This window comes from Scomber scombrus, chromosome 11, assembly GCF_963691925.1.
Source record: "Scomber scombrus chromosome 11, fScoSco1.1, whole genome shotgun sequence".
NCBI classification, from domain to species: domain Eukaryota; kingdom Metazoa; phylum Chordata; class Actinopteri; order Scombriformes; family Scombridae; genus Scomber; species Scomber scombrus.
This window is the reverse complement of record NC_084980.1, coordinates 20,683,738-20,827,916: the sequence shown is the minus strand read 5'-3', so window position 1 is coordinate 20,827,916 and position 144,179 is coordinate 20,683,738. Positions and strand designations below refer to the sequence as shown.

The 144,179-nt window shown below is 38.4% G+C and overlaps 7 protein-coding genes and 1 non-coding gene across 12 annotated transcripts; 5 read left to right on the top strand and 3 right to left on the bottom strand.

The window, feature by feature from the left end:
- Window positions 1–69,905: 69,905 nt before the first annotated feature.
- Window positions 69,906–84,084, bottom strand: LOC133990957 (receptor-type tyrosine-protein phosphatase S-like). Its single transcript, XM_062429392.1, has 5 exons — window positions 83,999–84,084; window positions 75,937–76,125; window positions 74,313–74,423; window positions 71,344–71,613; window positions 69,906–70,764 (listed from the first exon to the last, which is right to left on the bottom strand). The coding sequence occupies exons 2-5, from the start codon at window positions 76,088–76,090 to the stop codon at window positions 70,751–70,753; spliced, it is 549 nt and encodes a 182-aa protein (XP_062285376.1). The 5' UTR covers window positions 76,091–76,125; window positions 83,999–84,084; the 3' UTR covers window positions 69,906–70,750.
- Window positions 84,085–98,338: 14,254 nt separating this feature from the next.
- Window positions 98,339–103,050, top strand: LOC133990053 (ubiquitin-conjugating enzyme E2 R1-like). The gene is made up of 10 exons (XM_062428234.1): window positions 98,339–98,367; window positions 98,654–98,772; window positions 99,316–99,437; window positions 99,582–99,679; window positions 100,321–100,457; window positions 100,865–100,989; window positions 101,115–101,260; window positions 102,394–102,496; window positions 102,642–102,778; window positions 102,936–103,050. The coding sequence occupies exons 1-10, from the start codon at window positions 98,339–98,341 to the stop codon at window positions 103,048–103,050; spliced, it is 1,131 nt and encodes a 376-aa protein (XP_062284218.1).
- A 1,886-nt stretch (window positions 103,051–104,936) lies between these two features.
- Window positions 104,937–107,438, top strand: LOC133990665 (protein THEM6-like). Its single transcript, XM_062429052.1, has 3 exons — window positions 104,937–105,000; window positions 106,356–106,863; window positions 106,980–107,438. The coding sequence occupies exons 2-3, from the start codon at window positions 106,360–106,362 to the stop codon at window positions 107,085–107,087; spliced, it is 612 nt and encodes a 203-aa protein (XP_062285036.1). The 5' UTR covers window positions 104,937–105,000; window positions 106,356–106,359; the 3' UTR covers window positions 107,088–107,438.
- A 3,139-nt stretch (window positions 107,439–110,577) lies between these two features.
- LOC133990982 (protein THEM6-like) lies at window positions 110,578–111,921 on the top strand. Its single transcript, XM_062429425.1, has 2 exons — window positions 110,578–111,078; window positions 111,766–111,921. The coding sequence occupies exons 1-2, from the start codon at window positions 110,578–110,580 to the stop codon at window positions 111,871–111,873; spliced, it is 609 nt and encodes a 202-aa protein (XP_062285409.1). The 3' UTR covers window positions 111,874–111,921.
- Window positions 111,922–115,835: 3,914 nt separating this feature from the next.
- On the top strand, window positions 115,836–121,856 carry ftr67 (finTRIM family, member 67). Its single transcript, XM_062428574.1, has 7 exons — window positions 115,836–116,454; window positions 118,155–118,250; window positions 118,433–118,666; window positions 118,812–118,971; window positions 119,079–119,180; window positions 120,486–120,584; window positions 121,344–121,856. The coding sequence occupies exons 1-7, from the start codon at window positions 115,855–115,857 to the stop codon at window positions 121,409–121,411; spliced, it is 1,359 nt and encodes a 452-aa protein (XP_062284558.1). The 5' UTR covers window positions 115,836–115,854; the 3' UTR covers window positions 121,412–121,856.
- Window positions 121,857–122,224: 368 nt separating this feature from the next.
- LOC133990302 (E3 ubiquitin/ISG15 ligase TRIM25-like) lies at window positions 122,225–127,473 on the top strand. The gene is made up of 7 exons (XM_062428572.1): window positions 122,225–122,815; window positions 124,008–124,094; window positions 124,197–124,430; window positions 125,704–125,863; window positions 125,956–126,006; window positions 126,093–126,152; window positions 126,943–127,473. Exons 1-7 carry the CDS (start codon window positions 122,225–122,227, stop codon window positions 127,467–127,469), a joined length of 1,710 nt encoding a protein of 569 aa, XP_062284556.1. The 3' UTR covers window positions 127,470–127,473.
- Window positions 127,474–127,547: 74 nt separating this feature from the next.
- Window positions 127,548–138,534, bottom strand: eef1da (eukaryotic translation elongation factor 1 delta a (guanine nucleotide exchange protein)). 5 transcript variants are annotated; one of them, XM_062428575.1, is made up of 10 exons: window positions 138,436–138,498; window positions 137,929–137,950; window positions 137,296–137,331; window positions 135,063–135,180; window positions 132,910–132,966; window positions 131,401–131,482; window positions 131,207–131,301; window positions 129,643–129,825; window positions 128,805–128,999; window positions 127,548–127,670 (listed from the first exon to the last, which is right to left on the bottom strand). In XM_062428575.1, exons 3-10 carry the CDS (start codon window positions 137,307–137,309, stop codon window positions 127,632–127,634), a joined length of 783 nt encoding a protein of 260 aa, XP_062284559.1. In that variant the 5' UTR covers window positions 137,310–137,331; window positions 137,929–137,950; window positions 138,436–138,498; the 3' UTR covers window positions 127,548–127,631. The 5 variants fall into 5 exon arrangements, with proteins under 5 accessions (XP_062284559.1, XP_062284561.1, XP_062284560.1 ...); XM_062428577.1 differs by lacking the exon at window positions 132,910–132,966 and having other exon boundaries at window positions 138,436–138,490; XM_062428576.1 differs by lacking the exons at window positions 137,296–137,331; window positions 137,929–137,950 and having other exon boundaries at window positions 138,436–138,534.
- Window positions 138,535–140,837: 2,303 nt separating this feature from the next.
- Window positions 140,838–140,920, bottom strand: trnal-uaa (transfer RNA leucine (anticodon UAA)). Its single transcript has one exon. It is a non-coding gene; the product is annotated as a tRNA-Leu (tRNA).
- Window positions 140,921–144,179: the final 3,259 nt, after the last annotated feature.

Here is a 144,179-nt window from a genome sequence, read left to right as displayed (position 1 = left end):
CTGGTTGTTAAGACCGAGGTTTTAACATAGATTAGTTCATCATCCCTGATTCAAAGGACCAAAGAAAGATCTAGTTTTCCACATGTGCAGTCTCTACCTATAATTGCATCACTGGAAACAACAAAGCTACAATTATTTCCCTTGTTAGACACAACCAATTCTCCTCAACTAGAATTTGCAGTCATGAATGAAGGAGAATTAATCAAAATTGTAATATCATATAATTTCTTGAAGCCCCGTGTGTGTATATATATATATATTTTTTTTTAACATGAGACGTGTGTAAATAAAATAGAAAGGAAAAATCTAAAATATATGATTAAATAAGTAATTTAATTTATTGGTAATGACTAAAGTAACACAGTAATCAGCATTTTAAAAGCAAATAAGGAAATAGGAACAATGTAGGATTCTATGCTTATAATGATTTGTAATTTTGGAGTGTAAGATGTACTCATGCATATTAATGTTATTATCAAATATATGTCTTGTGTTTGTAAATGTTTGTTGTGCTTTAGGGCACAGCTAATCATGTTTTTTTAACTTAATTATATTTAAATTACATAATAAATTCAGTTAGAACAATTATTCTAATAAAAACACCAGGTAAAAAAAATTCAAGTGCTTCATTTTGAGGGCTAACAACTCAAAAACATTGGTACAATGCACTTGTTTTTCTCATTTATGGAAATTAACAAGACATTAAAAAGGTGACATACTATGACTGTCTCAATCATCCAAGGTACCAGATGTCAGGCAACATATACAGTTCATTTTTGCTTTGCATAGAAAAACGATGGTTTTGTTCTGTCTCACACCGACGCTGGTATGCTACAATGGAAGCTTTTTTTAACAGCAGTATGAAAAAGGAGAGTAACATTATGTAGTTTTGAACTAAAACAAACTTGAGTGCACTCCTCATGTTAGGAGAAATTGTTTTGTTAAATGATAAAATATTCTTAAATAAAATCATAACTGGAGCCAAAATCAGGACAGAGGCGGAATGAAAACAAAAAATACCCTTGAGCACCACAGCTACATAAAACTAGAGGAAAAACTTGCAAACTGTGTTAAGATTTATGAGATAACTGTTATGAAGTCAGACCAGCCTCAGTAAATAGATAGTTCAAACTGAATTTCCTCATTGTCATATAGCCAGAGGTACAAAGTGATATATTCTGCTTAAGAAGACTTACTGAAACTGTACTGAATCTTTACTTAATCAGAAGTATGGTGTCTTTTGTATAGAGTGAATAAAATATAGAGAGAGTCTTTTCACAATGGCCTTTTCTATGCAGTATAATAAAAACAGTTATCCCATACCCTTAAATCCTACCTCACCTAAAGATGCGTCTGGTGGAACACAATGCAGCCTGAGCACAGAAAAACAAATATAAAGTGGCCATCTGAAAAAATGGCATTTAATTGGCAGGTAATGTTCTGTGCTCTGGAAACTGCAGTCAGATAAAAGCATAAATCTTACCTCAAACAACCTGTAAACAACTTGCCTTGATGGTTATTTACTCTGATGCACTGCTGACATTATAACACATTTTTATGGACTGCGTTGAGTGCTCTGAACAAGATTCTGCATTGAAAATGTTATTTATGTAAAAGTATACAAGTATTACTTGAAAAGTGTTCTTAAACCAGTAGTGCAGAACTTTGACATATAAATGAACATCAGTTTCATTCAAGCTCTTGCCAAATGAGTTCACACAATGAACTATCTGCCAGATAAATCTGTCTGTATTTCACAGTAAACTGACTTTTTAAATCCCATGTCAGGTGTGACATTCCCACTCTGGCTGTTTGAATAAGCACACAGAGGCTTATGCCAGCCAAGTCGGCTAGCTTCTGGTTAGCTATCTGCTAACTTGAATGGGGATAAAATTATTTAATTATGTGGCTTTATTAGACTTTCTAAATGTTATGGGACCAAATGGATCAAATTTTGATACTTAAACGAGTCATTCCGTGTGAATTCTGTACGCTCAAAACAATGAATCCACCACCAGCTGCAGCAGTGGCGACAGAGTAGCTAACTTTAAGTAGACTAAACTCAATAGAATTGAGTTATTTTATTGAGTGATATTACTGTGTAGACTTAACCTCTATATATGAATATAGTATATCTCTGTAACTACAAGGTCTATATGAATACATATTGGTATCATAATAAAGGTAACACTTGTGAGATACATGTAGAGGTGAAAGAATCAGCATATATGTTACTGGGTCAGACTAAATGCAATTCTGGAGTAAATGTACTTAGTTATGTCCCTACACTGATTGTATCCATTGTTTTGAGGAAACATGATTGCTGTGTGGATTCTGTTTAATCCCAAGGTTTCCTTTTTTTTCCAGTCCAGTGATTCGTTCTTCAACAGATGTCAAAACAAAGTACAGGACACCAGAGGCCATAATTTACGAAGTCATGTTTAGACTAAAAAAGCACTTTGCTTAAGGTTAGGGAGATTGTGGTCTTGATTAAATGCAGAGAAAATAAATATGACTCATCAATATTTCACTTCTCAGTTCTTTGACTTGCCTTGACTTTGACTTGCATGACCATAAGATTATTAATTATCCTTTAAGTTCCAACATAACTTGAGTTGTCTATGAAAGATTTGCATATACTGTATGTTCAGTTTAAACATTTTCTGACTTTGCAGATATATATGTATATATATATATATATATATATATATATATATATATAAAATGTGTCTGTATTATGTAGGGGAAAAAAACATAATCAGGAGACAAGGTTATACCCTTTCCCCACATCTGAGATGAAACTGAACCATGTTTCCATGGGGAATTAAATAAACGTCTTGAGGTGGAATCACAAAAAAAATAAACAAATAAATAAAATTATATATATATATATATATATATATATATATATATATATGGTGAACTAAAAACTCTGCGCATATAAAATTAATGTTTACTAAAGTTCATGATAAGAGCTAACTTACCCTATAGCAGGACAAGCCACCACAGCTCATTATTTTTAATTAGCTCCACCTTTTTAGTGTATTTGTTCCAGCTCTGCAGATTCAGTTGCTCATGTCAGAATTGCAAACTAACCTTTCAAGCAGTGACAAAAGAACATGAAGATATCTAATCATCTGTACATTTAACATTTTAGTATTTGCCCATTTCTCCAACAATGTTAGCCTCACTAGACCAGAATTCAATACAGCCATAACCCATGATGCACTTTGAGAAAGTACTGTAACAAAACAAAAAAACAGGGGGAAAAAAGTATCTTGCTGTTATTTTCATATCATTGTTGCTCTCCCTCCACTTACACATAAAACTCATATCTAAAATCAAATCATCATGACTGTTCTCTGGGGGGATTATGGGACATGTAGGAACTTGCTAACTGCAGCTAAACCAGTGGAAATGGGTCACATGAAAAAACAATGTTAAGATAAGTATATGTACAGTATATTTGTAGTGTGTGGTCAAGAGTTTAGATAATTTATTTTTCCATTAGGGCTGCATTTGCATGTTAAACCAACCTGTTTCCACCACCACAGAGGACACTAGAAATGACTTTGGATTCTGTGGGAGGTAGCACAGAAAATTGGTTTCCAGCACCATTTAAGTCAGGTCTTATTTAAAAGCAACTTAATCATAGCACAGCTGTTATTTACTGTATGTATTTGTTTATTATTTTCAACCTCACACAAGGAGCCATTTCACAATAACTACTATGTTTCCCCCCAGTGCATGAAACCTTGTTGGGCATTTCCTCATTACTTCCAATTAAGATAGCTTGTACATCACTGCATTTGTTCAGGCTATATGTATCCCCATAGGAGTGTGTTAAATCAGACAATCTGCTTCGTTATTCATTTTCATACGAATGACCTCCCTTTCTACGTCGATAGCAGTCTAAATTGGAAAGCGCTTCATTTTAGCTTCAAACTTCCGTTCAGCTGAGAAGGAAAGAGACGGGGATACATTTGCAGTGAGTGAATGGGTTTTGACAGGAGGCTATTTCACCAGTCAGTGTCAGTGTTATCCTGGCTGTGCAATAATGCAATAAGGAAAACAATCAAACAGCAAGCTGCAAAACATCTGACCTCAAAATCTGTTTTGATATAAACTATAATTGCATCGTGCAGAGGACTTACACTGGCCTCTGTGTTCTGCTGATTTCTTAAAGTTAGACTGAAGCGCAGCGCCAGAAGCATGGTTATTTTCATACTGCCTTTGTTCTGCGAGATCAGTCAGAGTGTCTCCAACATGGAAAGCTTGTCTCTTTGAAACAAAAGGATAAACCTTCATCTTCAGATTGTTTCCTACTTCTTTTTTTTTTTTTAAGCTGAAAAAGAGTGCATGTCATATACTTTCTGCAGCGGGTATTCTTGTTGTTTTTGCTCTCTTCAGGAGCAGTTGTTATGCCATGTGTTAAATTTTTAAAAAAATGACTAATTGCTGTAATGATGCTATATCAGCACATCCATTGACAGGTTGATCACATGGACTGAAGAAGAGAAACATCCACGTGTAATATTATCTCCCATTCCATGAGGCTTTGTATCCTTAAAATGAAACTCAACACAAATCACTGTTGATTCTTGCTTATATCCTTTAGAGAGTTGAGCATTAGCTGTATAACATTTATTTCTGGTTTTATGAGCAGCAATGAAAATGAAAAATAGATATTATGCACAGTGACTGACAGTTTAATTATTTTACTATGAGTTAAAATACTGACACCCTCCATGTCAAGGAAAAACCCAATTTATCCAAGCAGTTTAGTTTTCACTAGACAAGAACTGTTAATGAAAAAAAAAATTCCAAGGATCAGAGACACTGTAGAAAGGTCTAAAAGTAGGTTACATTTAGTAGCACAACGACTGTTGTGCTACTAAATGTAACCTACTCTGTCCCCAGTCCTTCCTCTCTTAATCCAATCATGCACCAATTACAAAAAAACAAAGATGAAGTCAGGGTCAGACAGAAAAAGGGACATTCGAAATCTAAATTTTGCTTTCTTTTTGAAAGATGAGTTTATGATGTCAGGCGACCTAAGACATCTGCCTTAGGGCTAAATGAAGTACATCGAAAATATGAATATGCTTCTGTTCTGAAGGCAACATCTCCCAGAGGAGAAAAATAGTCAGAATTGTTTCTGCAGAGCCAAAAAGGACCAGTTAATGAGAATGTTGTGAAATAAACTGAATCCTGTGAAGAAGTTTGCATTGCCTAATGGCTATGAAGACCCCTGATGTTACTGCATTATCATCTAATAATAAAACATATGTCATCTTAATTTCCTTTTTTTTAATGAGGAAACATGTTTTTCTTTTAAAAGTAAAGATCCCATGATTAAAAAAAAAAAAAGTTATCTTTTATAGGACATGATAGAGGCCACTTGAATTGTTCTCCGTCGCTCGGTCTCAAAATATCCAGAGTAAATGTTGCTTGACATAATAACTGAGAATTGATTTAGACTTTTGGTGGCTATTTCTGCTCCGGGCAACATGATTTCCCAATGTACATGCTTATATTTGTACATATCGCAAAACTGATCACTTTGTGAGACAACTTCATCTTCCATCCCATCAATATTAATCATTTTCAACATTGTCATGAATAGTGCCAAGGATAATCTTTATTTGGGTGTGAGACTTTCAAGTGGCTACTTTACTGTAAGGTGCATGACTATCTATGCTGTCTTTTTTCCATAGGCATCCATTCCTCTTCAGTTGGTGCAGACGAATAGAGAGGAGCCTGGCATAGGAGTGGTGCTTGCACTTTCCTCTTCTGTTTTTTTCTCCTGCAGTAGGGGGATGCATGTCTCCTGAGCGCGTGAGTTCCTGCATCAACAGTCTATCTCTAAAGTCCGCGGTCATTTTCATTTTCCTCCCAGCTGTTGGGGTCGATGCCTGCCTGCCTCATGGCCCCTTTGCAAATATCCTTAAAGCTCAGGCATGGGCAACCAGCAGGCCTGGAGCCTGTCAACAGCTCACCATACAGGATGGCTCTGGGGAGCCGACTGGGGTCCATCCTGTGGACATGGCCAAGCCATCTGAGGCAGTACTGTCTCAGCATGGCGAACATGATGGTGGACTGAGCACGTTCCAGGACTTCCGAGTTGGGTACTTTCTCCTGCCATGTGATGCCTATGCCACATCCTGAGCATCACAAGTGGAAGCTGTTCCGCAGTTTTTTCTTGTCTTGCGTAGGGTGTCCAGGTCTCACTGCTGTACAGCAGGGTGCTGATGACACAGGCTTGGGAAACCTGTGTTTTTTTTGCACACAGTTAAGTTCTTGTTGGACCACATTGTCTTTGACAGCTTGGCCATCACTGTAGCAGCCGTCTCAAGACAAGTGCTCAGTTCTACATCGAGGGACAGGTCGCTGGAGACTGTGGACCTGAGGTATGTGAACACAGTCGAGATTTGTGGGATGCTAGCTCTTTATCATCTGCAAATAGCATTTCCCTCCAGAGAATGCTGGTCACTTTGGTCTTGATTGAGTGCAAGAGTTCTCTGTCAGCTCTAGTGTGTAAGTGGACACCTTCAGGAGATAAGCCGAATAAAAACGACAGCTGGAGAGAGAAGAAGATTCTGAGGAGGGTCTGTGCTAATTGTTATTCATTGTAGGTGCCCAGATCTTGGGGCTAATATATTTTGCCAAAATTTGTAGAGCACTATGACCTCGTTATAGATCTGAGCCATTATATGTCTCAAATTAAGTTGCGAAAGACAGGAAGACTTTGGTTTATGCGCCTGAGGCTTCTTGTTGACCTGAATCATGAAATCATTCTGCCGCAGCAGCAACAACTGTACACTGTGTATCTCTGTGTGTGTGAGATGCTTAAGAAGGAGCCTTGGGTAGCACAGAATGCAGGTCAGTAATTACGGTTAGCTCAGCTGAGCAACACTGTTAATCTGTATGTCACTGTTAATCTGTTGCTGTCTATATATGGATATTGCTTCATCGCACCTGAAGGCACAACAATTACTCTTTCCTTTTACCTATAAACTGGGTCATTTGGCACAAGAGAATGAGTGTGACATATTTCTACATTGTTTTAAAAATGAAAAAAAAAAAGATTTCTTAAAATCTTTTAAAAATTGAGAGTTGTGTCCTTGTAACTGTGATAGAAGCCTGTCACATTTATGTAACATTTAAAAAAGGCACTTTTGGAGATATAACTGTCACCAGCTTTGACAGCAGCATCAGTAATTAGTAATTATATGACTTTATAAGTGTGTGTGTGTGTGTGTGTGTGTGTGTGTGTGTGTGTGTGTGTGTGTGTGTGTGTGTGTGTGTGTGTGTGTGTGTGTGTGTGTGTGTGTGTGTGTGTGTGTGTGTGTGTGTGTGTGTGTCTTTCCAAAATAACATTGGGTAATCAGATCTAGAGCTTGCATCTCTGACAGTTCACCGTTCACTTACCTACCCTCATCCCGCCCCCCTTTGTCTTTGACATCACCTCTTTAAAGATTCATAAGCCAGGGCAATTTACATAAAAGTTAAAGCGTCTGATTAGTCGTATTACAACCCACTCTGACCGGCATGAGCCCTGCAGGGACGGGAGGATTGGCCAAGGTTACAGCTGAGGCATGTGTTCGACAGCACGCAATGGGACCCACCATGATGCGAGGCATAGGAGAGATTATGAATTTCTTTGAGGTCACAGCTAATTCACACTATTTTAGAGTCTGTTTTACCTTTATGAGTCACTTAATAATTGATAGTATTGTGTGGGAATAATTTAATAACACTATTATCTCTTATTAAACAGAATTAATTCTGCAATCAATTCAGAAATGGAATATTTGTATTTATGACACTCAGCTACTTTGCATGAATAATAACGGACTGTAGGCATGTTCTCTGCAATACACACAAATATTTTTATTTTGTTTTTGCACTGAAATGAGTGACCATGATGCAATGCTGGAACAATTTCAATGTTTTGATGCACATTAAAAGGCACAAAAACATTGAAATTGAAACTATTCATTGCAATTCAATTGGGTTCATTAAGTCAAAATTTGCATTTAAATAGCAACATAGTACTTATATAGTATTATTGAATAATGTGCTCATTCATACTGGGGCATCATAATTAATGGGTGTTTCCAAGGAAACCTAAGAAACCTAACTGCTCATGGTGTGGTCTCATTAAAGCAGCAATATAACGCTTTGCTCAAGTCTAGCTGACCAGAGAAAAAAACTGAGGCAATTCATTAAAGATGGATATTAAAGCCACTGAAAACCCAAATCCACAATAGCCTTCTAACTAGGTAATTTAGGGTCTTGTGTACATAATAGTAGGCCTTTAAAAAGTATTAGAAATTAGTTTCAATCCAAATTCTATATAATATTGAAGTTTTTGTAAATTTCCTGATATTGCCTTTAATTTGGGCGTGGTTATGCTGGGACATTTATTTAAGAAATTTCACAAAAAATGCAGTGAACATATCATAAACGATGTAATATGCTGACGTAAGCGTTTTATGTCATTTCAACCTAGTTAATTTTGCTATTATTACCCACCGTACACTTAAACATGCACTAGATCTGCTCAAGCACTTTTAGATCTCTTCTTCTTTAGTTAATGTCTTGCTTTTCACGCAGTTGTTTACATTCTTTATAGATCTGCTAGTTACTTTCACTTAGCAGGTAGAAATGGCTTCGCTCTCTCCCTCTCGCTGTCATGCTCGCTCTTGCTTATTGCTTCTTATTTTCAGTTATTCTGCTGTCTCCTTTAGTGATAATCAAGGCTAGGTGAGTTACAAGGGCAGCTCTGCACTATGGAAACCCAGTTGTTAGCTACTGTAGTAAGCCAGACCTCAACAGCCAGTAAAGGTGTCAATTAAAACGTGAACTGCCATATACACATTCTTGAGAAATGGTCTAACTAGGTTTTAATAGTTATTGTAGTAAGAGTTTTGTTGATGCTTAATGAGACATTTAACTTTGATATGCATTTTACCATTTCAAGACAAATTTGCAGAGGTATTAAGAATACATTTAAAAAAAAATCTGATTTATATTTTACAGTATTTATGTTTATCCATTCTCTGTGAGTTTCTTGTCATGGCTTCTCGCTGTGCAGGCTCACCTGTCATTTTGGAATAATTCTGTACTTTAACATGTGAGGTGTGAGGCAATGAATTTTGCAGAAGAGCCTTGAGCCAACTCCTGCCCAGGCAACATTCCTAAGGCTGGGCAGAAATGTATCGAGACTTATAATAACTGCTTCTGTTTGTTTCTGCAGACATGCCAGCAGCAAAGTCCTCTCAATGTTCTACAGGGTTTAAGAGAGAGCCTTTGTTGGCCAATGCAGACCAGTTTTATAAAAGACGAAGAAATATAGTCCTGTTTCACAGGTAAGGCCCTGGGGCATTCTCGTGTGCATGTTCTAATAGAGAGGACTTAACTCTGGGTTACAGCTTTTAGTGGTTTATTAGGGCAATGCATGTTCTTTGATGTGGGTGATAAAATAAAACTTATACATAAAATGAAGCATTGTGTTAGTTCATGCATAAGTCATGCGCCTCAGCTGTAATTACCTGACTGAATCAGTGTTTCTAATCAGTCACCTATCACCTATCACCATCACAGCCTATTCTCACAGCAAGGTTGACCATTTAAATATGACTTCCTGCTACACCATAATGCTGCCATGCTCACTGCTGCTGCTGGCAAAGCTTTGTTTCCACCAGCCCAGCCTCCACCTTTTCTAGTCCAGAATCCTAACATGGCTCAAAGGCTAAACTGGTATTCAAAGTCTTACTTTGGGCCCACTCTTGTATACTCATGGGGATTTTCTGCATTGTGCTCCCTGTTTTGGCTTAGCATGCTGCTTGGCTGATCCAGGGAGCATCTTAAGAGTGGAGCCGTCAGCCCCAAGCATAACTGTATTTCCATTTGTTGCAATAAATGGTTAAATCTATGACAAGTGTGTTCCTGACTGAAATAATATTGGATGTAGACAATACACAGCTAGATGAAAGTATTATTTCTAAAAAACTGCTTTTAAAAGAAAGAGAAAAAATACCAATAATACAGCATTTTCTAGCTGGTATAGCAAGGGCAACAGAGCACCAATTTGTCCGTCATCTTCTCCATTAGCTGCAGTAATGCAGGCCATTATGGGCAAGGGGGGGCAAATTGGAAGGGATATTGTGCTTATGGGAGGACTAGGTGGCACCACTGCAATAGTGGTGACATTTTGTTGTTTGTTTTGCAGGATGGATCAAGAGGTGAGGAAGGTAGCCATATGGTGGGTATTTATCAGCCGATGGCTGCCAGAGTGATTGAATGTGAGCTGAAGGTGAAGCTACAGACAGCTGAGTAGGAGAGCAGGGCCTGAGGCCTGGGGTCTGGTACCAGGTTGTTCATCATCTCCCTTAAAGGAAGGTCAACAGTCCAATGAATCACACTCACCGCCAAAAACTTACAGCTTGTTCTCTGTCAGCTTTACTGCATTTCGTGGCAGTTCTCAGTGTTCAGCTGGAACCTAATCCACTCCCTCTGTTCCAGCTTGTGAATCTTTAGAAGGGATATGAAGAAACTAAGACACCAACTATTTTCTATTTTAATATTGTTAGATAAAAGAATCACACATGACTGCTGACCTCAGGAAAGACAGTAACATTACTCAATTTAGTAATGGCTTGAACATGCACATAATGGATAGGATAATAACTTGAACCATATCAAATCAGAAACATCAAATCTCATTCCCTGGTGTCAGTAGTACAGTCACAGTTTCATGAAATTGCCAGCATGGTCAGAGAGCTACTACACATTCATCTGAGAGCTCCAGAGGGAAACTTGCAAATCCTATGGAGCATTATATTTTCATGCACTTATTCAACCTTTTTTACCAATCAGGACCTCCCAAAACTCATGAGAGAGGAGACTATTGTAAGAAAAAATGACAATTAGTCATCAATCTGTCATGAAAAACAACAACATAAGACTTCAACACAAGGCCACCGTTTGCCATCATTCCCAATGACACGTGTTGGCATTTTAATTGGAAGACTCGTTTAGGGAGAAGCATACACAACAGGCAAGGAAGGGAAGGATTTGGCTTAAATTACTGAAGAATATGCATAGAAAAACGAGGGCACTCATTTTAAGAAAATTAATCCTCCATATGAAATCAGAGTGTCAGTTAGGAGAAAAAACATGTACAAGTTGTCTCTCAGATCTCAAAACATAAAACAAACATAAAACAAAATTATGAAATATACCAAATTTGATTCCCATTTTGACTGACTCATATAATTTTTGAGAACCCCCAGAGCAGTTTTTGGCATCCCAGGGGGTCAGTGCATGAGGTGCATCTACAGTAGTTAGTGCTGCTGAGCCAGCAGTTTCACACCAACAATAGGTTGAGACAGTTGAAGCGTGACAGATTAAAGCGATGAAACTGAGCATGTGCAACACTGTGAAAGGCAGATGGAAAAATTGTTTTTCCTATAGTAAATCTACACAAGACTTGGAGGTGGTAATGGTCTGGGTTAAATTGCCAATAAGCAGCCAATAAACAGAAATAAGAGGGGAAATTGGAATAAAAGTAGGACAAAGAGAGAGAGGCTTAACAGAAAACATATTTCCAACTAGACCTTGTTTCTGATCATGTCAGTTGTTGACACATACAGTATAAAGTGACAACGATTTTCAGAGAGAAATAGTTCCGATTTTGTTGAAACATGGACATTAGCTGAGTCTATCTTCCTGTGAAGGGAAATATGTCAGAGAGAAAACACCTTGTCAGACAGAAATGAACATGACAATTTTTGCCTGTCACCCTCACTCTCCTCTCTTTGCTTCCCTACTCACCACTGTACAAAATCTAATAAAAGTAGGAAAGTCATGAAAATATTATTCTAAAAACAGGACACATTTATATGGAGAGGCATCACTTTCATTTCAGTCCGTATGACACTATCACAGTTGCACAGAAGGCTTGTTTCATAGCAGGTGGTAAATACTGCAGCTCCCCTCCCAAGCAGCTCAGCCATCAACCCCTGAGGGTGCAACATGAAGACTCACACTTCATAAGGGTACACACACATACACACAAGATCCACTTTATCTGGCACACCTTGGTGTTTACACAAAAACATTGCTTCTCCAGATTCCTGTGTGACTAAAGCTTAAGTACAAATAATGCAGAGATAAAATGTTCCGTTACTGTTCAATGAAACGTTGGAAGTGGCAAGATGTTTGGTTCAAGTGACCTTGAATGTGTTAGGATGGCTGTTGTGCCATTTCAAGCAACACAGAAACAACCTGAAGTGGACAGAAGGGGCTTCCCTCCAGACAAGCAATAAAGTTTACCAAAATTATAGTCATCGGCAGTGCTCTGGGCTAAAATACCTTGCTGATTAGTGGCGAAGTGGGGGAAAAAGCATGACTCAAGGCTAGTCACACACACACAAGAGACCAGCTATGTAAATACCAGCCCCGTACAACAATGGTGCGCAGAGGAGCATCTCCAAACAAACAACTCACCAAGGCTCAAAGTGGATCAACAGACAGCAGGAGAGCAATGTTGGCTTCCAGGTAAGAATTTGATAATGGTACAGTGGGCACACAAGCACTACAGCTCTACAAATGAAGAGCAGAAAAAAGGCCACCTGGCCAGATAATCACAGCTGATCTTTCAAAGCTGATAGCGGGGTCATGATGTAAAGTAAACAACATGTCCACTATCCATTTATTCACTAGGGTTGAGCCAAGCGGCAGCTACCAAGGCTTGAAGCATAAGCCAATAAAGAAGTACCTTCAAGTGCAAAATCCCTGGTTCCCATTACCTACCGTTCAGAAAGCATCAGCTTCTCTGTAGAAATACTAAGTCAATCATTTTTTCAACCCGTCATTATAGTCTCAATCGCTAAGCCCTCGCTAAGTTTTTTTGTGGTAATTTTGGAAATTATTGCTCTGTTAATAAGATTTGAGGATTTGTAATGGGCTTCAATGTCTGCCACGTGGGCATTGACTGTCATTATTGACAGTTCACTCACCAGCTGCTCTCCCCAGAACCAGGACTTGCACTGAGTTGGACTACTGTCGCAGTATTTTGGTAAGTTTAATGTTACATGATTATGATAGATAGATAGATAGATAGATAGATGGATAGATGGATAGATGGATAGATAGACTTTATTGATCCCAAGCTTGGAAATTACAGTGTAGCAGCTGTAATGCTACACAGACACATAGTGACGATACAGTGACAATAATAACATATAGTATAAGGATATAAAGAATAAGAATATAAGAAAAACAAACTATACATACTAAAATAGCAAAATATAAAGAATAAACTATACATAATAAAATAGCAAAATAGCAATAGTAAAATATAATGTACAAAAGTATATACAACAGATTGTCAGTGTTGATTTTGGTGCAAATGTTGATTTTAGTGCAAATACATACCCTGCTAGCACAGTTTAGCCAAAGAAGCTAACATCAGCCCAGGTGTGCACCAGTCGCTGTTCCCAGTATACTACCATTCACCTTGGTCCAAGTGGGGTGTGTTTCCATGTAAAGTTCGGGATCTAAAAGGAAAAAATGTTACCAACCATAAGCTGCAACTCTGGGTTTTCAATCTGGCTCTGATTCAAATCAATGGGTGACATCAAACCTTGCTACATCACTCTTTATATCCAGTCTGTGGTTCGAGCTGAGGAAGTGACAGGACCTGGAAGCAAAGCAGGCAGCACTCGTGAATGTAGTCTTGCAGACTTGTAAAAAAAAAAGAACACAGTCTGCTCCATGTCTTTGTAGCTGTGCACAGTTTGTTCATGTGCTGGGCATCCAAAATTTCAGCTGCCTTGCCATAAAAATCTAACTCAGAACAGAAGCAACAAGTAAAAACAATTGCCATCAGAAAGATTGAATTTGTTGGATTTTCATACGTTAAAAAGGTTGCTCTTTCCACAGCTGGCTGTCAGGTTTTGTGAGTTGAGGGTTCCTACAGCACATGAACGCAATGCAGCACAAGTGTCAGCTACACACGGTGCAGCCTGCAGCTAACTTTCTCAGCTGAATCTCAGAAGGCATGCAAAAACACAGGTATGCTTGAACATCATATGAAAGATGGAAGAGTGAAGAAAAGGAAGCAGTGAATTTATCATAGATGAGAGTTTAGCAGCAGCAGGACAAAGGCATCAACCAGCCAAAGTAAAAGGAGCAAAAGAAAGTTAAGTGCTAAATGTGCAAGTGCTATATTCAGTTCCTTTCATAGACTAGTGAAAACAATGCAGTGTTTCTCTAGATATAATGCCCATTGTATTCATACAGCAGCAGCTATGTGCCTATGCTGAAAAGATTTGTTGATCAACAGAAATTGATTAATTTGATTGATTGTATTAATTTGAGTGATTCATTTTGATAGCCCATTCAGACCATTATCAAGCAAAAAAAAGTCCCAAAATGTTTCTGTTTTGTTGTTGTTGTTTTGTCTTGTTTTGTTTTGTTTTTTGGCTGTTTTTTTCTGTCTCATATCATAAATTGCCTTTTGAACTTTTAGACTGATTTGAAGACATCAGTGTGGGCTTTGAGACCTTGAGAGGACATTTTTCCACTGTTTCTGACATTAAATATAATAAAACTGTTATTAATCTAAAAATAAGGAATGATTAATAATTAATGAAAATAGTCCCAGTTCATTGTGACAGTTCTAAACATTATTGTGGATAATGGACACCCCTTTATAACTATAGTCTTACCCTTCTCAAATGCATAAATCCTGCAGTTAATGCACCGTACCCCTTTACCTCATAAGAATTTTCTATGAACACGACTTGACTATAGTTCAGCCACCATAACTGATCCCAAAAGAGCAGCTTTGGGATGATATAAAATGGGATGTTAACATCAAAAAGAGAGAAATCAAGATGGAATACACCAGAATCCCTTTGCAGTGTGTTCAGCTCTCTGCTGAATCAATGACTTGAAGAATTCAAACTGTTTTGGTGGCAAATGGATTCTATTAGGTACGAGCAAGGTGTCCTCAATAAAGAGGCTATGAAGTGTAAAATGTTTGCTGCTTTCTACCTAAATCCTAAGTTATGTTCGAGGGAACAGTGTTTTGTTCTAAAGAAAGGAAATTACTCCCCTCGCTCTGTTGAATATATGCAAAGTCTCTGTCTCACTTTCTGTCTTAAGACACTCGCTGTCAGGTTATTGATTCCCAACCTCCTATTGTGTTACGTAGTGAAACTGACACCTAACTCACAGCACAGATTATGCAGAAGTCACTGAAAATGGTACGAGAAAATGAGGGATAACAAAAAGAGACAACTGCAAGCAACTCCCTGATTACCAGTGAAATAAAGAATTTATTTTAAAGATTGTTTTAGATCTCAGAGTTCCTTTGCCCCATTTGCAACTCCACACCCCTCAGATCTACTGACCAATAACTGCTCTTCATTTCAAGCTTCCAGGTTAAATCCAAGTTTGATTGAGCATTTTCCACTGTTGCTGTTTCAACAAATGTTTTCCTCTCTCTTTTAGATCTTGCCATCCTTTATAACCCATCTTTTTTTTCTTTTTAGCATAATTATTAGTATAGGATATAGGGCTATCACTTTTGATTCAAATTCAAAATTTCATCAAAACACTGAACAACATTACATATTATGGGGTCTACTTTTCTGAAAATAACACAAGCAAAATCTCCCTGTCCAAACACACAAGGTATATCAAACTCACAGAAATAATTTAACCATAAGGGAAAATAGATGCATATTTTCATCAACGTCTTTGTTCCTTTGCCAGTTAAATGTCAGGTATCCAGCAGATACCTCACCATGCTGTACATTCTTTTACTCAGTTGAATAAGCAAAGAGACAGCATGCATAGTTAAGTTGCAATGAAAACGACAATGCTTGACCGCACATACTGTATATTTAAACAGGGCATGCATGCTTCAACACGTCTGTCTTTTTTTTACTTCACACATGGATCAGCGAAAACCTGCATGTCAGAACAATGACGAATGCTAGAGGACATTGTATAAGGGCTTTTACATGTAAGCTCACCATTGTTTGCTAGAAAAGCACACTTGCTTGAAAGCATCTAAATAGCGCTGCATTTATGTATAGAAAGAGGGTGGGTGCCCGGCTGGAAAAAGGCAGTACAAAAGTAATTCAGCTATTGCATCAGGCCGCTTATAAAAGCAGAGCCTTAAAATAAGCCAAGAGCATCTATAGTTCAAGAGCATGGCAGATTTAGGAGGAGCATTTGAAGAGATTTATCTTAAAACGACAAACAACTTTCTGAAAAAACTGTTGGTGTGAAGGTGAATCACATTATCAGTTACTGATAAAGTTGAAGCACAATCCCTCCTCATAACTCAGAGAACAGTTAAATGTTTCTGATGGTAAAATCTTCTTCTTTTTCTTTTCTTTTTTTTTATATAATATGGTATTTGGAAATGAAAACACTTCATTTTTCTCAGTTCTATCCTGTAGCAAGCCTGGGTCAGGCCTGGATAAGGACAGCGTGTGCCCAAAAAGAATCATTTCCCTCACTGAATTCTGCATGTGTGGGTGGTTCTGATGATTCTCAGTCCAAGCGTTCAAATCCCTGCCTGTCTGAAATGCAGCTTGGCCTCAGGGTGTGTGCCTACAATTCCCCAACACACACACATGCAGGTTGGCTGTGGGAACACTGGTCACAGAGCTCAGGCAGAGTACACAGAACTGGATCCTACCATTAAAACCAGTTCATGAAAGGAGTGGGACTGCAGGTGAGATATTGCCCCCTAGTGGCTGGTTTACCAAAAGCAGGGACTTCTGAAAAAGCTCAAGTTGAGGGGAACGGTGTGACCGAAAAGCACAGAGCAAAGAGTACCTGGGCATATTTAATAAGTAATTCACTCATCTGTACATCATCCGCTTTTGACCAAATTACTTCTCATAAAAGATTTGTTGGCCCAAGACAAACAAACCTTATAAATCGTGCAAAGTCAGAATTTGAATCCTTCTAAAATAGAGCAGGGAAACAGAAGGGATGATGGTGGGATCTTAATCATGCCTGTGCATCAAAAAAGACTAAAAAGACTAAATATAAAATATATAGAAGCATACGTTGGAGGATGTACAGGATTGGCACTCTGTCTATGCTGGCAGAGAATGTGCAGCTGTTCATGCAGTGTGCCAAACAACTCGCCAGGTTTGAATCACTTACAGAAGCTGCTGTGTAGAATCAGACCAGGAAGTCACCAATGCTGGGGCTGAATGATGCACTGTGCTGATTTTTTAAAATGAAATCCTAATAATGGTTTATACATGGAATGGTGGAATACTGCATATCCCTCATTGTTTCCCTGTATGCAGCAGTATGAGGGTATATTTCCCATCTTAAAGTTTCTTCCAAACTGGTCTTTCTGACTTGAAGATTTTGGTCACTGCCTGGTGCCATTTGTGACTTGGGGATCGTTAGTCTTTAATTGTTTGCACAATTAAAACATTCGAGTAAAAGACATACAATCATAGAGAAGAATGGGTATGTGCAAGGATTTTTATAAAGTATTCCCCAATGCAATTAGATCAAATGTAATATAATAGACAAGACAACGAAAAGTAAAAATAAAAAAGGGACTTAAAATCCAAAACAAAAGGAAATTGACCAATAATACTATCAATTTGTCATTCTCTCTAACTGAGGAGAAACATTTTTCACAACAAATATCGCAATATGAGAGTCCTTAAAACCTATAACTGATTTTTCTAATAATTTTAGTTTTTTATAACATTTCAGAGGAATGAAGAAGCTTTGCATTAAATTGATCTTTTCTCTGATTTGTTGTTTGTTAAGCGACTGAAAAGTACATCTGTTTATGTATCACTTTTTGTTTCTAAAGAGGCAATAGCAGGGGAAAAAAGGAAATTGTAAATGCTGACGTGCTTGTCAGATCTAATTAGAGTGCGACAACAAACTGGCTCGGTGTCGCGCAGTGCTGTGAGCCATCCATTTTGTTGCTAAGTTACATTTCTCATCATCTGGATGACAACAAAATTACAAGTGACAATTGTCATGATCCCCTGGAAACTCTCAGATCAGCTGATAATTGGACAGTTTTTCACAAGCAAAGAACAAATGCCATAGTAACATCACACATAATTGCTCTGAGTCTCACATTGAGGATTCATTAATGCACACTGCCTCTGCTGCCACGATGTTGATGGGTTCACACAAGAACACCGTGATCACAAGAATATCTCCTATTCAATACCGGAACCAGCAACACAGACTCTAATTGGAAAAACGCAAAGTTCTTATAGCGTTATTTGAGGTTTCATTGACAAACAGAAAAACTCAGTCCAAGAACACGAACAACAAGCTGCATGACTAAGTTATTCCACAGCATACTCTCATTAAAAAGTACCTTAACTTGATACAAAATAGTTCACAAAAACATTGATGGTGGGGGGAGGGTGATTTCAAGGTTTCTTCAATATAGCAGGCACAATTGAATAAAAATAGGTTCTTCAGAGTGCTTCAGCTCAACAACTGTTTGTGTAATGTAGCATGAATAGTACAAATTGCTACAGAGGCCTGTCTCTTATCGTCTCTATATTCAGCTGGTGCTCATTTGAGCAGCCAAGGTCTTTGAAGGCACATTCTTTGAGACAGTAAATGTAGAACAACCTCACTCATTCATGTCCCTTGTTCATTCTCTCAGCAGTCCACCTTGCTTTTTTCTTAAACATGGATGCTTTCTTTGTCAAACATCAGCCACAGTGGAGCCAATTAACCCTTTTTTTTGCATAGAAATACACAGTAAATGTGGAACAACCTCAGTCACTCATGTCCCTTATTCATTCTCTCGACAGTCCACCTTGCATTTGTCTTTAACATGGTCAAACATCAGCCACAGTGGAGCCAATTAACCTTTTTTTTTTTTCTCCACTAAAATACATGTTGGCCCAAGACGGGGAAGACACATTATTGTGACATTCAAGAGGAAATGGTTTGAAACATCACGGTTTTGTGAAGACTGAGCATGAATAATGTATTGAAAATGTTGTTAATCTGACAGAAACATATATGCGAGACATATGGAGGTCATATGGAGAGAAGAAGTGGGAGAGATTGAGTGAGAGACAAAGAAAGGAATTTGCTGTAATGTAGCAGCCAGGTGAGTGTGGTCACACTGTCATGCTTGGCATGCTACAACAAGTGTAGATAGTGATAGATGGTTTAAATGCCCAGTTCACTGCTGAGTGACTTCAACAGTGACTCCTGTGCAAAAAACCCATGACACATCCATCCACATTGTATTTTTCTGGAGGAGCACAAATAGTCGTAATAAAGGATAAAGCTGACAGTTCAACGACATAATCTTACTAAACTATATTGCCCATCAGATCCCAACCAATGGTAGATTTAAAGCCAATACTGATAAAGGACAGTTAAGGAAATCCAACAATAAACTGACTGATACTCCTTTTTTAACAAACACAAAAAATAATCAAACCGTTTGACAAGGAGCTATAAATGAAATGTAGAGGTACAACATATGTGCTGAATGGGACATTTTATAGTCAATTTGAAATAAATGATGTTTAGAAGACAAATTAACACCAGTCTCCTTGAAATTACATTTATATACTACTAATTTAATAAGTTAATAACATAACATGTTAATAAGTAATGCCGACTGGATTATGTGTCTTATCAATTTAATGAGGAAACTATTGCCTATAAACATTTAGCAGATATATTCAGTATATGGCCAAGTATTTAATTAGTTTTCCTACAATATTTGCTCTTGCAATACAATATCTGCTCATACCAACTGAAGCACAGAGCACTGGGGTACAGTTAGGGAAATATTGTGGTCTTGGTTAAATATAGAAAAAGTCAAGAATGAGTTTAGGCACAAAACACGATCAGTCTACATCTTTAAAATTTAATCAAAATCACAATCTTTTACCAACGTGTGAGAGATGTTTTTGCTGCCATTACCTTATTTCCATCAAAAATGTAGCACACAATTTTGCCAGTAAACATAATTCAGGCAGTGATTATGTTTCCCATTGAAAGGTAAATGGCAAAAGAAATTTGTATATAAAAACAGAATTTCTAGGCAACACATTCACCAATACCAATATATTTGTGATGTGCTAAAATCCAACGAAGCTCAATCTGTTATGGACTGTTTGTATCTGGACTTTTTGTGTTTGGGGATTTTTTGCTTTTTGTTTTGTTTCTTGCAGATATGGGGATGTTGAAATATGTCATGGGTGTTCTGCTATGGTTGTGTGTGTCTGTTTATTGGGCAGAGGACTGTTTACTGGGGTTTTGGTTTTCGGTTTTCACTGTAACCTCAGCCTGCCTCTCCTCCAAACCCGCTTTGTATCAGTCTGATCAGCCCTGCCCTGCTCCTAGTGTTTTCCCCAGCCAACCAGCTCCTTGCCTGTTCCCCTGTCCTCTCCTCTGTTCCCAATCGTATCATCTGTGTCACAATTTCTTTGGATTTTTCAGTAAATATTCTGCTTTTGATCCTGTCAGCCTGCCGTCTCTTGCATTTGGGACCACCTGCTCTGCTCTCCTTGTGACACAAGAGCTATAGCCTATCTACTTTTGGTAAAGAGGAATCTTTACCATATACTTGCATTGTCCAAAAAAACATGAAAAACACATCAATGATGAAAGAGCTGCATCAACTCAACAGAAGTTAACTAGCGAATGATTTGATAATTGATTCATTGTTTAGGTGATGTTTTAGCATAAATGCCAACTATTTGATGATTTTGGTTTTTCAACATTGACATCCCTCGAGTTTTGGACTGTTGGACATAAAAGGTAACTAGATTTTGTCACCTTGGGCTAATTTATGAATTTTTCTGAGCTTTTTGATGTTTTAAAGACCAAAGTGATTAATTAATTAACTGAAAAAATTATTGGAAGATCTATCAATAATGAAAATAATAATTAGTTGCAGCCATAATGAGCCACATTATAGCATTTCACATAGCTTTCATTGCTATGAAGATCGACACTGTTCACTAACACTTTAGTTCATTTTGAGTTGATCCCACATACACCATCCTGCTGCACAAAATGTGTTTTAATCCATAGTTGATAATAGTCTCTAACAAATGTACTGATAATTCTGAATTCAAATGGGCCTGGCACTGAGTTTCACAGACAAGGAAGAAAAGATGGAAAGTATTGAAAAATGGAATATAGCTTTGTTGGATTTGGTCTTAATGAATATGATATATAGAATACACCAGCCTCATCCTTTAACATGGCCAAAACATAAAAACATTACCTATGATAATCTGCAACTCAGTTAGAACTAAATCACTGATGAAGACACATTTTAAATTCTTCCAGGAAACATGCTGATGTTGCAAGCTCTGTTTCAGTATTTTAAATTATATCAATACAGTCCCTTTCATAACATACATTTCTATCTGTCAGTGCACCTGAGAGTTGTTTTGACTGTTACCCTCTACAGAGTAACCATCAAGAGTGATCTAAAAGCACAGTGGTGCTGTATTTCAAAGAAAAACATAGCACATGCACAACATAACAGCCTTCCCATAGGATCAACTGGAATTATAATATGTGCTCACCACTGGATAAAACAGCATCCATCTCCAGTGGATGCAAATCTGCTGCTGTGAAAATATGCAGGGAAGGGAAAAACAATCCAATATGTGTGGGCTGTTAAGAATAACCTTTAATTTAGTGTTTCCTACAATATCCAAAATGTAAAATGCAAATGAAAAAAGAGAGAATAATAAATGGAGCATGATAAGAAGGTGAAATTGCTGATAAAGAGAAAATTGTTACAGAGACTAATGTACTTGGATGCTGGCCAGTCATTTCATGTGCCACCATCACATCTCTTTAGAAGACCATTTGCTATTTTGATTGATGCGTGAGAGCATCGCCAGCCGCATTTTATGCTGGTTGTTGAAGGAAAGAGGAATTGAATCTGTGAAACAGGGCAGCAGACGGACAAAAGTATGATTCACGATTTTCAGCTCCTTCTGGAAACACGGGCTGATGGACTGATGATGAGAGGTGGATGTTGTGGTGGATGAGTGGAGGACAGAGAGAACCCACTGAGAGGTCAATAGTTCTGCGCTGACCTGTGAAGAACTCCATTATACCTCGATCACATCTCTGACTCCCTCCCTCTTTCCAACTGCTGCAGAAAGCCAATACTGAGCAGTAGCAATATCATTGTTGCCAACTGGACTAGAGTCCTGATTCAATCACAACTCTGGACAGAAAATATAACACAATCTTCTCCTGCTTTCAGCAAAGTTTGCAAGCACTTTGGATACAATATAAGCTGCAATTTGATCCCAAAACCTGTGATCACCTTGAAAACACAATACCTCAAAGAGTGGACAATCTTTTAAAACCTACATCATTGTGATCTGTTGTAGACAAGCAAATGGCTTCCCCCTTCACTTTCGATGAAACAAAAAAAGGAGCAACTATTGCTGATTGAATACATTACATAAAACCCTTGTCTGTTGTTGAGAGGAGCTATCTGTTACTGCTGACGCTATGCTTGTCACTGCCATTACAGCCAAACAATTACATGCCTGCTTGTATTCACTTTGCCCTTACACACACCCACTGCAATTCTTTATGCTCTTACAGCTGACTGAAATGTTTTGCATATGATACAGCTGCTTTCAGTAAGTTTTATTATTCAATTTGGATGGAGGAAGACTATAAAAACATGCAGTTAAATACATGGAATGTAAAAACTAGTTTTGATTTCTTCTTCGATATTGGGGCAGCTTTTTTTTAAGATCCTCTACTCACATAAAATGGCAATACCACAATATAAAATACTTTATCACAAGTTGAGGTCCTAGGGTATTGGATTTTTTTTTTTTTTTTTTTTACTTCAGTGAAAGTACAGAAGTATTATCAATACAAATCTACTTCAGTATAAAATATGGATGTAGTTACTATGGGCAGTGGCCAGTTCAGAGTGATATGTAGCAATATAAATATTAATAACTAGTTTCACATTTCAACTTGACTAGTAACTAGACACATTTCCTAACATGTTAACAAATGACTCAAATGGTTACAATTTACCTGGATTTAGTTTGAGAATTAGAAATTTTGTGAACTCTGTTATATATTAAATAAGTTCATGGAAGTCAATTAAAAATAATATCAAACTATCGATATGCCCTAACTAACACCATAATAAAATTAAGTGACACCACAATTCTGCGAGCAATGTTTAAGGTTATGAGCCACATGACAACAGAGGATGTCCTGCAACAGGTCCTGCTTCTTATTTATCAGAGTGAACAGAAAGGTCTTGGCAGTAACATACAGAACCTATGGCAATTTTTCAATATCCTTAACAACACAAAAAATTTGCCAGTCACTACAATTATCTCTTTCTGAGCCTTTCTGAATAGGAAATTACAAACAGCAAACTGATCCAGAGATGTCTGTACAGCTACACGCATGAGAAAATAGTGATTCATGGCGTTATATCTGGTTGTAAGGAGATGAGCCCAAGGTAATGAATGAGCCCTAAGGAGGGCTTGGACCCCGTCATTAATCTTATAAGACTGGGCTACAGAGAAACGCAGAGTGACTCCATTAACACAAAAGAAGACATCCATTCGGTTACGCTTTGTTGAACTCACCTAAAAAAGAAAAATGCAGATTGCTTTGAAGCAATTATTCGATTCCAGTAAGCCATTATATGGTCCTCTAGGAACAAATGAGAAAACAAAACATGAAAGATGGATAAGGTGCAGAGGACATATCTGATTCAATTAGGATTTAGAGTATTTTTCTCTTATACCAGAAGACTGAAGGAAAAAGTAACGAAAATCTGGACTAAGAGTAAATGGTGCCACTATACTGAAAATGTTTGACTAGGCACTGAACTGTTACAGCTGCCAAAGCAATGGTTCTCATGGTTTATGTCACAAGGCGATTGATACCACCATCATTACACACCTAAGCTTCTTTTGATGAAACAGCTATATTGGGAAATGTGTCTTCTTCCTGCCACACTGTGAGGGCTTTTTCAAGTCCCCCCAATCTGAGCATGATGAGAAAACAGTGACAAGACTATGACAACTTTCTTAACGCTGTGAGATGTGAGCATCGGATGTATTTTTTTCCCTCCTCATTCGTTTTCATGGAGCGAGACTCAGAAACTTTTGAAGACCTTCTGAGGGATTCTCGAGGTGCTCCAGAGGAGCTTTCCGGTTTCAGGAAAGTCTGAATGTTTTGCATAATTCCCAATCCACTCAGCCAGCTGTTATCAATTTTTCAGATTCATTCATTTAAATTTTTCTGTCTAGGGGGCAATCCTGTGCAATACTGTGAACTTCTATAAAAGCTTTCTTTTACTCATCAAGTGTTCTGATTTGATGAAATCAAAGTGTCAAGTGTTGGAAAAATGTTACTTTCCTACAATATTTGAGACTTCCTTGTGGCAATCATCTGCAAGCTTAATACAGTTCTTACTTTATTTAAAAGGAGCTCCACTGAAATATGCCTTATAGTATAACTGTTAAAAAAAGCTATCATGTTTGATGACAATTCTGCCTTAGTGACAATTCCTTTGAAGGCTGCTAGGTTCAATTTATGATATGCACAGAGTACCATTTGACAGTGGAGCTACTACTCTTTGCACACAGTGCAGGGCTTAAAATGGCACATTTACAGTATTAATACTCACAACATCTCATTTGGTTAGTAACACCTCTGCAATCTAAATCAATCCAATTCAACAGCTCTGAGATAAATTCTACTTTTCAGTTCTTCTACTACAATCTACTTCAACCCCACTCATGTATGTTAATGTGGTGGACAAAATGTATGTATGTCCTTCCTCATATATCCACCTCGCGACTGATAGCCTATTGTATATTTGATCATAATTTTTATCCGCAATTGCCTTTCAAAGTATTTGTAATTGCCTCTCTATAAAGAAGTTTTCATTGTTACAGATACTGTGGTTTACACATTACTTACATTACTTATTTAATAACCTAAACTTGAAGCTTGTAATATAGCAGAATCTATTCAGTATACAGGATGAAAATCAGTATATAAAAAATAGTGTGTCAAATTGTACTAAGACTATTCCTAAGTAACTAACTCTTCTGATTGGGGGAAAAACTGATTAGTATCTCTGTGCAATATTTTCTAGCAGTTAAACAACAGGTAACACTTCTGTTTTATGTAACATGGCTGGTGAAAATAATGATTCTACTTGGGCTCTGGCCCAGATGTCTTGCTGACCAAACTAATATATTCAAAGTCTGTTTGTGAGAAAGATACTGCTTGACAGAAATCTCCAACACATTCGTTGATATTCTGAAAGGCTCCTGTTAATCCTGGTAAGCATGGAGATGTCTGATGCACTGAGACATCAACAGCGTTAGTCAACATTTTGTTTTCTTCAATAAATCCCTTGATCATTTTTCAGTAATTACCGTTTCACTACACTGGATAATTGCTTGAGTTTAATACATTTCTAAGTATTCCAGCTTCAGTGCCTTCAGTTTTTATTTTTTCCCCCTCACCAGTGCATCTGTCACTAAGTTTGTTTTAGTCCACTTTGTCTGAACCGTGGACTGACAACAAATTAGGGTAGAGTCACGAGCTCAGGTGGAAATTGGTATGTTCATCTTTTTAGAGGATGCCTCAGTGAAAGGTGCTCCCTGGGGAATTAATCACCCCAGTGTTTGAGCATCTTACCTGTTTAATAACCAATTTAATCACTTCCTCCCAAGGTTCAACACTCCTAAAAAGATACGAGCGGTTGATTTTCATTAACACACAGTGCTTCCGTTAAAGGCCAATTAGGAGCCATGAATCAGTTGTGTGTTTGTGTGCTGTAATTCATTTGTAGTAAACAAAATGAGATAGGGCTATGGAGAGCAACTCAACATAGCTTTACCCAGATTAGCAGTATTATTTATTACAATAACGTAAGAATAAGGCGCTGCTGCTGTAGTTGCACTCTCATATGTTATACATCAATGAAACATCATTAAAATCGGTCATCTTGCATATCCACATTTCTCCAATTGCAGTGTATGACTCACGAACTATTTATCCTCAAGTGACTTGAAAGGTTTAACATTCAAACCAGGAACCGCATTAAAAAAAAAAGAGCCCTTCTCAAGGTCGATGGCGCACTTACAACAAGCCTAATTGAGAATTTGATCTAGTCGCTCTAGGGGGTGGACAACGTGCTGCTGTGAATGTTAAAGATGAGCTATCAGGATTTGATCAGAAGTAATCAAAATACTGGCCTACTTTTAGGTCACTTCCTTCTTTACCACCACGCTTGTGCAGCAGACATGCTTTTCTGTAGTATTTGTATTCTGTACAACTGCCAGACTTTCTTAAGCACAGCGAACAACCAGACAGCCCGTGTTATATCAGCAGGGATGGATATATATCACAAAATACATTTTCAGATTTGGACAGTGGAGCAATACTATATGGCAACAACTGTCTGATGAAAGGAGGCTGCTTTGCCCCTCAGAACCCACTGGGAATGTTGGCATGCTATGACAAGTGGCAGCTAATTAAATTAATCCAGTTATTATTTACACTGAATTCACCCACTTGGACTTTATTTAAAGGCATCTAAAAAAAAATGTTAAACTACAAACAATCCCACTTTTTGTTGTATTGTATGGCATTATATCAAGCATCTCACAATGAATCAAGTATCACAAGAAAACACATCCATGGCTCACACAAAGCTTTTGTATTTATGTCATGCTATGATTCGCCACACATTCATCTCACAATCAGACATGCCTCAAATCTGAGCAGTCTGACACAGACTGAGACCAAGATTAGACCCATTTCACATGTAATAAAATGATGCGACTGTTGTTGACAAACAGTCTAAAGCAGGTATAACATATTTAATGTTCCACCATCTCAGTTTAGTGTGTTAACATTTTAACATTAGTTTCATTTTGCAGCTATTGGTCATAAAACAAAGTATTAAACAAATTACAAGTGCTACTTGATGATGGTTAAGATAAGATGTTGAGTTAGTAATTACAGTTCATCCTGAGGGGAACATACATGTCTGCACCACATGTTATGGCAATCCATCCTTTTTGAGACAATTCACTCAAAACCATTTAAAAAACACATGATATAGCTACTCTGGACAGCGTTGCCCTGACCTCCAGCACCACCATATGGAATCTGGGATTTATCTTCAATCAAGATATTTTTCAACTTTGTAATAATGCAAAAATCAGGCAGATCCTGTCTCAAAAAGATGCAGAAAAACTAGTCCATGTATTTATTACTTCTAGGCTGGATTATCGCAATTATCAGACTGTCTTAACAAGTCTCTAAAGACTCTCCAGCTGGTCCAGACTGCTGCTGCACGTGTGCTTACAAAAACTAGAAAAAGAGATGAAAAATCATTTTTGCTTCGCTGCACTGGCTTCCTGCAAAATCCAGAATAGAATTTAAAATCCTTCTCTACAACCCCTTAATGGTCAGGCCTCATCATATATCAAAGTGCTCATAGTACCTTGTTACCTCACAAGAACACTGCACTCCTAGAATTCAGGCTTACTTGTGGTTGCTAGAAGCTCCAAAAATTGAATGGGAGGCAGGGCCTTAAGCTGCCAGACCCCTCTCCTGTGGAATCATCTTCCAGTTTTGGTCCAGGAGGCAGATACCCTTTCTACCATTAGGAGTTGATTTCAAACTTTCCTTTTTCATAAAACTTATAGTTTGAGCAAGCCAGGGCTTCCCTTTGACAATGCAGCCACTAGTGATGCTGCCTAGACTGCCAGGGAACTTCCCATGATGCACCTAGCTTCTCTATCCTCCTCCCCCTCTTCATATAGAATCAATGCATGTTACTAACTTGGCTTCATCCCTGGAGTTTTTGTGTTATCTCATCTCGCAGTTTCTTATGGATCATGGTCGTGGACTGCCTGGTTAAGAATCGTGAGCTTCCGTGGGTTGTGCTGCTGTGGTCCTGTTCAACACCCACAACTGTTATTATTATTCATCATATTTCTATCATTATTATTCTTGTTATTGTTATTTTTGCTATTGTTGTGCTTCTCTGTGTCTCTTTTTCTTCTGTCCCCCTTCCCCTTTCTCGGTCAATCGATGGCCGCCCACCCAGATCGGTTCTGCTTGAGATTTCTTCCTGCTAAAGGGTTGTTTTTCCTGTCACCCAGTGCTTTCTCATGGGGGAATATTGGGCCTCTGTAAAATAAAGAGTACAGTCTAGAGCTGAATTTATTTGACTTGGGATTATATAAATAAAAACTGAGTTGAATTGAATTAATGTCAACGTCATGGTGGTGATAGAGAAAAAGTCAGGGGATCCCCAACATCAATAGGATCTATCCTGTGGGAACCTTTAATGTTTTAAAAAAAATGTTATGGCAATCCATCATAGTAGTTTCTTAACTGTAAATTCTAGACAAAAGTAGAGAAATGATGAACCAACCAATACTTCAATCCCTAAAGGTGCTCTATGTGGCTAACAATATGAGGTGTGATTTATGAAAATACATTTATGAGGAAATGAAAGCGTCTAGAGTGCTGCTCAGAGAGAAAACCAGTCACACTTAACGCAATCATATACTTTTAAATGTTTTTCTATTTAACCGCACAAAAGAAAAAGTAAATGTAAGGAAAACTAAGTACTGTAATTCATTCTTCATAATGTCATGTTGCAGTCATGCTCTGCAAGATTTCACTTAGGGAATCCTACTTGAATTATATGAGCTGTAGGAGGGCAATAATACTGCAGCATAAAGCTGAAAGGCAGCTTGTTTTCTGGGAAACAAACTATTTGCAGAGAATAACCCTGTTCTGCTCTGATTAAAGGCAGACACCACTGAATCTTTCATTGAAACTTCAAAATGTACTTGTGTTGTGAGTGGCTTTGATGTAAACTTGCCGTGGTGCCTTGTTTGACAGGCAGCAGTCACACAGAGACGAAAACACCCCAAAGTTGAGCAGGCGAAATGTGCAGAGTGGTAATGATTAGCTCTCTAGCAGGATTCTCCTAAGGCAAGTGATTATGAAACGCTCTGCAAACTATGACACCTCTTACCTGGAGCCCAAACAAAGAGAGCATCCCAAAATATTTCTAGAGCGCTGCTAAGAAGAGTTTGAGCTGGAATGTTGTTTTTGCCCTCTCCCTGCAAGAGTTTGTGGTTATTATTCTGGTGGAGGACTTGGGGGGAAATTGGTTTTGCTAATGAAAATTACTTCCTGCGAAAACAAATGAACTGCAAATGCCAGCCACAAAGAGTTGCATACCTGTTTTCTATTTTTTTCTGCTGGGTGCTTGAGCTAGATGAGAGCTGTTGAGCTGAGTATGAATCATTTTTCCTCAGTGTTTCGCTCTGTTTTTCCCCTTACCCGGGTTGTGAGCAGCGCTAAGCCTCCACGAGAGGAATAACCTGAAATGGAGGAACACTTCAATGTTGCCCTTTCCTCCTCTCCTCCACGAGTGATTATACAATTGATTTTTTTCCCCACCAGTGGGTCCTGCTATAGGAGCAGTAATAACAATTTATCTTGGCTCCTTGTTCCATTACAGCAGAGCTGCAGTGAAACCAGAGGAAAAGTGCTGTGTTTTATGATTTATGGAGGCTATTTGACCTGTGCTTATTAGAGGGATCTACCGAACGTGATGCAGACTTCGGAAATAGACTATGAGCTTTGCTCTGTGATGGGTGTGAACGTGGCTTCCAGAGAAGATAGAATAGGTGTCCCAGCTGATTGAAAAACAAACATGAGCTAGTCTGAGCAGTGACGTTTAAATAAATATCAGCTTTGCTGTCACATTCCCATATTGTATTTGTCATATAAAGCCTGATTTCTACTGATTCAGAGGACAGTTAGAAGAAAAATGTCACCCTGAATCCTTCCCAGACTCATTCCCCAAAGTGTGTAGGAGTATAGGTGTTACTCACATGGTGTGGTGTAATTTGGCATGAATGGAGATAAGTAGGTGAGTGATAAGTGAGATGCTTATCATCACGTTTCCCTCACTCTGGCCCTAGTTTTTGTTGGAGTGATGCCTGAAGGATATCGCTGTGGCTCTTAGGGGCCGCTGGTTATTCCTCATTGATTGGCATTTATGGAGCTGTTTAAGCATGGCGGTTACCTCCCTGCCTCCCTCCACCAAATCTTGGTCTCTCTCCTGTGGCTAGTGATAATATTTAACTGCTGACCTTATCTTCTCTCTCCCACATCTCCTTTCCGCCAGTGAACGGGGAGCATGTTAATGTCTGACACGGCTCTACATGTAGCATGCTAATCCATCTGTGGCAAGGCTGATTAAAGGTGAATATCGTTGGGATGGTAAACACAGGCATGCCCCAGGCAGCTTCACCGATGACTACATCTGCACAGAACCATGTAAACGGTTACACTCCAGCCAGCATATAATATTACAGATCCTGGGGCCAGATGAATAAATGAAGGGTCCCCATTTAATAGCAGTAAACATGGTGCAAACTTTTATTGTCAAGTATATAAACCACAGAATTCACATATTTACATGATTTACATTAACCTTGTGGCCAAACCCCACATCTACTACAACTTAACAGTTTAAAATGATTGAAGTATCTCCATTTTCTTTCAATAGGATTTCACAGTCAAAGAACTATTAAAAGAAGTGAAATCAAGATCACAGTTAGAGTTGAATGGACTGAGGTAAAAAACTCAAGCTGATGTTTGAGAAAGGGGATGTCTAATGGGACAGCACAACAAAAAGGAGCATTGCGAAGTGTCTGTTCAATCAAATAAATCCTATATTGTTATGTTACAGTCGGTCCTCTCATTCGCTCTCATCCCATTGGGAGATGTATTATGAAAATAAAAGCTGAAAACACTATTGCAGCAAGTTGAGAAATAATGTGGCTGAAAGCACTACATTTATCACAAAATATTATGATCTTACATGTAAATAATGGTGTATGAAATATTTATATATGCTATCCATAATTACCACAGAAGGTTACTGGGCCCAAATAAAAGTGTAAAGGTTTTTATTACAGTAATAGCAGCTCAAGGCAAAAATAAAGTCTGTTTTTATTACATTACATTATTATTTAATGTTGCCATATACTTAAATCTCCTCGCTGTCAAAGACTCAAATCTAAAAAAGTCAAATGTCGGCAGCTGTACATATGTGTAGAGGCTAAAACATGTCCCAATTCCAAATCTTGCATAGATGTAAATACATGTGCATGCATCTCCAATTAGGAATTTGGATCCACTACAGATATTAAAACTCACTTTTATTACTGATGACAGCTCCACTTTTAGGAGATAAATGTTTATGTGTGGATGAAAATGTGAACAGATGTAGAATAAGCCTTACTTTAATGATAATTGGATTCTTTATTTAGAGAAGTGCTATATTCTTGTCTAGTAAAACACTGTATGTGCTCCAGAGCACCCATAGGATCCTTTACATGCTGCTACAAATGTCTCCTTCAGCTGGCAAAGATAAAATATGTGCTGCCTTCAGCTGATCGATAGTGGACCACCCGAGAGTTGTGCCCTTTCTCTATTTGTAGAGTTGTCACCATTAGCTGGACAAGGAGCACACAGTTGAGAAAAAAAAGATAATGTTGGTAGACAAGCTGCACAAAACAACTTTGAAAACAACAGTAAAAAACAGAGGGTGAAAACTGTGAACAGTTCTGTGAAAATGATGGTTTACTTTATAAATATCATCAGAAGAAATCATTACCTCTGTAGTGCCAGGAGGGAGTGCACAGAACTCTCTTCTCAGACAAGCCGTGGGGTGGCTAGACAGAAGAAATACAGTCTTACTTAGCTAGACTACTGATGAATTCAACTAGTTGTTTGCCATTATCCATGACTAGTTTTGGCTGAATACTATCATCCTCCCTGACCAAACATAATTCACCGCCTGGAAGAAATGAGAAAACTTTGACCAGCATGCAACAAGGAAGCACCACAGACAGGAGCATACCTTGCATTAAAACCTTTTGAATTATGCAGAAATTGAGGTTAGTAATGCATCTTAAACACTTCATGTAATTGACAGTGACTTTGTTTCTGTCATGTCAGCAATGTAAAAATAACATACACCACTGACACGACTCAGGCTAAATAAATAAAATATGCCTGCTTAAATAGTATTCCTGCATGACATTTGCACTCGTAATAAAATCTTTTTTTCTCTACTGAGTTTGCAAACACTCTGTCAAGGGTAGTTTACTCATTTTACATTCAAGGGCAAAAGATTTTAACCGACATCTCAAACAAGCACAGATGCTGCAGTTTGTGATTTCTTCCATGAGAATGTATAAAAAGGGGAAAAAACGCACCAATTACCATTGCTGATTTAAAAAAGCAAACTGTAAGTTACAGAATCACTACTGTGATAAAATCCTTAGTTTAATTAGGGTTGGTTTTTTTTTAATCCAAGTGTTTATTTTCAATATTAAAAACATGTAAATTCAATAAATAAAATATATAATTAAAGAAGCAGGTTGAACATTTTAGTGAATAATCAAAAATAACATTTGCAATGGAAGCGATTTAGTCCTTACATAGACTCTGGTCCATGAACTCATCTTTATGCTCTCTCCATTTTTCAATTAAATATATTTTCTGACCTTTAAGAGAAATGTGTTTATTTTTGCTCAGCATTATCTTTCAGCAATTAGGGCAACAACTAACAGTTACATTCATTATGGAGATGTCAAATTATTATTATTTTTTCATTAATTGATTAATTGTGTGGTTTATACAATATTGGAAAATGGTTATTCCCTTTACATTTTATTACATTTCAAGGTGATGTCATCAAATAGCTTTTGTCCATTGAGACATCCAAAATCAAAGATACCGTTTATAAACTCTCTATGTGAAGCAAGGACTTTCTGTCTATCTGTCTGTATGTTTGTTTGTCCTGTGTGTAACCGCTCATCCAACCGTCTCCACACTTGGCAGGTGCATTGCTTAGGTACAAGGGGAGTATTGTGTCAAAATTGAGGCAATTTGGATATGGGATATATTTAATATTAATAAACTTTGAATATTTTGAATGCACCAAAAATTAGGGAGCCACTCTTCTCTGTGTGAGGGCAGGGCAGAGTTTCAGCACTCTGCCAACTGACTACTGCATGCCAGGGAGACTAGGTGTGACACGAGTCATAAAAAAGTGCTCTAAAGAGAGAAAAGTAGACAGGAAAAAACGAGCTTTTAGTCATGAATGGACACTGTGACGCTGTGTCTAGACAGAAAGTGTAGCATTAGCTGCACATTTAGCACATCAGCAACAGTAACTAGTGACTATACAGGAGGCGTTCAGGTACATGGTTGAGCATAGGTCAAGCACATAAAACGAATGAAATATTTCCACGGGTGTTTCAAAACCAGTTTGCTTCATTTGCTTTGAGACCATTGCGATTGTGAAGAGCATAAATCTTTGGAGCATACATAATCACTCAACCTGAACCGAAGGCACAGAAAATAGGAACAATCTTAGAGCCCAACATTAATCCACTTTATTTTACGAGGGACATTCATTTAATTTGTGAATGCATTATTTTACTTGAAATGAGAAAATAACATGCATTTACTATCAGACTGCTTAGCCTATTATTTATATAATCTGTGTACAACAGAATGTTGTTGTGATATACTCATTAACACCTTACATCAACTGTATTCATTTTTTCTCTGCGTTGAGGTAGCGGCTGGAGGCCAAGCAATCAGCCCATTTTGAATGGACACTGCACTGCACTAGACATGTAAGACTAAGCAAGCAAAACCTGACTGCTTCTGTGCTTCTTTTGATGGAATGAACAGCTGTCATCAAATGGTTGGGCTTTTACCCTCCCCCTGTTCAACAAAAGGTTTTAAAGTACACCATATACCATGAAGCTCTCCCATTCATCAACTTTTTTATCCTGTTATCGTCCAAAAGATAATTGAAAATTGTATTTTTTCTTTTCAGAAGATAAGCACACATCAGAGACATGGGAGAGAAGTAATGTATTTAATTTTATTTATATGTCATGGAAACTGCACATTAATCAACATTAGAATGTAAATGTGCCAGAGTTAACTAATATTCACTCTTATTCACATTTTTATCTACAGTCCCTCTGCAGAATATTAAAATGGTCCAACCTGCAAAGATGAAGAGTCTCACATATTAATTGGAGCTATAACTGAATTGTCTATTGAGCATGAGATTGAGATATGACCACAGTATTTCTCTCGCAGGCATTTTAAGTAGCATTAGGGAGCTTCACTTTGTAATTAAAGTGGTTTAAACTTAAGTTATACTTTATTCCCCATGGGGAATTAAAGTTGAACTGAAATTAAAATGAAACTGTGTCTGTGTACTTAATTGGTCAAAACTGTAATTAGCAAATACAAATATAAAATATTATCATTTAAATTTCCACAACCACAGGCAGTTAACCATCTGGATGGAGTGGTGTTGTTGCACTGTGACAGAGAGCCATGGTTACAAGACTACACAATGCTGTGAGTTCAGTGAGTTAATCACATCTGGACACACTGGATGAAAAATAGACAGTCAAGGCTTCAGACCAAAAATAGCCCTATGTTAAAACAATGCAAGGGGCTGCATTTGTAGGGGCATGCTGTTGAATGGACAGGTCACAGACCAGCCCCATAACCCATTGTTGGAGTTTCCCCATTGGCCGTTACTCTTTCAAAATAAATTGGCATGAACTGTTTCTATTACGTCTTGAGGGGGTGTTTACAGCAGAGCCCCAAACGCAGCTCACTCGCAGTTTTGAAAACACACATTTACCAAATAAAGTGTCTCATACAGATGCTCTGACCCTGGCAGGAGCACCAGCCCTCAGATACAAAGAGATGTGTTGGATCCTTGCAACAATTAGTCTGCATGGCGGTTAGGAGCTAGTTAATATGGCTAGCATCACTATGACTGCTGTGCTCTGTGTAGCCCATGGACTGTAGAAAAATAAGGTGTAGCCATGATGTTTCTGGTTTAACAGCACCGTGCTGAGCAGATGAGAGGTGTTTACATGTTTACAGTATTTATGAGCTTTGAAAGACATCAAGGTGTGGATATAAAGTCACACAGCTGATGGACCATTAGCCTATTATGCTACGTAAACATATGGATGAGACAATATGTTCAAACATCCGAAGATATGAGTTTAAAGTATTGCTCTTCTATTTTAGCCTCAAACATTGCTTCATATGATATGCTACTCCTGTACACTTTAAATATATCATTCGAACCACTACAGAACAATACAATATTTTACATTGACCATACATAGTCAAACCATAAAGCACACCAGGTTATTCCCAAGGCTTGTACTGGTGAAACAATGAAATACAACCAAGAAAGTTGATGAAATGTTGTGTGTTGTGAAGGGACAGACATGTTAGAACAGTTGATAGCCAATCCTATGTGGGCTTGTTTAAAAAGGGGGAAAAAAACATCTTGCATCAATGTTCATTGAATAAACAGCATGACTTTCTGAGGTCAGTCATGCAACACAGAAGTTGACAGCGTGTCTCTAGTAACGCTGGCTCTCAAGATACCAAGGGAAACTCCCACCCGAAGAATTGAAGCTAAAACACTTTTTCCATAAATATGTCCAAAAACCTGTTTTATCCACTTTTGAAAAATTTAAGAAAGTGCAGTATCATTAGAATGTATGTCATCATGCAAAACGTGATGGAGAATTCAATTTTCTGTTTAACTAAAGTTAAAAAAAATAAATAGTGTGTTTATAGAATAAATAAGATGTTTCTTCATGAAGGTGACTTTGTGGCTGTCCGTCTTTCAGTATGCAAAAACTGTGAGGCTGTAAAACTGTACTTTTAGCCTCCCCTCTACTATGTACTTTCCATTAATCTAAAAGCAGCCACACTCCAGATACCAGCTGGCATCTGGAACATGCCCTTCTGTTAGTGTTGGCAACCAAACCAGCAGGCTTTCGCTGTTAATTAGCCTCTCTACCACTAGGCCAATGAGCAGCATCCATGGCACAGTATTTACGCACTGGGTGCAACAGATCACACTGGTCCATTTTCATTTTATATCCCAGACTCTCACATGCCACACCCTTGCACTTCAAAGGATGGGATCTCTTGTGTGAACATGTGTTACATGCTTCATCTGCATCACTAATTAACTTCATTTAGGGCCTACAATTTCTATAAAAAAATTGTGCAGACCAAACATTATGGGTTGTTTTTGTCTTAATTTGGTCATATGGAGCTGTAGTCTGGCGGTTTCTTGGAAGGGACTTCTCAAAATGAACCACCATGAGGTCTCAGGGATGCAAAAAGTTGCATTGCTTGTATACAGAAAACCAACTAGTGGGATTTTGGAGCATGCATATTCTCCCCCGGGAGAAAATTGTGAAAGATATTCACTTAACATGCTCATTTCTTGTTACTTTTAAGTACATTTGCATCTGCCTGAAAACTAATTATATTCTAACACTCATTATGGTGTAAAACAATCCTACATAAAATACATAACTACACACGAATCACTTTCGTTTCAACAAAAAAAAGTATCTAGCTCTACATCTGCATTTAGACTGTAAGAACACAAAAATGCAAATGTGTTTTCGCCACTGTAGATGGAGAAAATCAGCTTCAAACAGTCACCCACCCACCCATTCGTCCATCCATCTGTCTCTCAAACAGACATATAGAGCTGAAGAAGAATACTGGTAAAACATATGTGTAGTTTTTACTATATGCATCTAATCTAAAAAAGGTCATTACCCTTAAAAAGGTCACCGGATATAGTAAATGCATCTGCTAACTTCTATAGCTCCTAATAGAAAGGAAGTGCTGTTTTTGAATGACATTATGTTCTTTAGAAAACAGCAGATGTAGATTTTTTTCTTCCAGAAACTCATCTTTTTGATGGCTCATTGTCCGCATTTTCAAGCAAGACTTTAAAATTCCATACAAAAACTTTGTATAGTAATTAGGGCTGCAACTTTCAATTGATATGACAATTACTTTCTTGATTAATGCATTAATGGTATATCTATAAAAGTCAGTAAAAAGGTTTTGGGTTTTTGTTTTTTATTTTAGAAAGCCTGTAATCATTTCTGACAGTCAAAGATGAAGTCTTCAAATGTCTTTATTTGTCTGACCAACAATCCAAACCTCCCAAATATTCAGTTTGCTACAAACTCATTTTCACATTTGAGTAGTTGAAACCAGAAGATTTGACATTTTTGCTTTCATTTTTTACAAAATTTTTATTAGTTGCCAATTTGTATTATTCAAGTATATGGATTAACTGAATACTCATTGACACTGTAATTGTTAGGGAGTGGGTGAAAAAATAATTGATCCCCATAAGAATCTCACTTCTTGTCTCCTACAATTCTGAATCAATTCACAAATGTCAAAAATTATTTTTCGAAATATTAGTTAAAAACATGATGTTGATTTAGCAATAAAGACTAAAGTCAATTGTGATGGACGTGCAACATCTGCACAGTTTAGAGTATGTAAACAATAGAGTTCACTTGTAGTTCATCTTCAAAAAAGGCAGCGGTTGAAAGCATGTTTTTGATTTAATGATTAAATAATTACCTCTATGAGATGAGCGTGAAGTATATTGTGAGTACTTGCTACGCTGGCATTAAGAGATTAATCTTAACGCAACAGAGCAGTGATCAGAAGAAACAAACAAGACCAGCTGACCAACACACACTGCAGCATTAAACAACCTAAACCAACTCTGAGGTTAAGAAAATAACTTGGTGCTCAGTGGGTTTCACCTCAATTAACCAATTCTGTATCTAACCCAATCAGCCCAGCCCAATATGAAATAGTCATTGCTATATCCATCTATGCTGAGAGTGATAATCAGGGGTAACACAAAGTTGTTCCGATATCCAGAAGAAGCATTGTCTTTTCTCCGTGACTTCTCACCGAATTCTGGTGTATATATGATCATCATTCTCAAGCCTGCTCCTCTTTTTTTCCCTTTCCATGTTTCTTTTATGGGGGGGGGGCTCTTAGACTCTTTCCACTGAAGTAGTTTTTTTTAATTTTCTTTTCAGGCCTCATATTCATTTTATTAGTAATAAAACAAATGCTAGTCTCAGAATACCAGATCAGTCAATTAACTGTTTTACTCTCAAAATAAGAAAATCAGTCATCCAAAAGCTTCCCATTAGCTTTCCCATTATTTGTGACTGTATGGTGATGTTATATACCAGAATAAGTCTGAAAACTTTCCTTTAAATGTAGTTTACAATGATATTTGTAGATTTGTTCTGAGTGTGTTCTGTATGATACACTTTACTGGCTACCACTTCACTCAAGGAGACATTTTCATTTGTCTTTGTTTCCAAATGGACTTTCTTAAATGATCCTTCATTATTAAAACAGCTTAAAGTTCCATTCAGGTCATGATATCCACTTATACACACTCAACAATCTTTTTTTTTTTTTTTTTAAAGAAACAGGGGGAGTTGCTTTTAAGATTAAAGCACCAGCTGACTGAAATCACTTGCCAAACTCATTCAGATCAATTCCATCTTTCCATGACTTCAAGACTTCTTTGCTTGTTAATCTTTAATCTGCTTGGTCTTGTTTTGATTATATTTACCTTCATTTTTAGTTCATCAGTACTAACGTTATTAACATAACGTTATTTGGTCTGTTCATTTACTTTATTTCTTGTCCTTTTTTTATACAGATGACCCTTGTAACAGTTGTAGTAGGTGTGGTTTGCAATGGTGAGGGAGCCCTTACATGTATGTCCTCATTGATGTTACTGTGTTTATTGTTTTGTGCTGTTTATTTATTTGTTCATTTGTTTGTTGAAATATTTGGCAACTTCCATGTTTTTTGTCTGAGGACTCCCTTGAAAATGAAATGGTGCATCTCAAGGGGTTTATCCTCTAATTAAATTTTAAGATCAAACCATCAGATGCCAATATCTTCATCCTTAGTTTGGGAATGGAGGAAGGGGAGCAGCACATTAGCATAAATCAGGATTACTGTGCATGACTGTCACTTCAAAGATAATCAAACAAATTAGAAAATTCTTCAAGTGTTCACGAATGTTGGAATGAGTCACAGATAATCCACTTTGCTTTTATTTATTTATTTGTCTTTTCGCCAGTCAAGAGCATTTCACATGCTTATGCAACTTAGAGTGGGGATGCTGATACGGGACAGCAGCTGCACGTGGCAGCAAGAGGACAGGAGAAGAAATACAATGAAAAGGGAGCAACAGGGAACAAATTGAGAAGACAAACACAGATAAAAGTCTAGACAAGGTAATAGATATGAGGAAAAGCCAATAATTAATACAATCCTCCTGCCAAGCAATCATTATTAGCACCTCCTGAGTGACTGCAGAGAGAGAGAGAGCTGGCTGCCAGTGCCAGACATCTTGTCTTAAATGTCCTAAATGTGTTTGCTTCTTGATCAGTAGAACTCAACTGGTCAAGTTAAAAGCCTAGTCACTGTGCCAAGACTACATTTTCTACTGTTTACAAATACTTGAACTCATGCTGAGACAATTAGTTCATTTAAATATAAGTTGATTAAAAAACATTCAGTGATAAATTTGATAATGAATTAAAGTAGGACTGTAGTAAGTAGGAATGATTATTATCATTATCAAATTATTTGTCCATGAACTTTGAGATTAATCATTTAATTATATAGTTTTTTTTAAATGTGTAAATATTCAAGGTGACATCTTTAAATTGTTTTATGCGACCAACAGCCAAATATAACATTTTCATGCCATTTACGACAATTCAAAACATAAACTGCAAAAACAAAACATTACATTGGTTATTAAAATTATTGTTAATATCCTGTCAATCGACTAATTGATTAATTGACACTAACTATAGAGAAAAGAAAAAGGTTGTTTTCTGCTGTTTTAAATTATAATAAATTAAAAACATTCTCAGTTTTTGAGCTGTTGGTTGGACAAAACAGGCTTTTCCCCCCACCAGATATAGACACTATAAACACTCAGACATTCATTGACAATGAAAAAAAAGCATTAGTTGCAGCTCTCATTAAAACTAAAGAGAATTAATCCATCACAAGCAGCGGGGTTCTGAAGATCAGAGAGCTTTGAAAGGTTGGTTTCCATTACCATTTCTTGCTGGGAATAACTGGGCGGTAGAAGTTATTCCTTATCCTTTAATCAATAACAGTTAAGTGCATCCCTTACTGGCCCACTGAAGCTGCTGACTCTACTGTACAATACAAAATTGCTGAGAGTTTTTGCAGGCTGGTGCACATACAAATGTGAAACGAACAGTTTAACCTCCTCAAAACAAATCCCCCAGACTGTTACTGTAGTTAACTTGCCTGGTTAAATGTTTACTGTATATGAAAATGAAGAACTAAAACTTCCATCCCCCACTACCATAAACTAATGACATCATATCTAAGAGCCCAGGGCCTCATCAAGCAGTCATAAAGTTTAATAAAGCACAATGAAATGTGATTTTCACATGGTGCCATTCATTTCCATAAGCCCAGCCTTTACTACCCTCCCGTATCGCCTCAGTGTCTCAGTGGGGTTGTAGAAAATGGGGCTCATGCAGGAGCGGAACACTTTCACAGCTCCGTTTTCATTTAGTGTCATTAGAAATTCAATTCCCAGCAAATGACTTTTTAGAATTTCACAGCAGTCCCTTAAGATGTTCTTGCATGACCTACTTTTTTCTCAAGCAGCGCAGGTTTCTCTTTACCGCCACAGTTCAAAATGCACATGCATATTCCTAAACTGCTCATTCTGAGTCCTCGTATTCTTGTTTAAAAGTGGGGTTTTCAGGCTGCTTGCTAAGACTTGCTGGGTCACTGCAGGGGAAACTGGTCATTTGCTTTCAAACTCTCATGGTGATTCACAAGTACGGGAGCAGCTGGCTATTTTCAGCTTATACATAATCACGTCTGCATCTTATGTGACTGTGTAAAATAAACTTCCACAGCTAGACATGGAAAGATAATATAAACAGTAACATGGCTACCCTATAGGAAACAATGCATTTTTACGTTGAACTCTGTTTTATACCTATTCCACTGCGATTTTGTATTTCTCCAAAAAAAAAAAGCCCTATTTCTACAAACCCAGAAGTTGATTCATCGAGACCACAGCCTGATTTTCACTAGTGTATCCACACAATTTCTTCTCTGGTTCTGTTGATTGGTCACTTCAGATGCAAACTGTATATCAACAGCTAAGCATGCAAATTATGTTCTGTGATCTGCCCCATCTGTTAAAGGGCAGATGACAAAAAGATCCATCTCAGCTCCCCCACCCCCTAGTTAAGTAGGAAGTGGGGACACAGCTGACACTTGTAACTTTAAGCGTGAAATGAACACACTTACTTTTCTGTCTGTGCAAACAAGGCTTAATAAAGGTGATGGGCTATAAATCTGGTGATCTACCTTTTTCAATTTCCTGCTTCACTGAGCATCCTATGGAGGCAGGGGACCACCTATTCCCAGGAAATACCCCTACAAAATTACATCACATGCGTGGTAATGTAGCACATATAGAATGTGTAGAAATAGCGATTTCACACTTGGGGATTTGGGACACTGACCAAAAGCAAATTAAATCATGTTGAAAAAGCAGATATGGGTCATCAGCTAAGAGTAAGTTGTCTAGTAGGACCCCAGAGAAACGATTGAACTTGCAGACATTAAGTGAGTGATGATTCCAACAGAAATCGCTGTATTCAGGTCAATGACACTGTTACCCTGTGACAGTTTAGCCCTAATGGAGCTAATGAATGCTCCACCATTGAATTTATGAAGCGTACATCCTTGAAGTGAAATTCAGTGCCCCCAAGTTGATCTTAAACATCATCAGTTGTGAGCCTGTTGGCTCTGACAGGTGGTGCTGTGTTGGAGAGAAGGTGACCACCCTGCTGCATTCTCCCTGCTTCTCTCAATGCTGTCAGTCACAGTGACAAAGGTGACATTAGGAGCAGATCCTGCCATGATGGAAAGGGCATCGGCACAGCATGTACATCTTTTAATAGCCTCTACCCAGATCAGACAGGCAGATAGAGACACGCAAATTTACCCACTTTTGAGTGAGTACACATACGGTCAGATAGAAGGTCCTCTCTGTTCTACACACACACACACACACACACACACACACACACACACACACACACACACACACACACACACACACACACACACACACACACACACACACACACACACACACACACACACACACACACACACACACACACACACACACACACACACAATTTATGAGTACGAGATGCCCTCCCGAGAAAAGGGGACAAATAGTTTGTTCTTGATGAGCAGAAGTGATAAAAATACCACAGGTGCTACACTGCAATGTCCTCAGATCTTTTGTTTGTGAATTATAGGAAAAAACAGGATAATTGTAGTTTAACTTAGAACTTAATTTTGTAGTTTTCGCCATTTGCATCAGTAATGATAATGTTGCAGTCACCAAAGTAACTGCAGAGATCTGGGAACACATCATCATTGGGGCTGTAACTAAATGTTCTTGATTAACTGATGAATCACTTTGTCTATATTTTTTGAGCTAAATGCCAAAATCAGCAGCATGATGTTAGCAAGTATAATGTTCACCATGTGAGCATAACAAAACTGGATAATTAGCACTAAACACAAAGTGCAGATGAAGCTGAAACAATTCTTCATTAGGGGGTCATGAATGTGTGTACCACACTTCTCATTAACCCAGGAAATAGCTGGAAAGAGACATTTCACTCAAAACCACAATTCATGTCAATCTCATGTTGGCGCAAGAGAGAAAGTCAGGGTAATCATTTGGATATGTTCTCTGGGGACCATGGATGTTATTGAGAGCCATTTAATTCAAAACCCCACCAAACGGCACACCACCTACCCAGTTACCAGACAAAACCTATCCAGTCATCCTGCACTGCCATCCAGTCGACATTGTGTGCTACCCAGCTGGATAACACAGATTAGACAGAAATTCAATTGTGTTTCTTAAAACAGAAGTAAAGTGAGAAAAGCCAATGCAAACTTTGGAAATAAGCTAAAATCTATGACAGAGGAAACTGCATACTGAACATTGAAGAAAGAAATCAGAAGATACACTCAAGGAAGTTATCTCTCATCGCAACAAGAACAGAAATCACGTTTGCAGATTTATACAGATCAATCAAAGGATCCAGAGAGTGTGAAAGTGGCATTTGGAGTAACCATTCCTGACTTGAGAGTGAACAGACACAGAATTTCAGATCAGATGTCAGTATTCACAGCAGAGATGCTGGCATTATTATGGGCACTTCAGTGGGTTGGGGGATTATAAACCAGACAACTGAGTAATTTCAGTGATTCAGCAGCACCTTTAACTACAATATGAAAAATCAAATCCAAGTCCAGACCTGATATATTGACAGAGCTTTATCAAACATTATACAGAATTCACCAGGCAGGGTGTGAGGTGGGTTTTATTTGGGTACCAGCACACATGGGTGTGGAGGGAAACGAGGAAGCAGATTACTTGGCAAAGAACGCTGCTCTATAATATGGACTGTCAGAAAACACTTCAATCATAAACAAGTCAGTCAAAGAAATATGGCATAATGCATAGAAGAAGAAAATAAGCAGAAGTCATATTTTGCAATACAGGAAACAGTGGAAAAAACTAAAAGCAATTTTGCCTGCAAAAGAAAACATTCAGTTGTAATAAGCAGGTTGAGGCTTGGGCTTTGTGGGTTTTTATATAGTTTAAAAACAAACGAGAATCAGGAAATTGTCTCAAGCAAGCAGCCAGACCTCCTGCACATTCATTCTCAAATCACACAATAACAACAGGTGACTGAACAACTCAATTAAACACTGGATACATTACAAATGAATAAGACTCTATTCATGTGAGTCCAGATGGCTCACAGCAACTCTTCAACAGCTTCAGAGTCCAACTAAACTACCAACAGCACATCATATGATCTGTTTGCTGCATCCTTGTTTAGGAGACTCATTCACTCAACAGCCACAGAGAGACATATAACCACCAGAGAAGAAATTGCGACGAAAAGACACACTGAGAGAGAGAGAGAGAGAGAGAGAGAGAGAGAGAGAGAGAGAGAGAGAGAGAGAGAGAGAGAGAGAGAGAGAGAGAGAGAGAGAGAGAGAGAGAGAGAGAGAGAGAGAGAGAGAGAGAGAGAGAAGCTGTATCTGACTCACGTTATCTGATGTCTTCTTTCTTTCATGGAGATCCATGTATCCATGTCATAACATCCATCTGTTGCTGTTGATCATCTTGTTTGTTTGTTAACAGAACTTTTTTGCTGCTGGTTAACCAGTCTGATATCATTACCAACAATGACAAACAAGCTAACTCTAAAAAGCTCAAAGCTCCAGCAGCACTTGTAGTACTGAACAACTGTATTGTTAGACCAACACGTTACGGCTTGCAGCTTTCATTAGGGTCATCATCAAACACATTACAAACAACAGTTAAAAAGGGTAAGTATAAAGCAGGGGGAAAACAATTCAAAAAAGGTAAGATAACCAATAATGTACATCCAGACATGCATCAGCCAATGGGGAATCTACAAAAATGGGTTGGGTATATGGTCATGTGACTTCAGGCCAATCAGGCCTTCAGGTGTATCCCATAATGGACATAGGTGATACCAACTGGTGTGCAACTAAAGGGTTGGTACTTGAGTTTGCACAGAAGTGGCTTTAATCCAAACTGTGCCCAATTAATATGGCAAACTTTAAACTTTTGAAGTAGAAAATCTAAAATGCTTGTCTCTGTTTCCTGAGAAAATAGATATTACCACACTTGAAGCATTTTAATGAGAATTTCAATAATGGGTTTGTTTTTTTCTGAAGAAAAGAGGAAACATTATATAATTTATATTTAGATTTGGTAATGTTTTATTTCAACCAATTACTCGTCGTATTATGGAGCCTCCTCTGGTGTGCAAACAACTCTGGTAGGTATGGAAGGTTAACACTGAACTAGCACGTTTGTTTGTTTACAACAATCAGTCTAGGTACTAATTTTTCTGTTTGTCTTTGTTTTCTCTTCTGAATAAATTTGTCTATCCTGGGACTTCATTTAAAACCTGTCTGATTATTTGACTGTTCATGTTTCTTGGCCTGTCTGACTTCTTTTGCAATATCACATTCGATCTCAGAAATGGATTTTATGCATACAGTGTTATTTCTGTTGGGAACAATCAGTGAAACTACAAATATGAACCAAGTTGTACTGAAGCAGAATGATCCTTTTTAGGTATTAGGCATAGGCCTATGTCCCACTTTTTTCTGTTAGCCTGCAGTGTGGTGTCTGTAAGTAACAACAGAAATAGTACACTCCAGTAAAGATGGAATGTGAACATGCTAAATCTTTCACAACCTTGCTCTGAAAATAGTGAAAACAGAGTAAAATAGAGTGCTTTGAGGAAACGTGAAATGGCTGATGTGTTGGAAAGCTCAAGAAGAGATGCTGCACTGCGGAACAAAGTAGTCTCCCCAGAGTACCACAAGACACAACAGCTATCACTTTCTCCTCTTGTTCTTCCTGCCATCATACATCAGATCTGCCACTGTCTAAAACATGCTATCGACTTTAATGGATGTCCTTTCATCGTCTCGTCTGTGCTAATTGAAACAGAATCTGTGGGTAAATAGGTCCATTTGTTCAGACTAGGCTTTTAAGTCCAGTTAATGCACAGCGCAATTTCTCTGAGCATATGCTGACGTCGAAGTATAGTCACTGACTCAAGGGAGAACTTAGGTTGCTTCAGTCATGGACAGTCAAGATTCTCCTTGAAAACAAATGCTAATAGCGTTTTTACTTCAGGGGTTTTCATGCTTGCACCAACCACATTGCCAGAGGTGATGAAAACCCAGGACACTAAAGGATGTTTGGGGGAAGGAAAAACAAGTTTGGTAAGTTTTTAGTTATAAGTAGAGGTCAAAAATAGAATGTATTTGAGTTGTTTAACCCTGAAATGAGAAATGAATCTCAAACTTTTTTTTTCCAAATCAATGCCTAATACAGCAAGATATATTCTAGCAGCTCAGATTAGTGAAATGTGATAATGTGAATCAATGAGTGCAGCCCTGGAGAGCAGTTTTTGCTATCATGTAGAAAAACACAGTGAATAAATAATAGATTGTGTCATGTATAAAAGATTATTTGTGCATTATTCACTACTAATAATAGTTTATTCCAGAGGTCCAATGTTTGTCGAGTGCAAATAACAAATGTAGCTGATAAATTTCTATGAATATTTTATGAGAGCTGAGTTGCGTCAATTATTCATGTTTATTGTAATGACATCTTGACTTGAAGGCTTGGACAGAGTGTGTGGAGTTATTCCAGGTTTCACAAAGTTAAACCAAAGACATAAAAACTCGGGGAACAGTACAACCGTTATACAAATGATTCAAAAAACAAACAAACAACAAGATTAGCAGAACAAAAGCAAACAGTTGTCATAATGCTAGAATCTACACCTTACTGAAAGCAATTTCAGCTTCATATGATTGCTAAATGATTAAAGTTCTTGTAAAGTAATACAATCGACAAATCCCATGAAAAGACAAAAATTAACAATGAATTTATCCTGATAAAAAAATATTGCCTACATAGCCAAATCTTTATATAGCTTATTCCTTTGTGCCAAAAACCTCAATTTAGTCTAACAACAATTAAATTAAGGCACTCCATTGCTCTGGATGTAGTGCTTTGACCAGCTATTACTGTCATTATCAATTAATCTGACGATTATTTTTTTTAATTAACATTTTTGTCTGTAAAATGTCAAAAAAATGTAAAATGTTAATCACTGTTTGCCAGAGTCAAAGATCGAGGTAAATATTCAGTTTTCTATCATAGAGGGTTAAAGAAACCAGAAAGTATTCATATTTAAAAATGTACATATATTCAATATATTTAAGTACAATATGTTTAAGTCAAAAGGACATCAAACTAGAAACCTTTTGAGCCACACAGTCTTAAAAGAAGAAAATGTAGCCATATGTTTATAGACTGATAATTTACATCTTCACTAGGAATGAGGAATGGCATGGGGCTATGTGTCACAAACACGATAGGGGAGACAGACTAATAAACTGTAAACTGAGGGCAATAACACAAAGATAGAATAATTCAAAGCTTTCCTTGTAGGACCTGCTGACAATTACTCCTTAACCCAAATGTCCAGGACAACATCCTCTGGAAATTGGAAACTAAAAATGCAAATACTGTCAGTAGCAAGGGCTGTGAAAAACAAATTAGATTCATGACATCCTCATTTTCAATTTTTAGTTCAGAACACATTTAGTCTCCGGTTCAATCCTCCTTGTGCTACGTGGAAAAATAAAGCATAATTGGTACCAGAAAGGACCAGCTGAAAAAACACTGGCACACCAAGGACATTGTCACATGCTGCCCTAGTGGGAAGTTGATGAAATGATTATACGACATAGTGAAACATCATCCACACATAAGCTAAAACACATTTCCATATTCCATTCGTGGAGACAAAACACATTTGAATGAGGAAAAGGACACGTGGTGCATAAGATGTAGAGCAGGGAATGGAATAATCTATAAGCTCAGTGACCATACAACCTTTCGAAAATAATAAGGTGACTGGAGTTGTAGGTATGCAGGGAAGGAGATTGGCAAGATTTTATCACATGAGAGCAAAGGCATATTAATCATAGTCTGGGCACACATGAGCACAACGGTACGGAAAGAACGAAAAGGTTAATGTGTGGAAACGGGTGTAATAATGTGCTCTGCTGGAATACTAAAATGGTACGCTCAATATGCAGCTAAGCAATCACTGCACTTTGTCACATGTCATCGTACATATGGCAATGCTAACACATATACTGTTGGCAAGAAAATGGTGAGAAAATTTGCACCATCTGCCAAACAGCATGAATTTAACAATAAAAACAGAATTGTTTGTGTGTGGGAAGCTCGGCTGGTTAAGGCTGTCACTTTGAATCTGACTCAGCTTTTACTGCATGTCATCCCATTTCTCTCATATTTCCTGCATTTCTGCATAGACAAATAATCTCAAACATCATCTTAATCATCATCAACAACCTACACTTTAGCAATAATCCTTTTTTTAAAAAAACTCTTGAGAAACAGAGAGAACACAAAGTGATAATTATTTTCAGTTTTATTTCTGCCTCATTCATGACCTCGATAATGACAATAAAGAGCCACTGTGGATGGAACAAAAGCAAAACTGGCACAAAATAAATCCAAACTTGAGTGATTCAGCCTGGCTTCTTTTTGACAGTCCAGCAGGCTACAAGCTTTACATCTCTGTTTCAAATGCAAAATCAAAGAGACTGTGTACTCATCAGCAGGCTACAGAGACGGCGATCTCCCTCATTGTCTCGAGGCATGGATGTCTTGGCAGCTGGCCCTGGTACTCATGGTGCCATTGCTTCCCACTAATGAATGCAGACAAGAATTCAAAGGCCATATTCAAAAGTAGTGACATAACTCAAGCGTTCACTTTCCAAGATATATGCAGTTCTGCTGACACAGACAGCACCAAAGAGCCTGAAAACACTGATGGGAGCAGGAAAAGAGATCACATCGGAAAAAAGTATGTTTTCATCAGGGGAACCATATCAGTGTCTAATCTCATAAACTGCACCGACAAAAATAGAAAACACAGCTTCTCATTTTAATAGCATCAACTATGTCGCATTTATGTGATCAAGGGCGTTTAAGGCAGACACTGAAATTCTGAGTCTGTTTGATCACTGGGCTTTCACGTTACCAGAATTCATTTCATTTGAAAAAAATAAAAATACATCCACTTTTATGTTGCAGACAGCTCTTAAGTGGAATCATACAGTAAATAGACTGGACTTTAACTGTCACATCTCTCAAAACAACCGCTTAAATCCTTCCAATCAAGCAGGTTTGCAGCATTTGAACCGACACACCCGCCAGATTGTAACCACTTAGCAGCTCTGAATCAGGGGAGCTTGTACAGTCTGTCATTTAGGGTTCAGAACCATTCCACATGAAAGAACCTATTCTTCAAATTCATTCAAGAAACACCCTATTATCAAAAAGCCTTGTTTTCTCAAACATTATTCTTACTCAGTGACATGGAACATTTGCAAACAAACATAATTTTAGACCTTTGTTGAGCTCACCATCAATGCAAATCTGAGCCTCACAACATCAGCATTGCAATTTCCCCTTTCTGCGGTGTAAAGGTGTTGTAATAAACATGTTGCTGGTACACAACAACAATCCAAGCCTTCCAAGACAGTATTGTGCAACATCAATCAGGACCACGAGAGCTTGAGTGAATGGAGCTTCAGTGGCCATCACAGAAGGGCAGCCTACTGATAGATGAGGGAACACGGAACCAACAACCCCATGCACACGCACAAATACACAAACACATTCCCATCAGTCTGCGTGCAAGTAATTATAATGTCTTATGAGAGACATTTAAAGATACACCCATATTGAGATTTACAGATATGGACAACATAGGAGTAATAAAATGTGAGCAAGAATAAGCAAAATACTTTTTTATTACACTGAACATTATAACCAATGTTTGGGAGAAAGGCTTTTTAATTAGACCCCTATTAATCACAGTAATTGGTCATTCTGCATCCCAGGAGTGTAACTGGCCAATAGCTGTTAACCTTCTGTCTCTATCACTGCTGTCGTACCACTAACTATTAATATACTGGTGGGCATCATTTCCAAATGACTCCTGGGAAGAATTTTCATTGGTTCTCAATAAGGGGTTGATTATCTCCAACTGTTTATTCATGCAAGGTGGATTAATCCTCAAGAGTACTTTGAATTGGTATCTCATACAAGCACACTGGTTTTGTTTTGCTGTGGACGCAAGCAAATCTCTCATGGATTACATTTTTCCTGCTGACCAAAGCCATGTCCAATATTAAAGAGAGAAATATCACAGAATAATTAGGTTGGTCTGTGTTTTTACATCCTTACTTTGTCAGATTTCTGCACTGTTTAGATGGAAAACCACCAGCATAGCGTTAGTACTAGTATATGCCCTATGTCTGGTGAAATTGGTTTTCATATTGTGGTGCAATGCAGGACTTTACATTATTTGCAACTAAATATAGTATGCATGTGGAATGAGAAGTATGGGTGTTCTGTGTGTGCCCAGTTTGTACATACAGCTGGTGCCCCCACACAGACTAGGAAATGACTGGTACACTAAGCCATCTGTCAGGAAGCGATGAAGAGACTCAGACGCAAAAGGCCACTCGGGCCAAAAGGGTCAGCAGTAGGGAGGGAAAATGTGGCCAGAGACATGTCCTTTTTGTAATTATATGAACACAATATGCTGAATGACCATGTTTTTGTGGTTTTAAGTTGAGCACCAATGGGGAATATCATTCTGTTGACATGGCAATAAGGAATTGGCACTGAGTTACAGGTTCTCAATAATCATTTCACCTCTGCAGGATACTGGAATAAATATGTATGGTTAAGCAGAAAAAAACAGTTTGGAAAGGCCACTTATGAGTTGAAGAGCATTAAGGATATTTTTTGACAATTCCAAATTAAATGACAAAATATGTTGTCTGTATTTTCCTTTCAGGACAACAAATAGATGCCATTTCTGATCTGACATCGCAATTGGCAGGCGGACATCATTTGAGAATGTCTTCCAAAACTTTTGCAAATCAGATTTCAGTTTCCTGATCACTGAGGTTTGGTTTGGTTTTGGCAAAGAAACAACTTTGTTGGGGAAAGAACATGGTTTGAGTTCAAATGACTACTTGGATAAAGAAGAAACAAACATATAATGTCACTGGGAAATGGGTAGAGAACAGCCTTACAGTCTCAAAGTCTTGTATTTTGTTGAACCATCAAACCACCCTGACCTCTTCCCTAAAAATGTTATACTGTTTCCTGAATGTAAACATAGTGTGTGTTGTGTAATATCTTAACATCAAATCAAAAGATTGCCTTGAAGTGTTGCATAGCTGCCATCAGGTCTGTAGAATCTTAATCATTTTCTATTTATGTCTTTTTATAATATCTTCTGTTTCTTTTATTTCTTGTCTTAATACCTTTTTATGTTTTATGTAAAGCACTTTAAATTGCCTTTTTGCTGAAAGATGCTATCCAAATAAACTTGCCTTGCCTTGGAAGATATTTTTGACATCTTGAACTGAACAATTACAAGCCTTATCACTTTAAAAGCCTTATCACAATTCAGATCTTCAAATCACTGCATATTTGTCATTGAGTGGCTGAGCCATTTGTGTCATTGATTCTTGTCCCCATCGACCTCATCATTCAGTTCTTTTAATTGTGTCAATATTCATCCAAGATCATAGCAAGAGTAATCTTTTGATATAGCTTATGCATTATGAGTCAGAAGTTTAGTATACAGTGAGTAAAGGGTACTCAAACAGCTTAATCAAGTGCTCTTGCGAAGGGCCATAATTGGCCATAATTATGTTTATATGCCAGGGTGCTCTTACATCCCCCATTTCCTTTTAGTTCCTGTTATCTGGAGTATTTACACTGCTGCATCACTATGTGGATGATTAATTAAAATCCTGTCGCTTTTTGCCCAAAACAACACAGCTGTCTAGACGACTCAGAGATCTGCTTTTAATACTATACTTAGACGCGTTTGCTCTATGAGCTGTAATATATACTATTATACAGAAACACTTCACTTGTCACTGATGAAAGTAAGTCTCAAACTGTGCCTTTCAAAATTATTTATACAATTAGCAAAGCTGAACTTCATATTGAATTTACTGATGTAAACAAACAGCATCAACAAACATCAGAAACGTGTCCCATGTCTATGTATTAGAAGGCCTTAAAATCAATCTGAGAGAGAAATGAAGGTTCCAGTCTTGAGTTATAGTGTTAATAGGAGCCTGAAATTTTGTTTATCACAGATTGTGCCTGTAAGAAAAAAAATTATATTTACAAGGATTCACAGATTTGGCATCTAGTCTGTGTCACTCCCCAGACGCTTACAACAGAGACCAGGGAATGACAATAAATCTTTCCCCCTAAAAAACACATTAGATGCTGTCGCCAACACCAACTAATCAAAGAAATCTATCTGTTGACTACTTTATACCTATTGGGATTGCTTTTAGTTGAATGTATTTAATAGTCGGCTAAATATAGTGTTTAGAGAAAGTATGACTGTCTGGGACTACCTCCATCCATCCATCTATCCATCCATCCATTTTCTGTTATATAGGACCTGGTCGTGGTGGCATCAGACTGAGTATGGAAACCCAGATGCCTTTCCCGACAACACCCTGCAGAGGATCCCAAGGTGTTCCCAGACCAGGAGAGATATGTAAGCCCTCCAGCGTGTTCTTGGTCTGACTCAAGGTGTCCTACCTGTTGGACATGCCCACAACACTTCAAAGGGAGGCATCCAGGGGGCATCCTAACCAGGTGCCCCAACAAACTAAGCTAGCTCCTTTCAATGTAAAGGAGTGGAGGCTCTGAGCAGGGGACTATTACCATGACCACTACAAGGATAAGATTGATGTTGAAGAAGGTTATGACAACCATAAACATGCAGTGACGAATAGTTAACCAAGCTATTACATCACCTGGTGCTATTATTATTAGAAAATAGCCATAAACTGTGTGTACAAAATGTTTGGCAATTAACCATGCCAAGCTTCACATGAAGCCAGTTATTAGAGGGAAATATTTATGTGAAAAGGCTTTGTGTGTAAGTCATGTTTAAAAACCTACTAAAACACAATATTGCCACCTACTAGAGACCCAGGTGTATAAAACCAGAGCAATAAGGAAATAACAAGCACAACTAGATTAGGTATCCTTCACTGCCACATACAGCTACAGCATGTAACCTCATAATACAACATCACCCAGGAGAAATACAAGCGTTTACTACAAGACAGTATTTCACAATTGGCTCTAGGTATAAGGCAAAAACATAAGAAAATAAATGGGACAGCAAGAAAAGCAGCTAGCAGTTTTGCTGGCCTGACACCGGCAAAATCACACCCTCATTCACTTATTCATTACTCCTTGTTAGGGCTGGGTGATATGGACGAAATCAAATATCACAATATTCTTGGCCAAATACCTCAATATCGATATTGGTGCTTTCACAAAATATTTACACAATTAGATTTTTGATAAACAATCATCAGTAATGTGGATATAATGACAAAGTGGGTAAAGGGAATTAAAAAATAACAACTACAACACTCAGTTAAGTCAGTTAAGAAAATGACATCAACTGCATTCTTTAAAACTAGGAGAAGACACCACTTAGGCCATATCACGATATTACCATATTTTTATTATTTGAATTTTCAATGATAACAGATAACAAATATCCAAAGATGCAGGGTTGATGATACAGTTGTCGGTTCTAGCGTAGACATTATGAGACATGGTACACAGAAGAGAGGAATATTAAATAATCAGAAATAAATAATAAATCTAAATAACATATATTGAATTCAATTTATAATAGAGAGGAAAGGAGTGTATTGAGTTACTGATGTTGTAAACCGAGTTTTAAGTCCTTGAGTAAGTCCAAAAGAGCTCCCAAGGGATTGTCCCATCGTCCATGTTTCCTTTCACCTGTTGAGCATAGACTCATACGATACGGTGTCCACCATTCATCCAGGCTTTAAGGTCCAGTGATACAAAAGTTTTTCAATGCCTGAAGATCATTCTGGAGGCGGTAACCAAACCTACCATAATAATAGATAACATTGCTTTTGATATATTGGGTATAATTTGAAATCTATCCCCTAGTAAACATACAGCAACAGTTTTTGTTGTGTTTGTTTGTTTTAATTTCCAGCACAGACTTTCCTTACCATTATTGGTACAGTATGTATAATGTTATATTGTGTAAACTTCCCTCTTGCTTCCTTTACATATTTCCCACAATCTGCCAAGATATTCAACAATTTCTGCTGTGCAAAGTTTGTTTTCACAGTTTCACATAAGAGGATTCACCACATATACAATAATTTGTCAGTTTATATAATTGTGAGGCTGTACAATGTTCTTGCAGCATGTTCAGATAGTCCAATGCGTAATTCTCTGTACAGTTACTGAATCCAGATTTTACACAGTCCCTCATTTATAAATATTTCTAAAAAAATTCTCATTTGGACCAAATGGTATATATAACTTGGTCTTAACATCTATCCTAGATACAATATTCAAGATGCCTTGTCATATCACGATATTGATATTGATATTGATATGTATATATTTGCTCACCCTACTCTCTATGAAAATAAACACTCAGTTTACTCAGTAGTGAGGAGTTGAGATTTCTACATGTTTTGTTCCATTGTAGAATTTCTGATAAGTTTACACACTCTTACAGAATTCAGACACTTTCATTTTCATCTTCGCTCTTGGTCCATCATCACTCTGTGTGCAATTAAATGTGTATAAATGAGAAAACAAACTATTAACATAGGAAACGCTAAGTGAAGGTAGAAGAAGTAGCAGTTGCCAAGGAAAGTCGGTCCTTTCTCCTTTCTGTTCCTTAACCTGTATAATAGCTTTCATTGCCCTCATAACAAGAGGGAGGCTTTGCTCATTATGGTCCATAATCCAATCTGTGCGCTCCCTGAAATGGCAGAGCAATGACATATCAATATTGTCCTTGATACAGAGAGAAGGTGGAAATGTATCGAAGTGGTGAAGAGAAAATGTTAACAAATCACTGCAAGGGAGAAAAACTGCTGAAACAGGAGTCAACAATCCAACCAGCTGCAAAAAATTATTGATGACACTCTGGGTTATAACGTCCATCTGCTCAAGAAGTCGCACAAGCTGATTTAGGGTTTAGGTTTAATCTTAGGCTCTTTCTGCTGAAATACACAATGCACTGAAAAATATTACAAAACAAATCATGCAAAACATGACACTGATATGCGAGGAAATGACATGGAGATGTTCTGCCAAGCTACAGGCTGTGTCAGAAACATTAACTTGTTATTATCCTTAGACGTATATGCTTATATATTCATCTCATTTACCCCTGACTGTCAGGAGCTATAAAGAACATCTGAGTAGGCAGTTGCTAGCAATCCATATGTACCCTTAGCCAAATCTAATCTGTCTTGATGCTGATATTTGTGCACATTTTGGAAAAATTTAAATGAAATGGAATCTGCTTACAAAACATATTTTTCACATCATCATTATCAGCCTTCTTGTTATGTTGATCAAAAGATGTCAGATGCTATAGCTGTCAAGTGCCCCCACCCACAACCACACACACCCAGTAGGACCCAACACACACATATATACTCTCCTCTCTCCTGCCAACCAGCTAAATCCCTTTGCTTCTGATTGAGGGTTTTAATAATGGATTATTCATACCTCTGAATATAACTGCTCATTTTATGTATTTTTGAACCAATATCATTCAATTAAGCTCTACGAGATATTCCAGGTCACAAAGCTGCAATTTGTTTGAATGAGGTTCTCCTTGACTCAGCTAGAATTTTCCAATAGTTTCAACCTTATTTGTTTTTTTGAGTATTTACTCGCTAATAGGTGATTTAATTGCTCTAAACCAACGATATCTTTCTGAAACACATTTCAGCACTGCCCAGTACCCACATCCTTGAACAATGACAAGCTTTCAGAGAGGACAGAATTAAAATTCGAAGGCAAGGCCGTTCATTTTAGTTCCAGGAACCGCTGTGTGAAAAACACTTGACTGATTCTAATCACATTCTTATTTATTTCAGCTTAGAGCTCGGCATGACTTTTTAAAAGCCAGTGGTGATTTTCACTGAGTTTTCATGGTGCAACAGCACCATCTAGCAGGTCTCTTCAGGTAGTAGCTTTGCTCACTGAACCCATTAGTTATTCACTCTAAAAGCCCTGCCTTCATAGCACTGCTAGGATAGCAAACATTTATTTGCAGAATAGGCTTTTACTGAGAGTACTTTATCTCTGTCTGTTATACACTCCATTGAGTCAGGATCATAGACTGTATATAAAGATGGACATAGCAAGCCAGGACATTGCCCATTGGTTTGCATTGGAGCTGTTAACAGTCAAGCCAGGACCTTCCAGATAAGGAGTCTGATGTGCTGCCTTTCACGCTCTGGAAACACGCCCCACTACCTCAGACCAAAGCTAATGCTGGCTTACTGGGAACACAGAGCAGTGCACACTTGGGCTAACATTAACTACCATGGAAGGTATCATTATAAAGCCAAGGGACATTAAAGTTGCTGAGATATTGCAACAATAGTTTGACTCTGCTGCAGGTGAGCCACCTGTCAATCACAGCTGTCAATCAGCACCCACACGGCAGATGTCAAATCTACTTTGTCTTCAGATATTACTATCAGTGCAATCATTTCCAAAATGATCACCATCACACTTACAAGAGGGCCTTAGAGGAATTCATTGAAAAAAATATTTAAATTAACTATACATAATATAACTATATTATTGTGTTGTGATTTGTCCATTTATAGTGATTATGTATTTACAATGATTATTTAAAATAATTACAATGATTGTTAATTTACAATGTTTACAATATTAACAATTATTTATTCATAAGATTTAAAGTGACTATTTACAATGATTGTTCAGATGCAAACTGTGATCAGTGACATACTAGAGCTTGCTGAAGAGCAGGCTTCTCACACTTCGCTCAAAGGACTCTCACTCTCTTCCTGAGAGGGAATTTGATCGATAGCCACTTCCTTCAGGAGATGTTGTAAAGTGTTCACATAGTCTAACGCAAATGAAGACACACAGGACAGAGAACTTGCTGTACAAGTTAAGGCATCAAATTGTTTGCATACTACTCTCAGACCTGATTCTGTGATCTTCTATGTAAGTTTTAGTCTAACAGATACATTTTCCAATATTTTTAACTGAATGTTTGATACACATGAAAAAATGAACAAACTTTTTTTTTTTCAGTCTCTTTCCCCTCTGGATGCTCCTGTACCCCTGAGGTCTAGATGCCATCAGACCTTCCCCCCAGTAGATGGCAGTACAGCATCACTAGAATGGACAAGTTGGAGTGACTGTAGCAGTGAGTCCTGCATAATTGTGCATCATTGCTTTTGAAAATTGGTTTTATAAATAAATGTGACTTTCTTGGTGGGCTTTGATTATTTTATTGAGTTGTTACTACGTTAAAATTGTTTTACTGATTAGAATAGTTTTGTAATATAGTTGTATCATTCTATTTCCATAAAACAATGCTAAGAATATAACCAGCTTCGGCATGTGACAGGAATTTTCCTGACAATGCTATGAATGGAAATAATACAACATTTACAGACCATGCCATGTTTATAAGGAAACAAAAATGACTGAATTCCCTCCTTGGCAGAGGTGCTTAAAACTTAGTTTATGTGAGATTCCTCATTCCCAAAGTTGTTTTGTTTAAAGTAAGAAGGTTAAACAATATGGCAAATTTTGAATTTTAATGGGTGAAAAAAAGATTTGTATAAGTTTGTATAAAGCTGGAAACATTCTCACAAAATGAATACAGGTAATCAAGTAACCAACCTTTACAGCGTTCCTACGTACATGAGAGAACACAATGTTCTTCAGGGTGAACCTAAGGAGCAGGCTGTGAAATCTCTCAGTGGGTTAGGTCTGGTCGGGACTGACCTTTAACATCAAGTCACAAATCTTTTCACAAGCTTTTGCACCTATGAAGCATGATAAAACAAGAATCAGGATTTCAACATGACTTGGGTGTCACATCCTGCCTGAGCTTTCAGATTGTGTTTTAGTTCCTGTTTTATTTTTGAAAGGTTTTCTGTTATTTTTACTTCCTTTGTTTTCCCACCTTAGTTGATTTCCTCATGTGAGTCATCTGTCTTGTTTTACTCACCTGTGTCCTGTTTGTAATCACCCCTTGTGTATTTAAGTCTTGGTTTTCAGTTCTTTTGCTGTTGTATCCTCTATTTGATTTTTGCCTGTTTTTTCCCCCAGTTTTGCTGTACTAATCTTGTCCCACATCTGTTTTTGCTCAGTTCTAAAAAAATAAATAAAAAAAAAGGTTCTTTTTTTCCAGCCTTAATCAGCACTGTTTGCAGTCTCTCGCACGGTCCTCATGCTCCGCTTTCCACCTGTGACAATCTCCTGAGGTTTTGGATCTGATATCCCCATCCTGCAGGAGTTCATCCTCACCTCATGTCTCTCTCTCTCAATGTCTTTATCCTTTTCTCTCTCTCTATGTCTTTTTTGTTTTGTTTCTTCTCCTGTGTATGTGAATGGTGTGATTTTGGGTCTCCCCTGTGTGCATGTGTAGGCTGTCATCCTGCCATGTCTCCATGTTGCTAGAGGTCTCGTGGCTCAGATCCTCTTCTTTTGCTGGTGGCAGCTGCTCAGCATCCTCTTCGTCACATTCTTCATTACAAATCCATTATAATTTTGTGATTCTGTTCAATGCTCTATTCTGCAATTTGTATTCCCAAAATCTATTGCATGTCTATCTGTCCTGAGAGAGATCCCTCCTCTGTTGCTCTTCCTGAGGTTTTTTCCACTCTTTTCCCCTGTTAAAGGGTTTTTTTAAGGCCAGGAGTTTTTATTATTTGTATTGAAGGCCTAAGGGCAGAGGATGTTGTATGGCTGTACAGACTGTAAAGCTTCAAGAGTCAAATTTGTCATTTGTGATGTCGGTCTATACAAATAAAATTGATTTGATTCGACTATTCTGTTAAAAAAAATCTCACACACCCGCATTTCTTCACTGATGAACATTTGCAGTCAAAGGAAAAACACTTTGATTTTTCTTTAATCTGTTTTCACAAAATCAACTGTCTACTCTGTGCCCCTTTCTCCATGACATCAATAGTTCCCTCCTTCACATTGCTTTAATGAAACCATTTATACTAGTAACAAATCTGCTCATCCTTCTCTCTTTCTTCCTGTCTCTTTTATCAACTCCACTCGCAGCTGGTGCTCAGTGTGTGTGACCATCATTAAAAATATATACCATCTCTCCAAACAGTGTCCTGACAAGCCACTCATGCTCATTGGATAACAGTCATTCAAATTTAGCAAAGACAGCAAAGCGTATCAGGTTCCTCATTCAGTCTGTGGATTAATTTTTCAAAGTCCTATTACCTCTGCATGCACAACTGCTGATGTCTCAAGGCTGTACGCTATGACACTGCCGTTGCCTGTCTCTGTTACTGTAGCTGAGGCGTGACAAAAGCCGAATCAACAATAACAACATGAGTCTCAAAGTGGCTTTACAGATTTATGTCCTATTGCTTGTTGATGAGGCTGATTCTAAAAAAGGTGAGTTGCTATTTGTTATATTGATGGAGAAAAGCTTAAATTTGATGTGAGCACTTTATCTTACGCACAGTGTATGTACAAAATAACTTTACTCAGTATCTTCTTTCTTTGAGCTGAAATGAAATATTTAGCAGCTTGGCTTTTTGTAACATTATGGAGACAAATGTGCTGAAATGATCACTGCCCCATTTGGTAATATCTCCAGTCCAAACTTCCCATGCCCACATCCCCACAACATCGTTCCTGGCTAATTGTAGTGACAGAGGGCTCATCCATCCCCCCTCACCTTTCACCACTTTGAGCTGGAGCACCACATTTTGGCAGGATGAGGGACACCTCCTTGGAAGATTTTGTGATCATTGTGATCATTATGATAAAATGCCAGATGCAACATTAGTAATGTCCTGTTAAAATGTCCTGACGTGATGGTGTAAAATGTCTGGTTTAGTGGCAGTAAAATGCCCAATGTGATGGGGGAAAAAAGGGCCACCATAAATGTCCTGCTTTTGGTCTTGAACAACAGTGCTCCCCTTCTGAAACCTTTTGCCATCCGGACCAAAAGCCTGTGGATTATTAATTGGTCAATAGTCAGTATTACTAATTACTGCACCGGTTCTGTAGCCGTAACTTTGAGAAACAAGATAGAGCACATGCAGTCCAGAAAAACCTTAAATGGAAGTTAATGAAAATGAAACCATTACTCAATTCTGCCCACAATACTTTATTTGTCTTATAAGCCATCTTGCCTTTATGAGGGTGTCCAGTTTTGTTATACAGTCCACTGACATGATGTAACATACAGATCACAGACACAAAGTACACAAAACAACAACTCTTGGGTCATCCATATGTCCAACACCAGTGTGATCACCCTGGTCTTCTTAGACTTCCAACTGGAAAACAATGATGGATGTACTGTAATTTTGACCTGGTTTCTATGTTTGATGGCCCTACAGTCACCCACCGACACCTGGGCAAATACTGCAGGGCTTCCAACTAGCTTCTGGTGGCTTTCAAGTCTGACTTAGTATGACTCAGGTACCTTATCAGTCATGTGACATAAAATTACTCTTTAACATTCGGGTTTACATAAAGCGACTTTTATTCACTAAAATCCTTTTTATCCATCTACTCAGAGCAGAAGGTCTATGAAATCCAATGACTTAGAGGCAGAGGGAAAAGTGAAATCTATAATTAGGCTGACAGAAGTATAGAGTAGCTTGTCTTCAATAAGAGACAAGCAAGAAGAAAAACATTACATCATATATTAAGTAAATTGTTCAAAACTACTTAATTTTTTTGTCAGAAGCTTAAATTGCATGAATTCAATTATGAGTCCTTTATATCAAATTGTGGATGCAGCATCCGATTCTTTATTTTTTGTTCAGTCATATAACTGCAAACAGTGCAGCCCAGCTACAAAGTGAGCAATTAGCACTCGCTCCAACACACAATCTCAGCATGACTGCCAGACTGGTTAATAAATGAGCAGGAGCATAAAGCACTGTAGCATTGTTTTAAGCAGCATTTTGTTTTCTGTCAGTGATGACTCGTGCTGCTCCAGATGTAGCTTTATTAAATCGGAGGATGTCGGAGGATGACTCGTTTTGGTGAAAATTAGGTTGTAGCATGACGTCTACCTTACTACAGTAGGAAAAAAGTGTAGTTTTTGTTGTAACAGTATTTCACTTATGAGTTATTGATTGAGGAGTTCTGTCAATATATTTCCAAATTTACCAAAGTGTGCAGCATAGCCTACAAACTGCAGTTTTTCTAACAATAATGCGTTTGATTTTTAAACAAATCATGGGGAAGGCGTAAACAGTGACTTCTGGGAACCATCACCTCTGACTCTGGCTGTGGCCAAGGTGTCTTGAAAATGATTGCAGCTGCAGGCTATCAGTAAGCTACACTGTGTTGTCTTTGAAAATTATGTTTCCTTTTCTTTGGACATATGCCATATGCACCTAAGTTAGTGCGGGTGGAGATAAAAAAAAAATACAGGGAAAATCACTGATCCTGCTTTTGATTTCAAAGGTCGAAATTGAGTACTTGAATGCTAATTTTCATTGATTTTGGATATAGAATCAAAATCATGACATATGATGACATGATATAATTTGTAAAGAAAATAAAGCTAAAATCTATTTGCAAACATCTACATCAATAGTTTAGATTATATTTTCACTCAAACTGTTCAGCAGATGGGAACTGTCTGCAGACTTGACATCCAATCAGGATGCTCCCTATCTGCAAGAGTGAGTCATTGTTTCTGCAATCTCTCTGCCGTAATAGCTAATTAGCTACAACCAGTGACTTCTTACCCAGTTGGAACAGTAGAGGCTCTTGATGACCTCTGACATGGCACATTATCCAATCAGCCACCGGCTGGCACTCACCTCATCCAGGTGCATCTCGTCTGGATTATTCCACCGGCGCATTGATTGGGACACCGGCACCACCACGATGTAGTACCACCTGCCAGGATTTATAACACAGTCAAAACATTTAGAAAGACATACTTTCACTGTGAGGCTTGCTGGGCTGAATTCAAAACTTGAGTGCTACACAAGCAGGTCCAACCAAGGTCGAACACCAGCAGGTTGGCACTGCATTCTCCAATTAATGGATAATCACTAAGAACATCTGCCATGTAGACTGAAACAAACACTGTCCCAGTGAGAGTAGCTTTCAGTTAATAGAGATCCCCACAGGATTCCTTAGGTTAATAAGACCAGCTATGTGACTACTTATGTGTGTGTTCTTTTACTGCTGTCGTTATATATATATATATATATATATATATATAAAGGAGTAAGAGAAAGACATTAAAAAGACATTTAGGAGTTTGGGGTCAAACTAAGGAGTTAGGTAATCAACACACTTGTGAGTACACAATGCACAAACAACTGTGTCTGTATTTATTTATGTACTGGCTCTTTCTTGCTGTTGCTCTCATTTCCTCCCCCAGTCTGTCTTCTTTCAGCTCAAAGTTTTTCACCCACTGCAGCATTCAACCACTTGTAAAATCAGCTGCTGCTGACAGTGAAAGCAGCTGCTTCTCTCCCCTTCTCTCCAGGCCTCGACTCTGTGATTCAACAGTCAGTCAAGTCTCAGAGTTGGAGAAGACATGTATAACAAGACTTGCCCCCCGCCCCTGCACACACTCCTTCACTTCCCCATCCCCAATCACCTGCACTCTTTGCCTGTCAATCTGTGCTGGAGCTTGGCCAGCCCTGACAGCCCTGTAATCTTTTTACCAATCAACCCTGTGCACTCCCCCTACTCAGATGTGTGTGTGTGTGTGTGTGTGTGTGTGTGTGTGTGTGTGTGTGTGTGTGCGTGTGTGTGTGCGTGTGTGTGTGTGTGTGTGTGCGTGTGTGTGTCTGTGTGTGTGTGTGTGTGTGTGTGTGTGTGTGTGTGTGTGTGTGTGTGTGTGTGTGTGTGTGTGTGTGTGTGTGTGTGAACCTAAAGGAAAGGCTTTACTCATCAGGGTCAGGCACAATTTTGCTCTTAACAATTTGAGCCAAAAGATAGAATATAGCTTGACCAGATGTTAAAAGTCTCAATTATCATCAGCCACTGTGTGAAAAGTTGACTGAGACCAAGAGTTGCAGTTTTAAGTTTTAAAATAGGTTTAGTATTGATCACATACAGGCATGCCGTGCTTCTGTTGTTATTAGACATGTCCAGTTCTCAGAGCTGCAATTGAATTTGCTCCCAAATGCAAAATGTTCACCTTGCATCTTCATTTACTTATAGTATTATTTTGTTTGTAGTTTTCTCTCACCTGATGTACTCATTATTCCTGTCACTGGTAAGATCATATTATCTAGCCTTGTGCCATCACTGATGCAGAATGCAACTTTTACCAGCAATCAGCGAATCAGTTCACTGATGGGTGGACTGGTTGGCAGGAGAGATGACACTGGTGGCACTGATGATAGACAAAGTGTAGAGCAGAGAAGGAGTGTAGGTGCAGGCTGAGGAGGTTAAGGGTGCTGATGACGAGCAATTTCATTTGAATATTACGGTAGTATAATTACTGTTACTGGGAAACACTTGGGAGGTGAGGCGGTGGAGGTTGGAAAATGATGATGCTGATATATGACAGGACTAGGTAAGGAGATAACAGATCTGTATATACAGGCCAGAAACTGTATTTAACCATCAAGAATTTTAGTCCATATTGGTTGATTCACCCAAGTTACAAAAAATAAAAACAATCCTATTTTTCTGTTGCCTCATGAATACATTGGAGATGAATACATTTTGTTGGTTTTGCACATTAAAACATTAAGCAGCAATGTGACAGTAAGATCATACACTTACAGTATATAACCCTAAATCTTGGGAGGACCTCAATAAGAAAAATCTGCAACAATTTGTCAGATTTTCTGAATAAGCTAAGGTTTGTACTTAGCAGATACATATTTGTGCAGAATTTAATTTAGAAATGGATATCCCAATCATAATGTTGGTCAGAAAAATAGAAAAAAATACACATCTTTCCCAAATAATTCAGTCATACAGGCAGATATCTCAAAACATGGGCAAGTAACATAAAAAAGAATAATGGTAGAAAGCCACACATGCAACTGATTCATTATACACTGGAGAGAAGGTGTTCATCATCCTCCATTGACTTTTGTCATATAAAAAGACAAAAGACCCAACTCCTCCGCCCACCTCCCTGTGGATGGGTCTTTATCACCAACCAGTTTAGTGAAGCACAAGCTCTTATGGTCCCAGTTGTGACTGGTCGAGACACATGGCACATCAAAAACTGCTGCCTCATGCTCCCCTGACATAGCGGGGCACTAAAGAGTACCATTTAAGAACAGCTGCTACTTTAATCCATGAATAACAGTTTGCGACGTGCCTAATTGCTTAATTTGTTTACCGTCAACTTCACTCAGTATGTCAACAGAGCAGCGAACACATTAAGGTTCACAAGAGTTCCTATCTCATCTTGGGCTTAATCTCTTTTTATCCCAACTGTTTTTGCATTCTGTTTAAATCCATGGGAGAATTATAAATGATCTCCCATTTATATTTTGAATGCCAACGCAAGCTGAAAACACATCTTTGCTGATAAGCGTCGTTCGTGGAAACGGAGCGGTATAATTTGCAGGTGGGTGAATGCTAATGCCATAGAGGCAGTGAAGCATTACCTCGCTAGCTCATACAAGCTGGCATGCAGAAATGCACACACAACACAAAACGCATGAGTGGTCAGACAAAATGAACCTGGAAAAGTAGCGCTGAATGAAGGCAAACTTGTGCAGAAAATGTAAAGAACCACAAATAGTGGCTAATGCCTTCAAATTCAATCGCAACCTTTATGGATGAGCAATATGAAAAGCATGAGCCTAGAGGTTGCTGCGAGTGCATAGTGATGGAGCAGGCTTTGTGGTGCAGAGTTATCCACTCAGGTTCAGGCCACTTTCCCAACAGAAATATGGTTGGAAAAGGGGTCGATAACATCACACTGTTAACATGGCCTCTAAGTTTAAATTAAGCAGGGAAATTAGGGCTACTGGCTCTGCTTAAACCACCCACGCACAGGCAAGCTCTCCTAGCTCTCCTCCCAGCGTTGCAGCTAACCCTGAGAGAGGGTGAAAAGGGGAGAAGGAGCAAGAGACAGAAAGAGAAAGCCATACAAAGAGAACAAAGAGAAGGGGAGAGATGACAGCAATTTTGACAGAATCTGCAATCCAATCACTCAACTTAGATATGTGATTGAAGTCAATGGTGAGGTTGTGGTATGTTCTATGAGAGCTGTGGAAACTCTGGATTTTTATTTTCTTCCTGGCAGACATACCCTGCATCTAATGCAGGTGAAAGGGCGGATATGGAACTGATTTCACAACATGTTAGAGAAATCCTTGAGAGAAACACTATGGGATGTGCCAAGACAGAGGAAAACTGTTTTTTTTCTAGGGTGAGTCATGAACTCTTCTCAGCCAGCTGGAACACCTACTACAAGGTTGATCTAAACAGTGAGCATGTTTGCTCATGTTATCTGCGTTGTTTTTTCCACTTATTGTTGGGGTATGTGAATGTAATTATGTGTGAGAAAAGGAGGGATTGTTCTAAAACCAGTTGGCATGATGCCTGGGCAGGTCCTTGCAGGTTGGTTCAATGCTGTCTCATAGAAATAAATCTGTTGAGATCAAGGGTAACCAACCTGCACACAAGGCACTGGTAATTACTTAACTGATTTCTCAGTTTGCAAGTGTGCAAAAGGAGGCCACAAGAAGAAGGGAGGGTAGTTGGAGGGGAGTAGAGGAAGAAAACATAGGAGAGGAGAGATTTAGATTTCTGCCAGGAAGTTTGAGAGATGTCCTGGACACCAAACTGGAACATAAGAGCTATCCCTTGGCGTCAAATTGCAGTTTCTTGGTGTTTATTGTCTGAATTTGGCACAAATGAGACATGGCAGGGAGTATTGTTTTCATTTGTTAGGGTCATGTTCGGTTCAGTTTACATATTACAAAACAAAATCCTGCTGAACATGTCGACATTTCCAAGAAGACGAGGAGCCACAATGTTTTTCTTTTCTTCCAGACCAAGCTATGCTGCCGTGGCTGTCAAGCACTCTAGTACACAGTCAGATAACAATGAACTGTCACCGGCAGTTTCAAGAAACTACTGCTGTAAAACAAAGGTGTTGGACTATTTGGCTAGGTGTACAGATGCTGCCATGTGACATCAGCCAAGGCTTCTCTTACTCTGAGCTCTGTCTGACCAAAATTATCTTAATGTTAATTTTATAAAGGCTGTAGAGTCTCATGTGAGATGGACCACTTGGGTGGCTTGACAACCACACAAAAATGATTCATTATTTATTAATCAGAGAATGCCCAATTACAGAGCTCGGAACCACAAGCTTCTAGTCAGCACAAATTGGTATGTAGCACATCTGATGCATCAAAAATGACAGTGTTTCATGTACTGCAATGATAAGTCTGAAGACAGTGGGATATTTGCCAAAGAAAATGAGGGTTAATAGCTACACTCTACACAATGTACAATGCCTGGGAACTGAACCAGCAACCTGCTGGTCTCCCTAAAAGCTGCCACAAAGCATTTATCAGCAAACACTGCTCAGAGACACATGCAAGGCTGTTTTTGTTCAGAGGTGTTCCTGTGGCCACGGAGTGCTTACTTGTTCAAATTAGATGTTTTTGTTGGAGGCCATCAAGGGTGCAATAGAATGCATGTTTCGCGCAAATGTTACTCCACAAGGAGGCTCTTAAGTTGGTCTCTCCCAAAGAAAGGGAAAAAGTGAGTGTGGGGTTTCAGTTTTTTCTGCATCAATGTGCAAAGGGTGACATCAGAAAAATAATTCTAATTCATAAACATGATTACTGCTAAAAACCAAAAGAGAGGTGCATTGATTGCACTAGCCCTATCCTGATGTAACACTGAGAATATTTAATAGCTAATACAGTAGAATTAGAATGGATCTTGTTATGACAGCTAATCCAAAACTGTGGGAGCAGGGTACCAATTTAGAGTCAAATGTCATATGTGTTGTGTGGTGGGCTACTGCAATCGAAAGAAAGAAAATGTGTGTCATGGAGGAAATGAAGCGTGAAGTGAGAGAATGGAGGGGAATAGGGTAGCGATGGTGAATGAACATAATGGGAAATGAACATAAGACAGCGACAGTGAAAGAGAGACAGAAAACCTGGACATGAGTAAGGTGTCACCCAGTACCTGTGCCTCTGGCAAAGCCACGTCCATGATGTTAGGCTGGCCTCGTGGTTCACCGTTTTCGAGCCGGGAGAAGATGACCTGGTATCCTCGGATTTGGCCGTGCTGTTTCACCTGCAGAGGCGGCTTCCAGGTGACTCGAATAGCTGTTGAGTTTACGGCTTCAACCTCCAGCTTCCTGGGAGGTGCTCCCGGCACTGGTATCCAGAAGAGGAAGGGATTGAGGGAAGACAGAATTCAAGAGTAAGATAGATAGAGAGAGATGAGAGAGAGAGGAGAGAGGAAAGAGTCAAAACTGCTGAGCGAGTGATTTTGTTCAGTTCACTGTGTTTTGTGATGAGAAGCCAAAAACTATCAAAATAATGACTCGAGTTTTTTATAGACTTGGGTGCTCAGGAGAAGGAAGTGATACTTGAATTGGCTATGAATCATAATCATCTCTTCTCAATTCAGATCTTCAATCTACTGTGTCCCCTAAACACTATGCAGGACAGCATGTGGTCTAGTGATGTCTGTAATGCCCTTAATTTTGGTATCGAAACTAGCTGTGTTGCAGCAAACTTCAAACACAGTAATTATAGACGACTCTCTCTAAGGAGTAGCTGCTCTCTATCATACTGCAAACAAAACGAGGAACGAGAGAAGAGCAGTAGAATGGAGAGGGGGAGTTCTGCTCCTCCTTTATTCCAGAGAAGAGAGGAAAGAAAACTGGAGGACATTCAAGCAGTGAAAGAAGAGGGAAGTGGTGCCGAGTGTAAGCCCAAGGTGATGAGCCTTAACCTACCACAGATGTAAAGTTTTAAAGTTATAGAGGACAAGCTGGAAGAAGGAAAAAAGAGAAGGTGAACCCTTTTGCAAACACTACCATCACTTTAACTTGTAACTGATGAACAGGACAGAGAAATGTGCAGTAATAGTAGTTGAAGAAAACAGTGACAGTCAGCCATGAGCAACAGATATGTGAAGAGTCTGAGAGGACTCTACTTCAGGGGAGGTGTCAACCTACCATCCTCTTTGGTTCTCATCCTCACTGGGGCACTCTCAGGGCCCGGGCGCACGTCAGTGTGTGCCCTCACCCACACCTGATACTCAGTCCACTTCTCCAGGCCCTCCAGCACATAGCTGGTAGCTTCTGCACCGATGCCCGCCACCTCATGTCGCTCAGTGTCCTCTCCAGTCAAGGCCTGGTAGCTGACTGTGTAGTGCACAATGGCGCTGTGGCTATAAAAACTCTAAAAAGTGGCAGTAGTCTTTGGGTAAAAAAAAAGCTTTTATATACACGCCATCAATATTCGGCCAGATTATTTCATGTTTTGGCTTTGTCCTCTTCCTTGTACTTAAAGTCTATTTTTGACTGACTTTCTGAGCTGGTGAGATTCATATATCATTTGTACAAATACTGTAGGTGATGCATTTAATGATATTACAGTGCAGGCTTGAATATAACATTTTCATTTTTATACTGAATACAAAAAGCTTCCATTAAAAACAGGATGCTTACTCTGGACTGAGAGGTTAGTGGAAAAAAAGCATTACCGGGTTACTATGAAACAGGATGGGGTGTGCCAAATTTTTACAACATGATGTTTTCATAAAGATGTAATTTTCCCCTAACTATCATCTCTGCTGCTTCTCACAGTATTCATAAGAAGCAATAAAGTGGCTGCCAGAGATGTGCAAATGTGTGAACAAGTGTTTAACAGTGTTAACTGGTGTTCACACATTGATGCAGAAGCTCTGGGCTTCATAACAGTGTTCGTCAGGTTCTACTCAGAGCTGCAGCTGAGATATAGCAGGCTGTCTCCGAAGTCGTACATAAAGTGAAGAATACATAAGCAATAACCAGGCTCTGATTGGCACTTCTGGCAAATGCCAGATGGGCCGGCCAACCTGGGCCACCAGCAATGTGGGAAAAATGAGGGTTCAACCAGCCTTTTTTATCTAATGTAAAAGCCCAAGACATATTTTTTTCACCCTGTATGTTTAAGCTATATCCACACATATTACTGAAGTGAGTTTGAGCTAAAATGGAAAACTGGCTTTTTGTCGGCATCACAACTGATCATAACTCAATCAAAATCAAAATATGGACATATTCTTAGTCTGTCTTTAATGTCGTAAACACAAAAATCATCAAACACACCACCATCATAAAAGTATTTACGAGAAGTTACTTTCCTATTCTCTATTCTCTTGTTTAAAATCTTTTCAATTATCTTAACCTCTGTAATGTTTATATTTCCTATCCTGTTTCAGGTAAAGTAGAAAACTGCTTTTACAGGCCGTGAGCTGACTGGTAGACTGAGGTGTTAGACTATATATAAACAGCAGAAAATATAAATATGGCTCAGTTATGTTAATTTCTCTGAATATATATATAAAAATTATATGAAACGTTTGAATACAGCACTAGAAAATGTCACACTTTCCCAGTATCTGCTTCCCTCAGAACCTTCCTTAGGCTGAGGCTTATTTCATGCACACTGTGTGAAATCAAAACTCTGTTCTCCACAATCTTTGACCTTGTGTCTCCTGCCATCAGGGGGCTCAAGAACACAGACTTATCATCACTCATGATGAGGTTGACAAATGTGTTAACTCTTCAGTGATTTTGTCTGTCCTTACGGATTTAAAATATACCGATATAAATTCCATATTAAACAGTAAACTAAAGTCTACTGACTAAATAATCTGTTGTCATCTAAAGCATCTGTTGTCAAGACAACACCTCACTGGCCCTGTGAATTGAAATCTAAACTGACTAATTAAAACACAATATGTACCATTATCTTTTTTTATTCATTGTTTGCGTAAGATAAGCGATTAACATGAAAGCACATATGACCCAGTACAAGACAAGAGGGAGAACCAGAGCCATGTTGAATCTGGCTTGGAACACTTGCACAAGTAAACCTCACAGTAAAAAGAGTTTAGACTAAAAATATTAAAATGTTCTTTCAGAAGGCCCAATGTTTGGCTTAATACTCACTAAAAATACTTAATACTTTAAGATGTTCTTGTTGTAACATGCATGTGTGTAGGTGTGTGTGTGTGTTATATCTGCCAGCACTCCCATGATTTTCACAATAATCTCCCTATTTTAAACCTTTTCTCATGCGGTGCTCCCAATTAGTAATTACTCTTGTTGATCTCATGATTTCATAGTGATACAGGTCAAATGAGTGTTTCTAAGTTTCTGTGTGAGATGTGTGTTGTGGTACCTTAACCAGCACATTGTGGTCATGTAAACCACACCAGCGATGTATGGGACACTGTGAGCAAAGCATTTGAAAATATTACTTTTCTACATGTTTATGCTTGCTATAAAACGTGTCGTTTTATAAAGTACTTGGTGTTTTACTTGCGACGGTTTTGTTTCAGTTCAAGTAACAAGAATATTTGTTGTCAACTTGAGTAAAATAGTATCTTTCACTTCATGTACAAAATCTCCTGTATTTTGAAACCTAAATGTTGGCAAGTGTGGTGTGTGTATGTGTGGTGGGTGGGTTTGTGTTGTGTGTAAGGATATAGAGGTGAGGGAGAACAAAAGGGAGACAAAAAAAACAGTTACAATGCTCTTGAAAGGCATCTCTGGCTGGGCCCCAGGGACAAAGAGACATCAGACATCATGGTTTAGGTCTGGTCACCTAGGTGAAGGCAAAATTTCATTTATTTTATTTTTCTTCACGTTTTTCTCATGTCCTTTTGTTCTTTCTTGTTTGCTGGTGTTTTCCTATTTTATTTTTTTGTATTCTTCCAATTTTTTTTCTCTTTCCTGCTTTAGGCTACCCCAGGTCTGTTCAATTGGATCTCACACATAAAGACAGGGGTCTTTAAGGTAATGTTTTGGTCCCTCTAAATGACACTGACATTCTGTGTATCCATCAGTTGAGTGGAAAGTTGGATCAATACACTGATAAGAGAGGCTGCAATTGGTAGACAACACACTCACATAGTCACATACACACAGGTAGGAAGAGTAACATTCAAACAAACACTTGTGTACAGAAACTCAGGACTCACCAAAAATGTAAACATACAAGCTCTGAGATTGACATCTTTCATCATCCAAAAAAAAACTGCACAGGGGCATCAAGTTTGCACAAGAAGTTTTGGAGGCCATTTGAAAGTTGATTATTCTGTTTCATAACATTTCATTATCTGAATCTGTGGATGACTCAAATCAGTCCAGCGTAACAATCAGCGCAAACATCATAAGCTCTCACCTTTGACAGTGACCTGAGCTGTGACTTCGATGATGCCCAGGGAGGACAAGGCCATGCAGGTGTAGTTGGCTGACTCCCGGATGTTGGTGACCTCCAGCACGTTGCGTCCCATTGGCATCTCTTCTTCCTTTGTCAGATCCTCCCCGCCCTCCATCCACTTGACATAAGGCATGGGCGAGCCCACCGCCACACATGTCAGGTTGACGCTGCCGCCTAGTATCACCTCTTGGTTGGTGGGTAAAATGATGAATCTGGGTGGGACTCTTCGCACTAACAGGACAATTAGAAAACTGTATTATTACCAACATCACATGATTGGCTAACATTTATCTAGTCAGGAACAAGTTACAAATCACCTGATTCACTCTGCATATGCACAATTTAGTCCTTGTTCAATATGTGAGGAAGTTGCACCCTGCGGTAGATGCAGCCGATTTTATAAATAAAAATATAATTTTTAGGAAAGAAAGTTTTTTTTTTTTAACTTCAAACTTCAAATCATGTTAATTATTTGTCTGTGTCATGCAAGTTGTTAGTGCTAATGTTTTAGTTGTTAGCTGTAAAGAAAGCTAGTTCATGGTTACAAGAGTCTTGGTTAGTTTGCTATGACATGTGGAGTTCCTCAGGGGTCAGTTCTTGGACCCCTTCTGTTCAGTCTATATATGCTGCCTTTGGGTCAAATTCTGCAGAACTCTAATGTAGACTATCACAGTTATGCAGATGACACGCAGATATACCTAGCACTGTCCCCGGATGACTACAGTCCAATACAGTCATTGTGTCACTGTTTAGAGCAAGTAACAAATTGGATGAACCAAAATTTCCTTCAATTAAATCAGGACAAAACTGAGGTAATTGTTTTTGGCAATAAAGAGAAGAGGATTGCTGTCAGTAAACATCTCGAGTCACTCTCTCTAAAAACTAGCGACCAAGTCCGAAACCTTGGCGTGCTGATAGACTCAGATCTGACCTTCAGCAGTCATATCAAATCAATCACCAAAACAGCCTTCTATCAGCTTAAGAACATATCCAGAGTGAAGGGTTTTATGTCTCAAACAGACCAGGAGAAGTTGATTCATGCTTTCATCTCTATCTATGTATGTGTTGGATGATTGGGTTTTATTTTTATTTCTCAAATTCCATGTTTTTTTCAATTTTTTCTGTTAAATGTTTCTTTTATGTAAAGCACATTGAGTTGCCACTGTGTATGAAATGCGCTATATAAATAAAACTGCCTTGCCTTGCCTTGCCTTAGTTGTAACAACATGTGCAAAAATGTTACAACCAACTCCAAGCAAAGAATGATGGGGGTACCACTCAACATTTAGAAGAGAGCATCAAATGATAAAAAAAAAGAAAGTCCATCAAATCATTGGCAAAATAATATGGCCGATGTCATGTGACAGTGTACAGATTATAGCAAGGAAGATGGTTGAAGAGAGGGAATCAAAGGAACTTCCAAGTTTTTCACTGATGAATAAGGGAAGGAATTGACAGAATATCTGATGAGGGCTGCTGATGCATATTACGGACTGTGTCCACATGAGGTTAGTAGATGGAATTGGTAAAGGATCAGTCAGGGGCAAGTTAGAAATTCACATTGGTGGCAAAGTAAAATATAATATATGGGAAAATATTGAACATAATTGGCATACACAAACACACTCACACAGAAATACACTCATGTTCAATTGTTGAAACTGGTGCACATTTTGTTTTATTATGTTTAAGTTAAAGTGTAACACACACAAAGACAAACACACTGAGACAGACACATCCCATTTATGTTAAAACGTTATTTAACTGTTGACTTAAAAGTATTTAATACCTTATGTTTTTGTCATAATGCTTATTTCATAATGGTACATTTCACCCCATGGTAGGTTACAACTAAATTTAATTAAAACATGATGTGGGTGAGTGGCACTGGGAGGCATGCAATAACTATTCAGAGATTAATGCGAACAAGGAGACAAAACTACACATTTGAAAATATCCATCTGAACATAAATGCAATTTTGAAAGAAACAGTCAGTCATTCTTATAGACACAGTTACCACCAGCAAAATTACCTTCAAGTTTGGTAAATCACAATGCGTTTTCTAAATAACATTTGCATTTTCTCCTCCCTTTTTTTTGCTTACTGGGGTAAAAACGCCCCATATTGCATATTCATTATAGCAAACATACTAAATGGACAACACATGTTATCCTGCACATTTTAAAGTCACAAGCCTCAGTGCGTCCCATTAGTAGATCAGCTTGCACATTTTTTTGTAGGTGATGTCAGGTTTGCAAACGTTTTTACACACACAAACCTTTAGTAAATCAGGCCCTAAATGTATAAAATTACTTAAATGTGGTGTGAAACTTGTATTCTTTCATCCTTGCAGAGAGTTTACCTGTCTGTTAAATATAAGGCTACAGCCACCAGCAGGTTAGCTTAGCTTAGCATAAGGACGGGAACAAAGGGAAAGGACTACCCTAGCTATGTCAGAAAAGTAAAACTAGCCACCTACCAGTACCTCTAAATCTCATTAATTAACATGTAATGTCTTGTGTGTTAAATCCATACATAAAATTAAGTACAACCAGCAAGTTGTGGTTTTTAATGGGGGTTATGTGTTGGACTACTTCTCGGCTGGGAGCGGTAAGTTCCTGGGGTCTACGCTTGTTGCTAACAGTGGCAATAAGACTCTAGGACAGGGGTGTCAAACTCATTTTAGTTCAGGCCACAGAGTCCAATTTGATCTCAAGTGGAAAAGTAATATTGCATAATAAATTATATATACACACATATATATATATTTACATATATAAAGATGGTCAAATGAACAGATGTCAGTGAACAACATTTGGAATGAAAGAGACAAGTTTAAATGGGTTACATGGTCATCTGTGGTTTACAAATGCTTGAGACGACAGAAATGATTAATTAAAGAACTGAGAGAGACTTTTTTCTGACTTACCTCGTACGTAGAGATTGGCAGGAGCGGAGTAACGGGTCCCAGCACTGTTCATGGCAACACATTCATATTTCCCCTGGTCTGATTCCTCGCTGTTCTCAATTTGCAGGGCTCCTGTGTAGAGGATTAACTAATTTAGCTGTCTTGAAAGTTGTGGAATAAGAGATATAACTTGGCATGAAACCACAGCAACAAGACAGAAGCAGATTTCTTTTTAGTCCATCAAGTGCAAAGGTGTTCCTGAAGATTTCGTGACAACACATCCCTCCAAGGTGTTTGCTCTACACACTCTTCTCATCGTTGTCTGATTCAGCACTGGCATGTACCTGCATACTAATGCCGGTGTCACCAATCTGTCAATCTGCCCATTTTCCCATGGGGGAAAACAGTGTGAGTACCACAGGAGTGTAGAAGGTTACTGCTATGGCAGTTGTCAGTGCTGCAACACTAAACCCCTTGAATTACTTCCAACTACTTGAACACTGATGGATCTTCTACAAGGTTATGTCACAGTTTGGGGGCACAGAGGCTGCCTTAACTCCTAAATACTTAAAAGTCTAATTAAATATGGGCTGTATTAGGAGCTATGGATGAACAGACAGTGAGACAGACAGCTGGTAGTTCCAACAAGCTCCAAATGTATTCAGCTTGCCCCAGACGTCCACTGTTTACCTTACTGTTGTTCAACGGAAATCATCCTTTCACTCGAGGGAAAGCAGATGATTTCAATAAAAAGGAGTTAAAGCTTCCACCTTAACAATCTTTACCAGGCATCCAGTTCCCATACGGGGGGGCAATTCTGCACATGCTGTATGCAAGTGCAACCATCTCAATTTACATTGAGGCTGCAAAGAGGAGGCTAATAGATCATCTTGTGGCAACAATGGCTCTTAGATTTAAATGCAACTCCTTGCTCCTTCTGAAAAGCAAGAGGAGATCCTGAAGCTGAAAAATGTTTGTTTCTACTGTATTTGTTTGTCTGTGGGTTAGATTATAAACATTTATTTTTAAGGAGTCTTGAAAAAGCTCATTTAAAAGATAATAACTTTATATGTGTAGCAGCTTTCACACAAAAATGCAGTTCAAAGTGCTTTACAAAAAAGACATAAATGAACATAAAAACATGTTAATGTATATAAGATGGGAAATAATACCACTTGATAATATTAATAAACATAAAATAAAGTGGAAATACAATTCATAAAATGCATATTTCAGTGGCGGTAATTTGACACTTCATAAGTGACAACCAACGTATTTTGCCATGTGTACACTCCAAATGTAAAGAGGGATCAAATGGTTGCCACTAATCTTTCCACCTTACACCTTTTTCATCTGAGCCAGGTCAGGCCAGCACTGCTTATATGTCAAGTGGACTGGTACTGTGAACAAAGTGCACCTCATTGATTTTTGATTTTTTTGCAAGATTGAATCATAGCTATTGCATCATTTTCTGGCCTCATTGTGGCTGAGCTGCATGTTTAACAGGGGATTAAGGATTATTTAATGTGATGAAAAATTCAATTTCTGTACCTTGGAAGGTTACAAGCTCATGCATCAAAGATTGCACAAATAATACATTTCCATTATTAGTACATTCTTGAAGACAGATCAAATCAAATTGTACCTGAGCGAAGCTGTTTAATGCGCCCATTGCTGCTGCTGATGTCCACGGGAAGCATGTCCTTAAACCAGGAGATCTCTGGGTCTGGATTTCCACTGGCAGCACACAGCATGGTGGCAGTTCTGGTCCGATCAACCACCTTCAGCTGGGGACCCATGTGTATGGTGGGGAAGCCATGGGGGACCTGGTCCTCTGAAAATTTGCAAAGGCATTTTTTTCTTATTTAGCCACAGACACAGAGCAGGAAATAAGAACAAAAAGATTTTGACAGAATAGGCTCTCAGTTGCTGTGAGAGGCATTGAGTGTTAAAGCTGCTGAGCTGGCAAAGACAGAGAAGTGGATGAAATAGAGAAAATACATGTCAGGTGTTACAGGCCAAACAGTAATCACAACACACACAAACAAAATAAATAGGTGTAAAAGTTAGAGCTGCAACTATTACAGCATTAAAGTGGTAACACAATCATGTCCTGTACACCGCAGAGTAAATCGGATCACCGCTAACTTGCTAAGTGAGCTGTTCAAGTGATGGGACAATCACATAGTTATTCTCTCAGGCTTGTCATAAAGAACAAACTGCCAAAATGACGTGCTAAGAAATTCACGTTCACTATGGATATGCAGGCAATCACTGACTTGTTAATGTTTATCAGTCATTGTTCATTATAAGGCTTCAAAATAAGCAATTACTTCTTTTTTTATATTGATTATGGCATTGATTTGATGTGGTAGATGACTCAGACACAGCTAAGTGACTCATTGAGAGAAGAAGAGAAGTAAATACAGCATTATAGCAAATAAATGGCAAATATTTCTTACAACACAACTGGATTCCAATTTATATTTATAATTATATAGTGCCAAATTATGACAAAAGTTATCTAAGGGTACAAACTCCACTTTAACAGGAAAAAAACCTCAAGCAGAACCGCACTCTAGGTGGGCAGCTACTGTATCTGCCTTGACCAGTTGGACTGAGAGAGAAAAAGGGAGGGTGAGAGAAGAGAGAGACACAAAGGGAAGCAGCAATAACAATAATAATTAAAACTGCAAGCAGTGTCGAAGGGCCGTCGCACTCCCCCGTTTACCCCCCCAATTGTAACGCTGTACGTGCACGTCGATGCGTGCGGCGATCGCAGGGCTGTCAAAACTGGCATGTAGATGTCTTTGTTCCTGTCCTTTTAATTGAACATTGTGTGATGGGGTTAATGTCTCCACTAGATGGCAAAACTAAGACCACAAATGAGTCTGGGTGACTTCTCAGCACAAAGGAATGTGGGTGAAGGGTCAAAAAATCATTAAGATTGAGCATTTTTGCCTGGATGGCAGACTTCCTGTTGGACTTAGGCTATGGGTCCAAGAGGCTTTTTTGTGCGTCTTTACACGATACATGTGTTTCCCGAATTTGGTTTATCTACGTCAATCTGATTGGAGGGGCTTGATTTTTTAAATTTTCTAGGGGGCGCTATTAATCCATTTTTTTTTTATTTCATGGCCATCCGAGAGGATTTGTGGTCACATGACCCGACGTTAGGGGGCGCTAGCGAGTCCCCTTACCACGCTTGCGTCCAATCACATTGAATTATATAAATTTTCACCAGATGTGACGTGTGTGCAGAATTTTTCATGCATGTTCAAGCCGCCAGAAAGCAGAAAGTGAGAAAAAACCTGGAAGGAGGCCAAAAATGCAATGTTTCGTTCATCCAGTAGGGGGAAGTCACAGGTAGTTACACATATGGCCTGGTGTGGTCTGGTGTGTTCAGGGCGGCCACTCATCAGTCATGTGAAGTTTGGAGTGAATTGGACAAAGCATGAAGGAGTTATGAGAGGTTGATGGTTCATCCACCAGGGGGCAGTAGAGTGTAACAAAACACAAGCGGTTGCGTTCAGGGTGGGACAGTGATTACACATGTGAAGTTTTGTGGAAATCGCACAATGATGATGTAAAATATGGCACTTCCTGTTTCCACTAGGGGGCGACACGAGTGAGATCGCCTATGAGCGAATGGAGACGTTGAGGTCGGCACCCTGGACAAGTGTACCAATTTTCATGATGATACGAGTTCAATAAAGCCATCAAAAAGCCAAACGTATTTTCATGGCGAGGAATTGATGGTCGCCGCGTCGCCACACGGACGCCATTACTCGTAGCTTCACAGTCTTCATAATGTAGCTTCACCAACTGGTTCTGAATGAAGTTGATGGGGCAAAGTATGTAATTTTATTGAATCTTAGTTAACTTCCTGTTACCACCAGGGGGCGCTATGAGTTATGTGGGAAGTTAATATATCGGGACGTTCAGGGCGGAGCCATCATCATGTCCAGCAAGTTTGAAGCTGATTGGATGAAGTATGTGGGCGTGAGAGCCACTCGTATGTACATGGCGAGCACGCCAAAGTTAGTTGAGCCCTGGCAGACACGCCCTTTGACCTACGGATGCGCAGAGCACAACTTAAGCTCAGCTAGGTCTGGAGATGTTGCGTACCTAATTTGAACTTGATCGGGCGAACGCTGTGGGAGGAGTTAATTTTAGGCGGGAAAAATCAAAACCAAAATGGCCGACTTCCTGTTGGGTTGAGGTCATGAGGTCAAGAGGCTTTTTTGCATATGTGGGTATAATACATATGTGTACCGAATTTTGTGAGCATAGGACAAAGTTAGCAAAATTCCCTATGGTTATTTTTGGACTTTGTAGGGGGCGCTATTCCGCCATTCTGCGTCGACCATGTGCGACCACCCAAAAATATCGAATTTCAGATGAGGCCGGACGTCCGTGCAAAAGTATAAGCATTTTCGCATTTGGGAAAGGGGCGAAATTGGGGCACGAAATGTCGGTAGAATAATAATAATAATAATAAACATTACAATTTCAATAGGGCTTTTGCCAGGCGACTTGCAGTCGCCGCTCGGGCCCTAATAAACATTACAATTTCAATAGGGCTTTTGCCAGGCGACTTACAGTCGCCGCTCGGGCCCTAATAATAATAATAATAATAATAATAAACATTACAATTTCAATAGGGCTTTCGCCAGGCGACTTACAGTCGCCGCTCGGGCCCTAATAAACATTACAATTTCAATAGGGCTTTCGCCAGGCGACTTGCAGTCGCCGCTCGGGCCCTAATAATAATGAAATGATTAAAAAAAAAAGGGGGGGGTAGGGGGGTGGGGGTGAGGGGTGAAGGGAAGAAGTCTTCTTGTGGCAGTTGTGCAAACCAGTGTCCAGTCTATGGACTAAGTGTCATTCTTCATATCATTCACAGTGATCCTTTTACCGTCAATGAGGGCATGGGAGCCTCTGAATCCGGCCTTCTTTCCCTCTTTCCTCGCTTGCTCCACCAGCGGCCATGCTTGTTCCGTGCGTCTTTCGTGTCTTGGGTCAAATCCTCAAAGATTTTGATCTTTCTCTCCTTAAGAAGCTTAGAGGTTCTCGCATCTCTCCAGATCTTATCCCGGTGAGTGCGAGACAGGAACTGCACAATGACGCGGCGGCTGGAGTGGAGGTCAGCAGAGCGGGGACCAAGCCTGTGGACAATGTCCACAGAAAAGTGCAGTTCCTGAGCGATGTCAGGAGAGACTTGGGCGAGGATGTCGATGATGGTTTTCTTGATGTCTTCACCGGTCCGCTCTGGGATTCCGGCCACTCGGAGGTTCCATCTTCTTTGGTAGGCTTCCAGGGCAGGGGTGTAGCACCAAATTCTGGGCCCCCATACATAAGCCTCCTGAAGGGCCCCACACCTCACCCTAGACCCACCCCCGCCGACCCCCAAACACACACACTGTAGTCTACCCTTAAGTTGTTTTACTGTGGTTTGTGAATTGTGTTATTTTCAGTTTGAGCTCTCAGTATTGGAGATCGCACGGCCTATTAATGACCCCCAAAGTAGACTATAACACAACTGTTATAATTTACTTCCTAGGTTACTTCAAAAAATTGCTAAGGCTACTTTATAATAATATACAACCACACAAGACTCACCAGTCAGTCAGATTTTACTTTCAAAAGAAATGTAAACCGGTTTCCATAATGCCACACATGGCTTAACATTGCTGTGATGTGATAATGTTAAACTCTGGATCCTTAATAAACAATAAACAGCAACAAACAAAACATGACTCAATAGTCATTATGACCTCCACTCAAGTCTGCTGTAGAGGATAATGGAGTAGCTGATCCACTTTCTGCCACTGTTTCTGACAGGGACTTTTGATTGAAAAGCTAAGATTTAGATCTGCTAATGGGTAATGGACATTTGCTGTATTATGTGCTAGGTTACTTATGCCATAAACTAGATTTTTAAATCATTATCATCATCAATATCATCAATAATAACTGCTAAGCATGTTTTAAAATGAGTAGGCTGCTGTAATAGTTACAAATAGCATTTTATAATAACTGTTATAAGTCTATTTAGCCTTCACCTAAGAGGGCTATTGATTTTGTTGCCCTTGGATGTGTTAATGGGTTGTCTCCATTCAAAGCAGTCTCACGCATTTCAAGCAGTTCACACACTCTCACGCCACACCTGACATGTTGCTGCATAGAGCACTGTGTAGGAATGAGTCGCTTAACAACCATAGACTGTTTATAAAAAGTTAACAACCGTTAGCGAGTCCTACCAGGCGGAATGAACCATTTTGCATTTTTGCAAGGGGGTGCAGATAGTCTCAGACTGTCTTAATTTGATTAAAGCAACCATATTATTGAACTTTCATAGCAACTTTGATTTTATTTTAATATTTATGACGTCGTTTTTTATAACATTTTATAATATGATATTTTTTTATAATATGATATATTTAAACAAAAGCCCAAGGCCCCCCTGTGCTTGGGGCCCTTGTACACCATTCCAATTTCTCCCCTCACTTCGACGCCCGTGTTCCAGGGTATTCCATTTATCGCGGAGCTCCGCGTTTTCTTTCTCCAGCGTTTCAACATGACTCTGCAGGGAGTCCACCTGGAGAGTCACGTCCTCCACCTGTTTCCCCAGGAACTCCAGGGAGTCTGTAACGCTTTTAATTGTTTGCGTGTTATCTTTAACAGTGGTTTCAAGAGAATGCAGTTTTCTGAGGGATTCCTCCTGCATTTTTTCGATTCTCTCTATCACTGTCATTAAAGCAGCGTTTGATACAGTTTGTTCGTCGTCTTCTAATTCACTGGCCAGTTTTTTTTATTTCTTTCCTGGCCGTCGATCTGCAGTGTTTTCATCAGATATTGTAGATGGGCTCTCAGTGTTAAGTAAACCATCCATAATTAGGGACTGAGCCGAAAGGCAAGGACCCTATTGAATTTGTACCGTTTTTTTTCCCCCCTATTATTATTATTCTTCTACCGCCTCTTTGCGCCTTAATTTGACCCCCTAAACCTGCTCCAAAACTCACCAAATTCGGAACGTACATCAGGTCTGGCGAAAAATTCGATAAAATGGAAAAACAAACAACGTCGAACTCTCTAGCGCCACCTAGAAACAGTAAAACGGCCACTACGCCTGATAGGAATGTCGTAAAGAATCAAACCAAAACTCAATTGTTTGTCTTATCAAGACCTACAAATCACGCACTGACACCCCTGACCTAAATCCAACAGGAAGTGCACAATTTGCTGTTACATGTGGGATTTTTGACAATTCTTGGCCTGCTACAAACTCTATCTTGTCCGAGGGCGTTCATCGTGGCGGCTTCAAACTTAAATAGCTGACTGAGAGCACACCCTGCTGCACAAACGATCTGAACAACTTTTCCATTACTCGTCCGGTTTGGATTTTAGAAGCCCTCAAAGGTCAAGTGCCCAAAAACCCTCGCCAAAACGCTCCCATAGACAATGAATGGGAGGAATGTCTCATGCCACTTTGACCCTAAATTTGACCACCTAAACATGCTCCAGGACAGACCAAATTCAACACGCACATCAGGTCTGGCCATAAATTTGATAAAATGGAAAAATTAACCCCAAAAGTGCCAAAATGGACTCTCTAGCGCCACCTAGAAACAGTAAAACGGCTCTAGCACCAGCTAGAAACAATTAAAAACGGCCACTACGCCTGATAGGAATGTCGTAGAAAGATCAAACCAAAACTCAATTGTTTGTCTTATCAAGACCTACAAATCACGCGCTGACACCCCTGACCTAAATCCAACAGGAAGTGCACAGTTTGCCGTTACATGTGGGATCTTCGACGATTTTTCAGCCACCTAGAAACAGTAAAATGGCCACTACGCCTGATAGGAATGTCGTAGAAAGATCAAACCAAAACTCAATTGTTTGTCTTATCAAGACCTACAAATCACGCACTGACACCCCTGACCTAAATCCAACAGGAAGTGCACAATTTGCCGTTACATGTGGGATTTTCGATGATTTTTCAGGCTTTTCAAAATATATATATTATTCCTGCATACTTTCAGTTACAGACTCCATTCAAACGTCAAAATGTAGCCACAAGTCTCATCTATAGATGTGTGTAATTTGGTCTGGCTATGTTTTATACTTTTTGATCTGCGGCCCCAAATGTGCACCCTGTTCCTCTCCCATTCAATCCAAAAAATCTCCATTCTGTCTGCCCATGCTCTGTTCTCATGCGCTCCCATCGTTAACTACCATGGCAACGACTGTGTGTTGGCTGAGCCAGGTTCATTTGTGGTCTTAGTGTGCCACCCAGTGGAGAAAACTTGTCATGATACCTGATAAGAAAGTTTTTTTATTCTAGTTCAAGTTTATTGACTGTATTATTATGATTTTAGATATCTGTGCAGTCTGTCAACTATTTCACTGACATTGCTGTCAAAGTCTAAATCAAACACGAATTACATGAGCATGAACTACATATCTACAGGTTTCACTGGAAATAAGTTCCTCTCCTGTTTGACTCATCAAAGTGGCAGTTCATTTCAGTTGCTCAGTCTAAATGTCTACACAGACAGAGAGAGAGATTGTGTGTGTAACGTGTATCTACTTATTGCAGTGTCCGATAAATGCCCGGGTCTGAATGCGTCTAAATGCACCCGACGGAAACCTTTCCGCTTCGCCGCGGCCCGACGTGCGCAAGGGGGCGAGGTCCCGCCCAACGCTGCTCGCAACTTTAATTTCAAGTTGGTTTTCTAGAGCACTACGAGCATATGAATGCATCGCAATGGCAGGGTGAGAGGCCATCAGAGACAAAGGAAAAAGTTTGGTCGTGTTTCGCGGGACAAGCCGGTTGCTCGTCCGGGTTAGGAAACTCCAAAAAACTTCTCATTGACAATATCTACTCACAGTTCAGGCAACTTTTCATCTGTAGTTGCTTTTCAGAGCATGGTTTAGTTTTGGCTCATGTTGTAGAGCTTATAGGTGCAGCCACCTCACTGAGACGCCATCAGGTCCTCCAGGCGGTCCAACTATTCCCTGCTATTCGCTTCCAAGCAGCAGTCCACAAACCAATGGGTGAAGTCACGGATGTTACGTCCATTTTATATACAGTCTATGGTTTGCAAATCGAAAATCAATCATAATGAGTGAGTGAGACAAATAATCCGTCTCTTTCCCCCAATTCAGCTCAATGTCTGGGCATGTTTAATAAAACTGACAACTTACATTTTTCGACAAGACTCGAGTTATTCGTACCTTTGAGACTTATAAATAAAAACAGCAATCAATCAATCCTTATTTGTATAGCGCCAAATCACAACAAAGTCATCCCAATGCACTTTACACATAGAGCAGGTTCTAACCGTACTCTTCAGGTTTTAATGTTAAAGAGACCCAACATTCCCACACGAGCAAGCACTTAGCGACAGTGGCAAGAAAATACTCCCTTTTAACCATAGAATGCTTTTAACAGGAAGAAACCTCAGGCAGAACCAGGCTGAAAGTGGGCGGCCATCTGCTTCGACCGGTTTGGGAGAGAGAGAGGAAGAATAGGAGAGAGAAGCACATTGAAAATCAACAAGCAACAAGTTGGCTGTCTTGTCAACCCTTCCAAAGCACGCAAAACAAATAGACAAATGAATGTCAAGTTGTCTTACGGCAACATTGAAAGCGTCTCAAATTCAATAGGGGGCACTCAAAAAAAATAACGGCGCACTTACTGAAACTCCTCCCGTCTTCAGTTTGTAGCAAGCCCGAAAATCCACCCAGAGAGTAGAACGGGAGAAAGATAGCAACTCACTGCCAGACAAGCGCCTCTCACTGTAGTGTGGAGTTGTAGTGCATGTTCAGTATAAGTCGAGTCGTTTTTTTGGGGGTCGAGCCAGCCGCACTAGGATTTTGATGCGCGTTTTACAGTGTTGGTACGGTACATTTGTTAAAAGCTGCTGGACTTACTACTTGTAAGACTGCTTTTACTGTCTTCAACAAGTCGTTCATGAAACTTATAATGGTGGATTTAGTACTTCTTAAACTACATGCACAAATATTATTAACTATTTTACTGTATACTTTTTGAGTAATCCAATGTCAAAGTCCCTTCCAAACATAAAAAAACACCCTTTTCAATTTGATGTGGGATGAAAATGATTTCTTCCACAAGTATGACACTTACACTGCTGGACTCAGTACTTCTTAAACTACTTGACTACTGTGCACTTTTTGGTTCAATTAATGTCAAAGTCCTGCCCAGACATCAAAAATACCCTTTTCATTAAACTACTTATGGAATGAATGTTTTTTTTTTTTTTTTTATGCCACATCAAATATAGACAAAAAGTGTGATTTATGAGAATGAAAAAATATATGTCTGTGGTTAGTTGCCACCTTCAGTTCATTACCCATACAGTGCAAAGTTGTTCTGTGACAGACCCTGTTTTTGGCTTCTTCTTTTTTTTTTTTTTTGGAAAATAGCTTGCATAGAGGCCAACAGGAAACACAGAGGGGAATGACCTGCAGCAAAGGCCCCTTGCCAGATTCACACTAGGGACGCTGCCATTATGTTTTCAACTGTGCATGTTTTAAGAAGAGAGGTAGGTGTTAACATGCAGAAAACACAGCTGTTTACTGAGATGATTTACTTCAGAATTAAGTTTTTAAGATATGAACAAGACTCTTAGCTCTCCATTGAGAAGTTGATCTTCTGACTCATGTATTGCTCTCTCTGATATACACAAACTTGAGGATAACCTACTTGGTGGACCCACATAAAGGATATTTCATCATTGTTGGCATAGAGACATGAAGCATTACTAAAATGCTAAAATGATTGTATCAAATACTTGAAGTAAATTTATTATATTCCTCCTGGTGGAAGTGTGACGCCACATGTCATATTGGGTGTAATCTGCATATTTGTAGAGATTTGTTAGGTTGACTTGAAATTGTAGCTGCTGTGACAAACTTTCAATGTTGAAAAGAATTTTGGCGCCATCTTGTGACAAAAATACATGACTGCACTTGAGAAACTGAAGGTTTTTAAGTGTTAAATGTATTCAGAGAAAAATTCTACCTTTCTTTTATTTACAATAGAAATGACTTTTGTGTCTGTGGTTGCAGTCCACATTGTTTCTGACATGAGAATCAAGGTTTGATGCTGTTGATTTTCCTCCTCACTCTTTTTTTTTTAAACAATAACTTTCCAGAGCCCAATTTGATGATCAGAGTCCAAAACTCTGACAGTCATTTACAATTATACAAAACAGACAAAAGCAGCAAATCCTCACAATGAAGAAGCTTGAAGCACCAAATATTCAAACTATTTCCCCATATAAATTACTTAACAGTAAACAAACACAAACTCATTTATACAATTTTTTGCCAACCAACCAAACAATTTGTGCATGTGTTCCGTGGTCCTGGTACCCCTGCATGTGTTCCATGGTCCTGGTACCCCTGCATGTGCAGTCGTGGCCAAAGGTTTTGAGACTTACACAAATTTTATTTTACATACAAGTTTGATGCTTCAGTGTTTTTAGATCTTTGTCAGATGTTTCAATGGTATACTGAAGTACAATTATAAGCATTTCATATGTTTTAAATACATCAAGTTTATGCAAAGAGTCAATATATTCAGTGTTGACCCTTCTTTTTCGAGATCACCTGATTGATAGCAACCCATTCTTGCATAATCAGTACTTGCAGTTTATCACAATTTTGGGGTTTTTGTTTTTCCACCTGCTTTTTGAGGATTGACCATAAATTCTTGATGGGATTAAGATCTGGGGAGTTTCCTGGCCATGGACCCAAAATTTCAATGTTTTGTTCCCTGAGCCGCTTAGTTATCACTTTTGCCTTGTGACATTGTGCTTCATCATGCTAGAAAAGCATCATCAAAATGCTCCTGGATCTTTTGGAGAAGTTGCTCTTGGAGGATATTTTGATACCATTCTTTATTCATGGCAGTGTTTTCAGGCAAAATTGTGAGAGAACCCACTCCCTTGGATGAGAAGCAGCCCCACAAATGAATGGTCTCAGGATGCTTTACTGTTGGCATGACGCTCACCTTTTCTTCTCTGGACAATTATTTTTTCATATGTCCCAAACAGTCTGAAGGGGGCTTCATCAGAGAAAATAACTTTACCCCAGTCCTCTGCAGTCTGATCCCTGTACTTCCTGCAGAATATCAGTCTGTCCTTGATGTTTTTCTTGGAGAGAAGTGCAGCTTCTTTGCTTCCCTTCTTGACACCAGGCCAATTAATACTATCTTATTATTATTATTATCATTCTATAGTTTGATCTCCTTATCAATTTTATTTGTCTATTTCTTTTGTCTTTTAGTCTCTGTCTTAAATTAGTTTTAGTCCAGCTTTTATTAAACTTCTATTTTACTTTTCTTTTGTCCTTAATCTATTTTAATAAACCTCTTCTCTAATTTTCTCTTATTTTACGTATTTATTTAATGATTTTTATCTAATTAATTATTTCCACGTATTTTATTAAAATTTTTAAGCATTTTTATTCATTTTTATTTTCTCTTGCGTGCATTGGTCTCCAGTTTTCTCTTTACATTGTTCTTTGTTTTATTCTTTCTTTAAATTACTATTATTATAATTGCTGTTATATTAATTTGAATTTTGTCTTTTGTTCTGTCTTATTATCAACTTTATCAACTAACTGTAAAGCCCTGAACTACACACTCTAGTCTGTATGAAAGGTGCTATATAAATAAAGTTTGATTGATTGATACTAGCAGCCCAGCAACAGCCCAGAAACAGGGGTCGCGGCTCGCGCGGCACCATTTTTTCTGCCCTACCTGTCTCTCATTGGTCAGTACTTGTTGTCTTCGTGAGGTATGGTTGGTCGACGGTTTAGGCAGGAGGAGTGAGATTGGTTACGATTCTGAATCCCGCCCAGCAACAGGGGGTGCTGTTTTCTCGGTTACGTCGGGCGCGAAGGTACGTACGTAACCCAGAGCTATCAACGGCTCTGGGTTACGACGTACATATGTACCTTCACGCCTGAGAAGAAGTCAAGGCTGCTGCCTGCTTCGGCTGATGCTGCTGCCTCACGTTTCGGTAAGTGTTCATTACTATTGTATTTATTTGTCTTAATGAAAGTGAGTTAGGACATCATTTAAAGTAATGGGAACAACTAAGTGAACGTATCTAGTTATCGTTATCATAAGAGTCAATACTAACAGCTAACACCTCCCGCACAAATTCAAAATTCAAATGGCTGAAAAGGATTTGTAGCCACAGAATGTAACCGGTAGGACGCTAAAAGTTGTTGTTTAATGTCGTTATTTGACCACTAACTTTTTTAATTAACTTGCCTTAATGCTAGCGTTAAATTACTGACATCACAATTTGTGACATGAAGCAAGACATTTCTCATCCAAAAAACAAACAAAAAAAACTTCTCATCCAACCAAAGTGTAATGGCATGTAGTTATATAACCTTAGTTTAAGTTACCAACTAAATCATATTTTAAGTAAATCTATGACAATTTACTTTTTATTACCGAGCTAATATAGCAAGACAGTGGCTCATTTTGGTAAAGTCGGCATGAATATGGAGCTAAATCGAGGTCATATGTTTTATTCATTTGAAAAAGAGATTTTTAAACTGAAATTCCAAATTTTGATATTGACGTTAGAAAAATAAAATAAAAACGTAACAAAATTAATTTTATTCTTTTTGTTTTCATGCAAATATTTTGTTTTTACAGTTTAAACATTTGTTTTCGGTTTCAAATCCTGTTTTCAGTTTCAGGTAAAAAAAGAAAAAAAAATTCAGTTTGAGAGTTTTGGCCCTGATATTGCTTTGTGGTATTTTGACATTTCCCCCACTACCTCTTGAGGAAGCAGTCTGATTGGATGCTAAACAGCTAATCAGGAAAGGAGTTGAACAGGGGTCATGTAATTCCTGGAAATGGTTTGGAATTAGGTGAATGTTTTGGAAAAGTTTTGAATTAGGGATGGCCCGATCTGATATCAAAGATAACGGATATAAGACAGGCTGCATGAACTTGGACCCCCAGTTTTACCATGACAAAATCAGTAGATTCATTTAATATGAATATACAAATCATCAATTTCTATGTTTAGCTTTTAAATATTTTCAAATGTGTGATCTGGGGCCGAAAGCTTGCTCTGGGGTGTAATTTTAAAATGTACCCATCATTTAGTGAGATCAAAGTGTCAAAACACCTCTTAAAAGGTACCAGAAAACAGGAAATGGCTGAGGAAATTTCTGGGGGAGGACTCCCATTTCACCTCCCACCCACATTTCAAATGCGTCAATGCAGTACATGCTCTTGTTTCTTTCCTTAAAGTACAAATTGAATAAAAATGTCTTTGACTTATGGTCGTGACCATGAAAGCCTGGCTTTCTTGAAAATCCCCCTCAAATCTCGCTCCAAGGTTTTCTGAAGAGTTGACAGCTCTGGTTATGATGTTCAACAACAGACTCAACAAAGCTCTCCAACTCAAACAGTTGGACCTGACCGCCCAGATTTGGGATGGGGGCAAGTAAAAACCCGTTACTGTGTCCTATAGTCGCTATTTGGGTCTACCTTTGTTAAACTACTTAAATTAAATCATGGAAATAGGTAAAATATTATATAGAATAGTTACGAAAACGTTTTGAAAATTCAATGGTAAAAATGTGTGAGAACCCTGGTTTAACGTGGCAGCCTCCCACAACGATACTGGGTTGGATCTATAGCAACAGCATACCAACCGTCTATGGCAACAACATAGCAACTTAGACGTTCAAGTTGCAAGCCAAAACTGAGCATCACCACATTAGTGAGAGCGCAGTGAGACTTATCTGAGCGTGAACTTTATATTTCAACTCTGTCTTCACGCTTGCTCGATCTCTGCTCTGTGTGATGACAGGCATCTGGTGCGCTTGCTCACAGCGTCTGTACCTATGGTCTGTACGCTCAAAACATCATGTGCGCTTGCTAGAGTAGGCACAGTGTATGTAAATGAACCCCAAGAACCAGCAGCCAATCACAGACTGGGAGGGGAGGAAGCTGATGAGCTAGCCGAAAGGAATTTCACCTTTTATTTATTTAATTAATTAATTAATTAAATTATCAGTCGTTTGTTTTAACAAGCCAGGGTGTATTAAACCTCCTTTAGGGTTGAACAGTGCAGTGTATCTTCAATTTCCAGATATTTGACATTAGATTATATAGTCTACTTTCTGTGGATTTGCCCTCTGACTCCCTGTCTTGGTTTCATTTCTTTTGGTTTCATTTCTTTTGGTTTCATTTTACTGCAGCCACTCCCTCCAGCAACAAGAGAAACTAGAAAACGAACATATCCACAGCTGTTGTGCCCGATCTGTGGACACACGTCAAGGTATGATTGCCCTCTTTATTGTCAGTGTGTTACCAAATGATTAGAATAGATTACATTGCATTGCATTGTTAGTTTTCTCTCAAATCTATTTTGTGTCAATCAACAGTGCTCCCTGGTTTTTGATCATCAGTAAACTATTTTAACAATCGCATTATCCTCAGTTTCTAACAGGGACACCAAGAACATAGAGATACATTTCTTTTGTTTTTTTTTCTTTCATTTACTAGCATATGTTTTTCTTGTGTTAGATGGGGGCAATATTCAACCTACTTCAGCAGTACAGACTTGAGTCGTACTACAACCAGTTTGTCCAGTTGGGGGTAAAAGATGAAAGAGATTTCCTGGATGGTGTAACAGATGAAGATCTAAACAACATAGGTAAGGGAGTTTACTGCTTTAAAAAAATTAAATTTTGTCAAACATATAAAACAGTTAACACAAATAAATGAGTGTTATATTTATGTGTGAGTGAGGAGGGTTTTGAATCTATAAACTGCCTCTCAAAAGTGAACTATAGCCTCATTTGAGATTTAACCAGTTATTGTGCCTGACTTCATCTTAAAACCATAGACTGTAAAAAAATCTAATAAGAGTAAAACTAGTGTTTTTTTTTCTTCTTTGCAAATGTATTATTAGTAAAATTGCCAGTAAATTACTAACAAACCATAACACTGAGTTACAAAAAAAATCTTATAAGACATGTATTTGTGAAATGTTTTAACAGTTTAATTATTAAACTGTCTTGCAGGCCAGGTTGTACGTGCAGCAATGATTATGTACAGAGGTCCCTCCAATATTGGCTTACTACCTTAGCAGCCAGTGATGTTTTCTTCACATATGCTCATCATATGATTGATAGTACAGTAATTGTCATGTTACCAGCACTGTAATACATATTTCAAACAACCACTCAAATTTAGTTTTTAAGTATAAATCTTTCACATAAAACAGCCACTATCCACTCTATGGATCAGTCCCAGGCTCTAGCACAAAGAGGCATTTAATTAACCAAATTATATTTTTTTAGTTAATGTATGCCTATATTTCTACAGGTTTAAGTCATGTGGAAAAGAATCGTTTTTCAACAATGAAAAACTTAATCCAAAGACTCAGAGCTCCAGAGCGGCAGGTTCAAACTGTGACACCTGTGCAAAAATCAGCAGAGTCATTTTCTCTGCAGTACACATACCCCAAATGTCCTCAACCAAAAGAAATGAAAGGTAAGAGAATCAAATCTTTTATGGTCTTTTTTTATTACCAACTTGGGCAATTTCATTGAGATTATACTGTATAAGAACAGTTTATCATCAAGTGATTATGAGCAGGGCAGTAATTCAGACTGCTGCCAAACTGTACCTTGACCTATACCACTGTTTTGAATAATAGAAGCACAAATGAAATGTGATGTTTGAAATCTTAATGTTACAGATATCGATCCGGCGCAGAACACCATTGAAGATCTGATGTTAAGGATCTGTATGAATGAAAATGTTGGCAATTCCACTGGAGTCTGTCTCTACACAGTCGATGGGATGCCCTTGACAGATGATCCCTTCTTCAACACATGTGAGCAGACCTGAACATCTTTTTAGAGTGAAGGTTGATGGATGAAAGGCTATATGCCTGTTTTACTAGTTTATCAGCTGGCCTTGCAAAGCATCAGCAGTTAATGCTCAAAGGATACATTTTACATGTGTAGAATAACGATTAAAAAGCACATGAGATGCTTTCAGTGTGAAGAACGTAAGTCTTCACTTGCCTAGATGTGTTACCCATGCTGTGCTTAACAATGTGTTAATCAGCCTGTTGATATAAGAAAATAATTGCTACCTCATCTCTCTTTGTGACCGTATCAAATAGTTTGGTAGGGAGTACCAGAATTGACAAGAATACCAAAAACAAAGGTCTGCAGTGGGGAATGTTTATCAAGAATTATGAAAGTGACAAGGAAACTTCAGTCATGCAAGGATGAAATGAATAAGCCACATGAAGAATTGTTGTTCCACAATTATAAAGAGTTCCCCAAAACAAAAGCAGAACAACATAGTTTCAGTGTTGATCATCTCATGTGACTTTGGCATTAAGCATGTCAAGATGAACAAAAACATGACTTACTTAACAACATACCAACCTTTCAGCTTATTAGATGACTTTGGGGAATTCATTCCTCTTTCTTGTGGGCACCAACAGTGTCAGTGTTTCCACAATAGTTTTTTCAGGCCTGGAGTTACGCACTGAAAAAACCCTAAAGAGAGAGGAGGCATGCAGGATGCAGTCCGTTCACAAGGAGATGACGACTCAATAAGCTGATTTATTGTATTCTTCCCCATCTGTACTTTTACTTGGCTCTAGAGTTTTGGGGGGGAAACTGTATACTGTATAGAGGCCTGTACAATTATAGGGGAGACACTGGTTGCCATTGCTGAAGCTGCATTGGAAGAATATGACAACAATTCAATAGATGGGATTAACATGAGAGTATTTTATCGTGAAATAAAAACTTCAGATTTTGCTTCAGTCATTCTGAATGTACTGTTTTTATGTGTATCTTCTCTTCATAAAGGGTCTTTGAAAGACAGACATATTCAGAATGGAGCTGTAATCTACGCTATATTTACACCAAAGGAAAACCTTAAACAGGCTCCTCAGATACCAACGGAAGAAGTTGAGGAAACCTGTGGAAAGGCTGTTATTCGATGCCACATCATGCTAAAGGTATGTCTTAAACATGATGGTCATGATACAACCAATACAAGACAATATGCTGTGATGTATGACCACAATGTAACAATAAAATGTACTCGCAGTATTTCATATTTAAAGTCTGGGGATCACACCAGACTAACAATTGTAACTAATAATTGTTTTCATGATTGATTAATTGATAATTTTCCCAATTAATTGTACGGTCTGTAAAAATTTTGAATACAGTGAAAAGTAACTATCACATTTTCCAGTGTCCAAGATGAACAGTCAAAAACCCAAAGATAACCCATTTACAATGATATAAAAGAGAAAAGCAGCAAATCCTCATAAAGGACGAGCTGGAACCAGAGAACTGACTAATCAATTAACCATTGCAGCTCTATAAATTTAAACATTTGTTTGTTTAGGGAGACTTTGAGCTGATGGTGAACTTGGACAGCGACACATTTACAAGTCTCAAACTCAAGCTGGCAGATGCAAGTGGAATCCCAGCACATGTCCTTCATTACAAGTAATTCATAATTACTACATAGCATTAAGATTATGGCTTGTGACCTTAATTGGATGGTGCAGTAACCACAGACTTCTCATCAGTACTTCTGTTCTTGCAGAGGTAAACAGTGTGATGGTGATGACGCACTGGAAAGCTGTGGCATCTGTGAAGGGTCAACCGTTGCCTTCTCTTTGTCCACCTTTTCTGATAAGACTTCATACAAGACATTCTTCACCAACGACGTTGTGCCTTCAGTGCAACAAACCCAGAAAGGAATCAGCGTGTTCCTGTCTTCACTTTGTGTTATTGTAAGCTGCTTTTAATATAATGTTTTCATTATCTTGCTTTCTTGTGATGACTATGACTAAATGAAAAAACTAGCAAGCAATTGAGAGCTGTTTTACCAGGTACTTTCCTAACTGACATGAATTGTTTGTGCAGTGTTAATGATTCCGTCCAAACATTCATAGGCATGCTTTATTACATGATCCGGTTCATCAGCAGTTTAGATTGCTGTCAACATGCAATTACGTCAATTTAGCTTACCTGATAACAAAATCACTACACCAGTGAAGACAGTCAAAAAAATAGACCTTCCCCATACTCTACACACCACCTACTGTGCAAATGGGGAATGACACTAGTGAACATATTCATGTACACATAATAATGAACCCATAATAATGAAGTTGGCTCTGACACTTTTCTTTACCATCTATGTTACTGTTTGTGAACAGTTATTACCCTAAGACTGGTACATAAATTATGCCAGTAACTGTAGTTTTTTTATCTCAGTATAAAGTAAAAACTACATGAAAGTGTCTTCCTTGCTCTGCTAATTTTACTCAAAGTAGCTCTTCATTTGTTACTTTGCCTTTTACTGAAATTAATCCATCAAACTGATCTAAAAAGGTGGAAAACTAGCCATAAAGTAAGCAAGTTAAACGGTTAGGTAATCAAACTGCCTTCTCCAGTCGCCTTAACTGTGTCTATAAAATTAATGTTTTGTTGTTGTTGTTGTTTTTAATTTTAGATAAAACACAGGTCAAAAATACCACAGAAGAAAATGATTGCCTACATACGAAAACTAACTGGATGTAACCCTCTCGCCCAAAGTTTGCATCAGATACTCTGCAGGAATGAAATGATCACTCTGAACCAGAAGGTAAACAACATGAGATGGTGTAAATCTGCCTTAAATGTTTGTTTTGTACTTTTTGGGGTTTTCTTAGTTCTGCATTGCATTGACAAAAACATACTTTTTGCCATTTACATGTTTGAATTCTATGCATGATTGCTGTGCTATACAATTATTTTACAATAATTTTTAATCTTTATAAGATTTATAAATTAAATAGTGAGATAAATAATGTCAAGATGATTCAGGATAATTCAGCCTGTTAGCTATAGTTGCTATAGCTTTCATTTATAAGTCGTTGTCAAAACTCCATTGTTGTCCATCTATCTAGTATAGACAAACGCCACAAAAAAAACCCTGATAACGTACCTCCTACCAATACAGAATATTCTGCATACTTTTTCAGAGCATTTTAAAACCTGTACAAAAATACACACAGATGAGTGGCAAATACAGAGATGTTGTACAAACTCTTTAAAGCTCTGTACATGCATTACCTTTTAATGGAATCAATTAATTCACTGTGTTTGCTTTCTATTTCTCCATATTGTTTTGTTGTAGATCGCAGTTGTTGAAGGCTTGTACATGCTCTTCAGAGAGCTTTTGCCTCAACATGGAACACAACGAGGGGAAAAAGTAATCGAGGACCTGGATGTGTTTGAGAACTCGTTGTACTGTTGGGCACATCTCATATCAAAAGCAAAGGTGTGATGATTTTGGGGTTTAACTGATGCTGAGCTTGTGAAGGATAAAACCAGTACTGACAGATTTTGTGTGGATACTGAGATATCTTACTGCCTTTGTGGAAGTTGAGATACATTTAAACTACTGGTTGATATTTTGCTTGTATATTTTTGAATTTGTAAAATCTGAATCTGAAACAGATTTCCAGCTAATTACTGAAATAACTTTTCTTGCTTCACTTATTGGCAGACCCATGCATCAGTGTATGAGGGCTATGCGCCGATCTCTCTGGTGTCACAAGTCGGAAGCCGTTTCTGTGAACCAGTCAGAGTACCTGGAGTACCAGGTGCCTTTGAGCGAGCAGATGTTCTCCAGAAAATCAAAGGTAAAACTAAAATATTAAAAGCTCAGAGTTGCTGGTGATGGACACTTAAACACATACCAATAGTTTGCTTATGGCTTGGTCTGGCAGGGTATCCCAACTGTACAGAAATTAAGTATAGTATTTTTACTGGTTTCAGTGGTGAATATCTGATTGATTTTATTTTCTACTGTTTTGTTTAGATGGAGAGAAAATTCCAAACTGCACTGAAGCAGTCTTGAGAGAAACATCATTACAGAGAGCTACTGACATTGAGAAGATCTTGCTCAGCTTGCCTCCATCTACCAAGACATATCCTCTGTGGATTCATCATGACAAGACCACTAGTCAGAAGTAGGTGTCATCAATCTCTTACCTTTCACAAAACTACTGCAATGCAACTATTTCTTCTGTAAAGAATTTAGGGAATGAGTTAGCAGCCTTTGGGTGGATATTGCTTATTTGTATCTACAAAGATATTAATGTGAACACAACTGAACAGACGAAGGTAAACACACTAATGCTGTTTACCCACTTCAAAAATCTGAAATGATGCAAATGCTCATCTGTGCTTATTGTTTTTTTTTTTTAGTCATGTCATAATATGCTGTTCGAGTTGACTGATTTTGTGTGACATCAGGGACACACTGAGGATAATTTCTAATGGCATCAGTGCACAAGAAAAATTTAAATCAAACTGGCAAATTTCCATTAGCTTTACTAAATATATTAATGTTCAAATTTATTGTAGACAAATGAATGTTTCCAAGACCATGATTATTTTTCCTCTACTGTTATCACTCTGAGGTCAAATGTTCCACTTGTGTATATTTTAAAATCCTTTGATTACATTTGCATTCTGATCATTTTAGCCAGAGCTCATTTTCCTTAGCAAAATGTATATGCCAAATTATCAGCTTCCCAGACAATAACTTTAGATTAAATTATCTGTGTGGGTATTGAATTTAGTGATCTTGTAACCCTTTTCTGCCACTCATACACCAAAGACTCCACTTGCAAACAAGCCAGTTGCTATAACACCTCCCAGAGGATACAACCTTACCATTTAGTGATTTTCTGATCTGTTGTGCCATCCAGCGGTCAAAACTTTTCTCCAACTTCAGTGGAAAGTCTGACAATAAAAGATATATATTTAATTTTGTTATGTAATCCATTTAACAAATTCTGCTTCAGACTTTAGATGTAGGTTGGTACTCAAGCCTTGTTATTTACTAATCTAACTTACAATTAAATGACAGCTTTCAGGTCAATATTCAGAGGACTTTTGGAACTGTGGTAGAAGAACTGAAATCTTTCTCCTGGCTCAATGTCATCCCGCCTTTACTTCTGAAGGATCTAGGACAGAGTCAAGCACGCCTTGTTCTACTGAGTGAAGGTACTCCAGTAAAACTCACCCCATTATTTGCACGTTGTATGTTTCACACTATGTTGTTGCCTTAAACAGCTCATGTTCTTGATGGCTGCAGTAGATGGCCAGATTCACGTAACTACTGCAGGCACTCCTGTGTCATATAGCAAGCAACAAGGATGTATAAGGCATTAAGAGATTGTCAGCGATTATGGGTACTGAGGGGAATTTTTGAGAAGCATTCATATTTAAATTAGAACAGTTTTATTTAAGTGTCCTTTAAACAATCCATTATTTTGTACTTCAACATTGGCCCACTGGCAAACTCAGAAAAGTTTAAATGTTAATTTGGGCGACTACTTTAAAACTTCTGTGTCAAGTATCTGCATGTTTCATACAGTTATGCTGGAGCTTTTAAATAATAATTGCTTCTCAATGTATTATTCTCTTTGTCAGAGAACCTTGGTGTGTATCTGTATAAATATAAGGGATCCAATGATATGATCAATGTGCAAGATTGTCTGGATGGCGAAGTAAAAACTGTGGATGTCAATGTATTGGCAGCCAGGTGAGTGCCTGAAGTTTACAGCATCTTGTATAGAAACAACCAATGAGTGAGTCAATGATTAACAACCCTAAAAGAGCTTTATTTATTTATTAATTCTTTTAAATTCTTTACACAACTTTTATGTTGTGGATTTATCTGGTTTCATTGAAAGATTTTTACATGTATCCTCTTTACGTTGTTAAACTAACAACCTATAACTTGTTTTTCTGCATGGTAAATGAAATGAATGTTGCATATTTTTTGCTTTTCCCAAAGCAAAAAAATAGCACAATAAAAAAAGATTATGTTACAACAGCAGTACACTAATTGTCATGTTCTCCAGGATGTCCCAGAAATGTTCTTGCCTTATTTAATGCTTGTGTTGTTTTGCTGATTATTACATTCTTGATATTTTACACAGGATTGGTGACCAAAGAGATGACAGGTCATTTGTCACAACCAGGACTCCAAAAGAGGCTATACTGGTAACACTTCGTCTCTTGCTACATTGTTTCCTAAAAAAAACAAAACAGTACTGGTAGGAGAAATGTGTGTTTTTGCTCCAGTATTGTGGGGCTATTCTCATTAGTTTAGAGCAACCTTTAGTAGTTTTGTGTCATCACACAAGTAAAAATCAAGTAAAATAAGATATGCAAATCCTGCACACAACCCTGTGAGAACTATGTATTGAAAATTGTTAAAAATGCATCTTAACATGTATGGGATAGGCAGGAAACCGTTACAATCAGTACGCAATATAATGTGTAATGTACTGTAAAGGTGTATTGTGTTAACCTGTCATAGATTCCAGTTCGTAAAGATTTTAGGGAAAACTTATTGCTGTAATGAAATTGATAACAGTAGATTATACACGCAATATTTAATTGTTTTTGACTGTATTTTTGTAAGGTTCTGATAGATACAAGCTCCTCCATGGAAGAAGAGTGCTATGGAAGTGCAGGAATAAAGAAAATTGATGCAGTGAAAGAGCTCTTCCACAACTTTGCATCACGGAGCCTCGCTTATGATTTTTATCACATCATTGGCCTTGTGAAGTTCGACTCCATGGTGAAAACTCTGCATACATTCACTGAAAATCTGGAAACGTTCAAGGTAAATGTACATAACCCACCTACTATACAATGTCACCAGAAATTTTACACTCTTTCTTATTCAAGTAAAACTTTATTCAATTTGAAGTGTATTAGACATATTTATAATGTTGACCTACTTGATAAGATATCTTTTTTTTTAAACGTTTTTTTAAACTTTTTAGGAACGCATACGTATCCTGGAGCCAAGTGGATGTACTCTGCTGTATGATTCCCTGAGACGTGGGGTGTCAGAATTAGAAAAGGTCAAGATAAAGTTCCCAAATTGCCGACTTCGCATCATGTGTCTCACAGATGGAAATGATTCAGGGTAAATTTCAGCTTCTGTTTTTTGTACTACACTGTGAGAGTTGAATGGGTGATGCATATTTCAGATGGTTGAATAAAATCTTTCATTGCATATAATCTGCCCCAATCAGTTCAGGCTAGCTACCATGACACCTGATTCTCAAAATGATGCTTTGGGAACGTCTTGGTCATTCAGTTTGTCATCCATTAAGTTTTTTTCTTTTCTTGGAACCATCACCTACAGATTGCGAATGAGTCCATTGGGGGCAGCTGACATTTTAAGCTGAATTATGTTCATATTTCCACAGATCCTCCATAGAGCCAGTCGCTATTACAGCCAAACTGCTCAAATCTAACATCATTGTGGATTCAATTCTTCTTGGAAATGTGGAGAACAACATGCTGCATGGAATCAGCAATGTGACAGGTACGACCTCTTCTTACTGCAGTCAAAAATATTGAGATTAGTTATTTTCTAGCCTTTTTTGTATGTTCCCTGACAAATAAATTATGTTAAATAAGCTGGATTTCAGGTCAATGTCATATATAATTTGGAAACTTCAACTCCCTTCATTTCTGTAGTAGAAAAGTAATAATAATAATAATATTAACTTTATTTATATTGCAGAAGAAGAATGACCATCATGAGTAACAGTGGTCAGAAGTCTGCACTTTCATCACACACAGACGAAGTGTGCTTTACTGATAAATACAAGCTTTATATAACGTCCTGTTTAAGACAAGTCCCTGTGAAGTGAAATCAGCAGTTCAGAAGTCTGTTTATAAGGCAGAAACTGACGATAGTGCAACAGTCTCAGGAGAGTCGGTGTGAGAGCCTGTACAATTCAAATACCTTACACTGCTTTCTACATAAAACGGCACTCTCAGCTATTTGAGCAAAGATAATTAACAATTTTAGTCTCAGCAGCAAAAGTGTATATTGTATTGTAGTATTGCATCTCTCTTCCAGGCGGTTGCTGTTTCAAGCCACAGACAACCAAAGAGGGCCTGAAGCTATTTGAGATAGAGACAGTTCTGTCTTTGGAGCTCAGGAAACCCAAGATAAAACTTAACCCATCTTCCATCAGTGAGGTCAGTCACAGCGTCCACTATCTCAAATTACAAATTAAACATGAGTTTAACATAAGCATGTGAACTTTGAACATGGTCAAAAGGCAGATTTTCTCTCTGGGACTACTAAGTCTTATGAAACTTTCCATGTCATGTGTTTTATAGAAAACTTTAGGAGGCATCTTTGCAACTCACGGTTATGATGAATATCCTGAGACGTCTTTGCCAAGCCAGATAAACAACAAAGCGACAGTGACCGAGAGGTGAGTGATAGAATCGACCACTGATAACAAACCTGGTCCACTATAGAGATTATTTCCATTGTCTGTCTATTTATTTTTGTTTTCCTATTTAAGTGCCTTATGTAACTATGTTGTGATTGTAGACTACAGTGATGGCAGCTTGACATAATCTGTATTGGTTTTCGATGGATTTAAATAGTGCTTTAACATCAGATTTAAAAAGGTAGTCGGCATATACTGTAGACTGATCCATTGTCTGTGCTAAATTTGAGTAATATAAAACAATTAAACCTGAATACAGAATCTATAGAGACGGTATTTCAAAATGGTGCTAACAGATTGACCAAAAATTGATGCACAGGTGATTCTCTGTTGTTGTAGCACCCCCTAAAGGCAAGATTTAAGATTTAGAGTCAATATCTACATGTTGGAATTACAGTGTAGTGAAGAGTGATGGCAAAACTTTACTTCCACAACTAACTTGTAAGAACTTGTGGGCCAAAATAAAGTGCATGATTTTAAAGTTTTACAAATGGCCACCTGGTGATGCTATAGTGAATCAATAGATGCCAAAATCACATCACTGTCCTCTTTTCACCAACTTTAATTGAAAGCTGTTGAGTGCTTTTGAAATATTGGGTAACAACCAAACAAATCAATAGTGCCCTGAAGAAGAAGATGCAGGAGTCTAAGGATGGACGTTTCATGGAGAAGGACAAACGAATCCTGGAGGAGCTGAAGAGTCTGCATTGTGACCCACATCCTTTCTTCAGCGTCTTTCCATCAGAGTCAGACTTTAGTAAGCGGCAGCTTCTCTCGTAACCTCTTTCACTTTTGTTTTGTGGAGACACAAACAGGTGTGAAAATTATTAAACTGGCAAATTCATGACCTGGGCTTTGATGACCATGATAGATCCACTTTTATCAGACATACGGATGACACAAACTAACATATAAATAAGGCCACTACTCATCATTTGATCATTATTTAGTCCTTAAATCATATACTGTAGCCATCATTGGCATACAGATAACACATACATACATACATACATACATACATAACATATACCTCCCCACCAGGGTTTGGCAGTATACCCTATTTTCAGATACAGTACTATTTATTCATGTAAAGTTATACAGCTGTATTTTGTAGTTCCTATGAAAACTACAACAATCTTAAATTCTTGTTTTTAATCTTTTCAGCGTTCTGGAGGATTCTCATGCAAGGTCCTCCTGACACGCCATATGAGAAAGGAGTGTTTGAGCTGTACTGCCAGTTTGGTCCCGCCTACCCAGTGAAACCTCCACTTGTCCGCTTTGTCACACGTGTATCCTGCTGAAATATGACAGTGGATAGACATCCTCACGCAGTATTTTATTTCATAATGGTTGCCATAAATATTACTTCAACTATACATGTTTTTGTAGTGAGATTTTCTTAACATGATGACAGGTGTACCACTGCAATGTCAACAGTGTGGGCCGAATCTGCCACAACATATTTGACCGCAACTACAACGCCCGTATCACCATAAGAGACCTCCTCGATGCTGTGTATGGACTGCTCATCATCCCTGAGCCTGACGATCCACTGGACAGGTATGATTTAAGCACAAACATAAATAAAAACCAAACACTCTTATTTCATCAGGATAGTGGGCCTCATTCACAAACTACATCACAGCCTTCTGTGGACAAAGGTGAAACACAATACACACCTGGTGAATTAGTAGAGATTTATTTAGATCTATTCCACAAATCTACACATTTACCAGCTTTTATTTTGTTACAGATGTACTGCGTGTTGGTGGCACAATAGATATGCAGGCTGTAAACAGGATTCAATCAGGAACTAAATGGTTGTGCCAGTACCATGTTTAGCATCACGTCCCTCTTTGCAATGGGTGACAGCGTTTTCACTGCTGCGTCACTCCAACAGAGCTTTTCTTATATAGAGAAATGGGGGTGTAGTAGTCTGCTAATTACTGGTGGTGGGCACACACCTGTCAATTTAGAATGATTCTGATTCACCAACATACGGAGATGGAGATCAGAACACAATTGTCATGAATCCAACGATAATTTTGTGTGTGCAAAGTAAGAACATTTTGACGCACATATTAGTGAATGAGGCCCATTGTTACTCTGAAGAAGTTTGTGATCCATTACTCTTCAGTCCATTGCCTTAATTTTAAATTGTGATTTAGGATGGAGATTTGTTGGCTTTTTCTGTTTTTATTCATGGAAATTCTTAGTGAGATTGCTGAACTTGTAGTTATCATTGACATTGTTTGATAACGTACAAGGAAAAATGCAGAGTGAAGTGACTGAAAAATCCACAGCCTGATTTTGAATTGTTTTGAATTAGTGATTTTGGACAGTACAGTTTTGGAAGAACGTAGTTTTCACCCTGTACTACTTTTTTTTAAACAGCTTTCTTTGTATTTTTACCCTGATTGTACATGATGAAATCTAGACAGCCATGTGCAATAAAAATAGATTTTAATGTTTATTCTTGTACAGGGTTGGATTATAACAGCCACACCTAACGTATGTATGAAACGGTCCAAATAGCTCTTTAAAAATACTTTGTGAAGCTTGTAAAGTTTTGTCACCGGTGTTTTTAATATTTTAGATACTCTAATGCCTACAATGAAACAAACACAAAACATACAGATTTTTGACATTGCAATGTAATATTTCATCATTTTTATTTTTAAAAATGTCTGAAGCATTTTAGCTGAGGAATTCCTGACCAGCCGCGAGACGTACGAACAAGAAGCCAAGAAACACACAGAAGAAGCTGCAGGAAACTCACTGGATGACATGGAGAGGGTGAATGAGCTAGAATGTTTGCATTTTGGTGGATACATTTAGTGGTTTATACTTTTTTTTCTTTTTTTTTTGGTGTCTTACAGTTTTTACATCAACATATACTGTATTAAGTTCATTGTCCATGTCTTTGTTTTTCTTTTTAAAGAAATTGGTGAATCTTGTGCCACAATTTGTACCCCGACATCTCATCTGTCCACTCACCAAGAAGATGTTTGTTGATCCTGTGAAAACCATTTATGGCACCGTGTATGAACGCAAGGCCATTGAGGAACACCTCAAACAGTGAGTTCAAATACTGCTGACAATGATTATATATCATTTTTTCCCTCATGTAAAGAAGGAAGTCTCTATCCAAAAGTTAGAGTAAAGATAAAATCGGGTAAAGCTCCTCAGCTGCATTGACATGTATTTTCACAGTTGACTAAACGCTCTGTTTCAGACACCAGTACGATCCGATGGCCGGTCCAGGACATGAGCTTGAAGTTAGTTACATAACAGCAGACCGGGACATGAAGAAAATGGTGATCGATCATCGCTCTCGTCAAATTGAGTGAATCTAAGCAGCAAAACTTGGGAGTTAAAGCTCTGTAGTTTTACACAGACACCTGAACACAGGAATCTAGTTAGTTACTCTTTTTTTTCTCTTTTCTTTTTCTTGTTGTCATCTAATTTATAAATTGTCTCTCACATTTAAGTAGTACAGACACTAAGCACAGCATAATGTTAGTTCATTCCCATAATTATGGTGGTCATATTCAGAGAAATGTTGTGTTTTAGCTGATTGAATGATGACAGATTTTATATTTGCACTCAGCGTGTCAGAGGTGTGGTGCTTTTATCACACAAACCCCAAATCTGCACCACACCAAGGGAGGTACATCGCAATAAGTAGTGCTTGAGAAGCTTGTTCATATTGAGTTTTTAGCTTAGCTATCATGACTTTTCCACAGTTTGTATTCATCATTCATCAAGTAATGTTAAACGAAACCAATTTGAAGTAAGAAAAGTTCAAGTTCACTGTGTTTTTCCTGTTAGTGATAAAAGACAGAAAAGTTGTTGGTGGGATATTCTTCATTTTTTAATGTTTAATATTGCAGCAAGCTTTCTTTTCAGTAAATCATACATGAAGAAGCAGATATATATTAATGTGCTGTTAATACACAACTAGGAGTTCTGTTCATGCAGTTGTAATTGTTACAACTTTGAAGTTAAGACGATATTAAAAAGACAAAAAACCCAGGCTTTAAATTGTATTTATTGATTCAAATGTTAGCTGCCAGTTTCTTGCACAAATTCACCTTTTAGCAAACTGTTGAATTGCCAGGTATTATGTTTGCTTTCATATTTTCAAAGTGATTCTCATTAAGATTTTCTGATAGTTGTACATTATGTGTCTACAGCAGTGGTGGAACAAGTATTCAAAACCTTTCAGTAATAATACGCCATTACAAGTACAAGTCCTGCATGGAAAAATGGGATCAGCAGCAAAGTGTAGTTAAAGTATTGCAGTAATGTAGTTGTTTGGTCCTTCTGACTGATATTATATGACATTATTAGATTATCAATACTGAAGCATCTGTTTGTAAGCAGCATGTTACTGTTGTAGCTGCTGGAGGTGGAGCTACTTTCATTAGCTACTTTATATACAATAATCTAGTTTAGCCTAATGGTTCCCAATCTAAGGGTCGGTCCCTCCGAAGGGTCATAGATCTTAGGGGTTGGGAGAGGAAAGAATAAAAAACAAAGTTCTGATACACATCTGTTTTCAGTTTTTAGACATGTTCTCTAATCTCTAATTTTTGGTGAAATATTTGATCCTTTGAACATTTATTGAAATAAAACCATGTGATACGTTTAGAAGGAAAAAACACTTTGGTGGAGCTGTTAACAACTAATAGACATCTGAAATGTGACCCTGACTACACACTGCTTTTTGTAAGACGTCAAAATTGTATTTAAATTCAGTACTTGAGTAGAGGTACTCAGATACTTACTTTTCTACAGTTGTGCTACAAAACGCAACAATTACTGTCATCACTTTGATTATTTTGACAAAATGAGAGTCAAAATTGGTTAATAAAGTCTCAATTTATGAACCAATGAACGCTGCCCATTCTGCTCTTACGTCACGTCCAGGTTTTCCGTGGATGTGTTTCTAGGAGCAGACGAGCAGGATCCATGGAAACAGCGACGTCAAAATAAAACGCAGCGCTCTTTTCCTCACATGAAATGTCCGTAAACGTGTACAAATGTGTAAAACACAGCCATACACACGCAATACGAAAACAATACTTCACTACATTAAAGTAGATTCCTTCTCTGTTCGCTGTTATTTGACAAACGTTTGAAACACATTTATCGGTGAGGCTTTTTTGTTGAAGGTCGTAACCGGATGTATTTTGAATTTATGGCGAAACTTCTGACTGACTGTATGGTTGGACTTGAATCACGTTATTTTGAGTGTGTCGACTCTGCAGATTAGGAGGAAACCAGACAGTAGTGAGGTGAGTCTACTGGATTTACCCTTAAAGTTTAAGCTGTGTTTTCTTCTCTACTTTTCCTGTTTGTCCTGGTTGTTTTTTTGCATGTTAAAGATAAGCTAAGTAACATTAACGTTAGGTTTAAGTCAAGTTTCTCGCTTAAAATGTGAAATTAACAACATTTAAATCAGTGTTTTCAACTCTGGTGAATGACATTTCTGACACAAGACCACTTCCAGACTATTAAACTAAATGCAGTGATCCATTGTCCATTACTTTTGCAGTTATTGCAAAGTCATGATGAACTAATTATGATTTTCTCTAGGTTAGTTAGCATAGCTTTGCCAACAACACCTGCTTTTGAGGGTGTGATCAGTGTGTATAATAATATATTGAATGAAAATTCTGTTTACAAGCAGGCGTGGCTTTTTTAAAATCCAGGTAGGGAAGTATTTTATAGCCCACATTGACAGATTTTTAACTTAGTTTGAACTTTTACTCAAGACCATTCTGTTTTTGCAGAGAGAGAGAGAGGAAGCCAGACTTTCCTGTAGAACTTGTTTTCAGCTTTACGTTTGTGACATCAGTTCACAGGTATCCTGTAAAGTGGAAATAACCCTCACTTTGAGACACAGTCATACTGAATCACAATGGGTCTGTTGTCTCTAGTCCCAGTTAGGTGTGAAAATAATGGATTAATGACCTCCCCCAAAAGAGGGCAAGTTTCATGTCATCATTAGGGGCTACACACCCTACACAAATCCAACATTATGTTTTTGTCAGATGAAATACAAATGAGAAAAATATGCCTGCTTAAAAAAGGATGAGAAGAATTGGTCAGTGTAAAGAACAATTAATAAAACTCAATCCTTGACATAATTTACTGTAAATGTCTAAAAGAAATGTATGATTCAAGTGGAAGGAGGGATTGTGTTTGTTGTGTGTGCGCTTCTGAGCCAGTCAAACATGATTATGTTTAACAAGGAAGAAAGGCAGGTTCTTAGTCAGGAGGGGAAAAGAATTTTGGGGACAAATTAAAATGTACTTCTAATGAGAAAAGAGTGAGAAAGAGCAGCAGCTTATCTGGGGCTTAATACCTTAAATAATGCAGAGTGGGCATTAAGAGAAAAGCAAATATTTAAACAAAAGGTTATTATTTTGTCATTTTCTTATATAAATGGTAGTGCATTATGCTGAGTACAAGCTGTGCAATTATTTCAGTTTTATGTCTTGAAAACTGTTTTTAATTTGATGCACTGGACACTCCTTACAAGCCACCATAACTACCACACATCCACCTCAGCTTGGCTTCTTAAATGACATCCAATTTTCACATCACAGTAACCTGTTTCTTGCATGTGTGTTTGTACTTTCCCCAGAGAGATGTGGTGGGTTTTGTGGGTGCTCGCTGCCTTGCTGGCTCTCTTCTGCTGTCTGGATGTATGGTACTTCCTACGGGTGCCTTTGGTGATCCTCCGGGCCTGGTTCCAGCCTCCGGTCTGGGATATCACAGCAGAGCAGACCGTGACAGGCCGCGTCACTCCCCGCGACATCGACATGTGCCACATGAACAATGCTCGTTACCTGCGTGAGTGTGACTTTGCCCGCTTCTCTCTCTACACACGTAATGGTGTGTTCAAGGCCCTGCGAGCCCTCGGAACCTCCATGGTAGTCGGGGCTACCACCATCCGTTACCGCAGGGCTCTATGTATTGGTGAAGGTTATGAGCTGCGGAGTCGGATCGTCACATGGGATGACAAAGCCTTTTTCCTGGAGCAGAGATTCGTGTCGACAAAGGATGGATTGGTGTGTGCTGTCATGTACTGCAAGCAGAGTGTCATACGCAGCAGCCCGGACAAAATCATGCAGCACCTGTGTAAGCGGAAGGTAAGGAAGGGTGTTTTTAAAGTAGTAGTTGTTACAAATGCAAATAGCACATTGAACAGGTTATACAAATCCTCTGTCAATTAAAAGACTTTGACACTATGGTTTACTTTTTGCAGGTGGAGTGCCCAGAGTTTCCAGAGGATCTTCAGCACTGGGTCAACTTCATCTCCGCCAGCAGCCAGGCCCTCAGGGCAGAGAGTGGACTAGAGGAGAAGAACAAATAAGGCTGGACATTGCACAGGCAGTTATAAAGATTGGCTTTTTGTTTAGCCAGCTAACCTGCCAATTAATCAAAGCTATCTAAGGGAAGTTATCTAACTGCAATGTCCACTGTTGTCTGTCTTCAGTGATGACATTTACTTGACTTAAACACACATGTGCCTACAATTCTGAAAACTAGCTTTACTTAAATCCCAATACATGCCAGACACTGGAGTAACCAGCTAACCATGTCGTTAGCAAGGTTGAAAAGCAGGGTGAATAATCCTCACTTACCGGTACAATAGAAAAGCAATATGATTGTATAAAGTGTATGTTCTTGCACTATGGCAGCAATAAAACAATTCAGTTTTGAAGTCCTGCTGTATTCTTCGCCCTCTTTATTATTGCATGGATGCAATTATGAAACTATTAAGACAATGTTGGAGAAAACACAGCAATCAGAAAAAGATGCAATGCAATAAACAAGAATTAAACCAAAGGTGGTTTGACAATGAATAGTTATGGTTGTAAGAAAATTAGATTCACAAGAGAAATTAAACAACTGTAGCAGTAACCCAACAATAAATGGAGGAGAAGAATGTTACATTAGCAACACACTAGATAAAAGAAAATTGTCAGTATTTGCTTGATGACAGATCAGATACAGCGGTGGATGTAACAGTGTCAACACCCAACTGAAACAATATACAGACTTATGTGACAGTACATGCATAACATTTTCACTTTTGAAAAGACACCATTTTCAAATTGTTTTATGCCACAATTATTTAACTAATGAAAAACCACCTCAAATCTGTGGCATGTGATTGAGTAGCCAAAGATAATGTAAAAAAACAACAAAAATCTCTACTAATTACTAGAGCCCAACTGAGCCGATATTATCTGCCAATATTTACCTATCACAGATATATATATACATATAACAGCTAACAGAAAGCTAATTTGTCTGGGGGGGAAACAGCGGAGGAGACACACTCAAGCAGTATTTATAAAAAATCAAAAGAAGATAAATGCAATCTTTCAACCAGGCTAAATCAGTGAGATATGGGTTAAAAAGAAGTTAAGACAATTATTTGAGCAGTTGATACTGCAGTTCAGGGGGCCAGTGACCCCTGACCAGGAAATAAACTATACACTGTAACCAATATTGTCTACCTTTACGACAATCACAAAGCTCTCCTTTCCTGTTGCTCTTCCTAAGGGTGTCCTCCTTTTTTCCGTGTTAAAGTTTTTTTAAGGCTCTAAGGATAGAGGATCTTGTATTGTTGTACAGATTGTAAAATCCCTGGAGGCAATTCTCCTTATTTTTTATTATTTTATTCCTGGTTACTCTGAGCTAGAAAGACAGGCTACATTATAACTCAAAGTTGAATCATATAACTAATTATTAATCCAAGTTGAGCCTGCATGTGATGCCATTGGTGATATTTTACTTCAAACTCTCACCAGTTTTGAAAGAATATAATAAGTGCACATATGAAGAGTTCTGCCACTTAAAGCTGGTATTTGACAAAATCCCATTTTCTTCCATGTGCCTATTCATCTTATGTATTCCCTGTGTTGTCAGGTTTTGGGGCTTGATTCCCAATCTCGGAATCTCAAGTTGTTTCATTGTTAGTTTAGATAGTGGGTTTCAAAGCTTCCATATATCCCACAAACCCATGCGTGTTACCCCTCTCCCTGGGGTTAGTTATATTGTAGCATTGCAACATTTCCATTTTGCTCTGCATTCGTTGTAGTCATCAAGTTGCCCTGGTTCCTTGACACCTGAAGTGCATCTTGTTAACCAGCGGTTTCACTTGTCACAAGCTTTACCTAATGGTCCACTCCACGCTGTTACCCTAACCCTCACTGGGAATTGAACCACTGATTGCCAAAGTCAGCAGTGTTAACCACTGATCTATCCAGCTGCCACAGTGAGGAACCAAGACAGTACAAGGCAGATCCTGAAAAGTTGGCTGAATGGGAAGAACAAGGTTACCTATGTCCCTGAAGGGGTGTGAAGTGAGTGGTAGGTGCTGATATTATTATTATTATTATTCGGTGATGGTAGGTTGAAAGGGATGAACTGAGCAGTGACTGCAGAAGTTTTTCTGTGGTGCATTTGTATGATCACTGGTCTCTTCACTCGGGGGAACAGGGTTCAAACCCCAAAAACTCAAGGTACAGTGTATATTTTTTCATGCCCCTGGTACTCTATACCGTTTGAATCCACCAAAGGTTGGATAAAACAGCAATGTCATTTTAGCGCAATCATCAGCAGTTAGTATAGGATAAATGATCAACATTGCTGTACCGCCATAAAGTTTCATATCAACCTCATAGTTTAAAATTCAAAAGAGTAGTTATTGTCCTTTTTCACACTCATTGTCAGTACTGAGAGTCAAAATCAAGTAAGTTTTTGTCTTCAGATCCACAGGAGATTTGTGTCTTTTCTATATTCTACATAACATATGTCATAAGCATTTGACAAGTGTATTGCCCCAGTAACCCATCCGCCAAGGCTTTGGAGCATGGCGAGGGGCACCCCATAAATATTATGGATCTGATAAGCACATTCACCCTAACTATTCATGTGTAATCTTTAACAAATCTCAGAAATTCTTTTTTATTTCAAAGATGTAAAATTCAGGGATTTGCAGTACTGGAATTCTTCATTAACAGGATTAAAATGGCCTTTTACATTTATTCACGTTTTTATGATATTTTGCTATTTGAGGATTAATGTTGATAACAGACAGCACAGAATAAAGCGCCTGATTGATGATGATGACGTCAATCACTGAATCTTGAAACGTGTAACCATGCCGACAAGCCAACCAACTGCGTTGCGCGTCGTCACAGTCCCGGAAATCGTGTTCATTCATTCTACCGGTTTCCTGAAGTTGAATCGCATCCAATGTTAGCACTCTCTTCTGGACGCACAGTAAGTTTTTACAGTCACGACAAGATCATTTTACGGTCTCTATATTTTCCCTCTTGACTGTAAAGAATAGCGGCTGCACGCTTCCGCTGCGGGAGTGTGTTTATTACGCCGAGGCCACCAACTTACTCGTTGCTAGCAGCTAAGCTAACAGATTTGGCTGTGACAGCAGGTTGCGCCCCGTTCATCTGAATGCAGCAGTGTTACCTTCCTGCTTCTCCCAAGGTTGCACTGGATGATTGTGGCTATAGACAACCTCCGTATTTTTGATTTAATTCAACATCTTTCGGCTTAACGAATGGAAAAAAAACAAAATCAGACTTGTTTTTCTATGCATCTGCATTGTCATTGATGAGGTCAAAGGTGCATTTTTAGTTGAATACTAAGAGTGCTGATGAATTTATGAAACAGTAACTGCTTTAAATTAGTGTGTTTGAGATTAAATTATTGTGGGCTGTCATAAAAACTCTGCTGTGTCAGTCACATGGAGGTGTTTGTGTGTGTATATATGTGTGTGTAATTGGACTTTAAAGTTGTCTGAATAATGTTTGGATTGTTGTTTCAGAGAGATGTTGCTGCTGGCGCTGGGAGTCCTCCTCCTGCTCTTCTGCAGTGTGGATGTGTGGTACTTCCTACGCGGGGCCCAGGTTTTCTTCCAGGCATGGTTCCAACCCCGAATATGGGACATCCTAGCTGAGCAAAGCATTGATGGCATGGTCCTTCCCCACGATTTGGACTATATGGGCCACATGAACAACTCCCGATACCTAAGGGAGTGTGACTTTGCCCGCTTCCACCATTACATGCGAAATGGACTGTTCATGGCCTCACACAAACTGGGGGCCAAGATGGTGGTAGGGGCCTCCACCATTCGCTACCGACGCTCTTTGGCCTTCGGCGAGGCTTTTGAGATTCGGACCAAAGTGGTGGGATGGGACGAGAAGGCCTTTTACTTGGAACAGCGCTTTGTGTCCAAGAAAGATGGTTTTGTCTCTGCAATTATGCTCTGCAGGCAGAACGTTGTGCGCTGCAGCCCGGAGACGATCATCGAGTTTGTCTGCAAAAGGAAGGTGAGTGATAACAGGAGATGGATTAAAGTATTTATGTTTTTTATTACTGACTAATATGGCATTTGTTATGTTTTCATATTTATGTTTTCTGTCTCAGTCCTTTCATTACCAAGTTGAGAGTAGAAGTGAGGGGAAAGAGATGGTAATGACATGCAAAATAAGTGCTTGGCCAGGGACAATGCTGTTCATGGTAGACAATTATAATTCATGAATCACTACTGACAAATATCCATGAAAAGTTTATAAAACCTAAGGTGACAGCTATAAATGTCTTGCTTTGTTCAAACAAACATTCAAAAGCCAAAGATTTTAAGTGTACTGTCACACAAGATAAATGAAAGCATTAAATGCTCAACTTTGATAAACTAGTATTAAGGATTATTGGTTTGTTTTCCTTTTTTAAAAAAAGACTTTAAGTTCACCTCCACTCAAAAGTTTTGCTTCTTGTTTGAGCTTCACTGTGCAGAGTGATGTATGTCCAGATTGACATGAGAAGGCTGTTTTCATGTACTGTAGAGGAAAGTTACTCTGTGCTCATCTTAAATCTGAGTTGAATGATTTAAGGATTTATAACATTTTTAAGTTTTTCATAGATGTGTTGGAACATGTCTGAAGGGGATCTTTCAATTATTCATTTATAATCAAAATTGTTTCACGTTTCTTCTAATTTTGTGTTTGTGTGTGCAGATTGAGTGCCCAGAGTTTCCTGAAGACCTCAAACACTGGATCAGCTTCATTTCAGCCAGCAGCCAGGCCCTGAGAGCAGAGAGCGGACTGGAAGAGAAGAACAAGTGAAGCCACACCATGTACCATGAGTGTAGTCCCACATATCATTTGCATTGCACGCACATATACAGTAACCATACAAGCACACACACAGTTAAACACTGTAGAAAGTTTTTAGTTGACTTAAAAGATTCCATTTATTTGTTTTGGGTCTATCCTGCTGTACCTGTTGTGGGTATTTTTGTATGATGTGAACAGAAATACTTCAGAGAGCCGATTATAAAAACTTGAACTTGTAAGATATTCCATGTTTAAAAATGCAGTCGTGCATTGGAATCATAATGAAAGTTGTTTTCTCAGAAGAAAGTCACACAAGTACCTAGCTTTATCCTTGCAGCTTATTTAGTAGTTGACTGTGAATAGACTGGCTTTAGGCATCTTCATTATCATTTAGCGAAACCCTAACTTCAGATACGCATGTAGAGCCAAAAGATAACCTTCCACATCAATGACATCAATGCATGTTTTGAAACAGAAGAATTTTTCATGCCTGTTTCTCTCAATTAATTGTTGACAGTTGCAATTTCAGTTACAGATATGAACTTTTTACAAAAATGTAAGTGATGAAATGCTTGGGGACTTGGGACCTCATGAACATGTACTGACTGCTGTTTTAATCTTTCCATTAGCATTTTGCACAAGTCGTCCCGAATGAGCAGAAAAACGCAATTCCTGTTAACAATCTGAAAAGGATTATTTGATTTTGAGGGGTCCATTTATCAATACAGTATTATTTTTGTTTGTGCATTTAAAGGGATGCTTGACTGGAATTGCATGCAATTTTAGCAGAATGTGCTTGAATCCAAATTGACAGGCATAATAAGTAAAAGATTATACGAGGTTGCTGGCAACTTTTCAAAACCTGCAATGCATAATAAACAGAACGTTAGGATGATGCTTGTTTTCACAGAGACAGGCTTTTGAAATCTGGAACCCTCCCGTTAATGCATAAAAGCTTTATTTTGTGACCAAAGTAATGTATTATTCTGAAATGAGGAAAAATGAAGTCCATTTAAAAAAAAAAAAGATGTATGTTTAAATGTCATTTATGTTATTAATGCACTGATAACAAAGTACTGTTTAAGGCTTGAAAATATGCATTGTCCTTTTATTTTCCACTTATTTATGATCATTGAAATGTGTTAATGTACCAGACTTTATTTATTGTATTAACTACTTGAAGGCATTTTAATTAAAAATGCTTTGGAAACCATGTTTGGGTAATTGGACCTCAGTGATGTGGCTTGCCTTACGTGTGTTTGTGATATAGTAATAACCTGAGCTACTAATTTACTGTAGTTTATGGGCTTATAGTGAATATGGACCAGGATGTTCGTCATTACCTATATGCAGCTCAATTCCACTGTTCAATCTGTATGAAGTTGCTACTGGTGCAGTCAATATGCAGTCTATGCTCCAGACAAACGCTTTTTTTTCTGAGTTGAAGAATGTGCTTTAAAGATTGGCCCTTAGTGATTTGTTGCATTCTTTGGTTGGGCCTTATGGGAGTGGAGGAATATAATTAAATACATTTGCTCAAATATTGTATAAGTTTAATTGTGACATACTTTTACTGGATTGGAGTATTTCCATTTCTGCTTCTTCTACTCCACAACATTTTAGAGATACATGTTGCACTACTATATAACACACAACACAGCCAAAATATATTTTTTGACTGCTATATTTGCAGTTGTATTTTTTCTGATTAAGATTTAACATGTAGAACATATAAGCAGCGCTTAAAATGTTTCATTTTAATAGAAAAACTGTACAGAAAGTAACAAATAAACATAAATAACATAAAAAACAATGTTACTATACTACAAAATATAATTAACCATTAAATGTAGTAATGTGTGAATGAATAAATAATATTAAAAAATAAATACATTTGTAACTGGAATATGCAACTTGGATCGAAACGTCTATTAAAGGACCAGTGTGTAAGATTTAGTGGCATCTAGCAATTAGGTTGTAGATTGCAACCGACTGAATAGCCCTCACATCTCTTTCAAGTGTGTAAGAGAACCTTCAGTTTGAGACAGTGTCTGGTTTGTCCATTCTGGTCTACTGTCGAGAAACGGTGCAACATGATGGCCTCAATTGGAAGAAGTTGCAGGTATTTTTTCATTTTCAGCTGAGTCAAAGGACAGAGAGGATTGTCCACAACGTTTGGTTTCCTCCATTAGGTATGTGGATAAAAAAAAAGGTAGACACAATAGGTGATTCAATGACCACTCACTTTTGGTGTCCAACCAATGTAACACCAACAAAATTTACCTTGAAAGGAGCAACAATTTCATGTCACAGTCCGCTCAAAACCATGACAATATCAAAAAATGGTATGAAGTCAGTAAATCAGTAGTGTTAGTGTGTATGCATGATTGTCAAAATAGTGAATGATGTGTTGTAAGGTGGAAACACCATCAAGTAAACAAAAGTAAGGAAAATAGAGAGCAGAGTTTCATCTTGTCCTCTCTCTAATCCCAGAGCTTGTGAGATGTGCTCTTGTAGTACTGGGAACATCGGGCCAGAAATCCTCCACAAATCTAAATGATTGAAACACAAACTGCACAAATAACACATTTGTTCATTTTAATTGGTTTATATTTTGTTTATTTGCTGTGTGACATCACACTAGCAGAGTCTGGAAAAAACTAGTATGCTGCTTTTTGAATGTCCAATCCATACTGGAGACACGATCCATTTTAGGCATATGCAATGAGCACTGATATGATTATGGTGAGGGGTTGCATCAAGTATCTCCAGTGGGTGTCTTGTAGCATTTTGTACATTTGCAGAATGGATCAGGCAGCCATTGAGAAGGGTCAAGCAGCTTACAGACTCAGCTAACCATACACAACACACCCACTTTACTACAGGACACATCTGACCCTTAACCCCCCCTCATGCCTAAATCTAACCAAGTGGGGGTGTCATGTAGTAAAGTGGATGTGTTGTATGGATACTGCACATCCATGCTGCAGCTGAAGCTGGATCTACTTACAACCAGCATTCACACAGGCTTCACACATAAGTGAATAGAAGATTATTATTATATATGTTTTTACATGTACTTATATTTTTACATGTCTGGAGGATCTGGATATTTAAATATTAAATATCGTTTAAATGGCTTTATTTTGAAGCGACTTCACAGCTGGCCGCGCCCCCTCCGTTCACTTCCTGTAAACAAAGCCAGGTTCCTGACTCTTCTCTACTCTTCCTCACCCGTCTCACTGTTTATCTGACCATGGCAATTTATCACTCTATTTTTCAATTCACATACATTTCATCACTTCTATTATTAATTCATAAGCAATTAAGTCACTTCCATTTTTTAAAATTATTTTTTGTTACTTCCACCCTTGAGGCCACTTTTCTTAAATGATAAATGTGAAAAATGTTGTGTTGTGAATGATGAATGATGAATGTAAGACAGAGAAAATGATGAAACATGGCTCTGTTTTCATTATGTGCCATGTTATCAAATCATTTGATAATTTATCACTATATTTTTCATTTCATATCCATTTGTACCCCTCTATTTTTTCAATTCACATGCATTTTCATAACCTCTATTTTTAACAGTTAATTTTTGTTACTTCCACCCCTCATTCACATCTGGAGGATCTGGATCTTTAAATATTAAATAGCGTTTAAATGGCTTTTATTTTGAATGGTAAGGATTTGAATGTGGTCAATATACTTTTTTTTGTGGAGAAAACATACCATATGCAAATTATATTTGAAAGCAAAGGATTTGTTTTGATACATGTACTTATATTTTTACACATCTGGAGGATCTGGATAGCTGATACACTGATAGATAAATATTAAATAGCGTTTAAATGGCTTTTATTTTGAAGCGACTTCCCATCTGACCACGCCCCCTCCGTTCACTTCCTGTAAACAAAGCCTGTGTCGGTCTCACTGGTTCCTGACTGTTCTCTACTCTTCCTCACCAGTCTCACTGTTTATCTGACGATGGCTCAGGCGGGTGTGGTGCTGGACAAGGACCAATTCAACTGCTCGGTATGTCTGGACGTGTTGCGGCACCCGGTGACCATCCCGTGCGGACACAGCTACTGCTCGGACTGCATCGAGAACTACTGGGACCAGGACGACTACCTGGGGGTCTTCGTATGTCCGCAGTGCAGGCAGAGCTTCAACCCGAGGCCCTCACTCGCCAGAAACACCATGTTGGCCGACGTGGTGGAGAGATTTAAAAAGACTGGACTGCAGGAGGACATGCAAACACCCGCAAACCAAAGTTTTGCCGAGGCGGACGACGTGGAGTGTGATGTTTGCACCGGGAGGAAAAACAAAGCTGTCAACTCGTGTCTGGTGTGTCTGGCGTCCTACTGCGACGTCCACGTCCAGCCTCACTACGAGTCAGCTGTTTTCAAGAAGCACAAGCTGGTGTCAGCCACCAAAAAGCTCCAGGAGACGATCTGTCCTCAGCACGGGAAGCTGCTGGAGGTTTACTGCCACACGGACAAGCAGTGCATCTGTTACCTGTGTCTGACAGACCAGCACAAAGGACACGACACGGTGCTGGCTGAGGCTGAGATACAACAAAAACAGGTAATCATGTTGTCTGATCGAGTCAAGACGAGACGGCTGACAGCTGCTCAAACACTTTAAATACAGTCAGTGGTGGAAACTTACAGTGCATTTACTCAAGTGTTGTACTTTGGTTGAGTATTTCCATTTTATGCTGCTTTATACTTACACTCCTCTACAATTCAGAGGGAAATATTGTTCTTTCTACTCAGCTACATTTATTTGACAGCTTAAGTTACTTTTCAGATGAAGATTTGACACAATGGGTAATATAACAAGCTTTTTTTTAAATGCAACACATTGTTAAAAGTGAAACCATTCAACCTATTGTTCTTTTGACAAGCAGTGTGTAGTCAGGGTCACATTTCAGATGTCTATTAATTGTTAACAGCTCCAACAATCTTTTTCCTTCTAATCTTATCACATGGTTTCATATAAGTAAATATTCAAATGATCCAATATTTCACTAAAAATCAAACCTCAAAGACAAAGTCCAAAAACTGAAAACAGATTTGTGTATCAGAACTTCTTTCCTCTCCCATTAATCATCTCACCACCCCTCACATTTATCTGGTGACCTTTTGGAGGGGCCCGACCCTTAGGTTGAGAACCACTGGACTAAACTAGCGAACTGTACATAAAGTAGTGTAAACTAGCTCCACCTCCAGCAGCTACAACAGTAACATGCTGCTCTAAACACTGATGCTTCAGTATTAATAATCTAATGATGTCATATATAATAATATTTCAGTCAGAGGGACTAAAAACACTACTTTTACTGTAATACTTCATACTTCAACTACATTTTGCTGCTAATACCTTTTTTTTACTAGATCAAACTGATAATTAATTTGTACTTTTACTTACATAAGATTTTTCATGACTTTTACCTGTAATGGAGTATTTTTACATTGCTGTATTGGTCATTTTACTTCAGTAAAGGATCTGAGTACTTCCACAGCTGAGTAAAAATACATTTTTTAAATTTAGACCTGATGCAATTTCGATGGGTCAGGACTGGAGAAATCTCCGCTTTTAAAGTTTTCACAAGCAGAATAAGGTTTCACAAATCTAACTGCATGTTAATGTAGTGCGGGTCAGATAAGTCTAACTACAGTGTGTGTTGATGCAGACTTGGTTGAATGTTAATTGTTGCATCTGTGCTTTTTATTATAGACCAATGTGAACCAGATGGTGGAGAAAACAGTACTCTCCCTTTTCTCCTGTTATCGTATAGCTTAATGTTTCTTAAATTAAGATTAGGATGACTCATCCTGTGCACACACAGTAGCAGCAGTGTACAGCTGTTGTGCCACACCTGCAGACCAACTCCAGTTCTATTAAAACTTTGAAGTGTCCCTGTTAACCTTGTCCAAGTCTTTTTATTTATAGTGTTTATTTTTTATCTTGAAATGGTGAAATATGGTTTGGATTGATAAAAACAACTGTAAAATTGCCCTTTTTCTTCTGATTTCACAAGTACATTTAAAGTTTAACAAGAATGAAACTGGGTGTTAAACAGCTGGAAGGCTTTAACTATGATATGTACAACCTGTTTCACAACTTTGTGTGCTGCAACAAATTAGATTTGACTGATATCTCACATGTTCCTCTGAAATGACTGAATCACAGGCCTTGGCATGTATAGAAACATACTGTTAACTATAATGTCACATTTCAGTGAGGTAAATATTAACTGTAAGTTCAACATTTTTCCTCAGAGGCAGCTCGGCGACATGAAGCAGAGCTCTCAGCTGAGAATCCAGCAAAGAGAGAAGGATGCCCAGGATTTGAGACATGCCATCTTTTCTCTCACTGTAAGTGCCATCCACCAGTTTGATCTTAAGTATAAAAGCTGCTACCAGTTCATCATGTTATTTTATCACCAGACTCTCTCTACTGCCAGACTCTATAACACACTCTCAAAGCAGCAGATTCTTGTTTCAGTTTACTGTCTGAACTTTGTAAGAAATTCCTTGCTGTGTGTGTCTCTCTCTAGCGCTCTGCTCGGGCAACAACTGAAGAGAGTGATGCCGTCTTCACTGAACTGATTCGCTCCATTGAGCTAAAGCGGTTCGAGGTGAGAGAGCTGATCAGAGCCCAGGAAAAGACGGTCATCAGTCAGGCTGAGCAGCTGCTAGAGAAGATACAGAAGGAGATCGCTGAGCAGAAAAAGAATGAGGCTGAACTCGACAAACTGTCTCGCACTGAAGACCACGTCCATTTCCTTGAGGTAATACTTGTTTTGGAAAGTCTTTGTTACATGTAGTTCTTGTTATACTAAATAGAAGCAAAAGTGTTCAGGGTTATTTGTGGCAGTTTTCAGATCTTCGGAACAGTAACTTAACTACAAATGGCGTCTGTGTTTGTCGTACTAGAGCTGTCATTCGCTCCAACCTCCACCAGTGCTGTCAACTTTGCCTTCAATCACCATGGACCCCAACCTCACATTTGGCCCTGTGATGACAGCTGTGTCAGATTTTAAAGGACTGTTGCAGGAGGTCTGCCAGGGAGGATTTGTCAGCATCTACGAAAAAGGTAAAGAAGAAAGAAGAAAGGGTATATATTAGAGTTTTTATCTGACATAAGTGTCTCTCTTATCTCTGTTGATGTGAATTTCTTTTTTTTCTTTTTTACTTTTGTAGTGAGAGATGTAGTCATTGTTGGGCCTCCACATCCCGGTGCTCAGTTAGATAATACGCAGCCTGGCGATACTGCGTCGGCTTCACAAATGGAAGCAACTCTAGGTGAGTCTATAAACCAGTTCATGCTCTTCTTTAAAATACATTTTATAGCATTTATGGCAAAACACTCCAAAATGCATTGAAGACACTCTGAGATCCAGTCCCTTAAACCACTTTTAGTATTCAGTGATGCGTATGTCCATTTAAAGTGTTCAGTATTAAAGTAAATGCATCTCTAATAACTTTTAATCACAGATCGATATTGATATATGCATCAGCTGATAAATAAGAAGACAGTTTTGTACTGAAATGCTAAATTAGGTTTGAGGCAATTTAAAAGTGTTGTTATTACATCATTTGTCCACCAGAGAGCGCTGACAAGTTGATTTTCCAACTTTAAAATTACATTACTGTACATATTGTACAAACTGTATTGTACAGATTTACAATACTTTTAAAGAAACAACCAAGGGATTCATATGAAGATTGTTTGTTCATGTTATGGCTGCATAAAAAAAGACTATTAGCTGATATATTGTTATCTATGGAAGCCAAAAGGGGCTTCAGCAAAAGAAAGCAAATTCATGCTCTTGAATAAATAATTGGTGCTCTTGGTTTGCCGGTTTTATCTATATTGCCTGTGCCCCTCCTGCAGAGGGCACAGCCAGGGTTTGATTAGCTGTGCGTATCTATGAAGCGCTGCAGCAGCCTGAAGCTGAGTTTTATGAACTGGAAGACATCTGCAAGTACATGAAAGTTTTTATGGGGAAAAAAAGTCAGTTATCCTGCTGAATATGTTTAAGGGATCTCAGAGATAACACAGTCTAATTCTTACTCGACAAAAACCCAAAGTATAAGAGTCCATATCTTAAATCCAGATCAGAGTTAAGCCTTATTAAATCCAAGTAATCCATAGTGAGGGTGTACGCAGAATGAGAGGATGGCATGAGGGTGAATTCTGTTAAATTGAGAAGCTCCCAGAACAGTTTCTACTGTAGGGACACTGAAATCTGGAAGAATATGAGGAAAACAGGGTTTTTTTGTCTGACTCTTGAACACATGAAAAAAATCCAGCTCACTTAAGTTTGAAAGAATAGAATAACATCCGCCTTTGATTTGAGTTCTGTTATTTTGTGTCATAAATTATTATTGATGTCATATGAGTGGTAGCCCAAATCTTTAGCCAAAATCATGCTTTGTGTAGCTACATTATCATGCAGCACAAACATCTTACTCATCCTGTTTGTTTATAGTGGAGTTTGCTGATTCTGCACAAGTGTAAGGATGACCACAGCCCAGCTGCTGTTTCTGACAGTTTAGACAGATGAGACTCTGCAGTAATGCTGTTTGTTCTCTTTGTGCTTGCAGTTGTTCCTCCACCTGGACTGGACCACAGTCCTGTGAGCCCTCTCAACCCTTTCCTCAATCCAGGACCTGTTTTGCCCACGTTTGCCTTCTCACCATTTGGTAATTTTAGCCCTTATCAAAAAATAATAATGTTAGTAAACAAATAAAACAGTGAGTAGAGCTCATTTTATGCCAACCAAATGCAAACAGTATCAGAAATGTTGTGTTTTCAGTGAAAAAGAGTAACAAACATTTTCGATTTTCTTACTCCTCCTACTTGGGCCGATTTATATTATTTATTATTATTATTTATTAATATAACCCAACATTCAGCAGTGGAAACCGAAGAAGTAGTACAAAAAGTAGATCATATTATCAGATACTGCCAGGAAGAATTTTAACCTGCCAGTTTAAATAAAAATGTCCCAATCTGCCAATGCTGGTAATATAGTGAAATATTTAAAAATGCAATCTTGAGCTTTTCAATGTGGTGATGAAATGAACCTGTCATCTTATTAAATGTATTTATATTAGTTTATTTGACAGGCAAAATGCACATTTAGCTACAGTACAGGAAAAAGGAACTTTAAATGAGCCAGAGTTCCTCCTCAAAGCCTCATTTATATCTTTTCTTCCTAATTTTAAAAAGGAATAACAAAATAGAAGAATAGAATAAATGAAACCAAAATTTGTTAAAATACAACTAACTGGAAAAATAATATGACTGACGCTGTTTGTGGTCAGCTGCTTCCTAAAGATAAATGTAAAGCGGCATGTTTGTGAGCTCTCCTCGAACATGTCACCTTAGTCATCATTTCCCAGTCAACATTTCTGTTGCCGTCAGAATGATGTTAACTAATTCCTGCTCTGTCTGTTCAGGTTCTAAACTCTCGTCAGGAGCCAGGCAGAGGCACCTTCAGCGGCGCGCTCACCCCAGGAGGAAATAGACTTCTGGCGGACATCGAGATCAACATTTCACATGCACAAACATAAGCTGAATGTTATCATTCTTCTCCTTTTACATCTCACAGATGTGTACTGACACTCGTGAATTTGTACATTTAATATTTCATCTTTTAGTATTAGTTTTTTACCAATCAGCTGTATGTATGTGCATTAGTGCAGGTGGAAAAGAGACGAAAGAGAGCATCACGTACTCTTATAGTGCCACACTGACTATGTACTTACTTGATTAAGTATTAACTAGCACACAGCAGGACTGAACGATAACTCACTTCAGTATTGACAATGGAACTGCCTTGAAACACACAATGGTTTTAGTTTTTATGATGATATGCTTTTATAATTATTTTCTTTTTTTTAAAGCCAAAACTCAGCTAACTATCATTTCGCTGTACAAAAACATGTAATATATTGTGACATGCTGACATTAAAAAGCAAACTTGTACAAACTAGTCGTTCTCCAGGGTGGTGTTTATTTGCATGCGAGCTGGTTTACTTTGGACAAATATGGACATCAAGTGGAAGAACAGGTTGAATTCACATACACAAAAACACAGCAGTACTTTTGTGTTCAGTGTAGCATGATGTATTAACTCTAATCTTCCCTCATGTATACGTAGGTAGAGGTTTTTCCATAGAGGTGTGTTTGCTTTTCTGGGTCAGCCTGTTTTCTGGTTTGTGCACTGTGATTGGAGGCTTCAGGGTGCAGCAGGTGAAACCTGAGAAGCTGTTATCTACACACCTGTGAGCTACGCCCATCTTTGTACCTGGCAGTTTCTGGTCTACATGAGAAGGTAATGGCAGCGACAACTATTTCTATTGAACAAGACCAATTTTGTTGTTCGGTGTGTCTGGAGGTTTTGACAGACCCTGTTACGATCCCCTGTGGACACAGTTACTGTCTGGACTGCATTGAAGACTACTGGAACAGGCCCAAGCAGAAAGGCCAGTACAGCTGCCCTCAGTGCAGGCAGGTGTTCAACCCCAGACCTCTGCTGAGTAGGAACACCGTTCTGGGTGAAGTGGTGGAAAAGTTTCAGCAGACCGGATTTCAAGATGCAGCTCAACACCAACCAACCAAACCTGGGGATGTGAAATGCAGCGTCTGCACAAGGAGAAAAAGCAAAGCGGTTAAATCTTGCCTTGTGTGCTCAGAGTCTTACTGTGGGACTCACTTGAGACTCCATGAAGAACATTTTCATGGGAAGGCCCATAAATTAATTCCAGCAGCTCTCGATCAGCTGAGAGAGAAGTTGTGCCCGCAACATGACAAGTTACTGAGAGGTTACTGTCGCACTGACCAGCAAGGTGTTTGTTCCCAGTGTGTTAAAGACAGACACAAGAGCCATGATGTGGTGGCAGCAGAGGACGAAAGAGCAGCACAACAGGTACGTTTGAGTATTTCATGATTCAGTTCAGTTGTAATAATCATTCATTTAAATGTTCAGGATAAATTAGTGTTTATTTATATTACAAGTTACCCTTTTAGTGTTGTAAAATTCTATATTTGAAACGCATTGTGTATGTATATTGTGCCAAAATTCATAGAGGCATTAATTAGAAGTATATATGTATATATATATATATATATATATATATATATACATATACATATACATATACATATACATATATATATATATATATATACATATATACTTCTAATTAATGCCTCTATGAATTTTGGCACAATATACATACACAATGCGTTTCAAATATAGAATTTTACAACACTAAAAGGGTAACTTGTAATATAAATAAACACTAATTTATCCTGAACATGAACAATGCCTCTATGAATTTTATATATGTATATATATATATGTATATAAATCTCATTTTAAAGGGTTATTCCACTGATTTTATACATCAAATACCTCAGTTTACTAGACATAGTTGATGATTACCTTGTGAATACACTCAGTATAATGTTTTCTGTGGCGCTTGAGGAAGGTGAAGCATGAGAAAGTAACCCTGGTGGCCATAGTGACGTCATCAGGGTTATCTCATGGGAACAAAGGAGCATTCATGTCATTGGACAACAGACTTTGGTGAGAGATTGTTTGATTTTCGAGAATTTCCATGTTGTAAAAGGCCAAATCTGATAGATCAGAGCTATGTGCAAAACATGTAATTAAAATAACTGGGGTTGTAGAGCTTGAACAATGTTGACTTATAATCGAATCAAGACTCTGTTGGGTTATGTTACCCCTTTTAAAAGGTTCTGTATAAAAAAAACTAGTTTATAACAGGAAAGTTAATCATTTTGAATCCAATCTGTTGTCAGTAATGAGAAAAAATTAACAGAGATGCAATAGACCCTTTACTTGCATCTTTGGTATATATTCAGATATTGAATACAGGCACTGTGAAATATGCACTAGTTCTGCAGCCATATATGCTCAGATGTTACTGTGTCAAATGTTAAGGCTGATAGACCAAAGGCCTTCCTGTGTAATCCAGTCTTTTTGATTGTAAAATCAAAACTTTCCATCTTGAAAGTCAACCACGGTGAAACACGAGCAGCCTGAGGGACCGCACTGTGTGATATTCATCTCTTCATATTTTGTATTCTCTCAGAAAAAACTCCAGGAAAGCTCTTTGAAGTCTGTGCAGAAATTGAAGGACTCAGAGAGGGAACTTAGATACATTGTCAGGTACATCAAGGTGAGTGCATTTTAAACAAGGTGGCTTTGAATACGTTGGTGTCACTGCAGAGACTCAAAAGTAGGGTGCACACGATTCCTGAGAAAGCGTTATCATCCACAGCACTCTACAGAGGCAGTGGTGGAGGAGAGTGAGAGGATTTTCTCCAAGCTGATCCGCTCCATAGAGAAACAAAGCTGCGAGGTGAAGGAGCTGATCAGAGTCCAGGAGAGGGCGGCTGTCAGTCAGGCTGAGGAGCTGCTGGAGAAAATACAGAAGGAGATAACTGAGCTCAGGAGGAGTGATGCTGAGCTGGAGAAGCTCTCTCACACTGAGGACCACCTTCATTTCCTTCAGGTATGGAACAAAAGCCAACTTGGCCAGTAGTTTGGGAAAAGGCTTCTCCAATTGTGTTTTTATTATTTTAGCAATGAAAGTAAGTATACATTTTAGACACAAAGAAAACTTGTCTTAACTAAAAAACTACAGAGAGGCAACAGGACTCAGCTGCAGGGATTTAACATATTTTGACTCCCTCTAAGTTTAATTTTTTTACTTTGTTGTCAGGAACAGTGCTCATTGATGAACAATGTTGCCAATGAGCCAGAATCAGCCAAAGAGGCTAATCTTTATCTGATATTAAAAGCTAACCTGAAACTAAAATCAAGCACAACATAGAGGTGTGAGAGAGTTTCAGCAAAAATAAGAAGGAAAAAAAAAATCACAACAGAACAAAAATAAATCTGTTAAAGTAATATAAAAGCATCAGCATAAACAGAATAAGGAAATAACCAAACATATCATAGACAATAATTACATGTATGACATTAAAGAATACAAGTTGTCCACAGAGGACATGGTCTTTGCAACCAGGGCTGTGAGAAAGCTAAAATCTCTTCTTAAATCTCTCTTAATTTTTATTGAATTTACTTGCATGATTTTTTTTTAAACAACTTGATTTTAAAAATACTTATTGAGGCACAAAACCAGCATAAACCATACACCAACAATCATAATCATACACTGATTTTGGACATGCCTGTATTATGAGCATGTGGTCACAGCTTTAATATTGGATCTATAGTAATAAGTCTTTTTAAATCTCTGTATGACTGCCGGAGGATTTATTCATTTAAGTGTTGATGTCGTGATTGAGACACATCGGGCTGTCACTTTGCTTTTCCATTTATTTTATTTTCAGCCATGAGACAAAAACTGACATCTGCTGAGTTTGTAAAGTTCCTAAGATGCATTCATGGTTTTACAAAGTATTCACATTTACCAAATATCTTATGACTATTCTGATCGTGTTAATGTCTTTTATTCACCTTTTTCTTTTGCTTTTATGATTCATTTTTATTTTGGTACCTTGTGTGAAGCCTTTGGCAACTTTTACTATTACTAATTGCTTTTATTGTGCACTGATTTTTTTAAAGGTCAAGATAAATGGGGATATTTAACACAAGCCTCACTTGAGTTTGAGACTCAGTCAATATGATATTAGGTGTGAACAGCAGTGGGAACATCATGTACACTTTTCTGACTATTGTAAGGCTCACAGAGTGATTCCTTCCTGGTTTGTTGCTTTGCATTTAACTCAGTCTTCTAATTTGGTTGCATGTCGCTGCAGAAGTGCAAGTCTCTTCACTTCCCTGCAAAGACGGTGGCGATGCCGAGCACTGATACACTTCAATATATGATGTACAAAAGCATGAGAAGAGCTCTGGCTGATCTGAAGGACACTTTGGATGAAACACTTGAAAGAGACTACAACAGGATCTCAGATAAAGGTATGTTTCTTTTACAGCTGATAATGAAGATGATCTTGTTTTTAGACGTTATGAAGTGTAAATACACTACACTGTCTTCTCTGCATCTCCAGTGATTTCACTGAAGGAAACCAACAGTCAAAATACTTCTGAAAAGGCTAAAGGTATGTACATATAGAAGACGTTTATTTGTAGTTAAATTTAGTTTACCGCCATGAGTATAATGTCGGTCATCGTCTCTATCCACCAGTAAAAGATACGAACATACCCTACAACTCAGAACCAAAGACGAGAGCTGATTATCTTCACTGTGAGTACAATTATTTCATAAACCTTATAATACTGATTTTGTCTGTACATTTTGAAAAATGGTGATCACAATTTTGTACATCTTAGAGGACAGACTTATCAACAGTCCAAAGTGCATGTTCAGTTTACCATGAGATGAAGAAAAGCAGCAAAGCACTAGATAAAGTTCAGCATTTTTGCTTAAACCAGCAGCCCTGTGAGGCTGTACTTTGGCACAGTTGTGCTTTAAACTAAAAGCCAATTTCCGCATCCTTACATCTTCTACACAGAATGGCTGAGGTGAATGCACTTTAGCTTTGGTATTTGAAACTAAATTATTGGGCCGATTAAACATTTGACCCAATGATGGTGTTAGATGGAAAGTGACTGAAGATATTATGATTCCTCCTGAGGAAAACATGAATGTCTGTGCCAGTATACAAAGCAATTCATCCAGAAGTTGCTGAAAAGTTCAACTCAGAATTAGAGGATCACTGAAAATAGTTTTTAGTTTAACATCTTCTGGGAACCTTGCATGTCTGTACAGCATTTAGTGCCAATCCACGTGGATGTTGAGGTATTTGAATAACCCAAAAATGTTACTTGGTGGTGATGCTTGAAGAAAAGTCAGAATCCCCTTAGTCAAAAGGATTCATCCTCAGTGGACCATAAATGTCTATCACATTTCACGACGATCCATCCAAAAGCTGTCCATATTTCAGTCTTGACCACTGTGAACATGTAAAGTAAAAAGACTAGCAACCTTCTTTATATCAATGAGTAATCTGACATAATTCATCTCCTCTCTCCAGATTACCACGACATAATCCTGGACCCCAACACAGCCAACCCATATCTGTGCTTCTCTGACAGTCGAAGAGGTGTGACCACAATTGCAGAGCCACAGTCGTACCCGGACCACCCCGATCGCTTCACCAGCTGGGCCCAGGTGCTGTGTCGAGCTGGGATGGCTGGACGCTGCTACTGGGAGGTAGAGTGGACTGGTAACGGTGGTGTTTCTATTGGTATCTGCTACAAAAACATGAGCAGGAGCGGAGGAGGGAGTGACAGCAAGCTTGGACACAACTCCAAATCCTGGAGTCTGGACTGCTCTTACTCAGTCTGCTCATTTCAGCACAACAAGCAGAGTGCGACTGTCGCTGCTCCCTGCTGTAACAGGATAGGAGTGTATCTAGACTTCAGGGGTGGGATTCTGTCTTTCTACAACATTTCTGACACAATGGTTTTACTCCACAAAGTCAAGACTTCATTTACCCAGCCAGTGTATCCAGGATTTTGGGTGGGATTGGGCTCTACTTTGAAGTTGGTCTCTATTTAACTGTGAAGCTGACTGCACTCCAGCAAAAGAACAACAATTTTCAAGTAACGAAGAGGAATAATGAAACGGAGACAAAAGTTTGTGCTCAAAGCAAAGCATTTTAATAACCGTGCAAGCCCGGAGCAGCAGCGACACTTTGGTGGGAAGGTAAAGAGGTGGAGCTTAGATCTTATTGAAGGCAGCAACGTCTACACTTTGGACCTGCAGAGGAAAAAAACATTTTTTTTAGAAGTGCATATTTATTAGAACATAATGTATAGGGCCATATGATGATTCATTGTACAAAGCTATTTATCAATAAAGTATCAATAAAACATTTAATGTCAAAGATGAACAATTATTGCTAATAATTGACATTTAAGTTTATGGGAGAAATACACATTTTTTTTCCTGAAACGAGTTTGGTGTTCTTTGAGTTATTAAAGTGTTAGTTTACCCAAAGCACAAAATGTTTAGGTGATGCTTTATTTTTACAGATTCTTTCATTTTATAAACACATTTCTGGAAATCCTCAATGTAATTTGCAGGTATTTAACTGTTAATTTCTCAGATTTTAAAGTAATGGCAGTGCAACTTGGTACAAATAAGAAAAAAAAATAGAAAAAATGTTTCAGTCTAGTTAATTAGTATTAGTATAGGCATATTAGATTCTGAGTCTATTTAATAAGTACATTTCCTAAATACAACTGCATTACATAACTGTTTCAAAGAAATGCTCGAAGAAAGAACAGTTACACACACACACAACTATTTTAGGGAAACTGTTAAAGAATGTTCAACTACATATTCTATAAAACGTGCAAATAATTAACCATTAAATACTTGAAAATTACAAAAATTATTGGTGTGAAATTAAGAGGTGTTTAGGTTTTAATTGGCCGGAGTTGTTGCTGAAATTCTTGGCCCAATCTGAATGTAGTGGACGTGAATGAAATTGCATGTGATGATTCACTGCACTGGAAAATTACTTTTCCCCCAGTTTTTTTAGAGACACGACACACTCAATATTTTACATGGGCTATTTTACATCTTACTGAAGTCTCTTCAGTAAGAAGTAGTTCTAATAACTTCTCAGTGAGTTACAGGGACACTGACTCTGAAAAGATGCTGTTAAATTTTAATTGTTTTTTATAATGCTGTGAACACCACAGATGAAACTCCATTAAGCTCTATTGTACTGAGTTGATGGCAGGGACAAATCTCATAAGCTCAGCTGATGAAATCAAAACTATATGAAGTCTGATACCAACAGGGGTGAGTGAGAGAAATGTTTGCATCATTTGGGTGAGCTGACTCCTTAATGGCATCAGCTTGGTGAAAGTGATTGTTACTTACAAAGTCCTCAAACTTGGTGATCTCCTCTTCAAGAATGTCAGTTCCAACTTTGTCGTCCTCAACGACGCAGTTGATCTGCAGCTTCTTGATGCCGTAACCCACTGGCACCAGTTTGGATGCTCCCCACAGGAGCCCGTCCATCTGCACTGTGCGCACGCACTCCTCCAGCTTCGCCATGTCTGTCTCATCGTCCCACTAAAGGAAACAGATGGAAACGAAAGCCATAAAAAAGACACGAAACACAGGAGTGTGCAGCCAACTTCTACAAGGGTTTACAATCAGATTCAATGACGCAGCATACAATGAAAAAACTATTATAATCTATTTGGCTGAATCATTTAAAACATGAATTAAGATAGAAATTAATTTAAAAGGACATTATCGTTTTTAATTCGGCTTTTACCAAATAACTGAATCATTGACTAATACATTCATGGCCTCCCTCAAATCTACAAAGACATTTTAGTGACTTCAATTACATTTTAACAACTGTAGTTTACCTTAAAAGCACAATTGCAATTGATTTAGTATTGGGATTGCGACTAACAACTGTTTCCATTATCGATTAATCTGTTGACATCTTCATGTCTTTATATTAACCATCCAAAAACTAAAGATGTAGTTTTACTCATGTATAACAAAGTAAATCATTAAAATCACATTTGAGAAGCTGAAACCAGTTTACGTTTGGTAGTCCTCCTTAAAAAAAAAAACGACAATTATGCTTTTCAAAATAGTTGCTGATCAATTTTCTGATGATCGACTAAGTGTTGTAGCTCTAATTAGCATATGAATGTGAACTGAATTATATAACAGTGTGGGCGGTATTAATACGTACAGGCTTGACGTCCAGCAGGATGGACGACTTGGCGATCAGGGTGGGTTTCTTGGCCTTCTTGGCTGCATATGCATCCAGGCGCTCCTGCTTGAGGCGTGCGGTCTCATCATCATCAGAATCACTGCCGAACAGGTCTATGTCGTCATCATCATCATCACCGTTTACCTGTTGCACTGGAGCAGCCTGGTCAAGATAATGGGAACAAAAACACCACAGAACAAAAATAAATATCTCATCTGTGTTGCCTTTTTCAGACATTTGTATTATAGATACAGTGCAACCAAAAAGTCAGACCACATTGAAAATTTCCAATATTTTCATGTAAACTCGGGAATCATCAAAAAGTTCAAGGATTCAGAAACATGTAAAATGAAAAAGAAATATTTAAGATTCTGCTGTTTCTAGTTGAGCAGTAAAATTTAAGAACATTTCTGGCATTCACTGAAGCAAGTGTTCAGATGACTCGGGTGCATTTGATCTACTCAGAAGCTCATTCAAGTAACTCCACTTGAAGCCAGTGTTCACCGGTTATAAATATGGCTGTGCTTCAAGTGTCTAACAGATCATTGCTTACTAAGTAGCACTGTGATGGTGGGAACAGAACTGAGTGAAAGTGTCAGAAGTCACTGTTATTCTAAAGGGGCTTTCCCAGCGTCAAATCATGGTTAGACTCAATGTCTCTAAAAGGGGGCAGTGCAGGGATCTCTAAAACACTTTGCAGAAACTGGATCAGTTTTATCCAAAGCACGATCAGGCAGATCAAATGTGACCACACCATCAGAAGATCAATACATCAAGCTTATCAAGTTCCCTGAGAGATAGAAAAGTAACTTCATCACAGAATTATACAATTTAATAAATAAAGAACATAAGCCTCAAATCAGCAAAAGTACTGTCAAAAAAAGGCTGTCATGCATTTACCGATGAATCCAAGTTTGAGATTTATGGCAGCAACAGAGGAGTGGATGTGAGGAGACGAACACAAGAGAATGATAACACAGTGTATCAAACTAACTGAAACAATTTTCTTGGGATTATTCAAGTTTGGGGGTGTTTTGCCTACTCTGGAATTGGACAGCTGCACCAAATTGACTAAACCCTGACCCAGGAGCAGCACCACTCAATTCTTTAGGGTCATACTATAGCCTCTGATTTGTATCTTTAAGGCAAAGGATTAGTAATGCAGCAGGATCGTGACCCCAAACACATCAAAGCTTTCCAACAACTACTTGAAGACCAAGGGGTCCTGACTGTCATGAACGTTCCACCACAGCCCTACTGAACATTTATGGGGGCACTGGGGAAGCCAAATGTTCTGTGACATCAAGTTATGCTGGGAAAACATGTGTCATCAGGTTATGCATAAAAGCAGGACAAACCAAATACTAAAATGTTCTGAAATTCATGTACATTTCAAAAAGAAACAACATTTCAATCAAATTGTTAAGCTGATGTGATTATTTGAAATGGGGGGAAAAGTATTACATTCGAAACAAATGCAAAATTGAAGTGTCTTGAATAGTGGTCTCAGACTTTTGTGGACTGTATATGTGTTATTATCTACCTTAGCACAAGGGACGGCTGCTGATGCAGGACTCTTTTCCAGTGTAGCCACTCTGGTCTCCAGTTTGTGCAGGGCTGCTCTCATCTCCTCCACCACTAACATGTAAACACAGCATGAAAAGTAAAGTATAAATCGTGTTACGGTAACAAGGAAGCAAAAGCTCTGGGATGTGTAAAAACTAAATACAAACACACCTTTGTGCAGAGTATGGTTCTCCAACTCCAGGCTCTTCATGCGGGAGGTCAGCTCGTGGTCTCCTCCTGCATGTGAGGAAGACTGTGGGAAAATAAATAGAATAATTAGTAAATGTCACATTGCTGATCAGGGACGAAATGGTAACAAAGCATCCAAGTTGAGATCCAATCAAAGCCTGAAGTGAAGAAGCAAGCAATAAAAATAAAAAAAAGTGGTCAAAGTGATGGTGATGTTTAAAAAACAAACCATGCCAGAAATGCTAAAATCTATTTCACAACAATGATTTGAATGAACTTCACACACAAACACACAATTCTGATGTTAAAATCAACTTCCTCGATTCTCACAAAGCAGACGATTTATTATTTTAATTTACAAACACCAGCATGCGTCAATTATTGTTTTTTTTTTTTTTAAACAAACCAGCAAAAAGTCAATTGTGTAGATGTAATGAAGTGGAAGGAATCATTTTGATTGTAACTGACAGCAAAATAGTCAAGAAAATAAATTACACATGATGAATGGGAAACTGGCTGTTTTGCCCCCGTTTCAAAAGCTCCTGGCACTTTGAATGCAGAGGAACTAATCTCAGGAACTAAAAGTCCTCACTGTGAAGTCCTGTTTACATTTCCAGTGCGTCAGAGGAATCAGGTAAGATTAAGCAAATTAGCCCATGATGATGTGTTGTTTTAAAAAAGTATTAACGCATGAGGGAAAAAACATTGTCCTGTTGTTCCTTATTTACTGTAGCAAGCCTCAGATGTTTGAGTTGGATTTAATGAATGAGAAGGAGAAAGGCAGAGGAGGAAAATTAAACTGGGAAAAAAAGGGCACCTGTCTCAACAGTAAATCATCTGTTATTGGAGCTTGACAGTCATCTATTTTTGCTTTAGAACGTCACCGCCATGAAACAGTCAGAAAATTAAGCTTTAGCTCTCTCATTCACAGGCTTCGTTCTGTCTACCGCGGCTCCCTGTCTTCATTCACTCTCTGGCTCGCTCAACCACCGCTGCTGTCTTTCTGGCTCGCGTCTCAGCTTGCTGGCGCTATGTCTTTCCGTCAGGGTGCTGACAACAAAGCATAACTTTACTTTTAACATTAACAAATGATGAGAAATGTCATCCCCTCACCCTAATAGATACTAGAGTATTGTACGAGTTGAGGCAGCTGCCCCCCTTGCAGAGGAAGGCGGCTTCTACTTGCCCCTGAGCAGAGGGCGGCTGCCACAGGAACCCTGGTCCCTGTGGTGCAAACACAGGTGAAGAAACTGACTTCCTCAAAAGGTTCTAAGTCCCCTGGGAAAGTTCCTGCGGTGGAAAGGGGGCTTATGATACCTAAATGAATGCAGGATGGTGATGCGGTGGTGCAGGATGAGACATCTTAGTGGTGTGGTTACAGTAGCACACTCCATGTCAGGCAGCAGCAGACATAGGCAGCACACCCAGCTGTCTGTCTCAGCCATGCAGTGTTCCTGGGCCTGAGCAGCAAACATGCTTAAGAGGACTTACGTTTCTGTGCTGCCGTTTCTGCTGGCGCCCTTTGGCCTGCTGCAGGGCCGTTTTCACCTGCACCCATTAAGGTACGGGGGTGAAGGTGAGAAGGAAGGGGAAGACAGGAAGGAAACAAAGACCAAGATGAAAGAGAAAAGTAGAGGTTGTAGGTAGGCAGTCAGATGCTACACATGTTACAGTATGAATAGCTTCAGTCATCAGTAATGGGTTAGAAATGGATTTGAAAAATAAGAAATGGGATGAAAAATGTGTTTGTCGTGTGCAATTATTCATTATTTTCATAATCTTGAATAACATTATGTTAAAGAGGTCTTGAGTGCAAAATTGTGGAGAATTAACAGACCCTGCACCTGTGTTAGGTCACGGCTTCAGTTTTACAGCCAAGTAAATGTGTGGAATGTAAATAAACCCCCTCAATGCAGCTGTTTGCAGGAAACAAGCGCTGAGCAAACTACTGAGGGCAATAAAACAACCTTTGTGGTTTGGATGAAATTATTCACACACAGAAATGTTGACTTCAAGATAAAAAAAAGAAAAAGAAAAAAAGTTGCAGCAGCGTCTCAAACTTGAGATGAACTTTCTCTCCCAATACAGTTTCTAATATCTGAACTCAGGCTGTCTGTTGATATGGATTCCTGATCTGATACCTGTGCTGCTTCCCTGCACATTTAAATATGTGGAACCTCATTGGGATCATTTTTATGTGTAAATGAGACCAGGGACTGCTGTGGGGCTAAAAATGGATTGTTCCTGTCAATGCTTTTTGTGTGTGAAAATATAACCACATTCATCTGGCAAACAAAATGCTGCTGCAAAGACAAACACACAAGCGACAGAGTGGAATGAAGATAATGAAAGTAAGCAGAAGAAGGATGATGAACATCTCTCAAAAAGGAGAATATAGCAGTTTTAATTACTGTAGTTTTTGGGACTTAATTGAGCTTAAACTCTCATAAGACTTAGTTTTAACAGCTATTCCCCTCTTTCAGGGCTGGTACACAAACACTAGTGAGTGCAGTCCTGCCACTTCAGGGGATTGAGGACTGTGGTTCATTTGTAGTACAGTACTCACTCCGTTTAGGGACTGCTGGATATTCTGTCTGGATTTAGCAATGTCCTGTAGGATGGCATTAACTTCTGTCTCCTGCAAGTGTGTGTGGGTAAATCAGTGATGAAAGCGAGAGCAGTGACAGACAGGAAGCAGCATGCCCAACAGACAAGAGCAGGATGACACAAACTCAACATTCAGAGTGACACTGTTAATCAATGGAAAAGGGGTGATGATGCCAAATGTCACATTTAAAAAGGACGAGCAGTCAGAAGTAAATAAATGTGAGCCTGGGGTTTATTTAAAGGTGCCTGATGTTGCAAAATAAAAAGGTTACATGTGACATGAGACGGTGAGAGTACACAAACTCACAATGATAACCTGCCCTATACATCATGTGGTGCAGCTGTCATTTTCCCCCAGAGTCCTGAAATGTGAACTACTTTTGACCGAAGAATGAGGCCAAGCATAATTAAAAAGTGTTGACAGTGTGGTCTGTGGATTATCTTCAGGTAACTACAGCAGCGATCTAGAAAGACGTTTCACCACCATTGTGTTTGTGCAGCTGCAGACATTTCAGAGGCAGATGTCTAAAAATCTTTGTGCAGAACAAAGTTTTTCTGCATGACTTGACATAAATAAGGGTGAGACAAAACGGATTTGATTTTTGTGTCTTGATGATACTTACATGTCTTTCCATTCATTCCCAGGCCTGTGTGGAAACTCTCGTAGCTGCTGCACACAATCTGAGTAGCAGAGGCAGCTGCCAAACCACCTGACCCCTCTCACTTCTAAATCGAGTGGCTTAACTCACATGCGCACAGCTGCTCTGGGCTGCTGAGCACTGTGACTGACGGTGATGTAACTACTGCTTAAACCAATAGGCCAGTGACTGACAGGGCAGCATGCAGCCACTGACAAGCTGAAGAGGTGTCACACATGAGTACTGGACCTTTAAAGACTGTGATGAGGACTGAAAATAAAAGGTTTGTAGAAGGAACACTGATTGATGGGGTTGATATGTATTTTAAAAAGTCTTGGACCGCTTATAAAAAGCCAAGCTATCAAAAGAAGATAAAGAGATGAAAATACGTTTTCTCACCTGCTGTGTAGAGGGGCCATTTGCTCCCTCGTAAAAGCGTTTTTCAGCCTCATCGTAACAGTGTTTGTCAAACCAGACGTTCTCTGTGGCGAGGCACTGTAGTCCGCTCATCTTGGTACTAAGGAGGGAAAGTGATAAATACAGTTGAAATTAGACAATGCAAAGAAACAAACCCACAAAACTGATCAGTATTAGAAAAATTATCTGCTAAGAAAACAGCCATGAGCAGGTCTATAGCTGGCACAATCAGTGACAGGAAATGAGCTTAATTAGACACTTTACCAGGATGCTGTATATTACAGGTTACAACATGCAGAGCCACAGATGGAGTTGTGGGTGGAATAGGGAGAGACAAATCAAAACGTAACACACAGTCAGTTTCTTTCATATATAGACAGCTGGTAGGACAATAACAGGAGGTATCAGTTTCAAAAACTGAAGCAACAATAAAAAAAAACAGGTTATACAGTCACAGCCAACAGTGCGTACATGCTTTTCACCTCCCCTTCTCATTTTTGCTGATGGGTTTCTGCAGCAGATAAGCATCTACACATTCCTCAGTGAAAACAGAGTTGCCTCGTCTGCAAACTCTGGATTATCAAAACAAAAGGCTCCTCGCTGCCCGCCAACAGCCCTGCGTTAGTCAGAGCACCATAGTTCCCCTTTATGTTACCATTATCAAACCACAAGTAAAACAAGACTGTACATTGCTATGTGTTGTACATTATAACTTATGCGAAACTGACAAATCACACTAAACATCAAGAAACGTCCGTGATTGAGAAAAAAAAAAGGAATTTAAAAAAAATACACTAGTTAGCAAAACTGAAAAACGCCAAACAAAAATGCAGACAGACAACAAAATAATCAGTTAAATAATCCAAAAACACAGATCATGTCTCTCCCATTCCCTGTGTGAGAGGTGTCATACTTGACCCATCTGGGCTTGCTTTCCGTCTCAGAGAAGCCTCTCTTCCTCCGCGTTGGCCCCCTGCTGCCTTTGCCCCCCTGCTCGTTCTCAGAGGAGGTGCGGCTGCGGCCTCTACTGTAACGACGGTGAGGGGTACCAGAGGATTTCACAGTGGTGACAGAGTGAGACTGATCCTGCTGATGTTGGGTGCGTCTGGAGAAGACTCTGGGGTTCGGGCTTTTCGGAGAGGATGAGAGCTGTCCGTTGGAGGCAAGTCGCCGTTGGTAGTTGCTCTCGGCCTGCTCGAAGGAGCTGCGGTTGAGCCAGATTGACTCTGCCTGCATGCCCCTGAGGGTGGGGCTTTGGCCGTAGGAGCCGCTCATACACTCATCTTCGGCACCAGAGCTCGGGTTCTCCGACTGGGACCAACGTTTTTGGCGCCGCAGCTTCCCAAACTGGACGTTGTCTCCACTGAAGATGCTCCTCTCCTGAACAGGAGCATTACCCTCTCTGGGGGACCCAACTGGTATTGCGTGCTGAGGGGCTCGTTCTTGCTTTGTGTTTGGCCAAATGGGATCCATTTCTCTATAAAAGGGGTCTCTTCTCTCACTTTTGTGTCAGGTTTATGAGGAGAGAAAAGAAGCAACAGGTGGAAGCTAGGGCCATTAGTTTTGGGTGAAGTTAGCGTCACAACAGGTAGTTGCTGGTTAGGGGCATCAGAGAAAGCATTTCTGAAGCTCATAAATCAGCTGACATGTGATGCCAATGTGGTCTTTACTGTCAAGCAACATTTGATTGATCAAAAAGCTTTATTTAGTCCTGAAAATGTAAATTATTGTGCATTTCCCTTTAGAGGAAGCGCTCAGAATGAGCGTACCTGCATATTAGGAACAGTCAAATGAGCCTCTTATATACTTTTAGTATTTGGAATAAAAGTTAATTGATCAATCTCACATTGGACTTTCAAACCGCAAAACCAAAAACAAACAATGCAAAAACATAATTTTGGTAAAACAAATGACAAGTGAGGATGGCCAACATTTATGTTAGGTGACTGCAGTGTTTCCTCAGTATTTATTTTAAATCCAAACTAATGTGTCATTTTTTATTTGATTTTAAGATTAATAAACATCCTAAAACAACAATCTTAACCTGAAAGTAACCAGGTAACTTCTACACTGACGATGACAGCTGTGGCCATCTCTTCAAACGCACCACAGCTGTGTCCAATTAACGAGGAAACACTGTATGCATAAAATATTACAAAATGTTTCTTTTGAAACATAAAAAAAACCCTCAAACCTGTGCAACAGTCTGGCTCACCTGCGTTTTGGCATGCTGGAGAATAATGTACGCTCCCTATTGTGAAATGGGATATTTAAACAATTCAAAGTATTACAAAGTTTCACAAAAGACGTTTTTCTGACAACTGCATTGTCTTTAAACAAGCAAACATCACATCAAGAAACACCCAGTCACTTTAACATGCATTTATCTTTTCCTGAAAATAAAAAAACTACATAACAAAACTTGTTACAAGTTGCCACTTATTAGGTACACCTTAATAAAATGAATACAGACTAACAACGGCAAAGCAATAAATCCTTTGTTCATCTTTTAGTCATTTTGGAAACTGACTTTTTGTGGTGTTGATACATTGTATTGTTTTATATATTGGAGTTAAGTATATTGTCCTCCTCGTGGCTGAAACAGTCAGCTGATTGACAGAAAAATATCATGCAACCAGCTCTAGGTCTACAACCTTCACAAATTACTCGTTTAACCTAAAAAAGAAAAGAGAACAATATGACCTAAATGATCATGCAGGATTTGTTGCAGGTGTACCTGATAGACTGGCAATTGAGTGTGCTGCAATTATTTCATCAGGAGATGGCCATAAAATCAGGACATGAGTTAGAGCATCAGCTGAAAAGCAGCTTCATCATCAAAACTCACCTTTAATAGCTGGAATAGGAAGCTAATGTCCAACAGAAACAATAAAAGACAATACAGAAATCCTCATAAACAATCCTTAATAGAAAATAACAACAACTACAATGTATTTCATGTTAGAGGAATGCAACCTAAACCAAACTATGAATGTCTGAGGCAAGTTTTTACATTATACAGCAGCAAACTTCAAATGACAGATGACAAAGAAATAAAAGTTTAAATTAAGGAGACAAAAATAATTGTTCAATTCATCAAACATTTTGTCATTTGGGATTCACTGACAGGCAATGGGCAGACTTAAAGTGATGATAATGACAGTAATACATCGTGTTGTGTTCATCTGTTGCTCGACACATCAAGTTTTTTTTTTTGACAGCGGCACCAACTTGTAGCTCCGTTAACCACGTGGCGCTGAAAAAACTTTTAATTTCAAAACATTTTACAGGTTTTACAAACAGTACACTTTCTTTTACACTCCAGCTCGTAAAACAACAACTTTATTTCACTTACTCTTGGCTTTATTCGACGTTTTATGGCTCGGTAGCCGTCCCTTTTGCGTGCTGCCTCGGCTGTAATCCGACGGGGAAGAGAACTGGCATTAACGGGCCGCTGCTATTCTTCACTCACAGGCGGGGGGTGTGTCTTTAGTTTTACGCGACTTTATCTGTAATTTCTTCGTATATAAGGTATTTACGAATATATTTTAACATAAAACCCCACAACAAAACCAATATGTATGTATGGGCCCAGGACATTAAAAGGAATGAACGTATTTGCTTGTATTTACATCGTGGTACGATCCATTTGTACTAGAGACTCAATTTCCCATGATTCCTTGCGTACAAGCGACTCAGACCCATTCATGACGTTTTGGACGTTTTGACAGGCTGAAGGGCCCATCCTCTGACATAACTATGATTTAATGTGATTGTATGTCTAGTTCAGGGTTGGGAAGGTTACTTTTGGACGATTTACTAGTTTACAGATTACTAGTTACCCTATTTAAAATGTAATAAGTAATGCAATTATTTCAATTACTTAATCAAAGTAATGTAACTTATTACATTTGATTGCTTTTTGATACTTTTCAAATGTTCTAACTAATGTTTTCAGTGTTAGGGTAAGTGTACCCATTAAGCACCAACATCTAAATTCAGGTGTTTTTCATGTATGCTGGCATGATTTATAAAGGAGATAATTTCTTAAGAAGCAAGATTTATCTCTCATTTGGAAATGTATTCATTAGTTCATGTAGATATTGGAATATAAAATAAAGATGTTTTTTTGAGAAAAGTCAAAAGTCTGGCATGGGCTTAATTGGCACTGTGACACCATTTAAGCCCACGTCATGATTTATTTACAAAATATAAAAACATATTGATTTTAAAGAATTAAAAACAGAAATATATGTACTCAGTTACATTTTAAATATTAACAAATGAGGAAGAAACCCATCCTGAGTAAAATATTAAAGGTCTGAATTCAGATGTAACCCCCTTTGTAACCATCAACATAAGTAACTGTAATTTAATTACACTTTTTTCCCCCTCAGTAGCTTTAACAGATTACAGTTACATTTATTTTGTAATTACATTACATAAAACTGTTACATGTAACTAGTTATTTATCTTTTGAATCTCTACATTTACAAGCGGACCTCTGTCACTGCATACCTTAAAATTATCCTGCTCAAAACTATATTCAACTCACACTTAAACATTAAGTTTAAATAGATTTTGGAGCCATATATTTGTCCTTGCTTGTCCTGCAGAGGGCAGACTGGTCGAACCTATTTGAACAGATTATAAATCCCCCAGAAAAAAGTACAGGCCTACAAGGCTACTATCTAGCCATTGGGAGTATTTTGTACTAATACATTGGATATATTAAAGTTGGTACAGTTGGATTTATTTTTAATTTAATCTTAGCAGAATGTGTCTGTTCTTGTTACATTAAAACAAAAAACCTTCTAATGTGCATCTAGTGTGTTCTCTTGGTTCAATGTATTTTATAATAGATTTTTTTCTTTCTTCTTCTCTAGCCCTACTTTTGAAATCAGTCTATGAATTAAATGTATTATTAAATGTATTGTTGATGTTGTTGCTGTTGTTGTTCCAAAACACTCAGAGGTCTGACAGATGATGAATAATTGGTAGCTGGTTAAAAGGTTGGATTTTACATAACATGCAGGTTTTTTTTTTCTTTTTTTCTTTTTGTTTTGATTTCTCTCCTAAAATGTATTTTTTCGTTAACCTATAACAGAATCATTTCATATTTTCTCAACAGTCAAATCTCTAAAAAGGTAAACAAACACACAAAAACCCCAACACATCACCATCAACTATACATTAGACGGCCATCTATCTGATAAATCGAATATATTGATAAGCCTTGGTCAACACATCGATAAGATTGCAGTTACACAAACACAATGTAAAAGCAGTTGGGTGACAAATTAAAGGAAAAACTGGTACAGGTCTGAATGCTTGACGCCCACAATAAGGGGATCTGGTGGCTCTATTATGCTGTGGGGGGCATTTTGCTGGCATGGTTTGGGTTCACTTGTCCCCATAGAGTGAAGGATCACTACAAGTCAATACAAACTTGTTCTGGGTGATCACCTTTATCTTACGATGACACATTTCTATCCTTATAGGAGTAGTCTCCTGCATGATGACAATACATCCATCCATAGCATACCATGAAAATGATGCAAATTGTATATTATGGTCTCACAGTCATCAGATCTCAGCCCAACTGAACACTTATGGGATTGTGACCGATGTGTTAGACAAAGCTATCCAACACCATCTCTTTTAAGTTGTCACCCATCTGTAAGAGACCTATAATTCATTGCAGAATTTAATTCAGGGCTAATAATACAGCTGTTTTGATATAGTTGTATCTATCACTACCAGGAGTGGGGATCGAACCCACGAGGACATTTGTCCATTGGATCTTAAGTCCAACGCCTTAACCTCTCGGCCATCCTGGTTGGAAATGATGCAGGGCTCACCACTTCAATAAACACACTGTCAGCATGTCTGTGCAACCTTTTCCTGTGTTCAGATACAAATATCTTTCACTGAAGCATAAAAAGAAAATCTACAATGAAAACAAATATTTTGCAATGTAAAAACCTAAAAGAAATATGATAGATATATACTGATAGATAAGAGACTGATACGGATGTCAAAATGAACAGCATGAGTTCTTAAATGTTTTCTGTGAAATGGAGATTGAAGAGTAACTCCTGACTTCTGACAACTTCCAAAATCAGATGTAAAAAAGCTGTGAGAAGTCAGACTGCTGAACAGAGATAACCCTCCATTACAAGGAAAGGGCTCGGTCTTATCATCTGACTTCTGTGAAGCAAAGCATGAATCAGTAGAGAGATCTGAACCCACATTGACATCGCATATCCATTAAATGAGACCAGAATCACACTCAACAACTTTGGTGAAGGCAAACAGGAAAAGTAGCGAGAGGCATGTTAGGACAAATTGTGAAGTTGTCATTCAGGTTGTGGAGATGTCATTCTGTGCTGCATTTTTAAAACTGAAACCAAGGCTTGTCCTCTATGATGTACAAAAAAGCGGGTTAGCATGCAGCATCATTAAACATTTTGAAACATCCATCTAGGTTTTCTTGGAAGGAGTTCAACAACATAATCCTGTCGATTGACTGATTCATTCCTCCGTCACCCAGCCTATTCCTGTCCTAGTTTCTGTCTGATATTATACGGTAGCCTACGTCTGATTGCATTTCTTGATTTTTGCATTATGTATGTCCCATATCTGAATGATACAGTATGTGTCTGCTGGGTTATATTCTGAAGTGTATATTGCTGCAGGGGTTTTAATGTCACTATTACGTTTCTTCAAGTCATTTCAGGAGCCCCTTAAGTGCAAAGCCTTCTCAGCAAAATATAAGCGCACATCTATTTGTTACGATAAAAGGTCTTCAATCCTTTGAAATATGCATTTGTCTGACTCCACTTAAAAAAGGGAACACCACATCAGTCAGTGTGCACTTTCTAAATGGAGAGAAACCTTGAAGTTGTGAAGCTTTTTGGCAATAAAATTAGCATCTGCTGAGGACGGGGTGCTTACTTTGTAGTGCAAAGATGCTAAGCTGAGTAGTCAGACTAAATGAAGCTCATATTCTAGCATTGCTAACAGGTATGAACCAGAGTTTAAACCTGATCTCACTGCGAGAAATGGAACACAACACTTTTTATGGGTCAGCAAATTCAGTGCCCTATTCATTTTTAGAAAGAGAGCTCAATTCTACAACTCAGTGACATCAAAATTTAATGATTTGTTCTGCAGCTTTTATGAAAAGAGGGCAGACATTTACAAGTATTGCCTGACCTGTCTGGGCTTCAAAGAATAATCCATGTGGATTTTTTAAAACTGGGTGACAATCCTCTTAAAGCAAAACACTTCACCGTGTATTACTCCTGTAGCGCTGATAACGACGAGAGGGGAAAAACCAGATAAGGAAGAGAGAAAAATAATCTTACAACATGTGTTTAGCTGCATATCTACCAAAGAGAAGACCATGAATGAGAATGCAAACACACTTTATTTTCATCCTGTATAGATGTCATTTTCCACAGTTCACTGGAATAAAACATTCAGTCTCCTTATTCTACAGCATGAATGTATTTTACAATGTTTTGTTAGTAAGAACACACCAAAGAAATACATTTTACATTCAAATTTCATAATGAAAAAAGTTATAGATGACTCCAGTTTTAGTGGTCATGAATGTGTTTTATTAGGTTGTGTTGGTAAAAAAGAAGAAGAAAGAAAGAAAGAAAGAAAAACTTCATGAATTTTGTTATAAATACACTGAAATCAATTTTACTGTTAAATTCCAAACTGAAAAAGTGAAGTAAAATCAAATGAAATATTGGTGGTTCTATAACATACATGTATCTTTACAACACACCACTTCAACTCATACAGTTACTGTCTCTTGTTAATAGGCAGCATAACACAATTATGAATCATTCAAATAATATATGTTAATCTTCATTGTGTAAGACTTTTTTTTTTCACTGTTCTTCCAGGATTAAATCACAAAGTGTGTTTGCAACAGGAGGATGTCACAGCTCTCCAAATTAAGACCCAAGGGAGCCACAGGAAACCGATCAGCAAGTGAGAACTCTTTCCCCTCTCCCTTTCACCTTTTTGTTAGTCTTTCATTATGTAAATGAATCACAGACTGGATGGGTAAACAAACAAGGGCATCCTTGTACAGTTTACTGATGTCTTGTTATATGACTTATTGGTTTTAGAATTCTTAATGTTAAAAGGTGTATTTCTGCTTCCATTTAAGTAAATACATTGCTGTTTACAGGGCTCGTTTTTTTGTTCTGTAGTAAAGGAATGAGTCTTATTAGTGTCCATATTGCACTGGCTTCGCCAAAACTCTGCTTACTTCAACTTCAGTTGTGATATTTACATTTTAAGCCCACATTTTATTCCAAGCTGCTCACAGTATAATTGGTCCTTCTAGCTTGTGAAAACACATGTTTGGTTAGGATACATTGACTCTTGTTAGCATCAAACACTCGGCTGTTTTCACTTCATACAACGTCATTACTATTTATAGAAAAGCCTCCCTGATCCAGAAAATTGAAACCAGTGGTCAAACACACAACGTAAAGCTTTGTTTGAATGCAAACAACCAAAGTATTTGAAAAATAAGTCATTAGCCAGCAGGTGTCTGTGGTATCAGGCATCTTTTGTTAACCTGTGTTTGTGAATAGGTCGTATAGTGTTTTCTGTTAAGTGTTATGGGAAGCCAATGTTGCAGTAATGGCCTAGATAACAAGATATTTTACCACAAGGTTAAGCCATTCGGACAAAAGGTATCACACAGATTAACATTAGCACTACCACTCGATTACTGTTTGAGTGGAGCTTTAGTTGAACACCTGTAGTAATGTTTTTTGTTAAATGAAGGGAGTTTTTCAAGATCAAATCCTGTGTTCTTGTTCTTGTTCTTGTTCTTGTGTACCTATTCTGTCGGGAAAGGTGTTGCTTTTTTAGTGCTGCCCTTCTCCACATTTGCAAATCCACACATATTATGACTGCATTAGTAAATTAATGACCATAGCTTCCAAACAGAGCAACAAAGAAATATATACATTCTCAACAAGTATGACGTCAACTAGATTTGGATACAGAGACACTCTAAAACACAGGGAATCAAAATTAAAGCAGAACCTGGTCTAAGGACAG

Excerpts from the sequence above, each read along its gene's own strand:
- LOC133990957 (XM_062429392.1), bottom strand. The coding sequence starts at position 76,090 with ATGGGTCCCCAGCTGAAGGTGGTTGATCGGACCAGAACTGCCACCATG. Across the intron at positions 74,424-75,936 it reads CATTAAACAGCTTCGCTCAG|GAGCCCTGCAAATTGAGAAC; the intron begins GTACAATTTGAT and ends TCCTCTACACAG. Across the intron at positions 71,614-74,312 it reads TGCCAATCTCTACGTACGAG|TGCGAAGAGTCCCACCCAGA; the intron begins GTAAGTCAGAAA and ends TTGTCCTGTTAG.
- LOC133990053 (XM_062428234.1), top strand. The coding sequence starts at position 98,339 with ATGTGTCTCACAGATGGAAATGATTCAGG. Across the intron at positions 100,990-101,114 it reads TTGTCCGCTTTGTCACACGT|GTGTACCACTGCAATGTCAA; the intron begins GTATCCTGCTGA and ends ACATGATGACAG. Across the intron at positions 102,497-102,641 it reads CACTGGATGACATGGAGAGG|AAATTGGTGAATCTTGTGCC; the intron begins GTGAATGAGCTA and ends TTCTTTTTAAAG.
- LOC133990665 (XM_062429052.1), top strand. The coding sequence starts at position 106,360 with ATGTGGTGGGTTTTGTGGGTGCTCGCTGCCTTGCTGGCTCTCTTCTGC. Across the intron at positions 106,864-106,979 it reads AGCACCTGTGTAAGCGGAAG|GTGGAGTGCCCAGAGTTTCC; the intron begins GTAAGGAAGGGT and ends TACTTTTTGCAG.
- LOC133990982 (XM_062429425.1), top strand. The coding sequence starts at position 110,578 with ATGTTGCTGCTGGCGCTGGGAGTCCTCCTCCTGCTCTTCTGCAGTGTG. Across the intron at positions 111,079-111,765 it reads AGTTTGTCTGCAAAAGGAAG|ATTGAGTGCCCAGAGTTTCC; the intron begins GTGAGTGATAAC and ends TTGTGTGTGCAG.
- ftr67 (XM_062428574.1), top strand. The coding sequence starts at position 115,855 with ATGGCTCAGGCGGGTGTGGTGCTGGACAAGGACCAATTCAACTGCTCG. Across the intron at positions 118,667-118,811 it reads ACCACGTCCATTTCCTTGAG|AGCTGTCATTCGCTCCAACC; the intron begins GTAATACTTGTT and ends TTGTCGTACTAG. Across the intron at positions 120,585-121,343 it reads GTTTGCCTTCTCACCATTTG|GTTCTAAACTCTCGTCAGGA; the intron begins GTAATTTTAGCC and ends CTGTCTGTTCAG.
- LOC133990302 (XM_062428572.1), top strand. The coding sequence starts at position 122,225 with ATGGCAGCGACAACTATTTCTATTGAACAAGACCAATTTTGTTGTTCG. Across the intron at positions 122,816-124,007 it reads ACGAAAGAGCAGCACAACAG|AAAAAACTCCAGGAAAGCTC; the intron begins GTACGTTTGAGT and ends GTATTCTCTCAG. Across the intron at positions 125,864-125,955 it reads CAACAGGATCTCAGATAAAG|TGATTTCACTGAAGGAAACC; the intron begins GTATGTTTCTTT and ends CTGCATCTCCAG.
- eef1da (XM_062428575.1), bottom strand. Across the intron at positions 131,483-132,909 it reads AGAAACGGCAGCACAGAAAC|TCTTCCTCACATGCAGGAGG; the intron begins GTAAGTCCTCTT and ends ATTTTCCCACAG. Across the intron at positions 131,302-131,400 it reads GAACCATACTCTGCACAAAG|TGGTGGAGGAGATGAGAGCA; the intron begins GTGTGTTTGTAT and ends TTTACATGTTAG.